Below are 144,179 nucleotides of genomic sequence, written 5' to 3' on the forward strand. Positions count from 1 at the left end.
AACCACCGTTCCGGGATCGAAACTTCCGATCGAACCCCCGATCAACACTTGTCAAAACTCACGGCTGAGTCATCGGGCATTGCTGGCTGGCTAAGATCGGAACCTCCATTCCTGATCGGAACGTCCGATCCCCGTGCATCCGATCTGCTTCCGAAGTGGTCAGGATCGGAGCTTCCGAACTGGGATCGGAGCTTCCGATCTGGCCCAAAGTCAAAAGCCCAAATTCCTCTTCCGAAGTCCAATAACACTCCGAAATAGATCAATTACCAACCCTTAATCATGTTTAACATATTATTATCTTAAAATGGGTTCCGGGTTACTACATTCTCCCCACCTTTAGATATTTCGTCCGCGAAATAACATCTAAAGATAAATCAAGATAACAATATGAAACAACAAACCATGTCTTATTACAACAACGGTAATTACATCTTATATGGTAATCAAAAATACAAAGCAAACAACTCAGGATATTCTGCTCGCATACGACTCTCAGTTTCCCAAATTGCTTCTTCAACGCCTCGGCGCTGCCACTGTACCATCACAAGTGGTATAGTCTTGTTCCGAAGAACTTTCTCCTTCCTGTCTAGGATACAGATTGGTCGTTCAACAAAAGACAGATCTGGCTCTAGCTAAATATCAGTAGATTGAATCACATGAGATTCATCAGCTATGTACTGTCGAAGCAACGACACATGAAAAACATTGTGTATACTGGAAAGAGATGGCGGTAAAGCTAAACGATAAGCAACATCTCCGATCTTCTCCAGTATTTGGAAAGGCCCAATGTAACGAGGAGACAACTTGCCTTTCACACCAAATCTCATCACCTTCCTGAAAGGTGATACTCGCAGAAAAACATATTCACCAGGCTCAAACTGAAGTGGCCTGCGGCGAATATTCGCATAACTGGCTTGTCTATCTTGAGCAACTTTGATCCTATGCTTGATCAAATCTACCTTGTCTACAATCTGCTGCACCAATTCAGGACCCTCGACTTGCCGTTCCCCGACTTCATCCCAGAATAATGGAGTACGACACCGTCGACCATACAATGCCTCGAAAGGTGCCATATCAATACTACGATGATAACTGTTATTGTAGGCAAATTCAATCAAAGGTAACTGATCCTGCCAAGATAAACCAAAGTCCATGACAGAAGAACGTAGCATATCCTCCAGCGTACGAATAGTGCGCTCTGACTGCCCATCAGTCTCCGGATGATACGCAGTGCTCAAACTCAGAGTGGTACCCAACGCCTGCTGAAAACTACCCCAAAAACGTGAAGTAAATCGCGGATCTCTATCACTGACAATACTCACTGGAATCCCATGTAATCGCACAATCTCCTGGATATATAAGCGTGACATGCGATCATAAGAATATTCCCGGTTATAAGGAATGAAATGTGCTGATTTTGTCAAACGGTCAACAACGACCCAGATAGCATCACACTGACGTGACGTCATAGGTAAGTGGGTGACAAAATCCATAGTTACGTGTTCCCACTTCCATTCGGGAATCTCAAGATTCTGCAGTAATCCACCTGGTCGTCGATGTTCAGCCTTGACCTGTTGACAAACCAAACATCTCGAAACAAACTGATAAACACTTCGCTTCATTCCCTTCCACCAGAATCTAGTTCGCAAGTCCTTATACATTTTCATACTTCCAGGATGAACTGATAATCGACTCCTGTGAGCTTGAGATAGAATATCATTCCTGAGCTCCGCAACATTAGGTACAACCACTCTATTGGATAGGCACAATAAACCATCTGCCTGAAAATGGAATCCAGATGTATTAACTCCATTGGCTAGACGTGCCAATCGCTGAGTCTTAACATCAGATATCTGAGCATCTCTGATCCGAGAATACAATACCGGCTCAGATAGAATAGTATACAAACGAATCCCATTCCTCCCTTTCTTGTGCTTGAGCGTAAAACTCAATGAACAGCACTCTTGAATCATATGAGATATTTCATTAGTCTGAAGTGCAGACAGTCTCACCTGCCGACTCAAGGCATCAGCAGTAAGATTAGCAGAACCTGGATGATATTTGATTTCACAATCATAATCCTTCAGGAGATCCATCCAGCGTCTCTGTCGCATATTCAACTCTGCCTGAGTGAATAAATACTTCAAACTCTTGTGATCCGTAAATATCTCAAATTTTTTGCCATAAAGATAATGTCTCCAAATCTTGAGCGCAAATACAATGGCGGCTAACTCGAGATCATGCACTGGATAATTACTCTCATGCGACTTCAACTGTCGAGAAGCATAGGCAATAACATGTCCATGCTGTGTCAAAACACATCCTAACCCCTGACCAGAGGCATCAGTATAGACAACATAACCTCCTGATCCAGAAGGTAGAGCTAGCACAGGTGCAATAGTAAGACGTCTACGCAGCTCGTGAAATGACTCCTCACAATCCGAGGACCAAATGAAGGTAACATCTTTCCGAGTAAGCTGAGTCAAAGGCCTGGCCAACTGTGAAAAATTCTCGATGAACCGACGGTAATATCCCGCTAGACCCAAGAAACTACGAATCTCAGCAACCGTCGTCGGACGAGACCAGTTCAGCACTGCCTCTATCTTACTAGGATCAACAGATATCCCTTCACTCGAAATCACATGACCGAGAAATACTACCCGATCAAGCCAGAATTCACACTTGCTCAATTTCGCATATAGCTGCTTATCTCGTAACGTCTGTAGAACAATCCTCAAATGCTGTGCATGCTCATCCTTGTCATGAGAATAAACAAGAATATCATCTATAAAGACGATGACAAATCTATCCAGATAATCTCGAAATATCTGATTCATCAGATTCATAAAGACTGCCGGTGCATTCGTCAAACCGAAGGGCATCACCAGAAATTCATAATGCCCGTATCTGGTCCTGAAAGCAGTCGTAGATATATCTGAGTCTCGTACCCGCATCTGATGGTATCCAGATCTCAAATCTATCTTTGAATAAACAGAAGTACCCTGTAGTTGATCGAACAGATCATCAATCCGCGGCAAAGGATACTTATTCTTGATGGTGACACGATTCAATTGCCTGTAATCAATACATAATCGCATCGATCCATCTTTTTTCTTGACAAACAAAACAGGTGCTCCCCACGGAGAAACACTCGGACGAATATATCCCTTATCAAGAAGATCTTGCAACTGCTGTTTCAATTCCCTCATCTCTGACGGTGCCAGACGATAAGGTGCTCGGGATATAGGCGTAGTTCCTGGTACTAGATCAATACCAAATTCAACCTCTCGAACCGGAGGAAAACCAGGAATCTCATCAGGGAATACGTCAGAAAACTCGCTGACAACCGGTAGCTGATCAATACCCGTACTACTCATGGACATATCAACTGCATAGATGAGGTAGCCCTCCCCACCTGACTCCAAGACATGACATGCCTTCAGAGCCGAAACAAGTGGCATCGGAGGTCGCGCACCCTCACCATAAAAGTACCAGCTATTACTCTCAACAGGATGAAACTGTACCAAACGCTGATAACAATCCACAGTAGCGTGATACAAAGTCAGCATATCTATTCCCAAAATACAATCAAAATCCGTCATCGCTAATATCATCAAATTAGCCGATAACACATTACCCTCAAACTCCAGAAGGCAACCCATCACTAGACGCTTAGTTACTATCTCTTGCTCCAACGGAGTAGATACAACTAAATCCATATCTAATGATACATAAGGTAATCTATGTCTCTTAACGAAGCGACTAGAAATAAAGGAATGCGATGCTCCCGTATCAATTAATACAAGTGCAGGAATACCACATAACAAGAAGTTACCTGCCAACATGCGATCGCTTCCCTCAGTAGCCTGCTCCTGAGATAGAGCAAACACCTGCCCTTGAGTCTGGGGACGAAAACCAGAAGAACTCTGTGGTGCTGGCTGCTGACGTGGAAAAGTAGAAGCCTAAGATCCAACCTGGGATCCCGATCTACTAGCAGAACCCATGCGCTGAGGACAATCTCTTCGCAGATGTCCCTGCTGACCGCAAATATAACAAGCACCAGTAGCTCTCCAACATGAAGCTACAGGATGCTTCCCACCACAGTGGCTACAAAACTCCTCCTTCTTCTTCTTCTTCCCAAAGCGGAAATTACCTCGTGAATCACGAGAACCAGACGAAGTAGTAGGAGTAGAAGAAGACGTAGGTACAGATGACACAACAGATTGAGCTCGAAGCTCAATAAATCCACTAGGCTGTGCTGGCATCATCAACTGTCCACGCCTGTTGCTGGTCTCCACAAGACGGCAACGGTTCACCAAAGTCTCATAAGATACCGGGTCATCACAGACGACAACCTGAGAGTAGATATCTTGGTTCAGGCCTTGCAGAAAGATATCATATTTCGACGCATCACTCGCATTGATATGAGGACTGAAAGGTAGCAGATCAAGAAATCGCTGCTGATACTGATCAATAGTCATTGATCCTTGCCTCAAAGTAAGCAACTCCATAGATCGTGCTTGGCGAACAGCCGGAGGAAAATATAATTTCTGAAACTCCCGACAGAAATCCCCCCAAGTCACCTGTCCTCTCTCAGTACGTGCCTGAGCAACCTTGGCATCCCACCAAAAACGTGCTCTATCCTCTAGAACGAATTCTAGAACTTCCAATTTCTGCTCCTCAGTACACTCAAAAGCTCGGAACGTGCTCTCAAGTTTAGACATCCAGCTTCTAGCTTGTTCAGGATTCTCGCCTCCCACTAAGGGTTTCGGTCCTACTTGCATAAACTTATTAATAGTATAGCGACGTCGACCCTCATGAGGACGATGTTGATCATCCTGATGATGATGGCGACGATGATGATGACCACTTCCCTGGCCAACACTACCGTGACTCTCGTCAGCCATATCCTGAAAAGAATTGCACATTAAAATCCCAAGTACTAATCCCAAAATCTAAGCATGCTCTGATACCAAAAATGTAGTGACCCTGCATGGTATCACCTACTTACTGGCAACTAATAGCATGCATTAAACTTAATACAGCAAAATAACTTAACAGAGTAAGACATGCGGAAACAAAATCAAAATATACATATCAGCTTAGTAACATAATCCAGACTTAAATCTGTAGTGATACAACCAAATCGAAATCTTAAACAGTAAACATTATACAGCTATATCGAATCCTGCTGTATAATAAAATCCTCAAGGCTCCTGCTCCCTAATCCTGCCTTGAACTACCAGCTCCGTCCATCCTGCGACCTGCCCCATGGAATAGGGTGTCCAAGATAACAACTAGGACGTGAGCGCTACGCCCAGTACATATACATGAGTAAACATATGTATATAATGCATGCAACATGATGACTGGTACAGGGTCATCTGAAAAGTCATGCTCAGTACCGGCGCCATATGAGTGCTGCCACCGCACGGATCAACCTCTGGGTGCAACCACACTCGTCTAGTACACCAGAGTAGACAGACATAAATGCCCCCGCCGTCGCGGTACTCTCAGTGACAGACTATCGAGTATAGAGATGAGCGGCTCTATAATCAGGTATAACAAGAAATAGGCTCAACGTGTATATGCACATGACATATGAGTATAGAAAACGGTAAAACATACATCATGCCATATAATAATGCCAAATAAATGCAACATATAAACATGTATACTCGCTGGCAATCTCAGTCAATGTGTACGTACCTCTAGGCTAGTTCAAGTATAATAGGATCCTAGGTTCCAAGCCTATATTCAAAAATTCATCGTATCACTACATAAATTCTATAAGTCTTAACTAAGCTAATAAGTACTCCCAAAACTTAAATAGATTCTCGGACCATACCTTCGTCCGTAGTTAGCCCTTTGGAGTCGCTAGTCCTGAATGACTATAACCTCACGGTGGTTATTTCAGAACCTCACTATTAACCGATAGGGCCCTCAAGTGTATATCTCACACTATATAACTGAAGAAGGAAACGCGGGAATTCGTATTTCAAAACTGAAGCAAATGAGCCCTATTTATAGCCAAAATCTCGGCAATGATCGGAACCACCGATCTCGGGATCGGAGCTTCCGATTCCAGCTCATTCTGTGCATGTCCGACACTTCGGGATCGGAACCACTGTTCCGGGATCGGAACTTCCGATCGAACCCCCGATCAACACTTGTCAAAACTCACGGCTGAGTCATCGGGCATTGCTGGCTGGCTAAGATCGGAACCTCCGTTCCTGATCGGAACGTCCGATCCCCGTGCATCCGATCTGCTTCCGAAGTGGTCAGGATCGGAGCTTCCGAACTGGGATCGGAGCTTCCGATCTGGCCCAAAGTCAAAAGCCCAAATTCCTCTTCCGAAGTCCAATAACACTCCGAAATAGATCAATTACCAACCCTTAATCATGTTTAACATATTATTATCTTAAAATGGGTTCCGGGTTACTACATACTGCAATAGAAGAAAAACCCTTGATGAACTTCCTATAATATCCTGCCAAACCCAAGAAACTGCGAATCTCCGAAGCATTCCTCGGAATACCCCATTTCTGCACTGGCTCAACCTTCGACTGATCCACTGCAATCCCATCTCTCGAAATAATGTGACAAAGAAATGCCACCTGCTCAAGCCAAAACTCGCACTTGTTGAACTTGGCAAACAAACGATGCTCCCTCAAAGTCTGCAAGGCTGTCTGTAGATGTTGCCTATGCTCCTCAACGCTCCTAGAGTAGATCAAGATATCATCAATGAAGACTATGATGAACTGATCAAGATACGGCTGAAATACCCGGTTCATGAGATCCATGAAAACCGCTGGAGCATTGGTCATCCCAAATGGCATCATTAAGAACTCGTAATGCCCATAACGTTTCCGGAAAGCAGTCTTGGACACGTCTGCATCTCTAACTCGCAGCTGATGATAACCAGATCGTAGATCGATCTTGGAGAACATTGAAGCTCCCTGCAACTGATCAAATAAGTCCTCTATCCTCGGCAGTGGGTACTTATTCTTCACGGTGACTCTGTTGAGCTCTCGATAATCGATGCACAGTCTCATACGGCCATCCTTCTTCTTCACAAATAACACTGGAGCTCCCCATGGAGAAAAGTTAGGACGAACAAAGCCTTTCTCTAATAACTCCTGAATCTGCTCCTTCAACTCTTTCATCTCGGTAGGAGCGAGTCTGTACGGTGCCTTTGAGATAGGCACAGTGTTTGGCAATAAGTCGATACTGAACTCCACCTCTCTCACTGGTGGAATCCCTGCAACATCCTCCGGAAAGACGTCCGGAAAATCATGAACCACCTCTATCTCTGATAATAATCTACTAGCTGGTTCTGAGGCCGTGACAATACTCGCTAGGAAACCTCGGCAATCCCGTTTCAACAGCTTCCTTGCCTAAATAAGAGATATCACCTGGGGAATATCACTGCTCTGAGATGCATGAAAAGTAAACGGGTCGCCTCCCGGCGGTTTCACTGACACCGTCCTCCGACGAAAATCAATCAAAGCTCCATTGACTGTCAACCAGTCCATACCCAATATCAAATCAAACCCGCTCAACGGCAAAACCACTACATCTGCGCGAATAGAGTGCCCCTACAGCTCCAACTCCAGCTCTCGAATGACACTAGAGGTAGAAATAATCTGTCCTGACGGCATAGTGACATCATAACCACTGTCGGCAATCTCAGGTGTGATGCCTATCCGTCTGATAAACTCTAGGGAGATAAACGAATGCGTAGCCCCTGAATCTAGCAACGCAAACGTGGAGTTGCCTCCAACTAGAATTCTCCCTGCACGCAGAAGAATCCCAACAACTTCATACCACTACTAAAATTTTCCCCCAAAGATGAGTCACTAATAACCCTTAATTCTAATCACAAGTAAAAAATGCTTCATATTCTAACATGCAGATAGAAAAATCCCAAATAACAAATTATTCCACAAAGAAAAATCGAAATTCTTAACCAAAGGAAGAAATTATAAAATACTAGGGGTAAGATATACCGGTGATCAAGGAGGTATCTGGGTCTGCCTCCTCAGCCTGCATCACGAACACTCTCCCTGTAGTGTTCTTCTTCCTCGGGCAATTGGCCATCTGGTGCCCTGGCTCCTTACAATGAAAACAGACGCCCGCTCCTAGAAGACATGGTCCTGGATGCATCTTCTGGCACTTCGGGCAAGTAGGATATCCTCCAGCATTAGGGGCCCCGCCCCTAGGCTGCTGTCTCTGCTGCTGTGGCTTCTGCTGGTTCGGGCCCTTAGACGGCCCAGTATACTGCTTTTTCGCAGGAGGCTGCGAAGATGGTCGCTGATATCCAGACTAAAACTGCCTCTTACCCTGCTGCTCCCTGTGGATCTCTCTCCTACCATCCTCCAAACGCAAGGCTCTACTGACTGCCGTCTCATAAGTAAGGACGTCCGCCATACGAACGTCATGCTTGATCTCTGCCCTGAGTCCCTCGATAAACTGTCTCATCTTCTCAGGTGCACTGTCAGCAATCAATGGGGAGACTCATGAAATCTCGAATCATCCTACTGCGCACGTCTTCAGTGAAATAATTGGAGAAAAACATCCTCCGGAAATATTCCCATAGCATAGTAGTCAGATTCACTCCCCGTGATGCACTCTCCCACCATAAGTCTGCATCACCTTCAGCATGTACACTGCGCATCTCACCTTGTCGCATCAGTCAACCCCATGTAAGCAAAGATGCTCTCCAAAGAACGGATCCACCCCTCAGCAATGAGTGGATCTGTGGCACCTGCGAACTCCTTAGGTCCCTTCTTCTGGAACCTCTCCGCCACGTCCTCATCGTGAGACAGTCTCGGACGTGCTGCCTGCTGCTCCAACAGAGCAGTAATCCCTGCCATCATGTTTGCATTGGCTTGCTCCAATGCTGATAGAGGGTTTTGCGGAGGTGGGGATCCTCCACGCCTGTTCACTGGTCTCGGAGGCATTCTGCACCACCACATATTTCTTTACGTAAATCGACATGCATAACTAAGTACCTAAAAATTTTCTGCTAACATAAATGCTTAAGTCTTAAACATGATACTACTAAATCATACTAAAAGCAATTAAAACTTACAGACCGGTAGCGTGGATTTCTGAGCTCGCATAGCAGTGATGACCCCTCCAAGAACGCGGCTTTGATACCAATTGAAACATCTACTACTAATAAATGCGGAATTTTTTTTCTTTTTAAATAATACTAAGTAAAATAGATGTACATACATGCCCATACATATATGCACAAAATAAACAGATTTAAAAATAACATAAATAAAATGCAACATTCTTACTTAAATAACTGAGTCAAACTTAAATAGAATACTGTCAAACAATCCACTTAAAAGTTTGCATGCAAAAAAAATTATTTAATAAAAATAGTACTAAAATTCACCACTGACAAACATAAAAGAAATAGAGTTTTTAAAAATTCTTAAAAATATCCATAAAGACTCAGCCGGCGGTCACGGGGGATCACTGCATGTCCGCTCATACGTCCTCACCACCGGTAGGAACTACATCTTCCTTTACATACTCACCTGCACCATATAAGTGTAGTGAGCCTAGAGGCTCAACATGCTAACATAACAAGGGTTTAAAATAATTTAAATCACTGGAATACTAATACATAACATATACATGAATGAGCATGCTTAAAAATCATGAATCATGACTGAAAATCTTGCTTAAACTTGATCTTATATATAATCATATATTACATACATAAACATTGTTGAGCATAACATTTTCTAACATCGCATGGTCATATCCGTAGTGTAACCTTAAACTTAAAAGTTCGACTGATCAGTCTCTTAGAACCAACGTACGCGGCGGTGACGAATCACCTCTTATTGGTAGTAAACTACCCTTAAATTGACAGTAAACTGCCCTTAACATGTGGGGACTGGTCCCCCTTAAATTGTCACACTACTTTAACTTCCAACATAAAATTATTTTCTAGCTCAACCTTAAACATTAAATCATGCCATAAAATTATTTCATGAATGCATGCACTGAAAATATGTCTGTAATATATATTTAATTAATTTTTCATAATATAATATACTTATACTTAAAATAGACTTTATGCATAAAAATAATTAAATATATATCCCGGACTTATTTATTTTTCATGGGTTGGTCCAAACTGCTGGTCACTCACTCTAAGCCCATTAAACTTAAATAAAAGCCCAATAATCATATCTTAGCCCAAATAACTTAATTAAACTTAATTGGGCCTAAATAAAAATATTTAAGCTCATTAACTTAATTAAGCCCAATAAAATTCTAGACTGGCCCAAAAATCCACTGACTGACCCAAAAATTCTCATGGCGCCCAAGCCCATAAAATCATTGGGCTGACTTAAATAAATTATTTAAAGCCCAAATAAAATTATTTGGAGGCCCAAATAATTTTCTAACTAATTAATAAAAGCCCAAAACCAATTAATCTCTTAATTAATTAAAAAATTAAAATACTCGAGTCCGGCCCACCTAACCTGGACCCAGACTCACTTGACCCGACCCTAAACTCTACTGACCCGACCCTGACCCCAAGACCCGACCCAGCACCCAGCCCAAAACCCATACCCCCCCTCCCTACTCCCTTCGGCTGCGCGAGCAGCAGCCCTCCTTGCTCCGGCCATGGCCGGCCGGAGCGCCACCGGCAGGACCTTGGGAAGGTCCTGACGGTCCTAACCTACCATGGCTCGGTTTCAGTCATGCCCCATACAGCAGGACCGAGCCCCTCTTCCAACAACCCTAAACTGTGCACCCCAAGATAACCAGCTGAGATGGCTTTGTTCCTAGCCCTTCCTGGTTCGATCCCACTGAGCCAAATGACTCCTAGGACCCTCACTCACACCCTTACACGACCAGCAGCAGTCTGGTCCCTCCCATGGCTGAAAAACGTGGCTATGTCCAAGAAAACAAGCAAAAACATGAATAAAAACATGACTAAACATGCATGCTTCAAATTTCCAGATTTTCTAACGTAAAAATCGTGGTGATTCTGATGAAAAGAGATTTAATAGCTTATATAGTATAGAAGAAAAGGAATCAAACATGCATTTATAATTGTTTGAAGTAGGTTGATGCGTATAAGGGCTCCGGGACGACGAACGGACCAAAAACTCGATAAATCTTCAAAGAACGAGTTGATCGGCTATGGAGGACTATTTTTCTGAGATGGAGGCATGAAGAGGGTTTGGAAGAAGGTGGGAGTCGGCTGATTAGGGTTGAGAGATAGGGTAGGTTTGTTTTAAATTTGATAAATAGAATTAAAATAGGATATTAACTAATTTAGAAATAAAATCATACCTAATTAAATATTTAAAACTCCATAATAACTTAATAATTCTGATAACACAACCCAAATCCCGAAATATAAATTTAAGGGATTTTTAAAATTTAATAAAAGTCATTAAAATGACTTATTTTGGCTAAAAATAAACCCTTAAATAAATATATAACTAAATACTAAATTTTTCTTAACAAAATACCTTAAAATATTATTTTAAGGCTCATAAAACTCATAAAATATTTTTGGCTAAATATTTTGGTATCTCGTCCGTCCACGGTCCCGTTTACGCGATCAAAACAATTAATTTTCATAAATCATGAAAAATCACTAATTATGGGTTAAATGCTTAAAAATAACTTAAAACATGCACACATAATTTCACATAATTATTTAACCCATAATCTAAAATTCTAAATAAATAAAATCCCTAATTATGCATGCGAATTTACGTGCTAAAAATACTGGGTGTTACATAATCACAAATATAAATACCATCTAAATCTATCCATTGAATAAATAACAAGCACGTTTGTGTAAAAGGCATTGTATAAAGGGACTTTAATCAAACATACATCATGCCTAAAATTATTTACGTAAAATAATTGGAGACACAAATCATTCAAATTGTAAATTACAATTACGCATACATTTGGTTTATGACTTCAATACATCTTTTTTAGATGACCAGATGTGGATTTAGTTACAATTTAGTAAGTACCCAAAAACCACTGTATATTGAATTATATTTGAAATGAGTTAGAAAAATTACCATTGGTCGGGAGTGGCAATTGAGAGGCACCCTAAGCTTTCCTCTGGTATCACCCATAAATTCGTCAAGCAATATTGTGGGTCGTCGAAGCCACGATCAAAAAATGCCTGAAAAAACATATTTCAGAAACAAAATTGCGAAATCAGTGGTTTGCTCGCACAAAGAACCTATGTTCGTATATATATACGTAAGTTTCAGATGTACTCACCGTTTTGGTTGGCTTCATTGAGTTGGAAAATTGATCTGGAGAAGAGATGAAAAAGAGATGAAGAAGAGATGAATGGGGAACCGTGCGTATAAAATGAAGAAGAGATAAGTCACGGTAATTGATTGTAAATTTGGTGATAGTCAAAGGCATATTTGTCTTTCTATGTTTATAAGTAATTGTAATCCCAAGTTTAATAAAATGCACCAAACAATGTTATTATTAGATGGTAGTGTTATATATCCTCTCATATTTTTTATTTATCCATTCTCTTTAATAATTTCATCACGTGTACCAAGCGGGCCCTTAGCCTAGATGGCATACACTCTATGTTTTGGGCAATGGGCCACGGTTCGACCTCCTCCCCCACATTTCGTTTACTTTTTAATTTTTTATTAATTTATTTGACTTGGACACATGCATTAAAATTTTTTTATTTATTTGGTTTGGTTTTTAATTTTCTAATTTATTTGTCTTGGACTCATCTTCTATCTTTTTTAATTGAGATAATTTTAATGTCTATCATTAAGTCTTTGTTAAATTAAATTGGTTTTTTTATGTATAGACGTTAAGGGTGAGCATTTCTTATAAAATTAAAACTTTACTTTTAAAATTTTATTTTACCTCACTTTTCTCGTATTAAAAAAGGTCTAAAAAATTATTTTTTAAAAATACTTCTGAACTTTAAATTAAAATTAAAAAATTAAATATAAAATAAAAAAAATTAGAAGTTTTATTAAGTTAAAATTTGATTTCGTTAATAATGACAAATCTATGTGGCCTTCGAACATAAAGTTTCTCAATTTTTTTTCTTTATATCTCATCCTCAAAGAGAAAGTTTTAGAAAATAACGCATGAACCACAAGTTAAAAGAGCGAAATTAATAGTCATCGTTGAAAATTGATAGTTTTAATACCGCCGCATATTGTCGTCACTTAATATGCGCCCCCCTAAATTTTACATCCCGGATCCGCCCCTGATTGCAGTAATTGTTTTTACGATTTTAGGGGGTTGATTTTATGGCATAAGGATGAAAACATGACATCTATCTTATATAGTAGTCTTACTAATATTTATAACTTTTTTCAAGACAATGCAAGTATACATTCAAGAAAGATCATTCAAGTATATAATGGTTCCTTTGTCAAAAAAAAAAAAAGTATATAATGGTTCCACAATTACATGCAAAATCTCGTGTGAATGAAAAATCTTGTGTGAATGAAAATGATTTATGAGCATACATATGAGTCCACAACTTGCTTGGCCTTAATGTCATCTTGGAGCCAGCCTTCCGATGCCATCTCTGCTGTCCCTTTTCCAAAATTGTGCAAAATCTGGTTGTCGAACTTGTCATTCGTCACTTTCGTTTTTGGACATTGCGCTTTGAGTTTGGGGTAGAAAAATAGGATTTATTTTAGGATTGGAATCGTCGCGATCTATTCGATCGTATAATCTATGTTTCATGAAGAAACAAGCAGTTCGCCATTGTATGTGCATTTGTAATATATGGATTGATTTTCAAAAGAACAAGAAAAGGGACAAGCATGATATCACTAGTAGAATTTTCGCATTTTACTTCGGCATAATTTACTTCGGCAATTATTAATTACGAAGTAGTATGTAATAAACAACTTCGGTCATAACACAAGTGAAGTAAAAACAAACATTTAACTTCAGTATTTTAAAAAACACGGGCTTCACTTAATTTTTGAGAACATATTACTTCGGCATATATTTGTTTGCCGAAGTAAAAAAGGGAAAAATAAATTTTTTATTGATAAGTTGTGAAGTAAATTCCTTATCTTTCCAACCTTCAATCAATTATTGTAGTCGACTTACAGATCGTGAAAAGCCCAAACTGCATCGATCTCCTTCTTCCAAACTCCATCGATCTCCTTCTTCAGCCCTAGCTCCCCGCCGATTGACAACTCCAGCCTTCCACCACCACCAGGAGCCTCTCGACGTCTTCCAAACTCCATCGTTCCCCTTTTTCAGCCCGAGCGCCCCGCCGATTTACAACTCCGGCCTTCAACCACCACCAGGAGCTGCTCGCCGATGGAATAATTGTATGAATCCTTTTCTTTTCCTATCGATTCGGGTTTTAAATGTACTTTTTGGATGAGTTTTCTATTTTTTTTCCCTGAAATCGGGTTCTGTTTCTTTTTAAAATCAATTCGGATTTCCTCTTTTTATTTTGGTTTTCAATGTTTCATTATCGTTGTTCCCTCGAAGAAACTAAAAATATGCTAATGAATCGCACATTAGTGGTATGTGCTTAGGTATGGCCTGTGCTCGAACCACCACTTCCAGTGGAGGAAAACTCCCGATTGAAGTTAAAATTGGGTAGAGCTTGTTCCAAGCTTCATTTTGACATCAAAATTTCCAAGAACTCGTGACTTGAAGCTCGAGCCTGTCGCCCCTGTTTTTGCTATAGCTGTACGAGTTTTTGTTCTTCGATCTTCAGGTGATTTTTCTTTGATTAAAAGTTTGATATTGCGATCAAAAAACATGGCTGGTTTCAGTCACATTCCACAGGTTTTCCGGAGATTTTGTCTTCAATTTTAGGTTGTTTTTGTTGTCATTTAGTTTAGGTTCAAAATATAAATTATCAGAGCCAAACTCTATTTCTTTCCAGCCCGATTCAGTTATATTCGATTTCAGGTTGTTTTGTTGTCTTTTAATCTCATGTTTTGTTGTGTTCTGTGTACGTCACTTGCATATGTTTTGGACTCTTGTATAAATTCTAAGGGCAAGTCTGCGTTTTGGGTTTTGGGCCTCTGGCTAATCCCATGTGGCTGAGAATATTTAAAGAAATTGTAATTTGATGTGTCTTGGGTTAGCTTGAATGAAATAAATCCAAGCTTTTTATGCATTGAGTGTTGAGCATTTGGGATTTCACCTGGGTACTGCATACTTTTGTATATTAATGCAAGTAAAATATTTAGTTTGTATTTTAGTTTGTTTAGGATATTTAGGATATGATGAAACTGGATGCTAATAATTAGGATATGATGAAACTGGATGCGGATGAAATAAATTTTATTGGCAGCCACGGACTAAGGAAATTTATGGTAAAAGATAGAGAGTAACACTCCTAGAATATCATAAAATGAGTATGATTTCTTTCATCGACCCTCAGAGATGGAGGACACAACAGATGATGGTAGGAAAACTCAGTCTCTGTTACTTGCTAATAGAGCTTGATTGATGGTTGTTTTTCATTTGACCCTTACTTTGGCAGGAAATGTTATTTTTGAACAGAGAGCAAAAATGGTGAATTTTTTTATTCAAAATCTATTTTGTTCATAGTTATTGCAATTTTAGCATCATCTGTCGGTGGCATTGACGATAAATGCGCTGCTCGCAATGCAATTGCTGTGAGTATTTGGTGCCGATTGAATAATTATTTGTGGATCTTTGAAGTTAGTTTCTGGTATTCATTTTTGAAAATTTGAACGCGTTTACGGAAATCTTTCTGATTTCTTTGATTGCAGGAGGAGCTGTATCTCGGACTCCTGAAAATAAGAGTTTTTGGAGGTTGTTGAATGTTGATTGGAGGTCAATGCATTGTTTAAGTTTTAGGTACTGGAAAAATGATTGGGTGGATCGTTATTTTGATGTAAGGTACAAGAGTAAAGTTAAATAAAATTGCTGAGAACTAGCTACATGGCAAATCTATGCATGAGTTTGTTTATATTTCTGAGTTGAAAGCCAAGTTCAGAACTAGGATGAAAACAAAATCAAGTGATTTACTAAGCTAAAAGTTTGAGATTTTTCACTGTGAGGGTCCATGGTACGAGAAATTGGGTTGTGAGTTACGGGATGGATAAGCCTAGATTCCAAGAACTAGTCTTATAATGTTTTTGATGACCTGAGCTACACCCTTTGATTTGAGTTCATGCCATCTGTTGGTGGCTATAAGAACCAGGTTTTAGTTAATAATAGTTCTTTGCATTGCACTCTTGTGGACAAAATATTACGCCGAGATACAATGGTGGAACTCTATCAACTAGAAGCTGCAAAATTTTCTTGGTTTACTTATTGAAAAAATGACTTGCACCTTTAGTGATCATACATTTTTAAAAAAACAGGTACCTATATTTATGCTAACCTAGAAGAAACAATCATATATTGATTGATTCAAACTGAAATTTCACAAGCTAATTTTTGACTATCAAGAATCATACATACTAAATTTTAGGCTCTCATAAATAAAAATTTGAATTCATCTTGATGTGTTAGTATATTTTATATGGTATTAACAATGGATAATTATTATTTTTACAGATGCAGATTGAATTTCTTTCATTAAACATCGAATGAAATTCATTGCAATTCAATGAAGTATTTGAGATGGATGGTCCCCTCGGTGCTGTTTAGTCCTCTTTTTTGCTTTCTTCTTCCTTTTTCCTATTCGTTGCTATATATGATATGGAAATGCACTGCCGATGTGGGGACCCGGGTTGCTAATCTTATCTTAGGGCAATTTATTGTAATTAACAATTAAACAAGTACTTAAAAGAATTAAAGAAACAAGAGCTAAAAAAATTTTTTTTTTCAAAGGCAGGGTCTCACTCGATCGGAGAAAATGCTGTCAAAAATCTGCTGCCAAAGAATGGATAAACAAGTCATAATCTTTTATACATGCTACAAAATCAAATACATGCTATCTTATAACGTCTTACAAGCTTCTAAACATAATAAACATAAACTAGCATGTATTCAAGCCATAATATACAAAGTTCTTGTATCACTTCTAGCATGGTTCAACAACATAAAGTACAAGTCGTGCTACTTAAGCCCGTGTCCTCACTTGCTATGCCTCTATCTCGAGCTATCCTTGTCTTTTCTGACTAGCTCCTGCCCCACCTATTGCCATGCACACATACAAAACAAAGCAATAGCCGGATAACTCCGGTGAGAATAAAATCCCAGTATAAACAACTTTAAACGCGAGATAATAAACGTGAATGCAATGCAAATGGCAAAGGAAGGCTATCAAGCTGATATCAATAAAACTTAGTTCTTTGGGATCCCGAGGAATAAAATAACTATCAAACCACCGACACTCCCATTCGAGGCGGCATCAAGTATTTTAGTCCTCTGACTTTGGTACAACTATAGTGAGTCTTCTGGCTCTGAACATAAATCCATATTCTGTGCTATGAGTCAAGCTGACTCTAGAAATAAATCTACATTCCATGCCACTCACTACAGCTCTCCAAACGTCATCTGCACTCTAGGCGATGGCTGCCCTCTGTGCTATTAAGGCTGGAGTTCAAGATGAATGCAACATAAGCTGTATGCATTAAAAGCTATAAAACACATCTTGAACAACTAAGCATATAAGCAAACAAAGCAATACAAACAAATAATCACATAAGAAATATAAAGAAGCAAGTATGTGATTGACATGGGAATACTTGAAATGAAAGCTATTTCAAGCGTTCTATCCCATCTGAATTTGCTGTCATTTATACCTTTCGATGTCGTGTCTGACAGTACTTCAAGTCTGAAAACATCATAGTAAAACCATCTATCAAAATCTGTTCCAAAGCATAACAAAATTTCAACTAAAGAACTTCAAACCTTCTAAATCGTTCTCGATTCGAATCGACAATCTCGAGTTCGGAACACTTTGATCAAATATGAAAAATAGTAGATACAATCTAACCATATCAAATTCCAACTCTAATCATGCTTTGTTCAATCAATAAGAGCAAAATCTTGACAATTTGCAAATCGGCGGCATAACGGCTAAAAACCAGCAACCGAAACAATATCCAAAACAAGATATCAATCATATCCAACATAATTCTTTCCCATATCAATAACATACATACACGTTCAGCACATTCAAAATTAGAAAGGTTTCGAATTTTGCTTCTTAAATTCATAAGAAATCCAAACGATAGTCTTTTTCCGAACCGTCTACGAATACACGATCGGTACAGCTCATAAATACTTATATCTTAACATCATAATTTTCCATCTTCAACATAAAAATAAAGTCTGAGAAAGATGAATGAAACTTGTACCAAAACGAAGGTCTCGGAGCTGTGATCGCAGATATATATTTCTTTCGAATTTCTGACAACCGGAACGCAAGATATCGAAGCTTTTACGGATCAAAAATGGAGTTTGGAGGGTTTCAGTCGTTCTTCCCTTGTCTTCTGATGCTTCACGTGTAAAAGGATATAATTCAAGTGGAGAATGAGATATATATATATCATATTTGCAGTTTAGTCCCTGAACTTTTGACTATTTGCAATTCAGTCCCCGGAAAAGCGATTTAATTCAATTTCAATCCTTTCCAATTTAAGAATATTATAATTTAATTCTAAACTCTAAATATTCCCAAATTAAATATTCTCGGATTAAAATTAAATAATCTCGGGCCTTACATTTCTCCCCCACTAAGACATGAGTTCGTCCTCGAAATCACAAGCAAGCTGTATAGACAATCTGTATACACATAAGATAATGAAATAGCATAAAACAAAATAAGAACTCATATCAATGAAACAACTCTGGAAATCTCTGTCTCATATCTGACTCAGTCTCCCAAGTCGCTTCTTCGATGCCATGTCGACTCCACTGAACTTTGACTAGCTGAATTATTTTGTTTCTGAGCTGTTTGTCTTTGCGATCAAGAATCTGAATAGGCTGCTCAAAATAACTAAGAGTCTCGTCAAGTTCAGCTTCATCAGGCTGAAGAATATGGGAAGGATCAGGCTGATACTTCCGTAGTATAGAGACATGGAATACGTCATGAATACCAGACAAAGATGGAGGAAGAGCAAGTCGATAAGCAAGATCGCCTATCTTCTCGATAATCTCATATGGACCGATAAAACGTGGAGATAACTTTCCTCTCTTTCCAAATCTGACCGTACCTCTAAACGGAGAAATCTTCAAGAAAACTCTGTCTCCCTGATCAAAAGATAGAGGTCGTCGTCTGATATTTGCATACTTTGCTTGTCTATCCTGAGCTATTTTCATTCTTTTCTGAATAAGCTTTACTTTCTCTGTCATTTCTCGGATCATATCAGGCCCAACATCAGGAACATCTGAGATATCATCCCAGTACAACGGTGATCTGCATTTCTTTCCGTACAATGCTTCAAAAGGAGCCATCTCAATGCTCGTCTGATAGCTGTTATTATAAGAGAATTCTGCAAGTGGTAATGAATCTTGCCAACTAGTACCAAAATCTAGTACTACAGCTCTCAACATATCCTCAAGTGTCTGGATAGTCCGTTTTGACTGTCCGTCTGTTTGAGGATGATAAGTTGTACTCAGATGCAATTGAGTACCAAGAGCTTGTTGCAAGCTATGCCAAAAGTGTGATGTAAATCTAGGATCTCGATCTGAAACAATAGATTTAGGCACACCATGTAATCTTACCACTTCTCTGACGTAGATTTCTGTCATCTGATCATGTCTGTACGTCATTCTGTACGGAATAAAACATGCTGATTTCGTCAAACGATCAATAATCACCCAAATGGCATCGCACCCTCTGGATGAACGTGGTAGCTGTGTAACGAAATCCATGGAAATGTGATCCCATTTCCATTCTGGAACTGATAGACTCTGCAATAGACCACCTGGTTTCTTTCTTTCTGCTTTTACCTGTTGGCAATTCAAACATCTGGCTACAAATTCAGTCACATCTGACTTCATTTGTTTCCACCAATACTGCATTTTCAAATCATTATACATTTTTCTGCCACCAGGATGAATACTGAATCGACTACTGTGAGCCCCTTTCAAGATTTGCTGTTTCAAAGCTGAAACATCTGGAACAACAAGTCTGTTATTCACATATAACATATTATCAGCACTGACCTGATATTCAGATTGATGTCCAGATCTGACCATAGCAATCGAATTCTGAATATTCTGATCCTCTTTCTGTGCTTCTTTGATTCGTATCAAAAGTTCTGGCTCAGCTCGTATAGCACAAACACAGATAGGTTGCATATCTGTTGCAAATATTAATCCAGAAAGCCAATAATCTTCCACCATTTGAGATACACCTATCGTAGACAAGGATAAAGAACATACCTTTCTACTTAAGGCGTCCGCAGCTGCATTAGATTTTCCTGGATAATATTTAATCTCGCAATCGAAATCTTTCAATAAATCAAGCCATCTACGCTGTCTCATATTCAATTCTGATTGCGAAAACAGATATTTCAAACTTTTGTGATCTGAAAAGATTTCAAACTTCTCACCATAAAGATAATGTCGCCATATCTTCAATGCAAAGACAATAGCGGCAAGCTCCAGATCATGAATAGGATATCGAGTCTCGTGTGGCTTTAACTGTCTCGAAGCATAAGCGATAACATGACCTCTCTGCATAAGCACACAACCCAGACCCTTGTGAGAAGCATCACAATATACAACAAAATCACCTGTACCTGATGGAATCGTCAAGACAGGTGCACTTGTAAGCCTTTTTTTCAACTCCAAGAAACTAGTTTCACAGGCTTCAGTCCAGACATACGGCTTATTCTTCTGAGTCAGTTGCGTAATAGGCTTCGCAATGCTGGAAAAATCTCTGATAAAACGTCTATAATAACCTGCCAAGCCCATAAAACTCCGTATTTCTGGTACTGATGTAGGTCTAGGCCAATTCAATACAGCCTCGACCTTGCTTGAATCCACTGAAATCCCATCACCTGAAATAATATGCCCAAGAAACACAACTTTCTGCAACCAAAATTCACATTTCGATAACTTAGCATATAATTTCTCATTTCTCAAAGTCTGTAAAATGAGTCGGAGATGTTCAGCATGCTCATGTACATTCTTGGAATAGATCAAGATATCATCGATAAAAATAATGACAAAGTCATCCAAATATTTCTGAAATACCCGATTCATCAATCCCATAAATACTGCAGGAGCATTGGTTAAACCAAAAGGCATGACGATAAATTCATAATGTCCATACCTTGTTCTAAAAGCAGTTTTAGGAATATCTTCATCTCGTACTCTCAGTTGGTGATATCCAGATCGCAAATCAATCTTCGAATAGATAGCTGAACCCTGTAGCTGATCAAACAAATCATCTATTCTAGGCAGTGGATATTTATTCTTGATGGTTACCTTGTTCAATTGACGATAATCAATGCATAAGCGCATGGAACCATCTTTCTTTCGTACAAACAGTACCGGAGCACCCCAAGGTGAAACACTCGGTCTAATGTACCCCTTGGCTAACAAATCTTCCAATTGATCCTTCAACTCCTTCAATTCAATAGGTGCCATTCTGTAAGGAGCCTTGGATATTGGTTGCGTACCTGGCATTAGATCAATACTGAAATCTATATCTCGTACTGGAGGTAAACCAGGAATTTCATCAGGAAATACATCAGCAAATTCATGCACAACTGGAATATCTGTTACTGCTGGACTGGATTTCAATACATCGACTGCATAAATCAGAAATCCTTCCGCCCCTCTCTGCAATAAACGGGTCATAGATAACACAGATATCAAAGGAATCTTGGCTCGAGAACCCTTACCGTAGAATTTCCATTCAGATGCCATTTCTGGTCTAAATCGAACCACTTTCTGGAAACAATCTACAGTTGCCCTGTACTTGGTTAACATGTCGATACCAACAATACAATCGAAATCTGATAATCCAAGTACTATACAATCTATATTAATCACATTCCCGTCATATTGCAACGCACAATTTCGAATCATTCGAACAGATATAATACCTTCACCCAACGGTGATGAAATAGAAACAACAGTAGGCAATGGCTCAGAAGATAAAGAATGCATCATAAAATTTTTTTCAGAGATGAATGTATGAGATGCACCTGTATCTATCAAAACATAGGCAGGATAACCATAAATAAAGCAGTTACCTGCTATGACATCGTCAGGTGCCGCCTGTGCCTGTTCCTCAGTAAGTGCAAAAACTCGAGCCTGTTGTCTAGGAGGTTGAGTCACAGTCTGGCTTCCTCCTCCTCTGGTCTGTTGCTGAGGTTGCTGAGGCTGAAATGAATGCACCGATTGCCTTTCGGCCTGAGGTATTGGTCGAGAAGAACTTTCACCTATAGCTCTTTGAGGACATACCTTGGCATAGTGACCAGGTTGACGACAAATATTGCAATTACCTGTCACACCCTTGCACTGATCACTTGAATGTTTTCCACCACACTTAAAACAGAATGCTCCTGATTCACCAGTTCTCTGACCTGCCCCAAACTGTCTCTGTCCACTAGAACTTGAAGAACTACTACCTGGCTTCTTAAATTGCTTTCCCTTTGGCCTGAATCTAGAATCCTTTTTGTCACTGCTTCCTCCCTCAAATCTGGGAGATGTTTGCTGAAACTGTGGCGGATTCTGTGAAATGAAAGCTGATACAGGCTGGGGAAATGGCTGTGGAATGAACGGTGCTCCTCTTTGTCGCAAAATACCTGCTTCGGCTCCCTTAGCTTTGTTCAAGGCATCAGCAAAAGTATTTGGTCGTCCACTGTTCACCAAGGTAAACACATCTGGATTAAGGCCATTGATAAACTGATCCGCCATTGCTTCATCAGTAGCTGCTATATGTGGTGCAAACTTCAAAAGACTTGAAAATTTGGCCACATATTCCTCGATATTCAAATTACCTTGCCTTAGATTGGCAAATTCAGCACCTTTATCCTTCCTGTAGGAGACTGGAAAGAAACGTTGATAGAACTCAGTTTTAAATACAGTCCAGGTGATAATCGTACCTCGTTGTTCCAATGCCCGTTTGGTAGTAATCCACCAACTTTTGGCAACTTCATGAAGTTGATGTATTACCAGTCGGATACGACGATCATCTGTATAATCGAGTGATTCAAACAGTTGTTCTATATCTTCAAGCCAATTCTCACAATCCACTGAATTTTCTGTTCCTTTCAATTTTGGCGGTTTGAATGACTGAAATCGTTTTAACAAAGTCTCCATTGGAGTAGCAGTAGGATCCAACGGGTCAGTAGATGTACTACCCTGTGCATTCTGAGTTTCAACAATTGGCGGTGGTACTTGTACTGGTTCAGCTGGAGGAACCACTAATGGCTATCTAATGACCGGTGCTTTACGGGGAGGCATATCTGATTGTCAAACAGATTAGTGCATAAACAATATAATATGCAGAAATTTATTCCATCCTTCTCTGATAAGCATTCTCATGCATTCTCATGAGAATTCAGGTTCTGACTAAGGATATTCTGGAATACAATTGCATATATATAGCATGCAGTAGCAATAAAAGCACATAATCATGCAATCACATAATTATTGCTATATATAAAGCATGCTAGCAGATAATGCACATAATCAGATATAACATGTACTCTCATGCAATATTAAACAATCAGACAGACTCAAACTACCCCGCTCATCAACTTCTATCTAAATCCAGAAACTTATGCTCTGATACCACCTATTGTGGGGACCCGGGTTGCTAATCTTATCTTAGGGTAATTTATTGTAATTAACAATTAAACAAGTACTTAAAAGAATTAAAGAAACAAGAGCTAAAAAAAAAAAAATTTTCAAAGGCAGGGTCTCACTCGATCGGAGAAAATGCTGTCAAAAATCTGCTGCCAAAGAATGGATAAACAAGTCATAATCTTTTATACATGCTACAAAATCAAATACATGCTATCTTATAACGTCTTACAAGCTTCTAAACATAATAAACATAAACTAGCATGTATTCAAGCCATAATATACAAAGTTCTTGTATCACTTCTAGCATGGTTCAACAACATAAAGTACAAGTCGTGCTACTTAAGCCCGTGTCCTCACTTGCTATGCCTCTATCTCGAGCTATCCTTGTCTTTTCTGACTAGCTCCTGCCCCACCTATTGCCATGCACACATACAAAACAAAGCAATAGCCGGATAACTCCGGTGAGAATAAAATCCCAGTATAAACAACTTTAAACGCGAGATAATAAACGTGAATGCAATGCAAATGGCAAAGAAAGGCTATCAAGCTGATATCAATAAAACTTAGTTCTTTGGGATCCCGAGGAATAAAATAACTATCAAACCACCGACACTCCCATTCGAGGCGGCATCAAGTATTTTAGTCCTCTGACTTTGGTACAACTATAGTGAGTCTTCTGGCTCTGAACATAAATCCATATTCTGTGCCATGAGTCAAGCTGACTCTAGAAATAAATCTACATTCCATGCCACTCACTACAGCTCTCCAAACGTCATCTGCACTCTAGGCGATGGCTGCCCTCTGTGCTATTAAGGCTGGAGTTCAAGATGAATGCAACATAAGCTGTATGCATTAAAAGCTATAAAACACATCTTGAACAACTAAGCATATAAGCAAACAAAGCAATACAAACAAATAATCACATAAGAAATATAAAGAAGCAAGTATGTGATTGACATGGGAATACTTGAAATGAAAGCTATTTCAAGCGTTCTATCCCATCTGAATTTGCTGTCATTTATACCTTTCGATGTCGTGTCTGACAGTACTTCAAGTCTGAAAACATCATAGTAAAACCATCTATCAAAATCTGTTCCAAAGCATAACAAAATTTCAACTAAAGAACTTCAAACCTTCTAAATCGTTCTCGATTCGAATCGACAATCTCGAGTTCGGAACACTTTGATCAAATATGAAAAATAGTAGATACAATCTAACCATATCAAATTCCAACTCTAATCATGCTTTGTTCAATCAATAAGAGCAAAATCTTGACAATTTGCAAATCGGCGGCATAACGGCTAAAAACCAGCAACCGAAACAATATCCAAAACAAGATATCAATCATATCCAACATAATTCTTTCCCATATCAATAACATACATACACGTTCAGCACATTCAAAATTAGAAAGGTTTCGAATTTTGCTTCTTAAATTCATAAGAAATCCAAACGATAGTCTTTTTCCGAACCGTCTACGAATACACGATCGGTACAGCTCATAAATACTTATATCTTAACATCATAATTTTCCATCTTCAACATAAAAATAAAGTCTGAGAAAGATGAATGAAACTTGTACCAAAACGAAGGTCTCGGAGCTGTGATCGCAGATATATATTTCTTTCGAATTTCTGACAACCGGAACGCAAGATATCGAAGCTTTTACGGATCAAAAATGGAGTTTGGAGGGTTTCAGTCGTTCTTCCCTTGTCTTCTGATGCTTCACGTGTAAAAGGATATAATTCAAGTGGAGAATGAGATATATATATCATATTTGCAGTTTAGTCCCTGAACTTTTGACTATTTGCAATTCAATCCCCGGAAAAGCGATTTAATTCAATTTCAATCCTTTCCAATTTAAGAATATTAGAATTTAATTCTAAACTCTAAATATTCCCAAATTAAATATTTTCGGATTAAAATTAAATAATCCCGGGCCTTACAGCCGAGGCTGTTAAAAGTTAATTCGTTTAGCATTTGACACCAACGTTACTTTGATTACACAATGATTCAGAATTTTGTGTCATAGAGGGTGCATTTCCATGTCAAGCAAATATTATACTTAAAAGACGAAGAGCTGAGGGTCGAAGAAATACTTGTAATTTGTTTTGTAGTTTAATATAGGAATCTACTAGTGGCTCCGAGGCATGATCCTCTCGCATATCTGCGCGGAGTATCCCCAAGAAACGGACATGGACCTAGTTGGTTTAATTTCTTGCACATCATATATTATATATACAGATTTAATTTGGAGCTAGCTAGCTAGAAGAAGCTGGATCGATCAGGAGAAGAGAAGAAGCGTTAGCTGCATATGGATCTATATATATATATAGTTTGTTTTGGTATTAATAATTAATCAAGATCATTTTATGTCTAAATACTATCGGTATAACGTTTGATATATTAGCTTGCAGCAGTACTGTCTTTTTTGGGATCGATGATGAACAATGTAGTTGATCGACTTGTATATGTACGATCGAGCCAGCCGCCTTTATAATTAATTAATTAAGTACCTAGCTTGTTCCATTTATATTCTTATATATCATATATTTAAGAAGCTAGTGTTTTAATAACCGAGAAATCAAATAATTAATATTTCAATCTTCCAGTTTAATTCCCTAGCCATATTGGCTGTGTTTAGTTTCCTTTTCTTTTCTTTTGGATGCGTGTAATTAATTATTAGCATGCATATATATTCCTGTAATATATTCTTGGCAGAAAGGATTTCACAATCTCTTGGAATATTTAGGATATGATGAAACTGGATGCGGATGAAAGAATACTTTTAAGAGGTTCAAGGGGCCTTCCCAATATCCATCATGTCAATGACACTACCATGGTAAGATTTTGTCTAGTTTTAATGCAAGTAAAATATTTAGTTTGTATTTTAGTTTGTTTCTGCTGCTCTCCAGCCAATCTAAGTTCATGTAGTTGAACTGTAATGTTTCTTGTCATATATTTAAAAGGGTTAAATATGTGCGTCAAGTTCTTTGAATTCTTCCTCTAGTTTCTCTCTATCTGTGATAGTATTCTTTTTGACAGAAATAATCCATAAAAAATGTAACCAACATATGAAAACATATCCTCACCTCTAATTATTATTATTTTTGTTTTTTTTGTCAAATTATGTTAAATATATCATGCGCCACAAATGAGAGTCTCGTTGTGGCTGGACTACAATATCTGTTGTGATTATGTGAACTAGCATATTGGCCTTATGGATATATTAAGGGATAATTTATAGATTACATGGTTATTTTAGCCATGCAATGCTTCGTCAAATTATTGGGATATGATCATTCTGATTTTTTGATTAAAACAGCAGAAAAGGCATAAGAGAGGGAATTTTGTCATTTTATGATATTATTCCTTCTTGATTATGTAATTTTTCACGAATTGGTGTTTGGTTTCCTGAAAAAGTGGGTGCCCTGATTTTTCGTTGAGCAAGCAGCACTACTACAGTCCTATCTGTGGCTTCTCAACTAAACTGTAGTGCATGAGTTTCCAGAATGCAAGTAATCCTTTTTTTTAGAGGTGCGGGTAATCCTTTATATTTTATTGTCACTATAAACTATTTTTTCATGGGTAAAAAACCACATTACAATTAGCTATAATTTTACCCTCTTGCATATTGGTGACTTCACATCATTAATTCGAAATGAATGGAGAGAATCTGGAAAAAGAACCTCGCATCATGGAGCTTAGGAATCAGGTAAAGTTTTTGTTCTCTGAGAGGGCATACACTTTTTATTTTCCTTAGGTATTAAAAAATTGATTTTTAGCATTAGTTGTATTTTTAGATTTTTGCAGCTCTTAGTAAGCCTCCCCATCCTTTCAAACAGTCTTTGGTTGATCTCAAGAGTTGCATCCACAATGCACTACTCTTCATTCTAAAACTATTAATTCGAGCCACTTAAACTTCATGATAGGAAACTATTAATTTGAGTTCGTCCAGACTTTCAGTTTATGGAGCAGATCATGGACTTGGAAGTCGCCCTTCAGCAATAGGACATTCTGGCGGGCCTATTGTCACTCAGGTTTGGGCATGTACTTTGAATATTGCTTCTGTTCATTGAATTTAGGAGTTGGATGTTACTGCTTGCACTATTTATTCCTGTAAATATGTCATGTTGATTCCTTGTGGCAGGTTGCACAGACAATGCAAGTACCACTTGCTTATGCAGATGATATAATTGGAGTTCAGGGAGAAATATTGATTACATTAGACGCACTAGTGGTGACATTCTAACTGTGCAAGAGAGTAGGGGCCTGCCTGATGAAATCACCGTAGAGATAAAAGGCACCCCTTCACAAGTTCAACTTGCATTAGAATTTAATTTCGATTGATTTGTAATACTAAAAAATTGTATATTAAATTTTATTTTTGAAATTTTAAATTTTGGTTTATTTATAATATTGAAAATTTTATATTATTTTTAATTTTTTTTTGTTTTTTAGAATGTCTTTTACTTCGTCAATTAGTGAAATTGCCGAAGTATAAGCATATCTTTTGCTTTGAAAATTTCATTAAAAATCGAAGTAAAAGAATACATTTTACTTCGGCAATTTCTTTAATTGACGAAGTATAAGCATACGTTTTACTTCATAACTTATGAAATGAGCGAAGTAAAATATATGTTTTTACTTCGGCACCGGTCCAATTCTGCTTCCAAAAAATGACCAAATACTTCGGTAATTTAAGGTATAAGACTTCGGCGATTCAGCGAAGTAAAAAGGTACCCTATTACTTCACGTGACACTACTTCGGTAATTAAGTGCCTACGACTTCGGTTATTAACCGAAGTCTTAAGCGATTTTTCTACTAGTGTATATATATATATATATATATATATATATATATAATCATCTAAACCAACAAAAAAATATAGATTGTATGCTTACTTTATATTTTTATATATAAATAGATACCGTTTAATAGAACAAGTTTTTTTTTTTTTTTAGAAAGCTCTTTATTTTTGAGCTTATAAGTAATGAGAGTTGCAGTGGAATCAGCAACTTCAGGCATATATGAGAGGCAAGTTTTGCATCGGTGACTCTACCATCTCTTCTCCGTAGTCGAAGCGCCTTCGAACTCGAGTTAGAAGATGGCGGCGGGTAAGTGGCGGTTAAAGTAGCCAACCAACTTTAAAATAAACCATATTTATTTATACATACACTTTTTTTACGATAAAAATTTGCAATATTATTAAGTTTGAAGATTAAAATTCATTATAAGATTTATCAATCAAAACGAAAAATTATCTTGCTCTCACACACAAAAAAAAAGGGAAAAAATAACAAAATAAAATAGAGAATGTGCAAACGTATTCTCAAAATATCGAGAATATAAAGGAGTCAACTCAACTCACAAAGTGTCAATTTCTTCCTCTTTACGTTGCCCACACAACTGCCGTCAAACGTCGCCACCTCCACCCCACTAGTCTAGCTTTTGTATACCATATCTATAATAAAATCTTGTTCTATTTTTCCTTTTTATTTTCTACATATTGCAATTTATCTTAACTTCTTTATTATTTATGTTTAAATCCCGGAAAAGCTAATTTTGATCATGAATATAGGGGGACTAGTATGCGCTTATTTCCCTTTTTACCATATTTTACAAAGAGGACAGAATGATAATTTTATACAATAAACTTTCCCCCATTAACTTTTTTCGTCCACATTTATTAAAGGTCAGTTTGAATACAGAAGTTGTGATTTAAAAAAAACGCTTAAATAAGATCAATTTTTTAACTGTTTTTATTTTTTAAAAAAGCAAAAACAACTTTAGCGTTTGGATAAATGTCGAAAAGTATTTTTATTTAAATTTTTAAATAGAAGTAGAAGCATAAGTCTAAAACTATTTTTTTTGACCAAACACTTCATTTTTCAAGAAAAGTATTTTTTAAAAAAAATATTATTTTTTTAAAAAAAGATATTTTTTTGAGTTGGCTTCTATAATCAAACGCACTCTAATATCAGTAAGTCATCCATCTTCCCATCTCCCACCAAGATTTATTTCCAAAACTGAAAAATTGGCTATATATATATATAACGATGTTATCTACATTCTACATTTTGCAAGAGCGCGCATATCGTTTTACCTACTGCAACAAAATCGAAAATGTTGATCTTGGCTTTATTTTTTAGAAAAATGTCAGCTTATTTATTCAATTAATTAAAGTTACTTATTTGTTTCTTTTGAGTTTGAATTGTTGGAAATAATAATAACCATATAACATAGCCAAAATCATTATCTCAAATCATTAAGAATAATCTGAAAACTTAAAGCAGAAGCATACCTGAAGTCATGATCTTAAATCTTTAAAGAACGAGTGGTTGATCTTCCAGATCTACGCGTTCTTCCTGAGAGCCTTTTTGTTTTCTCTCTCGTTCTATTCTAATAATGAGATTAGAGATAGTGAAACATGATACACGTGATCAAAGGATCATAACCACGTTATATAGATAATTTTGTTAATTATCTCTGATATTTCTGTTTCAGTCCATCACGAAAATAGAAATTATACTTTAGTCTCTACACATCAAAGACTCACGTCCTATTAGATACATTAAAAGTCCAATAACTGAAAACTTTAATTGATCACTTTATTTTGGACTTAACTTAATTGATATTTCACAATGCATAACTATTCACATATAAGCCCATATAATTTAATTGATCTAACATGAATTTTTCACATTACTTCTTTACTGAAAAGAGTTTTATTTTATTTCTATTTTTTTTCCTTTTGTGCAGTTGTAGGTTCGACCTCTTGATAAATTTTATTTTTAAAATAGCATTAAGATTCTCATAATCTCATTCACTTAATCAAACTTTTTAAAATTATAATCATGTTCATACACAATCAACACATGTAGATTTTACATTTGTAAATTTTTATATTCATTTCATTTTGTGTGCGTGAGCCATGACGACTAACATGAATTATATTATAGTGTATTTAGTTCTCTTTTTTTTTTTGGACATATGTAGTGTTTATTTATGCATATATGATATGATTTGATTAGACCTAGATGGTGCTGCATGATTATACGTGATTATATATAAAATCTAGTACGAAAAATAGGAGTTAACATATTCTCGATCGATTCTCTACACAATTTCTTTACAAAAAATAAAAATAAAAATAAAAAATAGAACTATGGCCAGGTATTTCTAATGTACATTACTTATGAAACAAAAAACTCTCAGAAAATTCTAAGTACAGTGCTACTTATAGACATAGAGGTGAAGATGGATTCCAAGAATTGTGACGCAGAGGTGTCCTCATACCGTCGTGGATGGGAGTTGCTGCATTAATTAAATTTAAAAAGACCAAAAGGTATCAGGTAATCTCTTCCATACACCAAAATAACAAAACGAGTCTTGAGATAAACAAAACAGCAAATATTACCTCCAGAATCTCTCATTGGAGTCGCATACCGATGAGGCGGAGTTCGAGAAGGATGCAGAGGGGTTTCACTTCTAGAAGGAGTCGAATCGTTCACGCTGACAGAAATGTGACTCCTTTCAACTGCGCAAAAAGATTTAATCTCAGTAATTAGTCCAAAAATAATCAGATTTACAGAAATATTTCTGCCAGATAACAGGATACTTGCCTGTGACAACCTTCATCTGTGACTCTAATTCAACCCGAGCCATGGAACCTTTAACTTCTACAACACGACCTTTGCGTCCCTTATAATGACCCCGACGAATTTTAATCACAGCTCCTACTAAGGAATCATGACCCCTTCCACCTCCGTGACGTTCTCCAACTGTACAATTCAGATGATTAAAAATGTAACAGATAATTTAAAAGACGATCAACGCCCTCAGCCAACTAAATAAACAAAAAACCAAAAGCTATTTTTGGTAAGCAGGATGACTGGATGAGAAGTGGATCACATAGTAATCCCAACACATCCTACGTTTGGCAGAGGGCCACTCCTGGAGCTTTACTCCCCGACATTAGATCGGGGTGGGGCCCACATGTTATGAGAATCAACCAATCCAAAGGTGAGTGGCATTGCCATTCCCCGCGTTTGGTTAGCACAATTCGGCCAGGTTCATATCAATAGGCCCAGTTGTTCAAGATACTGCTGTTTCATGGTGACGATCAAACATACTGACATAGTGAGTTGGCTTATCATCCCCCGTAAATTAACAAGTTAAAGGCCCAAAAAGCCCTCTTCTCCCCATCATGTATCTTCAATCTGTTCTCCCCTTTTACTCTAAAATCCATCTACAACTTTGACGGACCACTAGTCTGCAAGACTTAGCCCATCAGGGAACCTCCCATTGGGATCTCTATATTTATGGATTATAAAAGTGATGCTTATTTAATGAAGATTTTTTTAAAAAAATCCCATGACATTCTCAAAATTACTAACAAGTACGATGGTGGAAGGCGGCTACCAGATCTGAGCAGCAGGTTTGCAAATCTTGGTTGCAAAAATTGCTTAAAATACTCACTGTTGTGTTGATGTTACATCAAACCAACAATTTAAACAAAGAAAGCTGGTCGAGAGAATGTGCCTAAATCACCTTCCATGAGTGCCTTTCCCAATATGTCTACTTTTTTAAGTGAAAGTTGGTTTTATTGAGTGTGTTTTAGTCCACAACACAGAATAGACTTCAACTTTGAAAAACAAAGCTCGTGATGCTGATGTCATTACTAGTTATTTACTTATTTTGGAACTCAACTAATGAGAACCCTGGTTCTCAATGTTGAAAAACAAGAGTCAGATGTAGGAAAATCAAAACCATTTTTTGATTACATAGATCGATAAAAATAGAAAATCAGCTAACAAAGGTAAAACTGTCCAATCCTATAAAAAAAAAATTAAATATTTGTGTACATTCATCCAAATCAACCAAACGATTTAATAATTATCCCACGCTGTTTGCTAACCTATGAAAACGTATATACTCACTGCATAATCCTATCGACTAACCAAATGTAGGCAAAGAGATAAACAACGGTTGAAAAGTTAAAGCTGTGAGAACAACTATAACAGTGGAAAAATAATTGGTAGCTAAGTCTCCCCATCTCTCTATCACACAAACAGACAGAGAAATAGGGAATCACATAGCATAGGTAAAAAAAATTCAACTATTCTTACTTACAATGCATAGGACCACCTCCAGGAGTTCTCATGGAAGAGTGGGGAGCACGAGGTGGAGTTCCAAAATGGGAAAATCTTGATGTAAACTCATTACCCTGCATCAATAGCAATTTAAAATGCAGATAAACACTAAGAAAACACCTCAAACGAAAACAAGAACTTGAGGTCAGATTGAGATCCATACACTCCTATCTCCATTTGCACGTGATCCAGCAACCATCATGCAAGATTCAGATTTAACACAAATAAAACCAGCATGCTCCAGGTGATGCCGAACATAAACAAACAGAATTCCTTTGTAGATATGTTCAACGGGACCCTGTTTCCCCTGGTATAAGAAAAATTAATTGGCATTGGGAACAAAACAAGCGAACCAGGAGAATGTTTTTCATAATAACAACAAAATCCAGAGTCAAAAGCTAGCAATATGAGTTGAGTAACATACTCTGCATGGACCCTCCAAAATTTTTACAACATCTTTCACAGACAAAGTGTTCTTGTATAGATCTTTGGCAAAAAAATTTTTGTCAATCTTGTGTTTAATCTCTCTTAACCTCACAAGTGCAACATCAGGCCTCTCTGGGACACCCTTCAGGACCTGACCAGGTGTAAACCAGGTTCAGTATGACAATTTTATAATAGTTACAGATTGATAATATGAGCTGCTTACCTGAATAGCCTGGCTCTCAACACGTACTACAACGCCAAAACTATTATCACTGCATGGCCATACTTTTAACAAGACTTGCAAAGAAAAATCCAGAAAAGTGAAGTTTGCATAGAAGAAAAAGCTTACTCAAGCAGAACAAGGTCGTGAAGCTCATAACTACCAATCCGAGTAATGCCTGAGGTGACTTCAGAGCTTTCCACAACGTTATCCGCAAACACGCGGAGCTGGAGCCAGAGAAAACAATAGCTGAAAAAACATTGTCAACAAAATAGTAACAAAAATTTTAAAGATGATTGACTCACAAGTTCTTTGGTGGTATCTGAAACTATATTCACCACATGGCCTTCAACAGAAACAACCATACCGGTCGCACCTTCTGTAGAACCAGATACAACCTTCACATGATTTCCCGGCTCAAAATACTTGCAAAGTTCTTTGTCACTGATCGCAAGAGTTGTCTGAAAATGAAAACGAAAAACAGCACAAGTTTCTTTAATATACATGATCCACGTCCAAACATAACATTATATAGATATAAGTAGGTAAAAAATCTTTCAATTTTATTCACATTAAGGCCGCCTTCACGAAGCTTAATATGAACAGCATCTTCTCCAACTTTTTCCACGCATCCTTTAAGGTTTCTCAGATCCCCCTTAACAATTATAACTCTATCGCCTTTCATGAAATGACCTTTTCTTCTATTGGCAAAAAGCATCGACGAACTTGATACATCACCACCCCCAGTTTCACTATGCTGTCCAAATTTCTCAAGCTCATCAAATGTGGGTTGCACATTCAGAGTGCTGAGTGACTTGAGTGACACATTCTTATACAGGAAACCATCTTTAAACATCAATCCTCCAATTTTTTCATAATAGTCACCGGTAGCAGGATCTCTCTTACGCTCAATACGTATATGCAGTCCTCTAGATTGAACCAAAAATTAAAAATTCATGTGACAAAATGAAAATATGACCACTGATTGGGAAAAAATAAAACAAAGTAAATTACCGAGCTTCATCAATATTCATAAAACGTGCAGGTGGAGTAAACGCCTTCTTCTTTGGAATTTCCCTCTCTTCCTGGAAAAAGGCCAACAAGGCTTGTAACACGGATTACATATAAAAACAGTTTTGTTAACAGCATGTAACTCTTGTGAATGATATATTAGCGAATTTTTTAAAAAAAAATTACATGCAGAACGAGCTCAGTAATAACAATCTATTAGAAAAACATATATAGAAAAGAGGGAACACATACGATTTTATTGGCTAGAACTTGCAAGTCAATCCTCGGAATTAATTTCACAGCTGCTAACCGCCGGACATTGTCAACATCAGCAACCTTCCATTAACAAAGAAACAAAAGTTACATATCAAATACTAAAATCATAACGACAAATATTGACAAAGAAGGGGAAAAAAGAGTCCAGCGTACAACATACCTTAGCAATATCGCCCTTGTAGGTTCCTACCTTCATTCTAACCCATGTTTCTTTAGAAATATCAATGGCTTTAGGCTCAACAGAAAGCACATCGGTCATCTCTTTAATAGGGACAAGCTTTATCATCCTAGGATAAATATTTCGCATCCCTTTAACAGCCTATAGCATAATCAAACAGAGAGATTTAAATAAATAAAATCAGATGAAAACAACCATACCCCAGTCGTCAATCGACAATTAAAAATTTTAAATCACGCAAAATCGCATTCATTCTAAACAAGTAGCAGTTTCATACCTCCCTCACATGGGCTTCTTGGTGTGCCTCGACATATATATAATTTTTTAGATGGTCGAGGGCTATGGCAGATGTAATCTGCACTTCAGATCCTTTGTCAATGCACTTCTGCATTAGACAAACTGCCACCTCCCTTTCACGGCCAATCTATGTTGCACAAAAGATGATCATAATTCATACATAGTACATTAGTGACTACCAGTAAAATACAGAAAGGGATCTTACTCATTAAGTTTTCTCAACTGAATGAATCATCCATTATCATACCTCACATTTCAGCATCCAGAGTTTTGGGTCGCGAACAGAAGGCAGAAGACCTTGTTGTTCTACGTCCGTTGCCTCCTCTACATACCCCACATCAACTCTCGAAGCATACTTCTTAATAATCATTCTCTCCATTTCTTCGACGTCCTCTATCTCGTCTTCGCTTGAAAGCAGCGGGCGCCGATGACTTCGCCTCTCGACTTCAGGTATATCGTCTCCGGTATCGATGAAGTCTATATCATCAGAACAGCACATAATGATATTCGCAATAAATAAAAAAAAAAGGCCCTCGCAAGGCTCTAATACCATACAAAAAAAACAAATTTATGCGTTCGGTGTGAAATTCATTATCCATTGCTCAAGTAACTCTACAAACTGAAAGTTTCGGGCGCAAAAACTTTTTAGGGTTTACGGGAAAAAAAAGAGAGAAGAAAACCCTAACCGTATTCCCCCTCCTCTTCCTCCTCTTCTTCATCGTCTGAGTCCACAGCAGCCTCCTCGTCAAAGAACCCGGACGCCGCCTTCCTACGCCGCTTCCCTCCGTAATCCTCATCGTCGTCTTCGTCTTCTTCGGCGCTTCTTTTTCTCTTGTCATCTTCGTATTCCTCCATCTCTATAGAATGAATGTGTGTGTGAAAAGCGAATGAAATGTATTGGCTTGGGCTTTTATACGATACGTTAGGTTCGGAATCCCGACCAAACGAATCCTTTTTTTTATTTGAAATTTATTTTTATATTTTCCTAAACTAATATTTTTTTTTTTAAAATCTGCAATCATAATAAAGAAACCATGAAAATAATATTCAATTTTTATCTCAATTTAATATGATATTATTTAAATGATAATCAATAACTATGAAACCACATCTCCAATTATCAAATGTATATGTAGAAGAAATAATTAAAATTTATGTACTATATTATATACATGTAAAACGTGTGTAAATTAATATTTTTATTAAGTAAAAAAAAAAAAGCTTAGTAAATATGCAAGTACATAACTACGTTATATATAAAGTTGAGATTCTTAGTGGTTGGACTCTTTGACATTAATTGACTTTTACGAGAATACCTTTGTCAACTTAGAAAATTAATATTTAATTTAATTTAAAACATCAGTAAATTATAATTATCATATACCATCAACTTTCAAAAGTCTAAATATTCATTATTATCCCACCAAATTACATATTATATATATATAATGTTATCCAAATGATAATAACAACAATAAAACCGCTTGCTCCAATTATTATATGCACATGTATAAGAAATAATTAAAATTTATGTATTATATTACACACACAAAATGTGTGTAAGGTTATCTAGTATACAATAAAAAAATATTTTATTTTTTATTTTGTTTGTATAAAACATATATCGCGCATGTCACGATCGGCTAGTATATACTAATATCTCGTTTGTGAGATGTACCAATACGAAGTGTTATTTTATATCAACAATGATTATAATTGGTCAATATAAGTGTTTGGATATAATTAAAATTATTGATATAATATAATCAATATATTTATTTTTTTTAATATTGTTATAAAAAATATTGTATAATATAATCATTATATTTAACTTAATTTTCAATAAAATCAAAATTATTAGGCAAATTAGTCATTTTATATGACTTCATCTTTTTTAACCATTAGATGTTTTGTTATTCACCAAAATGACATTCAATTTGTATTGTTTGATATTTTTTATTACAGAAATAACACCCACTTTATAATATCTATTGCATGTTTGTGATTATTTGTTTAGAAAAATGCTGTATTTTTTTTGGTATTTTAAAATTTACAATATATTTTGTTTTCTGTTTTTGTTAAAAAAAAAAAAAATTGTATAAGCACATAACACATACAACTGAATACTAGTATATACAAACGAACAAGATATATAGATTAATTTTCAAAAATATTAAATCAAATGAATTGAACTTGTCGAATCATCTTTCATTCGATAGTCGTTAATTTGACGAGGAACTTGTCAATAAAATTTATAGTAGAGTAATTACCTTGTAATTTTCAGACCTTACAAATTAAAATCATGTCACCTTTATTGGCCGAAAACATCACATATATTATAATAATGTATGTGAACAAGATTAGCTATGCAATCATGTTTAGCCGATTGTGGGTTTTTTTTCCATGACAAGAGACATACTCATTATTTGGGACAACAAGCCTTCAAATTAGTTTTGATCCAATTCCCAAATAAATATAATGGTCGTTGCTATAATTTCATCCACGATCGAGATGGTGCAGGTTTTTTTTTTTTTTACCGTGGTAATGGTGTTAAGGGCATCGGTTTCAAGAAAAGAGGAACGATAAATTATTGTTTCTAAATATATAAGTATGGAAAAACTACAATATTGGTCCGATAAATTTATCAATTTGTGATTTTGGTCTTTTATGTTTTCAAAATTCAGTTTTAGTCTTGTATGTTTTGGTTATTTTTTTTTTGTAATTTTAGTTTTTTTCATTGAAAATGTTGACATGACACGCTATACACTCCAACTTTACATGAGTGCTGCATTTGCGTCACATCTGGCTCATGTCGGAAAAAAATGATAATATTACAAAAAAACAAAAATAATTGACTAAAACTTAAATCTAACAACATAGAAGACCGATTTCGTAAAATGATAAACAATGAGACAAAAAAAAAAACAATTTTCCCGGATTACACACAAAGTTATACATTGCTTTTTGAGATTATGAAATCATCCTAATTAATGCACTTTAATTTTTTGGGGTGGTTTTGTAATCTCAGAAGCAATGTGTAATTTTGTTTGTAACCCTCATTGTACATATAATATTTTTCATATTAGTAAAATAATAATAATAATAAATATTACTAAATATATATAATACAAGTATTTGAGACAAATAAAAAAAAATTACTTATATAATCGAGATGAAGATAGTTGTTGTCCACCAAGGGGTGCAATTATGGAAATTTGACAGCTAGAATTGAAGGGGGACAAAAACAGTATCGAGATAATGTAATGGTCTGCATAAACCAGTGCCTTAGTAGTGGCTCGTGTTATGAGTTATACATCTGATAATAATTTTCACATATATGAATATATTTTGCATATATTATGAGATATGTGAAAATTTGCAAAATTTATACATGAAGTACTAGATTTGAATAATTAGTTAATGACATATATTATACACTGAAACTCAATCAAATAAAAACTAACAAACTTTTCGAATTTTCTAATTGAATTGAATTTTTATTTGACAACCAATTTGATCATGTGATCAAATTACAAGTGAGTCATGATATAGATAGAAAACACAATATTAACTATTAATCTTAGAAAAGCAAAACACATTATTATAATATTTCAAAACATGAAAAGATATCAAGAAATAATTAATTTCTTTCACAATGAATGCAAAATATAACGATATAATATCAAAATCTCACGATACAATAACATAATATCACGACATAATTGTTGTAAATATCGTTGTACGGTATACTGGTTGTAACTTTAGCATTATTCTAAATTAAATCAAATGAATACATTTAAAAAAAAAATTAGTTGGGGTGGGAATTGTCTTGTTATAATACATTAGCACATATCATATTTATTTTCCTTTTTCTATATTTAAAGAGTTGTGGATTGCCATTTTTCCGTTTGTGTCGGTTTAAAATTAGAGATGCGAAAGCAATTGACACTTATTTGAAAAGATGACGGGGTCACGGGGAGGTGCTTTAATCTTATAGTGTCTCCACATGCAATAAATATTTCTCAAATCGCTAATATCGAAACAGCGACTTTAGGCGTTTATACATGGTTTTAAATAATAAATATCATAACCATGAGCATGCATAACACACAATCGAACAAATCGACGATTGTCATTTTATCAAAAGTCATAGCTAGATTATGGAATTAGGTAGTGGTTGGACTTTAATTTGAGTTTTTTTCCATAAAATTTTGAAATTTTGTGGGTTTGAGATAACGTGGCTCGATGGTACATCGATTATTGAATCGCAAACGTAGCTAGTTAGGATTCTTTTGGTTCTATTTAATGCTCCCTCGTCTATATATTAACGCTCGCGCAAGAAAACAGCCATACATACAATGGAGGTTTAATTTCTTAACTTCGAATTTTTTTCCAATCTATACCTTATTTCTTTGTGAGTTACAGTTAAAATGAGTAATAATCATAAGGCCCTGCATTTGATGTTTGGAGTTTTTGGTATGTTTGTTAATTAATGTCTTCATAAATCATAAATATATATATAATATCATGTTCTAATAAGCTAATTTTATTGATTTTTTTAATTATTTTAGTTCCCTATCAATTGCATTTTATTTATTAATTTATTTATTACATGCATTAACAATATGTATATGGAGCTTAATTAAGGGAGCTCGATCTTCCCATTTGATCACAGGAAATGTCACTGGTTTGTTCCTCTTCCTGTCTCCACTGTAAGGCGGTGATTTTTAAACCATTTTTAATTATTCGTTACGTAAGCAAATAAATTTATTCATTGCTAAAATTATTATATATTAAGACTCGAAATTAATTAATTAATGTAGGGTCACATTTAAGAGAATCGTGGCAAAAAGATCGACTGAGCAATTCTCCGGTGTACCATATGTCTTGTCTTTGCTCAATTGTTTGCTTGCAGCTTGGTACGTACGTTAAATTATTATAACTTTATTCTAATAAAAGAACTCCAGTTTCATCTTCTTTTTTATTTAGTGGAAAAAATTGTATAACTTTGTATAAAATTGTAAAACAACAAGCTTGAACCAAATTCTCTACCGATCTGATCTATATTTTCATATTTCACACAAGCTAGCCTTGAAAGATGAACTATTTGATGGTCGATCGACAAACCTAGTTCGAGTCAGTGGTTCGAATTCGTGCCCGTGCCCGGACCATCATATTGAATATCACACGAGTCTTTGACATGCAATATTTCGAGACATGATATATTTATAAAATGCATGCGTGCAGGTATGGCTTGCCATTTATATCAGAAAACAACATTCTACTAACTGCAATCAATGGAACCGGCGCGGTGATCGAATCGATATATGTACTCATATTTCTTGTGTTTGCGCCGAAGAAGGAGAAGGCCAATATCTTAGGGCTTCTCTTATGCATTCTTGTTGTGTTTTCAACGGTTGCGTTGATCTCGTTTTTCGCCTTCGATCACCGGCCGAAAACGAGGAAGAATCTGTGTGGATTTGTTGGCACCATATTCTCCATAGCTATGTATGCCTCACCTTTGTCTGTCATGGTAAGACTAGCATATATATTTAATTTAGTCATATATATATTATGATCTAAGCTTGAGTTTTCTGGAAAATGCATTTCATTTATTCAACATATAAATAAATATTTATAAATTTGTACAGAGGATGGTGATCAAGACCAAGAGCGTGGAGTATATGCCTTTCCTATTGTCACTATTTGTCTTCCTTAGTGGTACCTTTTGGTTCATCTACGCTCTACTTGGAAAGGACATGTTCGTAACGGTAAGTTGCTTCCATCCGTTTACATCTTAAACTCGACCCGTCTCATTCTTCATCTGTATTTTGAAAACTTTATTGACCGATAAGTTTTCTATTTTTGAAATTGTTTACCATTTTTTGTAGGTGCCTAATGGATTTGGGTGTTTATTAGGAGCGATGCAACTAATTTTATACGCAATTTATTGCAATAAAAAAGATGAAGAGGAGAAATCTACCGCCGGTGTTTCACTTGAAATGGGACTTTCTAATGGCAGTAATCGGCACGAGCTATCAAATAATCTTTAACAATTACATTCGAATTTTCATCCAATTAATGGGTTAGAAAGATATGAATGTAATAGACTGATAATTAAATGAATATCTGTAATTTTATGATTATGGAAGTATCTCTGTCAAGTGCAATCGAAGTCCTATATTTATTGTGAAAATAAAGGGGACCGGAATTTTAAGAAAAAATTAGATAATTGGTACGATTCTCCCTACCAATACTTTTTGGATAGAACAAGAAGTCGCTCGGTGCTTTTTACCTAATGTAAGTTTAGGGACAATTACATTATTCCAAAGGTCTACCCGATACGCGCAAAAAGTAACTACTACATATTCAACCTCTTACATTAAAAAAAAAAAAACAAAAAAACAAACAAACAACATAAGCGTTTTAACTTAAACGTCCCGAGAGAAAGATAGGAAATTGAGACGTAAAAAGTGAGTTAAAGAGTCATACTAGATTAATTGGTTTACTACTACATAGTCAAAGGTAAATTAAATTCAAAGCTTCTGCATTTACTTCCAGGCTGAACTAAAGATTAGCATTTTGTCTTCCCATCCAAAATGAAGAGCACCGATCTCCTCTTTCACCTTGTACCTATCTGAGTACTGCTTTATGAGTTTACGGATTTCGTCACTCACGTTTCGACTGATAGGACACGAGGTGAAACCAGCCATACTCATCCTAGCCCTCCATTTTCCTGCAACCTCATAACGCTCTATCCTTTCCGTTCCTTCACATGCGACAACGTTAATGATATCACGTGCAAGACACTGTTTCTCTACGTTCATTCGGTCTTGGCTGTCTCTACCGAGAGCTGCGTCGAGTGATTCGAACACTGCTGCGTAGTAACTGTATGCTTCTGCAAATCTTGTTAAGAATGGAGCAGTGTTTGTGTTCACGTCTTGCTCAACAACTGTGACAAGTTTTGGGTTTAACCCTTTGACCATTCGAAGAAGTTGGTCTCGAAGATTTATTGTTGATACACTCTCGTCTGGCATGTGGTGGAGTTGGAAAGCAAAGTTTACGATCAAAGTTTCTCCTGTCTGACAATCTAGCATTGATGGAGAGACCACAGCTGTTTCGGCAGCAACGATATGAAACTCGAATGAGAGCTTCAGATCCTTGGCTAGTAGCTCGAGTCGCTGCCCAATGATTTTTAAGCCTCCCACCGTCCGTTGAACCGATTCAGGGTCATCCACTCCAGTTAACCTAACGTGGGGACGTTTCCCAGGGACTTTAGCCAGGGATGTCAGCAACGAGTAATACTGACTACCTTGGTTTACGTCAAAGTCTACAATATGAACCCTTTTTTCGTCTTTAAATGCCTCTAAGATTGCGCCATTTGCCACCATGAAACCAAATCTAAAACATGGACACCCTTCAAAGAGGACCTGCATGGCAGAAAGTCTTTCCAGAGATGGGGCCTCTTTGCATTTCAGTGCCTTGTAAAGACCTTTACCAGAAGTAGCCATTCTAGCCGCCAAAGCTTCTACCATGTAAGCTGCAATTCGTTCAGAAGGATCTCCCTGGATCGAGACCCTTTGCCGGAGCACGTTGATTATGCATGACGCTTTCTCCATATTTCCACCGTGGATGGCATCAGCACATATAAACAGCAAGGATTTTGCATTCTGTGGAGTAGAAACTGAGATCTCCTTACAGCAGCTTATTCTACTAAGATTAGAATCTGAAGACGAAGATTCTTTCGGTGAGTCATCAAGCATCTCATATGGACATGTTGGGTCATTCTGTTCACAATCGATTTCCATACTATGATCTTGATCTTCATTACTATCATCACAAAGTGCCTTCTCAAATTCTAGCAACTTCAATCTTATCTTATCTTCATCGATAGCATCAGGACTTGGACTATTCAAATATATAGTGTCGTAATTGAACTCATAATTATCATGTCTTGCGGACACCAAAGAGGGAATAAATGGATTATTAGTACTTGCAATTTCTTCTGACGGCGAGCTTAGAAAATAATTTGGATCAAAACCGTCGCTGCTATATGATTCACCAGGGTAATTCATTCGCCGATTGTCTGAGTCAAAAGTGGACGTTGATAAACCAGAGCTTTCATTGCCATCCTTCAGTGAGTAAAGTTCATGGCTTCCGAACAATGCAGCAGATCTGACTAAAGACATGGTTCACTTCTACCAATCTAAAGATTTTCCCAATGATATATTTATGTACTTTCCGATTGGATAGAAACTCCGAATTATTTATATAGTAACACGGCGAGTTGATGTGGGACTCCCTGTAGCAGTTATAAATCAAAGAACGTATGAGAATCAAAGAACGTATGAGGAGATGTTATAGAAACATGAACTTAGGAATATGCAAAAAGCACCAAACATCATATTCCCAAACAAATCCATATACACTTGAAAAGGTGTGCAAGGCAGATTTTTTTTTAAATAATTTCCCTGCCTTTGATGTTTTGTTCGCCTCAAAAGAGTGAGTCGACTAAAGGGGACTCCGTTAACAAGTCAACTTGAAACTCCAACTCAAATAAAACTCAACTTCTGTTCGAACCTCCACCACATTTCTAGAACTACTCCCGACTTAAGGACGTTTTGAAAGGATAAATTAATGATCCAAACACTGAAACCAACATACTGCCACACAACAGTCATGTCATCATGATTGGAATTCTTTATCTGTTTCTCTTAAAAACATAGCTCAATTCCAGTTCCTTAACAATTCAAAACCGTCATGGAAAGTTGGAAACAGACAGCACTGGTGTTATATCTCGTTTTATTCAGTATAAAAATCATCAGGGCCTTATTTCGGTCTCCACCGAATCCAAAAGGTCATCCTTAAACTACCACACAATCTTCATTCAAGTCCGAATAACGAAACATACGTAGACGATATATCACCCAAAACATGTACCAAAACGCTATAAATCTTCCTAAACGAGCTATAATCTTACAGTTCTTGGGGATGAAACAATAATCAAAATGTTCAGTGTCACAATCTGCATAAAAATCAACCCTCAAACATCAAGAAACATAAAAAAACAGGGGACAAGAACACGTACCTGAAGATCCAAAACAAGAGTGGAAAAATCAAAACAAACCCACAAACATCAAATCAGATACAGCAAATCTGCAAATTGCACAGCAACAAGAAACACATGTATACCAAGCTCAGAATTGGGTTTGAGGAGAAAGCAATACTAGGGTTTTGACCACCAACGAAAAGTAAATAAAGACGACCCACCCTTGAGTTGGTTTGGTGAATTAACAACAAAGGGACACAGACGAAAAAACAAATCACGAATCAAAAAGGGAGACTTTACTTTAGCCTTGAAACTTATTAATAAATCAACAGATTTAAAGCAAAAAAAATTGAAATGAAACATAAAGAAGCATACTTGTAGGTGAGATTTGTTTTCTACCTGAGTCCTCTGTTCAACAAATAGTATGATAAGATAAATATCCAATCCAAGACAAGTAAAAGCTGAGAAAATACCAAGAAAATTAAAGTGACGACATCTTGCCACCACTATTCCCACTATGATATTATCGGGTGAGACTATGCTGCATCTGGAGTTCTTCTCTAGGTGCAGCATAGTCCTTGGATCAATAGGGCCCATATGAAAACATGTGAAACCCACATGTTATCATGTGGGCCCTCCCTTGATCCAAAGACTTAACTCTACCAGGTGTAGCACACCTGGTGGAGCATTGTTTCACCCGATATTATCTCTTTGTAATGATAACAATAATATGATTTTTTTTTTTCAATATATATATATATATAATCAAAAAGAAAATAATATACACTAAAAAAAATTTTATAATGGCAAGTTTGCTTTAAATCTCCAAATTAAAAATATTTTTGCATTTAGTATTTCTGCACTCTCTAAGCCCACGTGTTTTTTTTACCGTTGTTTAATTAAAAAATACAAATATGACATTAATATCAATACTTGCATACATATTTGAGTACTCAAAAACATGTATTAGTACCAAATTTGAAACAATTTATGCTCAAATATCACGTATTAGTACTGTATTTTTAATCTTTTGTACCGAATTTCATCTGAAAGAAAATTAAACATGTGAACTCAGGGCGTGCAGAAACATTTGATATGGATCAAGGAGCTCAAATATATATTTTCTAACAAAAACTAAATACAAAATTATGCTTAAGTTTGAGAATTTAAAGTAAATTTTTCTTTTTTATAATGCATATATTTTACATCTTTATCCTTTTTTATTTTTATGTTTTTTTATTAATCAATAAATTTATCGCTTCATCGTATATCTTACCACATGGCAGGGGTCGGCTGCCTTTATTTTCATTTTCAAAATATCTAATCAAAAAAATATATATGTAATATTTTGTTTTCACGTGTTATATTACATAAAAAAAACTCACATCTAATTGTCTCATGGATTACGTAATTTGGAAAATTAGAATTGGGGAATATGCTAGCTACCATGCATGTATATTTTTTAAGGTGCATTTGGATAATTGTCATTTGCAATATTTTAAAGGATTTTTCATTATTTATATAACTTAAAGAAAATACAAATGCATTTTCATTTATTTATATTAAAATTGTACTATAGTAACGTTAAATTGGCAAAAATCTCATCGTGATATGTGACGTTGCACTAAGTGATTACTCCTAGTTAGTGGAGAACTAATAATTGTAGTAGTAATTTATGCACACAATCTCAATGAGAAAAAAGTAGTTAAATTGGAATAATAATTCGAGCTTTAAAGACAGCGTAGAAAACTGGGTGGTGCCTCAAACTTTGATGCGAAAATTCAATCCCAAGAAGACTTCATTTTCTTTGCACGTGATCGTTTTTTCCCATAAAGCGTGCCATTTTATTTTTACTGATACAATCAAGTTCAACACGATTGTTCTTTATATTATAATACTTCATATACGTTTATCTTTTTTCCACAGGAAATTTTATGCTTGACGTTTTAAAACACGAGATCTATAATGCTATTACTTTTATATATGATTTATTTTTTGCTTTAATTTTTGATATACACAAAGTGTTGATGCAATTAGACAATCATAGACACGACATGATGGGATAATTTGGCGTGTATTTTATGAACTCGGTTTAGAACATATTACTCAAACAAAAGCTATAGAACAATGCTTCCAATGAGGTGTTCAAGTTAGTGGAATAGGTGAACTCTTGGCCAGAGGTCAGGAGTTTAATTTCTCATACCAACATCTTTTTGGGTTAGCCTGTTACACAAGGCTTGTCCAGTGTGATTTACATGGCTAACCTAGTTTGCAGGCTATTGCGTTAGTCCGAAGGTTTACCCAGTGCGCATCGAAAGGTAACGAGTGCGGATTCCCACGCCATTAAAAAAAAACTACCGAACAATGTATCCAACAACAAAATAAAATAAAACTGCATAGAAAATATTTCTAAATCTTTAAATTCTAATTGCATATTCGTCCTCACATACATTTTATTTTTATTTATCACACACACACACACATCAACTCAATTTGCGAGTTAACCAATTAAATACTTGAGAAGTGCCTACTCAACTAGTTTTGTATCATTTAGTGGAGGGAACAATCGCATGATAACGTTCTTTCAACTCGGGACGCACTCAATAATTTTGACGAGCAATAACATTAATTATAATTAACTACCACTAAAGTAGACATGAATTTCTGGAACAGAAAAACTCTTAGGAGATTGTTTTATTGATCGACTTAATGAAATGAATTATATGACTATGAAATTATTGGGGTGTTCATTCGGTTCAAACCATCCGAACCATACCGGTTTTTCGGTTAAATCAAAATTTCGTTTCTCCAAAACTTCGAACCGAATTGAGCTGTTTGGTTCAATTTTTAACCAAAATTATTTCGGTTTTTCGGTTTTATTTTTCGGTTAACCGGTTTTTTTAAAAAAAACAGTTTAAAATTTTTTTAATTAGAAAAACTAAATATTTTTAGTTATTCTGTTAATGAATAATTTTTTGGAAAAAATTAACAAATGATTCAATCAAATATTTGTGATTTGCAGCTTCGAAAAATGTATTTGAAAATAACTATACCGAGAACAAAGAAATTGCGCTAACATTTTAAATTTCAATAATAATAATTTATGAATTTATAAAAAATAATATAATATATAATGGAAATACGTGTATAAAACAACACCGATCCATACCAAATATTAATTGATTAATAAATAAAAAATGATTTTTCGATTCGGTTCGGATAACAACGGTTCGGTTTTTGGTTTAAATCGTATTTTCGGTTCAGTTCGATCGGTTATCCAAACCGTGAACACCCCAATGAAAAATATTATTTTTTATGTTCAAAATATTATTTTTTATTGAAAATATATCAATCTTTCATTTGTGTTATGGAAAATATTGTGTAATATATGTTTATTTTAATGAAAAATGTAATTATTATTCTTTTTTTCAAATCTAGCTCGGTAACATATATATTCTTAATTGAGTGAAAATTATTATAATTTTTATATCAAAAAATATTATTTTCCAATATAGATATAGATCGACTTGGACAGCCACATAAATATAAATCGGTTAATATATTATATTGTACAAGACATTTATCCAACTTGAATAAATAGGATTCGAACCTTCCGATTTCCGAACGTGGTGAGAAAAAAATGTTAGAAAAAATTGAAGTTAGTAGTGGTTTGCATTAGGCATGCTTAACGGGCCGGTTCGGTCCGAACCGAACCGAACCCGACCCAATAAACCCGGAACCGGACCCGATATGGAAGAACCGGGCCCGGAACCGAGCCCAATCCATTTAATAATGGATTGAACCGGTTCAGGGTTTTCAGAACCGGTTCATCCGATTCCGGTTTCGGAACCGAATCCGGATAAATCCAGATCCTACCCGGAACCGGTAATAAAAAAATTTAAAAAAAAAGAAAATTTGGCCAACGGATACATTGTATCTGTTGGCAATTGTTCACCATGCAGTAGCCGTTCAACGGATACTGCATGGTTTAATTGCAAATTGGCCCCCAAATTAGGGGGCCAATTTTAAAAAAATAAATTATAATTTATACCCAAAAAATTTCTATAAATACTAGATAGTTTTCATTATTTTGACACAACAATTTTCTCACAATTCTCTACTTTACTTTCTCTATAATTGTATCTCAAATATATATTTATTTAAATTCTACGTTCTCTACATTCAATGACATCATCTTCAAACCGTGGTGGTGGTCGTGGTGGTGAACGTGTCTTCGATCTTGATCAAGATTTTCCCTACATACCCGACTTTGATGAAGCCGAACCTGGGAACGAGGAGGAAGAAGTAATGCAAATCCCCAATTTAGATGCCGGGACACCATCTTCCGCTCGGGAAAGCAACACGATTTCAACGAGTACGACGACAAGGCGAGCAAAACGAAGTAAAGTTTGGGATCACTTTGATATCGAACAACAAGGTACGAACAACTCTTTTGCCGTATGTAAAATTTGTAAAACCAAATATTCTTACAAAACTGGTGGTGGTTCCGGTGGTACTGGTACTTTGAAAAAACATTTAGTCAAGGTACATAAACTTGACCCGGATACTCTACAACCATTCAGTAGAGAACCAACTCAACAACAAATTAATCCTTCAAGTGGTAGAGCTTTTACGATTACTAAAGATATTTCTCGAAAAGACATTGTTAAATTTGTTACAAAATGTTGTCAACCTTTCCTACTAGCCGAACAAGAAGGTTTTGTTGAATTTACTAGTACTATTCAACTGGGTTTTCATAATATTTCTAGGCATACACTTAAAAAATATTTTTTCGATATGTATAAGAAATATAAGGAAACACTAAAATCGTATCTTTCAAATATTTCGTGTAGAGTTAGTTTGACGACTGATATTTGGACTAATATTAAATTTGAATCTTATCTTGTTGCTACATGTCATTGGATTGATGAAACTTGGTGTATGCAAAAAAGAATTTTATCACTCGATTATTTAGAATCGTCACACAATGCATGCACTATAGCTAGATATGTTTGTAATGTTGCTAAGGCTTATGGAATACAAAATAAAATAATGTCTATTACATTAGATAATGCGAGTGTCAATACTCTTGCAATTAGATACATAAAGGATTCATTAAAATCGATTTTAGATGGAAAGTTGCTTCATGTTAGATGTGCTTGTCATGCTATCAACTTATGTGTTAAACGTGCATTGGATGATCGCTTGTGTACTGTAATAGAAAAATTCAAAACATGTGGAAAATTATTACGTGAAAGAAGATATGGGCGTGATTGGAAAAAACTAGTAGAATCAAATGAGATTAGATTTAAAAAAATTTCTTGCACCAGTTGACACTCGATGTAATTCTTTATATCATTTGCTTCAAACTTTATTACATTTTAAAGATTTAGTTACTTCATACTATAATAATATTGCTGCAAATGCTTTAGTCTTGACTGACGATGATTGGAATATTTTGAGTCATGTTGTTTCTTTGTTAGAAATTTTTAAAGAAGCAACCGAAAAATTTTCTGGCATTCACTACCCCACTTCTCCCATGTTTTTGCCTTTGATTTTCAATATGATTTTTAAATTTATGGAACATCGTGGTGATTCATTTATGCATGATTTTATTTCTAACATGGAAGATAAAATTTTGAAATATTAAGAGAATATCCCAATTTCGCATGGTTTAGCAACACTACTTGATCTTAGTCAAAGCCAAGGTGGGTTAGACATATTTTTTGAATATTACGTTAAATTTCTTGGGAAGAATGTTGACGATCAAAAGAAGTCAATAACACATTCTCTCCAAGAATTGTTTGATTTGTATGCAAGAGAACAGGGTGAACCGAATGCACAGTCGGATGAGAGACCGATGGAGATAGACAAAACTGGAGCAATCAACTTCTTTCAAAGTTTGAAAAGACAAAAGTTGAAGGGAAAAACTACAACAACTAATTACAATGAGATCCAAATTTATCTGAGCCAATATATTGAGACTACTGAGAGTTTTGATGTTCTAAATTGGTGGAAAGTAAATTCTCAACTTTATCCAGTGTTAGCGGCAATTGCACGAGACGTCCTAGCCGTTCAAAGTTCTAGTGTTGCTTCCAAATCGGCATTTTCAATATGTGGAAGAATCATTGGTGATCAAAGAACTAATTTAAAGCCAGAAACACTTAGTATGTTGTCATGCCTCCAAGACTGGTTTGCAGCCGAAAAAAAGAATAGGACCGCTGGAGCATTCGACGAATTTCAAAGTTCAAGCTCCGACGAAGAGCCGGAGTATTCGAAGTATATTTTAGTTAATCGTGATGAATTTTATATTTCAATTATAAAATTAAACGTTTCAAGTTATGTAAGGACCTCGGTTATAATCATCTAATCAAAAATAAATCATTCAAACATTGATACAACCAAGAACCAAGAATGTAATCAACAAATTTTTTTTTTATATGGGCACGGACTCCGTGCATTGGGTCCGTGCCCTTCAATTTTTTTTAAAAATCTGCTCAAACCCAAGGGCACACGGACCTAGGCACGGAGGTCAGTCCAGGGTTCGTGCGCTGCTTTACTCGAACTCCAGAACCGGTTGGAACCGGACTGGAACCGGTCCGGTTGACGTCGAACCGGACATAGGTTCGAATTGGTTACAAGGTAAGTAACCTTGGAACCGAAATCGGTCCGGAACCGGTTCCTACCGGTTCTGACCATTATGGACCCGAAACCGGACCGGAACCGGTCCGGTAGAACCCTTAAGCATGCCTAGTTTGCATAACGTGTGAAAAGAACCTCTTCTAAAATTTTACAATTTTAGATAACATATATAAAATTCTCGATTTTGGAATTAAATATAATCGCTTGAGCCATGAATCGCATTGCTTTGTTATCTAAAAACAAGTCTCCCAAGTGGAAGTTTCGGCAGTTTATTATCTTCAGGCAACTGTCGTAACTCGTAAGGTCATCAAACACTCGATACAAAAATTCAATCAACTAGAAACAATTACCAAGTCAACTTATTGACGGTATTTTAATCTCTTTGAAATATTATTATATTATTCTATATATATTAAATGGGTTAATTTTTTTGTTGGTTGTATTACGACATGACACGTCACCACTAATATATGACAAAAATTTAGTGTTTTGGATTAGAACACAATAGTACAAATCATTAATATTTATTTAATTTAATAATTTGTGGGTTTCTAAAATACAGCTTGTCATGTTCTCATTAGTCATGCACATTATATATTTCATCGCCACCAATGTCATGATAGCGTTGTCTCCCTCCCAATAGATAAAAATGATTAGTTGGATAAGATCTATAGTTTTAATTAGTTATTAGTGATCGACACATATTATATGTGTTATGCAATTTTTTGTTTTTTGAAAAATCGATCGGTTTTTTAAAATTTATATAATGGTTTTCTAACCATGTTAATTCGATCATTAGAATTATTAGTGTCTTGTACACACAATGTGTGTTTATCAAATTATCACATTAAAAATAATTTATTATTAAAAATTGTTAATTTTTTTTAAAAAATAAGAAATCAATCTCAAACAAGTAAAAGTATGTGACAATAAGTTTTTTAAAATTTGAAATTCAAATATGTCAGACGTAAAAAATGAAATGCTGAGAAAGTGGTAAGAAAATAAATTGAAATTGCTAAATAATTTTTTTTATTTATTGGATATAGTTATTTTTGAAAGTTCACATAAAAATACCAAAAAGTAGTAACTATATCACCCTCTTACTTTATTAAATAGTAATAGATATTAGTTTTTTTTTCATTGATATTTATATTAGTTTAGTTAAAGCAAAGAACTATATATAAAAATAATTTAGATCGGTGTCACATTGACATATCGAGTTGTTTAGTATAAATGGTGCAAATTCAGATAGTGTTTGGCTAAACTAATTAAAAGCAGCTTATAAGATCTAAGAGCTCATAAGTTGGTTTATGAGCTTATAAGTAGAGCTGTCAAAACGGACAGGTGGGATGTGCTAACCCGCAACCCACCAAAACTCGCCGATTTGTGGGGCGGGGCAGGGCAGGGCGGTCTACCATTTAGGCGCGTTGAGAAATTATCAACCCAGCCCGTCTATTTGGCGGTACAGGGCGGGACAGGTCGACCCACTATTTAGGCGGGTTGGAAATTTGTCAACCCAACCCGCCCATATTGCGGGGCAGGGCGGACCAACCCACTTTGACAGCTCTACTTATAAGCTGTCACGACTTATTTTTAAAATAAGCTGTTAAAATGTTTGGATAAACTTATTTTAAACGAATTAAAGATGTTGATGTGTTTGACATTATAAAATCTTTTTATTGTCAAAATTATCAAAAAAATATAATACTATGAATTTTATTTTAAAAGAGTTTTTAAATTTTATAAGTATTAAACCTATAGTACAAAAAAATAAAAATATTTCATATTTTAATTAAGATAAATTGATATTTTTTGGAAATTTTATTTTTAAAAAATATTTAATGTTATAAGCGGAATATATGACATGGATTATGGAAATATAGAAGAGTATTTTGGAGAAGTAAAATTTTAAAATAAGTTTTTTAAAAAAAGTATGGTCATCCGAGCTATTTTAAAAACAGCTTATAAGTTGTCAAACAATTTATTTTGACCGCTTATAAATTGTTTGACCAAATTATTGCTAAACAAATTGGAAAATCTTATAAGCTTCAAAACAACTTATAAGTTGTTTTGTGGAGCTTATAAGCTTCAAACACTATCATATTTAATAGCATAGATAGCCGATAGATCACAAATTTTTAAGTGTCTTTGAAAACCAACATTTTTTAGATGTCTACGTTATAAGTATTTATCAATGATCCACGTTGAATATATTCTAAAACATTTTGAATGCGATTAATTCATCCACCTTTATGTTGAAAATTTGTCTTCTCGTCAAGTATATCGATTATTTTTTGCTCATATTCCTTTTTTTTTTTTTTACGTGGAAACCCGCAGCCGCTACCTTTCGGTGCGCTTTGGGTAAACCCTCGAACTAACGCAATAGCCTGCAAACTACGTTAGTCAGGTAAACCACACTGGGCAAACTCTTTGCTCATATTCCTATTGATTGCGCGCGACGTTGACGTTATAATTTCTCGAATATATAAATTTCATTTGTTAGTAGATTTTATCTTAACATTGATATCTGTTTAACTATTTATATATTTTCGTGTGTTATTCAATCAATTTTGTACTCAATGATATCCAGGAGTCTGCTCTTGAATGACGGGCGAAAAAAATATATGAAGAAGATGATTTGAAATTGGGCTGCGGTGACCTAATTTAGAAGCCCTTACCAGGTGGCCCCGTATAAAATCAAATGTCCACATGTTCAAAAATTTGGAGGTCCAAACCATATGGGTCCAAAGCCCATTAATTAACTTCAAAAGTTTCAAAGTTTACTTAGCTAAAAGTCTCAAAATTTTTCTCCCATTTTTTTCTCTTCCAAAAAGGGAAAGAAAAAAAAAAGAAAAGAAAAAGGTCTTCTCCCATTTATTTCCTTTTTTTTAATAGTGACTGAACAAACATAACGATATTTGAGAAAAAAATAAAGAAATAAAACCTTAAAAAAATTAAACACACACGCACAACGATGTTTGAGAAAATGTCTTGTCCCATTTCATATATTTGAAATTACTAAAATAAAGTTTCAGTAAATTGTTAAACAATGAGTTCATACCTTTAATTTCAAAGATGCATACCATGATAATTCATTGATTGAATTATTTTTTGCTTATACGATTTTACACAATATTTTAATCAACCACAACTTTGATTAGTATGCAGGATATACACACATATATATATATAGATATATTAATGGTTGGCTGTACGTTACCATACCAACCCATTCAATTTCTAGAAATATAAAAGCACAAAGCATAACTGTATTAATATAGAATCAAGTGTTTGTGGTTATACCAAAATTTATAAGTTATGATAATAATGTAATTTCAAACTTTTAAATGTATAAAAATTCAAACACCGTGTGTTTCAAATATCGTTCTCTCAAAAAGACCAATTATTACAATCCAACATTAATATATGTATATCATAACTAATATATATATATATATATATATATATATATATATATATATATATATATATATATATAAGCTAAAACGACTTTCATCTATATTACGGTTATATATGCGTACAATAACCTTACATTATATTCATATTATTCAAATCTTGATTAATTACTTCTATAAACATATTTTTATAAAATAAAATAACACGTGAGTTCAGGGTAGACTATAATGTCATTTTCCTAGTACCCTATTCGATGTCTTTGAATTTTCGACGGTCCTTGCATTAGTTATGGCTTACATAAAACTAACTATCACCAATTAGGCAAATATATTTGAATTAATTTTTTAAAATGTTCTTTTTAAAAAAAGTTAGCTGCACTGTCACAACATTAATTTGCATACTTCACCTTAATTAATTATTGAGAATTAGAGGCAATTTGTTGAATGAAAATGAGTGGCAATCTCTCGTTCGATATAATGGATATAAAATTCCAATTAAACAGTAGTTTAGTAAGATTAGTTATATAAGGAAAATAATAAATTGGGGGTTTAGTATTAACTAAATTTCTTCAAGAAATGTCTAACCCACGTCACATTGAAGATTATTTCATTTGCAATTCTTTTTTTTAATGACGTATAAATATGCAGTTGCTACTTTTCAGTATACACGGGATGGATAATTCCACATGCTAATTCTATTAATTTCCAAATCACGTTAGCCTGGTAAGCCACTCTAGGAAGCAGGTCTGGTGCGAGAGGCTCGTCCGATAAGTTGTTGGTAGAACGAATCAAACTCATATTTATTGCTCAAACATTCACATTTTTCACCAACTTGGATAATCTTTAATTTGTGGTGTTCGAATTTTTTAAATTTCCATCTCTCTTTTTTTTTTAAAAAAAAATTCTATCTCTTTAATATTGATGTTTTGGATAATAATGAAAATATTAATTCTGAAAGTTTATATATATTATATATATATATTAAAGTTTCATGCAGATGACAAGTCAAATACAAACGCTGCAAGGCACGACGCAATAACCATTATAATTTTTTAAAAGGATTTCTTAACAGACTGATTAATGCATATTCCACGAAATGAATTAATTTAATTTTGATTTGTGTAAAATAGTTTATCAATTAACGTCACCAATCGTATGTACGCAACAACATACAAGCTATATATATATATCCAAAATGGTGGGTATAAAATCGGTATCTAAATATGAATTAAAGTGTGGTGATAAGTCTTTCCATCATAATTTTTTATTTTCTAATCAAGTTATTACGATCTTCTGTCTCACTGTTTGCTCCAAATTATTCTTACGTCTAGTTGAGCTACACGTGCCTATCTATATATACATATGGACACACGTGTGTGTGTCATTGTGCGTGTCATCACAAAATTGTTTTGGAATTTTCGGTCTTGTCTATGCTACTCCATTGGGGTAGTACCCAAATGAGATCCAACGGTCCATTATTTTTAGCATTTGATATGATATTATTTTAAATGATATCATCTCAAATGAAAAAAAAATATGGGCCCTTGGATCTGGCACATGGGCATAGACAAAGCCGGAACTTTCCCTTCATTTTTCAAATTTGAAATTTCTTAATTACTCGCTCACGTATCATATATTGATTTAATTTAGTGAACGAAAATCTTATTGGATCTGATTTATGAAAAAATATATAGATTGAATCGATTGATCAGCAGGATGAATATACGCGATCAAACCGATGACTTATATATAAACATCTTGGCTCCACCGGTTCGCATGACTGTTTTTTCCCTTGAACTTATGGGAGTGCCCGAATGGAGATTCAACGATCCATGTTTTTTGGGATTTAATATGATCTCATTTCAAATGAGATTATATTAAATTCCAAAAAACATGGGCCATTGGATGTAGCACATGAGCATTGCCCATAGCATAGACAAAACCGATGACTTATATAAACATCTTGGCTCCACCGGTTCGCATGGCTGTTTTTCCCCTTGAACTTATGGGAGTGCCCGAATGGGGATCCAACGATCCATGTTTTTTGGGATTTGATATGATCTCATTTCAAATGAGATTATATTAAATCCCAAAAAATATGGGCCCTTGGATGTAGCACATGAGCATTGCCCATAGCATAGACAAAACCGAACTTATGATGAATTACATACATAGGTGTAGATGTGATTTCGAACATTAATGAATTCTACGCAATGAAGAGTTAATTGTTTGCAAAGAAAAGAGAGCAGTGAATACACTTTGGTCATCAAATCTAAGTGAATTTCTTCACAACGAAAACAATGATACACCTTAATTTTTATATATCTCACCTTACTAGAATCAACCCCTCTTAGCAACACATCAACAAACGATGATTATAAACCCTAAGCAAACCAACTTTGACTAGAGTTAACTTAGCAACGACAATATCCAATCGTTCTCAAATTATTATTATTTTTTTCAAGGCCAATGAGTTAGATTAATTGTATATAATTCATCATTATATATCAAGAATTCGGTTTCGAGATATATAAACCAAATTATAATAAATATATATAAAAATTAAAACATAAAACCTCATATGAACCCGGATCACTGCAAATCAATTTTGTGAGACATGTATCCGACTTGACCTGACTCATAAAAAATATATTTTTTATATCAAAAGTATTATTTTTTATCATATATATATATGGATATAGCAAGACCGTCTCACAAGATTTCACCTACATACACAAGACTGAAATCGGATAAACCCAAAATTTTAACGTGAAAAAGAGGAAAAAGGTTTCACATATATATTTATTATGGATTTTGGGCCCAGGAGATCATAATCTATAAGTAAATATAATTAAATTGTTCTACATACTTTACTTCTTTTTATAAATTAATATTAGTTATCATATTTCTCTTCTCTTTAAGTAAATTCATTAATATGTGTAAGCCAAATACGTCTTGTTAAAATTAATAAAGAGACATGACTGATTAAACTTATCAATTTATATATTTAATATATACATGGAAAGGCCACCAACCATATATATCATACACAATAGATGAACAACAAGATTTTATATATAAAGGGATTTATATATTGATTAGAAAATTTACTTGCATAAATTATGAAGAAGGGAGCCTCTGATCTCTGATATCCTCTGATTAATTTGCTGCAGTATTCTCCTATTCTCTGGTGCATTAATGATCTCTCAATTGTGCAAGTGCTTCATTAGCTTCAAATAAATTTCGATTGATCTTCATATATAGAGTGATATTCTCGATCGTCTCTCTTTTTAAAGTACTCATGATCAAGGTGAATTAATCTCAGTATTAAAATTACTTTGAGTTCTAATTTCGAATACGAATATTTATGATTAATCTTCATCGATTCTTATTCTCCTATAAAAAAATTTATCTTGCCTAAATATTATAAATGCATTTTTCTTTGTTAAAATCAGTACTAGATCGTAGAAATATATATAAATTAATTATATAATGCATGCGTTGGAAAATTACATCAAATAGGGTTATGCTGATTAAACATTACAATATTTAAAATTTCAAAGTGATCATGTAACCCAACGAGTATTAATCCTCGCTGTACATGTAGTATTTTTCATCAAATAATAATACCGAGTCTCAATACATGGTCACAATTCATACACAAGACAAAGAAAAAAGGTGTATTTCTATACATAGATGCAAAAAAAGGGTGCAACTTGTGGTGTACATATAATATAGAATACTTTTTTGTTGATAGAATTAATTTGCAAGAGTAATAATTTTCCAAAAAATGCAATCGAATTAAATTAGAGTATAGATATCCATGACTTACGATTCACAACAATAATTATGATGATTGCTATATTTGTTGACACGAAACTCGGCCGCCACTACATATCTACCACACCCTCCTCTAATCCTATATACTTCTTAATTCCCTTCCTAACATTCGATGAATTTCAGATCCATGGACGAAACTAATTATTGTGGCGGCCGTTCGAGTGATGATACAAGGAGTACTACTACTGCCTGTCCAGCGCCTCGAGGGCACTGGAGACCCGCGGAAGACGATCAACTACGACAACTGGTACATCAGCACGGACCTCAAAACTGGAATTCCATAGCCGATAAACTTCGAGGAAGATCAGGTATATATACTTAGTACTTGCACGCGCGCACACACACAACAAAGTTTGAGTTGGTAAATATATGATATATCTACTTTGCCTATCTCGAGTTATATATATATAAAAGTTGAAAGGGTGACATTTTTTTTTGTAAAATACTTTGAACTCTCAAATTTTAAGCTTCTATGTGTTTTTATATTGTTGTGTAGATGTGGAATTGTAACATTTAACAAGATCATGATGATACATAGATATATTATATATATACTAGTATTTAATCATGCTATATATATGTCATCCCTCTATCGATTATTTTTCTACAATCATTTCCCTATAAATTATATCATCATATATAACCCTAAACAACTTTGTATTCTGTCAAATGGAATCAAAGATTAGTATCTTATAATAAATTTTGCACCTTAAATGAAAGCTTACGATAGACGAATTCATATGTGCAGGCAAGAGTTGCAGATTAAGATGGTTTAATCAACTGGATCCAAGAATAAACAGACGGCCATTTACGGAAGAAGAAGAAGAAAGGCTAATTGCAGCACACAGATTGCATGGAAACAAATGGGCACTTATTTCAAGACTTTTCCCAGGTAGAACAGATAATGCTGTAAAGAATCATTGGCATGTTATAATGGCTAGAAAGCAAAGAGAAACTTCCAAGATTAATTGTAAAAAGAGAAGCTTTCAAGATCAAAATGATCATGCAGATTCCAAGTCCTCTTATTTTCAGTACTACGATTTTCGAAGGAAAACTTCGAGGCTCCAAAACGAACATGTCTCAAGAATCAGCTTCGAAAATGGCGCGCATGGCCGAAACACAGATAAGATCTTCTCCGTTGCGATGTCATCTGCTTCATCACACTCTCTGGCTAATAACTTGTCATCTTCTGCTAAATCTCTCGATTTTTGGGCAAGAAAAGGTGTACCAGTACTACATAGTTCTACCTCGAACAGCTCGACTCGTCGAACGAATTTTGTCATATTTGATGACCACAGGGATTTGAGAGCATTTGATACCCTATACAAGAACACGGTCATTCCAAGTTCCTTAACTTATCTTGAATATGGGAGAAAAGATAGAGGGCATATCAATGTACGAGAGAATGTTAGCGATTTCGGTGAAACGAGAACGAGTATGAAGCAGCAAGTTGAAGAACTAAACCCTATTCTGAAGAAGGAAGTTCCCTTCATAGACTTTCTTGGTGTGGGGATCGCTTCTTGATCATATAATAATATAACATAGCTCAGTTAATAGAGAAAGATATGAATATGTGATGCTAGCTGTAGTCTAGCTAATTTGTAGTTTATGTATAAGGTTTTGTTTTCTTATGTAATTATATATAGATAGTCTATAGTCGAGAGCAAAATTTTAATTCATACCGTTTGAAATTAAGTGTATTATAATACAAACATTTACAGCTTATTTTGTATTTTGATAAGCTTTTCTTCTGTTTCATCAACTGCATGCTGCCTACACATCTTCTGTATACAAATTTGAAATAGAAGGAAAAATTGCAATATCTATCCGTGTTTTACGTGTTTGCTTCTTTGCAAGGTTGATCATCTGTGTTCTGCAACGGTATCATTGACAATTTAGTAATTTTTTCTGCGCGATTGCTGATATGACACTATACACGTTGTTAGTATCATGTCAGTTCTGTGTTTACGCGCATGATAATGTACCACTAGGAAAAATGAAGAAAATGACAAGAAAAAAATAAAATAAGAGGTTAAAACTTAATTTTAATAATATGGACTACCAAAATTGGAAAAAAAAAAAACAAGTATATAAGACCAAATTGCAATTTTCCAGTATAAAATGTTTATTTTATTGATATAATCGTGTCAATTATAAATTGTAAGTTTAGTAAAAGTTCGTAAAGACAAAAATATTTTTCTTGTTGTAAATAACTTCTTAATCAAAGGCAAAACTATATCAAACATATGGGCCAGGTCCAGATTGACAGGCTTAATTGTTTATTGAGTAAAGCCAACAGTAAAGTGACTGTTTATATAATCCAAAAAGGCCCAATACATATTGGGCTTGGTTTGTCCTCGGTAAAACCCCTAAAACACCATAATTCTGCAACTCTTCGTAGCTGGAGCAGAAAAACGTACGACGCAGCACCGCCGTGATCCCATGGCGAAAATTCTCGCGGCCTCAAAATCAGAGTTCAAGAAGAAGCAAAAGCAGTCGAAGAAATCGAAATCTGGAGGATTTGAGTCCCTCGGATTGACCTCTAAAATCTACAATGGTGTCAAGAAGAAGGGATACAGGGTCCCGACACCTATACAGCGCAAAACCATGCCTTTGATTCTATCCGGATGCGACGTTGTTGCCATGGCCCGCACTGGTTCCGGGAAAACGGCGGCTTTCCTGATCCCTATGCTCCAAAAGCTCCAGCAGCACGTCCCACAGGCGGGAGTTCGGGCACTCATCCTCTCCCCCACGCGTGACTTGGCTCTCCAGACTTTCAAATTTATTAAAGAGCTCGGTCGCTTTACAGGTGAATGCTTTTTCCTCAGGTGTCCATTCACATTTGTGTAACAATGTAGTGTGTAAATGGAACGTTTTGTAAATTGCTTGAGCTGATTTTTTGTTTTTGAATCACGTAAATAGCTACGGTGATTTATTTTTCTAGTACTTGTAGTTCTTTTAGAAGTGTTGATTGAGTTTGTTGTCATGTTACTGCCGGAGCTGTAACTTTTACTTTTAAAAGTGCCTGTATCGTTGTCTTTTTTTTTTTTGCGATATCGTCATCGTCTTTTTCTAATCATAGAAGAAGTGGGTGTTTTTGTTCTTTCAAACTTTCATTTGTAGTTTTATTTCTCGTTTGATTTAATTTGCTGGGCGCCTCATGCCTCCTGGAATAAGTATAAGAGAAAAAAGCTCCTAACTTTGTTGCCTAATACTTGGTTTTTTTTACACCGCTGAAGGTCTAACTTCGTTATTGGTCAGTGTGTGAATAAATTGAATGCAGCTTTAGAGACGATTTCACTTCAATCAAACACAAAATTTCAGTCTTTGTTATTTTTTTTAGATCTACGGGCTAGTTTACTGGTTGGTGGCGATAGTATGCAAAGCCAGTTTGAGGAATTGGCGCAAAGTCCAGATTGCATTGTTGCTACCCCTGGTAGGCTTATGCATCACTTGGAAGAGGTAGATGACATGTCATTGAGAACTGTGGAGTATGTGGTTTTTGATGAAGCTGACTGCCTCTTTAGCATGGGATTTGCTGAGCAGCTGCACAAAATCCTTGCACAGCTGGGTGAGAACCGACAGACTTTGCTTTTTAGTGCAACTTTACCGAGTGCCCTCGCTGAGTTCGCCAAGGCTGGTCTTCGAGATCCACAACTAGTGAGGCTTGATCTGGAGACAAAAATTAGCCCTGACCTGAAAATTACCTTTTTCACGTTACGCCACGAAGAAAAGTATGCTGCACTGTTGTATTTGGTTAGAGAACATATAAGTTCTGATCAGCAGTCTTTGATTTTTGTTTCCACTAAATATCACGTTGAATTCCTTTATGCTCTCCTTAGAGAAGAAGGTATTGTGGCTTCTGTTTGCTATGGGGATATGGATCAAGATGCCCGTAACATCAATGTATCAAAATTTAGAGCTAGAAAAACTATGCTGCTGATTGTCACTGATGTGGCTGCTCGGGGAATTGACATCCCTTTACTCGATAATGTAGTTAACTTTGACTTCCCTCCTAAGCCTAAACTATTTGTCCATCGTGTTGGGCGAGCTGCGAGGGCTGGTCGTACGGGTACTTCCTTTTCTTTTGTTACTTCGGAAGACATGCCTTACCTGTTAGATCTTCATCTCTTCCTTTCAAAACCACTTAGGGCCGCTCCTACTGAGGAAGAGGTCCTACAAGATATGGATGGTGTCATGGCTAAGATAGATCAAGCAGTCTCGAATGGAGAAACCGTGTATGGCCGATTTCCCCAGAGGGTTATAGATTTGATTGCAGACAGAGTTCGAGAGATAATTGATTCATCTACAGAACTGTCTGCGATGGTTAAACCTTCTTCAAATGCATTTGTCTTGTATTCAAAGACAAAAGCAAAACCATCTAGAGAGTCTGTTAAAAGAGTCAAAACCTTGCCTCGTGAAGGTTTGCATCCGATGTTCAAAAATATTCTTGGTGGTGATGAATTGACAGCTTTAGCCTTTTCTGAACGCCTGAAAGCATTTAGGTGACTCCTGAATCAGCTTTTTATTCTTGTTCTTTAAAACTGTACAATTCTCATTACTTTTATTATTTATAAAATCAACCTTTATGCTATGTTTATTGCTAGGCCCAAGCAAACTATTATTGAAGCTGAAGGTGAGGCTGCCAAGTCAAAAAATCATCAGGTAATGTCTAGGTTCATTTTTTGCCAATTCAATAGCTATAGATGTTTTTTTTCGCTTTATGCGTTATCTCGGTACAATTTGACGGAGAGAAATTTTTAGGGAAAGTCTAGTCAATGGGTTGATGTGATGAAGAGGAAAAGAGCCGTTCATGAGGAGGTCATAAATAAAGTCCAACAGCAGCGTTCTAAAGATAATGCGGAGAAGGTAATTCTTTTGATAAAGAATTCATTGATGGATTTGGATAGGGTTATCTGGCAATTGGATCAACTTTATGTGTGCAATTATAATTTATTATTACTGAGGCTGTTTGTTACTTAGGAATCAGAAGCTTAAACAATTTAGATAATATGATTTTATTAAAATTTGGGGTAAATACTGGAGTAGTGGCACATTAACAAACCAATTTGGTGGTCTTGAATGCAAGAGTTCCTATCAACAATTAAACCAATATTAAATATATTCATAATTTAATGGTTGAAATCTGTGGTTGTGTAGTGATGTTTTAGGACTAACAACTCTACGTCGTTCTATTTCTCAAAGGCATTTAATAAAGACCGTTTACATTTTGTTTTTTTTTCCTTCCACCATGTATGAGATCCCCAATCGCTCTCTCTCTTGAGACACCCAAGCTGCTAGAATTGAACTGCCTGAATCCCCACATACTTTTGATAACTTTGACATGCCTTGTTCCTCACCCACCCTCCTGGACCATTTTCAAGCTTAGATGTGCTGTCATTTACATTTTATTGATGTCTGTGGTTCATTCATTCCTTGATGTTTTTCTCTGTTTATATAATTTGTACTCATGTTCTTTTGTAGGAAGTTGATTCTGATCAGAGTCTTCCAAATTACAGGCACAAACAAGGTGCTTGTCATCACTCTTCATTTTTTATTCACCTTTATTCGTACTTTTCTGTGACATTTGGAATGCAATATCATTCTTCTGTTTTAGATGTTAAATAAATCTTTGATTAAAACTCTACCTTAGAACCATGAGCTCCAGTTCTAGAATCCCGCAGGCTGCATAGCCTCAACCTTTTTTTCTTTTGACCGATCCTTTTGACAGATTTACATCTATACATTTTGAATAGCCGTAATGTTGTTTTTTTATCTTCGTAGTTTCTGGCTCTAAAAGAAAAGCATGCAGCTTCAAAGACGATGAGAATTTTATTAGTTCAGTGCCAACAAATCAGGTTGATTACCTTACTTCTCCTTGTTACTTTTTCGATCACTTTCAGTAGTTTGGCTCCTAATCTGCGAGAAGACGGTTTTCTTTCACCTTGATGACCTGGGTTGTGTAAAACATGCCATAACATTTTTGTGATGATGTCAATTCCAGCATTACGAAGCAGGTCTTTCTGTGAGAGCTAACCAAGGGTTTGAATCAAATAGGTGAGGATAACATCAGTTGAAACTAAAATTTTTCTTATTATCGGTATGATATGAGTAATCAATTTGTTGCTTTTTCTCAGTGCAGTTTATCATCTTAATTATATGTCTTAAATTATATGATGCTTAATTTTATAATATCTAATTGTATATTTCAGTAAATACCTAAAGTGAATTTTAATAGCTTGAGATGAAGTCAGTCATTCATTCCCTTTCCTGCTCCTATTCGTAAGCCCATGGATCTTATGCTCCTGTCTATCCCAGTGCGTATGAGAAGTTGTCACGCTAGCAGTACATACTTATTATTTGCTTTAAAGATTCTCTCTGGACTTCAAATGTGTCAAGCCTTGACTTTTTCAAGTATACAGGTTGGAAGCTGCTGTTCTTGATCTGAATGCTGATGATAGTACAGGGTTGATGAAGCAGAAGTCTTCTTATCACTGGGACAAGGTACTTCAAACTGTTGATTTTGCGCTGCTGACACACGCAATCCAATGCATGTGTTTGTGTATATTGATAGAGAGAGACAAACGGAGAAAGGAGACTGTGAAAAATGAGCCCAAACTAAAAATTCCTTGGACACCTCAAACTAATTTATTTACATGTTGTAATTGTCCTCAATTTTTTGCAGAGGGGCAAAAAGTATGTCAAGCTAAACAATGGAGAGCGGGTGACTGCTAGTGGAAAGGTAATCTCTTTGGCAAATAGTCACTTTATCAAAAAACGTGCATTTGATTTATTTACCTGGTGCAGATGAAAGTTATTGATTTTTAAATTTGCTAAAATGATGGCTGGTTGGTTGGTCATATATTTAACACTATGGTGAAAGAGCACCTACCGTTAGGTTTTGTGGCTAGCCTGCAATGTCTTGAGGTCTGTCTTATTTTCTTAATCCCTTTGAAGCTAAATGATTTTTTGAAGGTAATAGGCCCATCACTGAATATCTTTATTTAAGTTCCTTAGAACATCACCCATGCACGATAGATATCCCACGTGATAATGTTGATCAGTGATTTTAACCACATTAATTATGAGACTCGAAACTTTTTACATGAATTTTTTGTGTTGGAAGCAATTTGATTATGGACAACCCTCCTTAATTTAAGATCATTGATCCCCCAGCTTCTATCTACCAAAAATATGCAATGCTTTAAGATGTATTAGCAGTTAACCACTTTATGTAAGTAATCTTCTACAGTAAATGCAAATTATATTTGTAGTCACATGCATTCATGAATATTAAAGTTTCAACCTTTTGCTTTTCCTTCTGTCAAAGGTTCTTTGTCTTGGTTATCTTAACCGGTATTGTGTTTCTACTTATTATACAATCTTTTCCTGCAGATAAAAACAGAAAGTGGTGCAAAAGTAAAAACAAATAAAACTGGGATATACAAGAGGTGGAAAGAACAGTCGCATAAGAAAGTATCGCTTAAAGGAACAAATGATGGCACTGTTGAAGTAGCTTCCACTTCATCAGGTAAATTTCGATGTTAGCCGTTGCGTTGTGTACATGTATCTTATATCCAAGAAATGAAAGTTCAAATCGACATGATCCCACAACAGTATTGACTCTTTAACGAAATATAGCTCAGGGTGCGGGTAAGCCAATCATTAAGAATTCATGGCAAGGTTAAAACTATTAGAATTGGAATAATATTTAGGTAGTGTTTGGAAGAGCTTCTGAAATTTTGTGAAGGAGAAGCTGAGAAGTGCTTCCTAGAAGCTCTCCCAAACACTACCTTATTGCCTAAATTTAATTGGTTGTGCAAACATGTATAATCTTCAATTGTAATTTTTGTCCAAATGTGTGGTCTTCAAGTATTTTTAAGTTCAAATATTTTGTTGCTGTGGCTTCAATTACATTCACCTAATGTGATGCTCTTTTTTTCCCACAACCTCCGTGTTGCCACCTCCACCCCCACCCCCACCCCCACCCCACCCCCCCACCCCACATCATCTCCTTATTTCACCATTTCCATTTTGAACGTTCTGGTACGTGGTCCTTATTTTTTTGAGTTTACTGTCTTCTCCATTTATAGGTAATCTTGGTTTCCGAGGGGACTATCGAGGGTTCAAAGGTAGAAACAATCAAAAGTCTGTACCAAATGCTCATATTCGTTCAGAAATCAAAGACATTGAGCAGGTTAGGAAGGAAAGGCAAAAGAAAGCAGACCGAGTTTCTTATCTCAAGGGCAAGCCTACTAAGAAAGGGAAGAAGAAGTTTGGTGGAAAGGGAAAAAGGGGGAAAGCAAAATAAGTTCTCTTGATGCTGCGTCTCTTCAATCTGGATTTGAAAAATAGTGAGTGATTCAAATGAGGTTGGCGCAAGATGTATTTCCAGATTTCTTGAACCTGCTGCTATGACCAACGGTATTTGCCGCCTCTAGATGTGCGCCATTTTACAGCCTTGGATGTATAAATTGCCATATATAGGGTACATGGCTGGTGTTCTTATGTTCTATAAAGTGGGCTTACACTGTTACACATTTGTGTTGTCTTGTAGCACATTTCTCCTCGAGTTTTGTCTAGTAAAGCGGCTTTTAGATTTGGCATAGTTTTTGTAGGCGTTTTCTGAGTCATGATGTACTAGATTTGGCATGGTTTTTGTACCCCAGAGAGATGCCACAGTGAAAAAGTTCATTGTATATTTAAATCGTGGGATTCTACAACATAATATTTACGCGATCCAACTTGTATTTGACCATTCTCTTCAAACACGACGAAAATCCTTAATACACATCCGCATTTCCCTTCGAAGTACCATAAAGAGTATCAAACATATAAGAAAATGCCCCGAAGATAAACATAATATCCACGTTACTGCTCAATCCCAAACAGTAAGATTACAACAAAATGGTCTAAAATGTACACAAACTACCTTATACACACAAGATTCGCTTCTTTCAGCCAGAGGAATTAAGGTTTTCCTGCAGAAACCTTCAGTGAGCTAGATGAGCCATCGCAGGTGTGGTACGGTGAGCTTGAACAGCACATACACAATGAACCGACGTTAAGCTCAGGCACCCACTGATAATAAGGGAATGGCGACCGGAACATGTATGAAGAGCTGGAAATGAGTCACAGAGTGCCTGCACTGCAGGCGGAGTAAGGGAAGTGCATTGGCTGATGTTCAGGTTCGTAAGGCCTTCCTCCTCGTACCTGTTCTTCTTCACGGATGCCCACATTTCATGCTTGTTTTTCACTCGGCTATGCGCCAGAGAATACATGGCTCTGTCGGTGATATTCTTGCAGTAGTATAAACCGAGGGATCGCAGATGCCGGCAGTTGTTTGCCAAGGCGATCACACTCTCATCTGCACGATTTGCACCATTGAATACAAGCAAGTACGGAAACAAATAGCTTAGAAAGAGTAGGGGAAACTAAATGATGCAACGGTTTACCCCTCACTATTTTGCTACTATAGAGCCCGAATTATACGAAGGGATATACCTGTTATAAGAACACATCCACACAAGTCAAGAGCTCGGAGATCGGGGCAACCATAGGCTAAGCTCTTGACCCCTTCATCACCAACTCGGTCACACCATCCTAGGTTTATCGACTGCAATTGATCACAATTATATCCAATGGCCTGCAAAAATGAGTCGAAGTAAAATATCTCAGGAGTCACCGTAAATGTTATGATCTTAAAACATAGACCAGACCACGAGATTCATACCTTCAGTGCCCTATCTGAGGCAGCCTTGACACATCCACAGAGATTCAAGATTTTCAACTTTCGGCAAAACCCAGACAAATACGCCACAGCAGTATCGTTGAAAGCCGAACAGCCGCTTATGTTCAGCTTCACGAGATTAGGGCAGCCATCTGCTAAGGCATACAAGGAACGATCAGTAAGCCTGAAACTCTTGCTCAGATCCAACTCTTGGAGGTCACCACAATGTTTTGCGATTGTTTCAACAGCAACATCCTGAAGTTGAGGCGAGTCTTGTCGCAAGATAAGGACCTGAAGTTTTGTGAATCTCGGAACCAGTGATAGCACCAGATCATTCATGTTCTTCTTGCACCTGAGGCAGAACAAATCAAGTAAAGGTCATAGTTATTTCAATGAAAACTATCGCAGTTTGCATATTATTACTCCCTTAACAAAGGGCTCGCGAAACCATGTCGATCCCCCGGAGGCATACAAAAGCTTGGGTGCAGAACATGCAGTGGGTTCTCTCCATACTTCATAACCCTCGCCCATTCAATAATCACAATGATAAACAAGTATGATGAAAGAACCAGATTGGACCTGACAAGAGTGCTCTGCTCGCATATCACTAGAACAAGAGTATTGCCAACCAGAACAAACTAAAAGACCGGAAAAAATCATTCTTACCCACCGGCCTTCATTGATAATCTATAAACTCAAATCATTCAAGCTTCAAATAGCCTGCAATTCTTTCCTAGTAACTAATGACGATTAACTCATTCATAATGTCACCAACTTAAAACTAGCCAGGTCACACCAGCAAAGGAAAAATAGCAATACTGTGATAAATAATTATCAAGCAAGAAAGCTACAAAAAGTTTTTTTTAAAAATGACAAAATTTCGTTACACATAAACAACAATCACCAAAAAACCAATGAAACCCAATATCCAACAGTGCCAATAAAAAAAAAAGTTGAAAAAATGTTGATAGACATAAACTGAATCAGCACAAAAGAAAAATATACCTAGAGAGGGAGAGATGAGTGAGCCCCCAAGAAATGGCATCCCTCCATCCATGACAAACACCAGATGCCACAATCACCGTGGGATCATCCACCAAAGAAAGAATCCTCAACAAAAGCTCCACTGGAATATCTTTCCACTCACTTATCTTCGATCCCCCACAAAGACCTCCTCCCACTTGACAAACCATATTTTCATTTTCATCCACACCCTCGACATCACCAAAAACCATCAGCTTCTCAAAATTCAACCCCAGACCCTCCCCTGTTTCTCTCATTTCTCAATCTCCCCTGTGTCTACTTTGCACAAAAATCATACAACAAAAACAAAAGCCAAGAAAGATTCCGCCTGTATGCTCCTTCCTGTCAAAGATACAGAAAAAGACATAAACTTGGAATGATCAAGAAATACAAAACAGTTACCATAATACCATGTTTCTTCAACCCAATACCTATGTATTATTCTATTGGTAATAACCAAAGGCTAAGAGATAAGAAGTTTCAACAGGGGTCGAGTTTCAACAACAAAAAGGGGTCAGAAATTTAAGTTTCTTTGTTCTTTTTTAAATCAAATGAAAAAGAACCAATCTTTCTACTCGTTTAAGGTATATTCCAGAAAATTAATGACCAGAGAAGAAACCCAAAAGAAATTATCAAAGAACAAGAATTTCGAATGTACGAGATAAACAGAGGTTTTTGTACCTATGAGTCAAGAGCTCTGTTTAACCTACAGGGTACAGCTTGGTGGTGAAGCTCTCTTATTCTACGCACACACGAACGAGGCGACCGATTAAAAGCCACGTGTCAAATTCGTATGGAAGATGCGTCCAAAGATTAACTAATTAATATTTTTTTAGACGCGATTAATGTATTTTTCTCACTATTTTATACTTTGTGGCTATATTATTAAGTATAGATGTTAAAACGGGTCAGTGGGGCGGGTCGACCCACAATCCGTCGCAATCTACCATTATGTGAGGTGGGGCGGGGAGGGCCACCTTTTGGACGGGTTAAAAAATATCAACCCAACCTACTTATTTTAGGTGGCGGTGTGGGCCAACACGACGGGTTTACGTGTAAATTGACGGGTTTTTTAGGGCCAAACCGCAATCCACCACAACCCACCTTTAGGCGGGGCGGAACGGAGCCGACCCACCTTTTAGACGGGTTGGAAAATTGTCAACCCAACCTACAAATTTTGTATAGCGGAACATGCCAACTAGATCGACCTAACCTATTTTGACAACTTTATTATCAAGTGTCAATATTACCCTAGTATTTACTGGTTCCCAAATATGACAAGTACATTTCTCTTTTTATTTTTTCAAATTATAGATTCAAGCGTCTATAATATATTTTTTTATTTAATATATATTATCTATTTCAAATAATTTTTTATATTATCATTATGGAAAATAGTTTATATAATTGGATTTTTCGATAGAAAAACGAGTTTGTATATTTGAGACAGAGATATTATCTGATAGCAATCGAATCATATTTCAATTTAATATATTAGCAATTTGAAAGTTTTACAAACTTTAAAGTTTATAACATATTTTATGTGATATAAAATAACTATTATAAGATGACAAAAATTCTTATGAGACGGTCTCAAAGGTTATTTTTTTGAGACGGGTCTTTTATATGAGTTATCCATTAAAAATGATTACATTTTATGCCAAAAGTATTATTTATTATTATAAATATGGATAGGATTGACCCGTCTCACGGATGAGACCGTCTCACACGAGTGTTACTCTTATAAGATTTAGAATAAAAAAAGTTAGTTATTGAAAAAAATTCAAATATTGATCAATGGACCGATTAGTCAATTGAATGGTAGATACAAAAAATGCAATAATTAATATATATATATATATATATATATGGTTAATCATATATAATATTCAAATAGTATATATGATAATGACATGTATAATAATGCATCCCAATATTCAAATTTTAATAATGTAAACAGTTTTTTTTTTTTATATATATATATATATTATAAATTTATAATAATAATTATGAATATATAAAGGTCAATGAAATTAGCCGTACAAGTTTAGGTTATCATTAATGGAGCATATATGTATATTAGTTTTGATCTCACGCACTTTAGGGTATAGGAGATTCACGTGCACCCATGCACAAAATAACTTCGATTGTCTTGAAATTTTTACAGCAGAGTCGTCTCAAAAATGCGAATCCAACGATATATCATATTATACAAACTTCAATCTCGGTGGTCGAAAATGTAAAGATGACCGAAAATTACATATTTAACATAATTCCTGGTCATCTTCAAATCTATTACCATTGCAAATATATATATATATATATATATATTATATATATATATATATATATATATATATATATATATTACCATTGAAGGTGTGAAGTGAAACTGCTCTAAGCCTTCAATGATTTCCACTTAAATATGAGCAATGTTAATGTGTGTGAGACGTTTTATTTTTATTTTTTGAAACGGATGGGTACTAATAATATATTATCTTATTATATTATTAAAGTAGAGATCCTTTAATTAATAAAATTTCAATTAATTGGTGAAGTTTGATTGAAATTATCATTATCTCCTAACTTAATTTTCAAGTAGCAACGCGTGCATATATATAATTTTTTTATGTTAATTAATTTTCATATTATTTTAGAACTCACATGATGAATTAGATATTCAAAATGTTAAGAGTGATAATTATATGATTTAAATTTTTCAAAAAATATATATATCTAAATCTAAAATTCAAAAATACAAACAAATATAGCGAGTGTCATTTTGGTAAATAATATTGTTTTTAATGGCTAAAAAAAGAGGAGATTATATAAAAATGATTAATTTGTTTAATAATTTTGATTTTGTTAAAAATTAAGTTAGGATATAATCGTAATTTCATATCAAGCTTCACCAATCAATTAAAAGTTAGTTAATTAGAGAGTCTCTCTACTATAATAATATAGTAAGATAAAACCAAAATTATTGGGCAAAATAGTCATTTTATACGGTTTTCTCTTTTCTAGCCATTCACTTTGTGCCCTTTGATATTATTTTATTTACAAAAATAACACTCACTTTATAAGATATATATATTTTTTGTGAATATTTGTTTAGGTAAACGTTATATTTTTATTATTTTTTAATTTTACTATTTATTATTTATTTTTTTCGTTAAAAAAATAAAATGTACGAGCACGCAACGTGTGCAACAAAATACTAGTAAATAATTATATACATATTATGGATATTGCAAAAATAATTAAATTAAATATATAGATGCGGTTACAAAGATACTTCGATAGCATACAATTTTTGACATTTTTATGTGTCGTTCCAATTTTATCGAATGTGCTAGCGTACGATTTTTAGAGAAATTTGTTAATGACAAATATTAACTCCGATACTTTTTTAAGATCATTGAAAAAGACAATCGAATGGTGATAACATATAGTGTGCATGCGTGTATATATATACATGAAATTAATTATTTTATATGTCCAAATTAAAAAAGAATGAACCAAATTAATTAATCGAACTTTAATAAGATACGAAACCGTGGCTTAAAGTTGTGGAATTAATTACTGCTTTTTTGACCCCTTTAGAGGTTTATTAATATAATTGTAGATGTCTAGCTAATTATTTTATAGTTATCTCCAAATTGGTTGTGGGGAATATTTATTTATGCTAATTCTACCGATTAAATGTCTTTGTCACATATGCGACCTCAGGATGAATGATTGATTAAGCGCCACAATTAATTATTAGCCACTTTGCATTTTTTTTTTGGTTGGGGAAAAAATCATTATGGTTATTTGTGGTTAATGGGTTACTCTTTTAAAATAATTAATAATATGTTTAATGTTATGTATTTTATGGAATAGTCTATGATGTTCTTTATTATTAATTAGTTTTTTTTAAAGAAAAATTATTCTAATAAATGGTTGTAACTCGTACGTGTAGTATATTAAAAAGACACAATATAACTTAGAAATAATTATTCCAAATAGCTTTATGTGAGATTGGAACCTCTGCTTTTCTTGAGCTTGGAGCAAAATGGTTCTTAATCTTTACTTAATCAAATAACATGGGGATATTGTGTTTTTCAATAAACTTATAAAATTCAAAATATATGTTATAAAACAGAATAATATAATGTGATTTGCTCTAAATTAACTTTCATTTGCTTGAAAAGTTTCTTTGATTTCCATTAACGCAATCCTTTGGTCAAAATCTTCCTTTTCAATTTCATGATCAACTTTACTCCATGCATGCATCTTAGTTGAATTTCAGATGCAAAATATGCGGATAGTAAATTTAATGAAACATTTTAAGGCCATGAAATTAAATATCACACTAAACTATAAAAATCCATATATTAATATTCGAAAATTAATATCAGAACATGAAAATAAATTATGTAAAATATACAGAATTTGGAAAAATAAATATTTAAAATACTCCTGGCAATGCATGGCATGTGTATCGTACATGCTAATAGCCTAATATAATGCATCATTCATTATTATTATTCTTATTATTTAAAAAATAATAATTTAATTGGAACAGCAGATTGGAAATTTATTGAATGTATAGTATACTTTGCATCTTTGCTTTGTTCTCGTCTACATGCATTTTTTAGATCGATCATGATTATCATTATCAGTACTGTGGATATATATACTTTAATGGTGATAACATAAAATAATTATTTTTTTACACAATCATGCAAACAAGGAGATTCCCATATTATATATTAAAAACTAGTTAAATATATGGCCATGTATGGATAATAAGTATGTATGTATAAAATATATATTGTATTATTCTTTGTTTCAAAAAAAAATATTGTATTATTTTCGAAAATATTCTGATGCTAAACTTTTTGTTCATATAAAACAAATTAAGATAATTACTTGATCAAAAGAAAATATTAAATATAATTTGTGTGACATTATCTTTACAATATAATATAAAGAGGTGTACATAGATAGTGCCAACTTTTACTTTTATGCTGTAATTTTAGTGGATTAAATTTTATTGAATACGGAAAAATGAATGTCAATCGTATGTTGTGTTTGGATGAAATGATTTTTCAAATGTATTTTTGTTTTTTTTCTATTGAGAGAAATAATTAAAACTATAAGTTTCAAATCTACTTCTTATACATTTTATGTTAATTAGTAAGGATTTCAAGTTTCACCAAATGATGATGTCATTTTAAATCAATTATATTTTAAATTACTAATTTTAAATAAGTAAATGAATAATTTAAAATTTAATCAATTGCTTTTATAGATAATAAAACTATGATTCAAATCAATGAATTTAAAATTTATCAATCTAAAGACAATCTTAGAGAATTTTTATATAATGTGAAGTGTTGAGGTTGTTTTTGATCAATCAACTTTTAAATACACAGAAAAAGATCAAAACAATTATATATAGTGTAATCATAAATAGTTAGGCGTCATTTGTGTATAATCTATATTCCATAAAAGGCTAATGACGAGAAGCTTTGTTACATTTGTATGAGGATCTCATTTACTTTTCTTTCTCCTTTTTTTTTTTTCGTTTCCCCGAAGTTCTATATTACTACATTAGATTTTGTTTTTTTTTTCCCCCATATTACTATGGACTTTTTTTTTTCGTTACAAAAAGGTTTATAAAAACATGCAATATTTTCCCCCAAAGTTTTGTATTTTACTATTTCCGACATTGTTTTTTGTATTTTTTCATATTTATGTTTATTTTTTTTTCCATTAAAAAAAAATACAAACACACAATAGCGCAATCCATAATAGTAAGGTTTATTTCAACTTATCTTAAGATATTACCTTAATAAAAGATCTAACATCCCATAATTTGTTATGTTAGCATTATAAAATTAATTATGCATATGTGTTGATATATAGATTCTCCGATGAATGATTTGGTTACTCATTAACCAACAATAATAGAACTTACTCCAATGTTCACATCGAGAGATTCTTATTTAAGTGGAAAACGAAAAAAGGAATTGGCCCAAACAAATCTAGGGCTCTTCGTTTGGGCAAGTTGGTCTACAAGTATTTTTCAAGATATTTTGCTCAAGTAACTTGTGAAACTTGTGCGAAATATCTCGAATATTTGTGAACCAAATTTCACCAGGGAATTTTCAATCATTTTCTTTGAGCCATCTTGGCTTTTACTTTATTTTTTTTAAAAAATATTTTATTAAGGATTTTTTAAGTTAATTTATATAATATCCTCGTTTTTTTTTTGAATCTAATATCCTCGTTTTTTAGTACAATGTGCACAACCAATAAAGATTTTTTGGTAAATAAAAAAAAAACCAATAAAGATTTAAAATCTCATCTAAAAAAAACAATAATAAATAAATAAAGATCCAAAACCCAATGTTTTCCAAAAAAAAGGAATTTTTCTTGGGTTCCCAAAAACAGGATTTTAAAAGCTCATTAATTTTATGAAAAATTGCATTTTTGTTTCGTATGTTTGTTTTTTTTTACAATTTTGATCTTTTATATTATCAAATTTAAAAGAAAAAATTGCAATTTTAGTCATTTAATTTTGTCTGGTTTTGGTTTTAGTCCTATAACTTTTTAAAGTTTGGTCTTAGTCCAGTAATTTGGTTTTTTTTTTTATTTTGTTTTGGTCATTTTTTCATCGAGAGTCACTAAATCAATCGAATATTACTTATTTGACGTCGTTGTTCTTCTGTTTTTTTCCCCGATTTGGGAATATTGGGTGTCTTTTTTTTTTTGCTTTTTCCTTTATTTTTGTGTGATGAATTTTAATTTATGTAATATATGGTTAATTCTTGTCAAATGAGCCATATAAAACACTATCAGTGTCAAATAAATAATATTCATGGATATAGTGACTTCCGATGAAAACAAAGACCAAATGACCAAACTTTGAAAAAGTTATATGTCTAAAACAAAAAAACAGATCAACTTACATCAATTGATGCGTTGATGAGTCACTCCATACTTTAGCAGTAAACTGGTGCCACGTCAACTTCACGATTGAAAAAAAAAATACTAAAATTTTCTACAAAACAAAATAACTGTAACGGACTGTGATCGAAATCGGCAAAAATCACAAAGAGCCAAAAAGAAATAATAATAATTTCCCCTTGGTTTTATACGAGAGGTTGCGTGTGTGTGCTTTTTTTTTTTTTTGGGCAACTAGTATGCTGTTTGCTCTTAAAATTAATAATACAGACAGACAATTTATATAATCAATTATTTAAAGATGTCATGTGAATTTTAGAAAATCAAATTTATTTAGCTTGAATGCTCATGATCATGCATGTTTGTTAGGTAATCCGAGCTTTTATTACAATCTTTCCTCGTATGTGTACTGTGAACACATGGAAACTAGCCCAGAATTGAAGTTGGTGTCAATATGGTACAAATCAAGATATGTACAAATATTTATAATTAGCTGCGGAACTTTTCCAACAAACCTCCGAAGAAGAAGCTCGTATTAGCCCATCCACCTCCTTCAGCTGCTGCTTTAACATCTATTGGAGCTTTTTTCACATTAACCCTCATCGTGCGCCCGATTTCTTTTCGTAATGCTTCGATGATCTTGGCGTCGACTGGATTCCCGGACCCATCGTTCACATAGAACACGTTCATGGCTTCCTCTCCGACGGTGGAGACACCTGCTCTCGTGACGGACAGCCCGTTTTCTCGAAGCACTCGAGTCACTTCCGACAGGAGGCCTACTCGGTCCTTTGCGCATATTTCCAGGCTTAGGCCCTGATAAGGTTACCAAACATGTGATATGTGATTAGAGATACGTAAGAAGTGTAGTTTGGCTTGTTCAGGAGGGTGATTGGTGAGGTTACCTCGCTTGTTCTTCGTCGGATTGCGGCCTCGAGACATTTGATGACCTTCTCTTTCTCTCCTTGGGTATCTAATGTGCGACCATCCATGTGACGAATGAAATATTCCTACAAGTTTAGACTGTTTAGTATCCTCAGTAAAATGGTCAAAACTCAGCTGAACTCGAGTCTTTTTAAATGCGGTTTCAGACCCCAAACCTTAGTACCTTTCAAATTTTTTTCAATGTTGTGAAATACGTAAGAGAGTTTTATCCTAAAGTTTAGGTCTCTAGCTTCCTGTCTTTCCAAAACAATCAATGAAACATAACGTACATCGATTCAAGAAAAGAAACCGAGCAATTACCTGTGAAGCGTGCGGGCCATCTGATGAAATAGTGGCATGGAAAACAATGTACTGCATATCTGTAAGTGTGCACACGATATCAAACATAAGCTTCGGTCGATCTCTGCACCTGACAGACACCACCAGGTAATCTTTCTCTTCACACCTCTCGATCACAACCTTTGGTTTGAACGACGGAGGAGAGTCCTCTTTGGTTTCCGAGAAAGTACACTCGTAGTCCCTGTCAGCGAATAATAGTTGGTGGAGTCGTCTGTCAATATGTGTGGAACCTATCGAGAAACTTGTGTGAGCAACATTTTCTTCGTTCCCACAGCCTCGAAGAATATTTTTGAGCTGCTCCTCCACAGATGATAATCGAGATGCGTCATTCACTGCACGGCATGTCGTGTCATCATTAACATATAGAACACATGCTATGCGACTGTTATGAGTCCAGACTTCGGCAGCAGCTACGTTGATGTGGAGATTGGCAAGCACGGCAGAAATCTCCGATAAGAGACCGGGGCGGTCCCGGCCTATAAGCTCGATAGTGGTGTAATCTCCCATGGATTTCACTCCCACTCTCTTCTCAGGAGAAGCCTTCAATATGCCAGAGGTGTAGCCCTTGGGTCCCAAAGCCTATAGTTTATTAACAACAAAAATCATAGACTCACCCATTTAGACTCCAAATAAAACTATTTCACAGGACATTAGTACAAGACTGTTAGCTCCTCTGCGCAGGAACGGAGTAATGTGAAAACAATGAACAGTTTAAGATAAAATCAAACCTTCTCTATGTACTCAATAGTCTGACTGTCCCTAATCTTGCGCCCTTGTTCATCAGTGACATGAAACACTGTTGAGGAAGAATAGAAAATATGACAAGCATTTTAGCCACGAAAGGAGCTTCTGACTCACACTCGAGTTTTTAATATTCTTGCACGAGTAAAAGATATAAACAAAATAGATGGCCAAAAGAAGAAACACAATTGTACACCTTTAGTTTCATAACATTGCTTATTGATACACATTATCGACATTTCATTTGATCACTCAAGTCAATAAATATTCACAATGAAGTGTATCGTACCATCCATAAACCAGCCGCCATCGGAGGAGATGTAGGCTTTAGTAATTATAAGATCAAGGTCAGTAAGAATTTGCACCACCTCAAGCAGGATCCCTGGTTTGTTCATGCTATCAACCTGAGAATCACATAAACATTAAAATTATGGATGTTTGATTCTGATCAATCAATTAATTTGCAAGAGTTACCTTGACCAGAGTACAGTCCTTGCAACTAGAGTTGTCCACAGAAACCCTGAAACATGTAAACTGAGATAATTTAAAATCACAAAACCAAAATATCATGATTCAACGAGCATACTTTGTGTGTAGAAACGAGAAAATCGTAGCACATAATAGGGATTAGAGTTAGGAAAAAGAACAGAAACATGTCAAGATGTATCAAAGTAAGTGAAAGTAGTAGTAAAAGGTTTTGAAACTGAACTGTGGAGGATTTATTCTGATATTTAATGTCTCGTATTCAGGATCAAAGTATGCCCACGAACCCATTATCTTGTCTGCACAGAACACCACCAACGGTTAACCAAGAAGTCAAATGGCATTTCATAACGAACCAAAATATCATCATACTGACACTTCTTGCGTAAGTAATCCTTGAAAACTAAATTAAAACAATGAAGAAATGCTGATTTTTTTGTCAGAGGCGGCTACCTGAATTGGACGCACAGTAGTGAGTTTCGGTGGTTAATTAAAAAGTGATCCTTCCTTGGATTCTTTTGACAAAAGATTTACATGTTACAAATGATCCGACTGCATATAAGAAGATACAATTAGTTGTAGACTGCAGAGTCACAAAATACCCAAAATATTCACCATTTGGTTCATTGTTTTGTCCTAAGAAATTAAGAGTAAGACTAATCTGAACCAATATTTATGCACAACTAGCTACGGAAACAAAATAAATTTCAATGTTCATGCACAAACGCATTGAGAAGACACCATAATACTTAGATTTCAACATGTAGTCAAGTTATGAATTAAGCTATCATACTATGCTAGCTGGCTTAAAGTATACGAGCCAGAGCCATTCGAGGGATTAAGGCCGAAAAACCTGACCACCACTCAATAATAACAGAAGGTTTTCGTTATCAGAAGTACTAAATCACCAGAATTCTACACTAGAAATTAATAGACTGAGCCAGGGATGATGGACAGACACCCCCTTAAATTTTAATTTTTCTTACAAATTAAAGCTTCACCCCATGAATTTTAGACCTCAGTTTGGTACCAAAGCTAATATAAATTCCCACTTCAGCTGACAGGAAAAACAAAGGCAGCTAAGTATACATACGTAGTGTTTTGGGAGAGCTTTTAAAAAGCACTTCTCAGCTTTTCCTCAACAAAATTTCACAAAAATTTAAAAATTTGTTAAGAAAAAGTCGAGAAATGCTTCCTAAAAACTCACTCAAACAACAAAATTTCACAAAAAATTAAAATTTTGTTAAAAAAAAGCCGAAAAATGCTTTCTAAATGCTTCCTAAAAGCTCTGTCAAACACTATCTTAGTATAACTAACCTTACAGAGTTGCCTGGACAAAAACAACAAAACCAAGGAAATAAAACTGTAATAGACAAAGTTAATCGACACAAAAGCGATAGAGGAAATAGAGCTCGAATCCACCAAGATAAACAAATTTCAAATGTTAAATCCCAAACCCAGAAAACAATTTAAAGTCATTAAATTAAATACACAAAATAGTTAACATTCGCTCAACTATCCCTCAAGAAAAATTCTTGATTTTACATCTGAAATATACAAAAAAAAAAAAAAAAAACCAAAAAAAAAAAACATATGTATATATATTCATGAAACCCACATAAGAAATTAAGAGCATGAAATCACCTGAGCTCTGAAACTAAAGGTTGATTTAGAGAGTGCGTGTTTGGTATGTGTAATCACAAAAGAAAAAGGGCCTGAAAACTTTCAACGTCGGAATAGCACTGAGCTCTCTCTGTAACAGTGGATGATTTAGAGAGGGAAAATGGAATCTGTATCGTTTATATAATGGAGGTGAGAATAGTGCGTGTGTGTTGGGATGACAGAGAAAATTAAAGAAAAAGAAAAACGTCGTTAAAATTAATGATCAAATCTTTAGCAGAGATTTAGGTTTGGAACACAAATTGAAAGATTCCGCAACCGAACCATGTCACTATCGTATCAATAATGTTATTAAAAATCTAACTCAATTATTCAAAATTATATATTATAAAAATAGGACTGGGTTTCAACTTTCAATCATTCATTACGGGGAAATCCAAAAATATGGCTATTTTTTTGTGCTGGGTAAAGATTCGAATTAATATAATAATTAATAAATCATGCTAACTAGATAAATTATATCTGAACATATTGTGTGTGGTAGATTTGCTCAAAGATAACTTGATAAAAAAATTATCGAACTCTTCTGTCAACTCCAACACAAGTTGGAGGCTTCAACATTTATTATTGATATTAAATATTAAATAGGACTGGTTTGGCATAATTGATTACATAATCATTGCTAGTTTAGCACGGTTTAGAATAATTAATAATAATATATATACTAATGAAAAATGCACACGTTTTGCTTGTGTATATATAATTTTTTTAATATGTTTTTTTTAAAGCAAAACATGAAGTGAATGAGAAGTTTAGTGGAATAGTGAATATGACGAGATGATTATAAAATAATATTTTTTGATATTTTCAAAATAGTTAATATAGCATGCTCATTTTTTATATAATAGAATATATAGATAAACCTCCACCACAAAAGACTGGTGGATAATTGGTATCATCTCAAACTTGGCATTTTTTTTTAACCAATAGAAATGGAATCTTATTCCATTTTAAACAAAATTAACTGCAACCAATTGGATATGCATGCTTGAAGGGTTGATTCTGTACCAGAATAATGAATCAGTCTGTTTACTTTTTCCTCTTTAAACTCTTTATATACTCATCGTTTCTAAGAAGTGTATTCGAGCTTTTAGTTTGATTCGAATTTTGAAAATTCTACAATATTATCAATCGAATTCGAGCTTAGCTTTAAAATTTTGAACATGTTCGCAAGATGATCAGTGTTTTTGAAATGTAATCTCAATTGTTAAAATTATCGTATCCACGTCGTATCACATGATTTTTATTACACATTGATTCCACGTTATCCAGTTTTGTACCATTTTGGAGATAGACCCTGGGCAAATCAGTAGTAACTAGTAATAGAAGGTTTTCGTTAGACCAAATCACCAAAATTCTACACTGGAAATTAATAGACTCTGGCCAGGGATGATAGATATATACATCCCCTTGAAATTTAAATTTTCTTCTAATCAATCATATATTTTCAAAGAAAAAAACAAAACAAAACAAAACAAAGATTTCACCCCTGAATTGAATTCTTTTTAGAATTCAGTTTTTGGCACCAAAGCAAGAAATAGGGCTTGAATTTACCAAGATAAACAAATTTAAAAAGTTAAATTTCTAACCCAGAAAACAATTTAAAGTCATTGTATTAAACATATAAACTAGTTAAGATTCGTTCAACTATATATCCCTCAAGAAAGACCCTTAATTTTATTTATTACATCTGAAATTTGCAAAAAAAAAAAAATCATACGTACGTATATATATTCATGAAACCCACAACTGAGAAGGGCGTTAAAACTTTCAACGTCGGAATAGTAGGTCTGAGGTGTCTCTGTATGTGAACTTGGATAGGGAAAATGGAATCTGCATGGTTTATATAAAGAAAATGGAGGTGAGAATTAGGGGTACGGTGGATGGATGAATTGACAGGGGAGCCATTGAGTGGTTGAGTCATTATAAAATGAATCTTTAGCAGAAATTTAGGTTTGAGACACTAATGTGCATGGTAAGGCTACCGAAAGATTGGGATTTTTTTTAACGTTATACTGGAGTATTTTTCTTATATGATAGTGACTAAATTTTAATTTTTGAATTTTCAACACATGATATCACATTTTATTAATATACAAGAACTCACATGATTTAATGATATTGTAATATACGAAGAATTATTATCGATGCAGATAATATTAAACTAACTCTTAAGTGATGATTCTTTTTTGTGATCCACGTTACAGTGTGATCGTTTTTCTTTTATTGAATATCTATTTAATTAATTAATTTTTTTAATATAATATGTTTGTGATCTTATGGGTCAATAACATTAAAAAATAATAATTTAACTCACTTTTTGTTTTGAGATTTAACTCAATTATTCAAGTATATATTATAAAAATAGATCAAATTGATCTAATAGTCACGAAAGGATATAATTTATAAAAAGAAATTTAAGGTGAGAATAGTGTGTGGATGGATGGACGTACTGATCTAACTGATGATTAAATGGTGTCAGGATCGATTTGTTATTGTTATTGGGTAGACAAGTACTAGTGAGCTACTATTGGCCTGATGCTGATTTGTGATGACAGTAGTTGATTGCTGCTTAGTGAGTTTAATAGTGTGAGCCACTGAACTCTCCTTCGTCTTGGATCTCGCAAATCGACTAACAAATATACTTGTGCGAAAAGAGGTCAACTTGGAGATTGGACTGCATCTGTTGATTCTACTGGTGTCCAAGTGTAAAAGGCAGTAAACAACACAGTATATTGTTTTTGGATGTTCGAAAACTTAACTGCTCATACGTCACCCCTTCTTTTAATTATGCTAGAAGGTATCACTAGAGGACTTTGAGTATTACAACTCTTGCAACACTCCACCTTAGCTAGGACTTACCCTACAACTCATGAGACTCCTAGATTCAATGAATCAGTTCTCTACCGATTCTTACAAGAGTGTTTTGGTCAGTTCACTCAACTGATTAGTTTACAAAGATTGTACAACTCAACACATAACACGAAGTGATCCTAAGAGATCTGATGTATCTTGATACATGTGCTAGTGTTCTTCGGCTTTATATATGATCTTCTATGTAAGCGCCAAACTCTTCTTGTGAATGTAAGTAACAACTTAAAGTATTCAGTTGTTCTTTGCTAAGTTGTAAGTGATGCGAGTTCTTGTAAGCCGGTTTGTTTCTTCTGTATGCTATGATCTATATTTATATATACAAAGATAACAGTCATCTTGATTCAAATACATTCGTTGGTCCTTTAATTCATTGTGAAAAGGTAAAATGTGGCTGCGCAATTCGAAGTCTACTCAGTATACTAAAGATCTTTGGATAATAGTTTGGACTAGTTAATTAATTAATATGATGTTATGATCTAGTCTTATTTTACTGTGTGCTATTTAGGTTCTTCGATCTGATTCTGTTCAGTAACTTAAGTTATGCTACTTCTGCTTTTGTTCCATTTGTTTGTTAAACATCAAAACGTAAATATTTGATTTCCTAACAAATGGAATGAGAAATTAAAGAAAACATAATTAAAATTGCTGATAAATAGATTTATGTTTTGAATACCAAGTATACATGTTAAGATAATGAATGATCTGACAACCAAACGATAATCTTTGTATGCACGATCCACTCTTTTACATTGAGTGACATATCTTTCCTTCATCTATGAATATGTTTATTTAATTAATTAATTTTTTTTTCTAATATTATGGATTTGTTGATCATGAGTCAATAATATATATAAAACTAATTAACTTAATTATATTATTCAAGTATGTAATAGAAATAGATTAAATAGATCCAATAGTGTGAGGACATCGGGTTGCTAATCTCATCTTAGGACAATTAATGATTAAAACACAATTAATCAAGCAATAAAGGAATATTAAAGCCAAGAGCTAAATTTTTTTTTTTTTAAATTCAAGAACCTTGCTCGATCGGATGAACTCGTCCGATCGAGCGAGCCCAATTTCCTCAGCTCTCGAATTTTAGGATTTTCAGACCGCGCTCGATCCCATGCACTCCAACGATCGAGCGAGCTTCAATTGCCCAATTCTCTGTTTTTGCAATTTAATGACCTCGCTCGATCGGTGGAGTTCATCCGATCGAGCGGGCTCCTCTGCTTTAGAATTCTGCAGATTTCATTTTGTTGTCAAAGCTTGACCTTCAATCCAAATCATCAAAAACCAACTCTAAAACATAGTTTATCAATTCTAGAACTTTCATATAAACATATATGAAGTCTCAAGCATATAATCATGCATTTGGTACATCAAACGGATCGTTCAAAAAGCAATAAAAGTCATAACTACATTGAGTTTCATACATGAACTTCAAACCATAATAGTTCTAACATGTTTGATGCTATCTATCTACCATTATTCAGCTTAAACACGAGTCCACACTTGCTACATCTCTCTCCCGAGCTATCAATGTCGTCTTTGATTAGCTCCTGCCCCATCTGTTGTCATGCACACATACAAAACAAAGCAACAGCCGGATAAACTCCGGTGAGAAATCATTCTCAGTATAATCGACATATAAAGCGTTAAATAAATCATATCAACTCTAATCATAATCGACTCAACAATAGAGTAAATAACGCATATATAGATCAAGAATTGATTCATATATCGTCGTTGCCATCAAGATTCGTAACCGATCTTGACATGGATATCCATCTATCGTAGTCGTCGCAGACTAGAAAATAAGATCGCCTCAGATCTTGGCATAAAATCAATTCAATATAATATCATATCATCATCGTATCGACTCAAACTCAAAAATCCCATACTTGAGATGGATCGAAAACATCAAAATCAAATCGAAAAGATAAACAAGTATGTGATTTTGGCGGGACAACTCAAGAAGCTTCATTCTCGAGTTTCAAATCCCTGACTCGCGATGTCGTCTTATACCTTCGTATTTTCTCTGTTTTGAACGCTTCAAATCTGAAACATAACATCAAAACATTCATATCAAACTTCATTCAACTTATCATTTCATAATCGATTCAAAATCATCATTCATCTTCAACCAAATTCACTTCAAACCTCAACTTCTTATTCTTCGGTTCGAATTCAAAGTTCTTGATTCGTTAGCCTTCAAAACTAATCTGAAATTGAAGAATAAAATTTCTACAATATCAATAACATCTCAAAGAAGATCTCAGCTCAGTCATAGGCTATCAAAACGGTTTCAAAACATGAATCGACGACGTAGCGATTGAAAATCGGTAACCGACGAAATATCGAAACCATTTCCAACTTCAATACTATGCATACGCATAGTCAAATCAGCAAAACATCATCATACTCCTCATATCCGCAACTATAATCATCGAATATAATCTGGAATTCATAACAAACACAAACAATAGCCGTTCGTCGATTCAATTTTGAATATACGAAGTATAAACGTTCAAGAACACAAATATACCATCAAATCTGATCTCTACCAGATTTCAATCTTAAAAACACACCGAAATAAATCAAGACTTATATCAATCCGAAGTCCTCGTCGCAAGGATTTCAGAACAATTTTCGGAATCAAAATCGGACGAGCTGATCAAAAGTTACGATGATTTGAAAATCGGAAATCAAAAGAAAACAAAGGTCTCGGCTTCCTCTGTTCTTCAAGTTTTCTGAATGCAAAATGAAATAACACGTATACATAATGATAATATAATAAAATCGGATATGTATTGCATAAATTGCAATTTAGTCGCTGAAACTTCGTAAATTGCAATTCAGCTCTCGACCTTATTTTTAATTCAATTTCAATCCTAAATAATTTAAGAATATTAGAATTTAAATCAAAACTCAAAATATTTCCAAATTAAATATACTCGTATTAAAATTAAATAAGTTCGGATTAAGTTAACTAATCCTGGCCTTTTGCACTTTAGCCCTTGCAACTTCGATATTTTCAAATCAACCCCTGATCGGGTTTCACTTTCGAATTAAATCATATTAATTCCCAAAACTTGGAATTTAATCTTAAATTCCATAAATATTCAAATCGAATATTTATTCTTTTAATTTCAGAATTCCCGAAATTTAATTCTCAAAATCCGTAACTTCTCCAATTAAATATTTTCGGCTCGGAAATTAAATCTCTAATTTCCATAACTTCTCAAATAAATATTTTTCCAAAATACGGAATTTAAATCTCAAATTTCATAATTAATAACTTAATATTTTCGGGCCTTACAAATAGTCACAAAATATGATCTCATTTATGTAAAGAAAATGGAGCTTTAACAGAGATGAGAATAGAGTGTGGATGGATGGGGAAACTCATGGTTACCTGAGATGATGAGAAATTAAAGAAAATTTAATTAAAATTAATAATGAAAAGAGTTATGTTTGGAACACAAAGTGTAACGTATTAAAATAACGATTAATTATAATTCAGTCCCCAAATCTAAACAAAAATTAATGATCAATCCCTGTCAGAAAAAAACTTTGTTTAAACTTCCTGGGCCCACATGTTTTGTTTCGGATAAAATTCGGTACAAAACATGAAAAATATGGTACAAATACATGATATTTGAGTATCAAATATGTTAGATCTAGTATAAATATATGATTTTCTAGAACTAAAAAATATTGATATTAATAACACATTTATCTTATTTGGAGGAAAATCGGTACAAAACATTGAAAATATGGTACCCATATGTGATTTTTGAGTACCCAATGTGTTAGATCTGGTACAAATATATGATTTTTGAGTACTCAAACACATGTTGCAAGTTCACATTAATAAAAATGTTTAGATTTTATACTCAAAATTGTATTTTTGTACTCGATCTTGAACAATTAGTGCTCAGTATTTGTACCATATTTTCAATGTTTTGTACTTAATTTTATCCGAGTAAAATAATGTGGGCCCAGGGAGTGCAAACAAATTTTTTCTGACAAGAGACTGATTTTTTATTTATTTTTGAATTTAGGGACTGAACATCAATTCACCCTTAAAATAATGAATGATGCGGCGATCAAATATTATTACTTTGTGCGTCCGATCCACGCTCGACAATGAACGTGATCGCTATATCTTACCTATGAATATTAATTTATATTTTACTACTATTATATATTTGTAATCATATGAGTGGATAACATTAATAAATTAACTCAATTATACAAATATATATTATAAAATAGATCAAATGGATCCAATTGTCCTAAAAGCTAGGGGTACAAAATAGTGTGCTGATGGAATGAGAAATTAAAGAAAACAAAACTAAAATTAATGATGGATCTTTAACACACTGTCATAATTCAACGGTTTTAACCAGGGACGTAGCCAAAAAACTTATTGACACTGAGCTGACTTAAATATTTACACTTTGGAGGTTCAGCGTGAAGAGTGGAGTTTCATCATAAATAAGCAACGGCCTATTAGCGTAGGAGACAAATCGATTTTGAAAGTCTATGAGCATACACTAGTAGAATTTCTGCATATTACTTCGCTATTTTTTACTTCGGCGATCATTATTGCCGAAGTAATACATAGTTTTTTACTGCGGTTTTAAAATCAACGAAGTAAAATGTACATTAGACTTCATCAATTAAAAAAACGGGCTTCACTTAAATTTTTAAGTGACTTTTTACTTCACCAAATTAAATTTGATGAAGTAAAAAGATAAAAATAAAATTTTTAATTTCTATTTGATGAAGTAATAGGTTATCCGTTTACAATTCTCTATTTTTATTTTCCACCCTGCTTCGTCTCGCCCTTAATTTCTCTCGATCTCAAGTGAAATCCATTCACTAGTAGAATTTCTGCATATTACTTCGCTATTTTTTACTTCGGCGATCATTATTGCCGAAGTAATACATAGTTTTTTACTGCGGTTTTAAAATCAACGAAGTAAAATGTACATTAGACTTCATCAATTAAAAAAACGGGCTTCACTTAAATTTTTAAGTGACTTTTTACTTCACCAAATTAAATTTGATGAAGTAAAAAGATAAAAATAAAATTTTTAATTTCTATTTGATGAAGTAATAGGTTATCCGTTTACAATTCTCTATTTTTATTTTCCACCCTACTTCGTCTCGCCCTTAATTTCTCTCGATCTCAAGTGAAATCCATTTAGGGCTTCCCCATTCTCTCCCCAACAGATCGATGTCCGCCTGCTTCCATCACTTCCGCCTGCTCTAGGGATTTCCCATTATCACCATTAATCTATGTAAGAATCTCTATTTTTCCATTCTTTCCATTACCGATTTGGAGATGACCAAGTTCAACGAAGTGCAAACGCGTCGCCGCTCTGCCGTCGACCTGTGGAAGAGAAAGCCTCAACTTTTTCCCCTGTTTTTTTGTTGTTTTCCCTCTTATCCAATTTAAATATATGTTCTTTGATGCAGTTGTGGCAATCCCATTTTGTACCAAATCAGTTGTAATCGATGTAAAATCACAGATCGATGCCCTAATCGATAAACTCATCGACGCATACATCATCTTCTATCTCCCTGTAATCGATTCTAAGCTTCCCTCCTTTTCTTGAATTGATTATGGCACTTTCGATTTTATGTTTCCCCCTTCGTTGTAATCGACTCTAAGCATCGCCTTTTCTTAAATCGATTTTGAGTTTCTGCTGGTATTTACGTTAATCGGGTCGAGCTTCGCCATTTGGAAATCGCATCGAAGAATTTTTAGTTGAGGTTTATCGGGTCGAGCTTGTCTTCTCTTCTTTCTCCCAAGCATCTGCCATAGAATCTCAAGGTGAAAAGGTATTGTCGCATTCTAGCTCTGTTTTAAAATAAACTTAAATCTCTAGTTTTTTTTAATTCAAGGCTTCTTTTCCTGTTCCTTTATATCCTTCCTCGGGGAATTCCTTCGTACGCTATGGATTTCCAGTAATCCTTGTCTGCTTCAAGTATCTGATGACAATGTATAGCAAACAGGTCTTGATTGTGACAAAATTCCTAAAACTTCTAACATAATAGTCTTGAAAATTCGAGTAGGCTTAAATCTAATACACTAGATTTCCCGTAACATGCATTCAAAAAATTCCCTCACAATAACATTATTTTTGAAATATCATAACCTTCTTGAACTGTGAGAAATAAAGAAATACACTGCGCTCATGATTTTTTTTTTTTTTGGTCTCCTTTCTATGAACTTGTTGGTGGATGATTCAATCTTACTGCAGTTTACTTGGGTAAGTCATGCATGTTAATTCTGTAAACTCTATTATTTGCCGCCATTCAAGAGATATTGTTGCTCAAACTGATAACTGTGTCTCATATAAATCTTCCATTTTCTTTAAGTTTTTGTTTGATCTGAACTTCGTATAATTTTCTGTGTATATATGTAGGAGGTTATGATAAGGAAGAAAAGGTTGCTCGAGCTTATGATTTAGCAGCTTTGAAATACTGGGGAACAACTACCACTACAAATTTTCCTGTCAGTGCTTTGAGTACCCATTAAATATTTCATGTGTTTGGACTAAATATGTTCCAATATTCAAATATTTGTAATTTTAAAAACTTGTAATTTCTGATTACCTCCAAAACATTGATTCAGATTAGAAACTATGAGAAATAAGTGGAGGAAATGAAGCACATGACTAGGCAGGAATACGTAGCATCATTAAGAAGGTAATCTGAAGCTTTGATAACATAAATAATAAGAATCAATGTGAAAATCATAATGGTACAGTACTTGTCTATATCTATTTGAGCTGATCATTTGACAATTGCAATATTTTTAATCCAGCAAAAGTAGCGGTTTCTCTCGCGGCGCGTCCATTTATCGGGGAGTTACAAGGTACATCAACCTATTTGTATTAATATATCTCATGTATGCCTGTTATATGGGGAATGAGCAACATGGATCGTGAATTAATATATAGTTTCCAGCATATTGATATACATGTATCTGTCATTACATTTTTCACAAATTAAATTACATTAAGATTGTGTACTTTAACAGACATCATCAGCATGGAAGATGGCAAGCAAGGATAGGAAGAGTTGCTGGGAATAAGGACCTTTAATTGGGAACTTTCAGTAAGCTTCTTGCATGAAGTTATTGGGCTATATTTTGTTTATTTTCTGGAAGATGTGCAGATTCACATTATCAATTGAATATTTTTTTCCTATTCCTCTTGCAACAATAATATTTGTTTACTATAGCTAAATTTTTTTTATTGAGTGAAACTATTCAATTGAATTACTACAATTGATTAAAAAATGTATTTTTTTTTATTTAAATTGCCACTAGTAGCAGCATTATTAAATGAAAGCAGCAAACATGGTTTTACAGGGTGAAGTGATTTGAAGATGAAATAGCTTGAGTTTTGAGCTTCTTACTCAACATTGGCCTATAGGTTTTCTTTTTAGTTTTTAGTCTTGCATTCCAACATTTCCTAATCTTCTAAAATTTAAACGTACATGTATAGAGTCAATAGAAAAGTTATTGCGCTAGGAAATGGTTTGGTGTCTTTGATTCACTGTTAACATGAGTCCTTTAATAGGTTACATCCATCATGATTATCTCGCTAAACTATATTGTGAATGTGTCATTGTTCAGACTTTTCAGAACTGGAACGTTGTGTTTGTCCATTCCATTTCTGACCACACTCTTAATTTCTTTGTTTCCTTGTCGCACTATCTTGACTGGACTTTACTCAGTTCTCTGTATGTTATGTGGTTATGATAAAGTTTACAAGCCTTTTAACTGAATGGTCATGCATTTCAGTTGAGGAATCTTTTGTGCGCAACCTCAAAACATGATGTGTATCTTATCAAAACTATTCTGTGATGCGCTGGTCTTCTTTTCTTAGGATAGGTAAAGAGGTCCTAATTGCCGCTAAACCTATCGTGATATCCTTGGTGAGTTCCCTTGTTCAAGCTATTTTGTAGTATATGACAGGAATTTAATGAGTGTTGAATGTATTAGCCTGTATTAGGAGTGTTGAATGTATTAGCCTGTCTGCAGAAACATCTTGATGATCAACCTGTGACAAGGGTTCAGATAAGCACCATGACTGTTAAGGACAATCTAATGGTGATTGGTGGTTTTCAAGGAGATCTCATCTACAAGGTACACTACAAGAAATATGGTAATAGACTACACTAGTCTTGGCTGTTTGAGGTGTTCATCCTTTAACATTGATTTTTACTTTTTTACTAGAACCAAAATGCAGATGAAGCTATCCTCAAACATCTGGACTTACTAAGGTCAGTTCTTATTTGATTTTTTTAAATCTTCTATTCATACTTTCTTTGTACTTTTGGTATATCATAGACGTACATAATTTCTATGAACACATGTTTTTGGGGTTCCTTGTATTGTATTGTATCGTATCATTCTTTCATATATGAATGATCTGTAGAATATCGAAATTTATTTCCTTAACCGCATTGTTTTCCTGACTATATACATGTAAATTTTCAGTGTTTCCAAGTTTCCCAATTTACAAAAATGGACTAAACGAGCTGAGAATTTTGACAATTACCTAAAAAACTCTGTTAGTAACAAACATTTGATACCTGCTTTTGACTGATTTATTTTTGTACATTGGCTGATGAATGTCTGATTCTGCAGGTTCAAATTGCAATGGTGGGGAAGTATGTTGGGATGGCAGATTCATATCTATCTGTTGTTAAGGTGTGATAATATATATTTTTGTAGTATCTATATTCAGCTGATGTCTAATATGTCGACACGCCAGTGGATCACATGACAATTTGGAGGAATTTTATTTTTGCTTATATTTTATGCAATGGTAAAAGATATGTATCGCTTCAAAAAAAAATATGTATCAACTTTATGTTTTCAAGTGTTTAGCTTTGTTTTAGATCCAACAGTTTTTAGTATACTCCATGAATAATGAATAATCGGATGGTTTCTTAGATGAGAACCAAATCTCTAGCACATCATACTGAGATTTAAATATTCCAAGATCGGTGATATGCGCCTTTATAGCTGTTAACAATTAACTTTAATTGTAATTCCTTTGGTATTTAATGACTTGATCTAATAATTTCATTCATGATCAGATTTTGGAAGCTCTCACCATAGCAGGATGTAAAGAACGTTTCTCCTTGGAAAGGTTGGAAACACTCGGAGATGCAGTTTTAAAGTATGCCATTTTTTATTTTTGGGTGTGATTTGAAAATACTGTCTAATGTGATTTAAGCTATCTTTAATTTAGTGTCTATTTTTCATCCTAGTGTTAGTTGAGTGATTAGATCTTTGCAGGTTATTAAGGAGTTAGGTGTGATCAAATGAAAAAATGAAAAATTTTTGTTATGATTTAAAAAAATGCAAGATTCATCGCTAAGATTCTGTTGAAGCTTGTAGTTTGATTTGAATTGTATTTTTTGTGTGTTTTTTTAATATGTCGTATGATTTCATCACATGTAATTGGATGAAAGTGCACTTGTATGAAAACTAGTTTGTGTTTTATGGGATTAAATGTCTTATGAATCTTGTCAGTACCTATCATAGTGATTAGATCAAGTGAAAGAATGAAATCAAGAAAAAATAATTTTTGATTAAAGTCTGTCATTGTTATTAATTATTTTTTCAGGAACTGAATATGGGCTTTGCATTATGGATTGCTTTTGGAGGTGATGGCTGGCTTTACGAGTGGGTGGGCGAAGTGCAGGGCCGACCTGAATGTGTTTGAGTTTTGCGTGTTAAGTTTAGAATATGATTTGCATCCATTTACTTGTACAATTCTATTATTTGTTCACGCCTCTAGTCCCTAGTTTCTGAAAAAAAAAATTTGTATTTTTTGTAGTGTGCATTGCATTAGAATTTAATTTCGAGTGATTTGTAATACTAAAAAATTGTATATTAAATTTTATTTTTGAAATTTTAAATTTTGGTTTATTTATAATATTGAAAATTTTATATTATTTTTAAATTTTTTTTTTGTTTTTTAGAATGTCTTTTACTTCGTCAATTAGTAAAATTGCCGAAGTATAAGCATATCTTTTGCTTCGAAAATTTCATTAAAAATCGAAGTAAAAGAATACATTTTACTTCGGCAATTTCTTTAATAGACGAAGTATAAGCATATGTTTTACTTCGTAACTTATGAAATGAGCGAAGTAAAATATATGTTTTTACTTCGGCACCTGTCCAATTCTGCTTTCAAAAAATGACCAAAAACTTCGGTAATTTAAGGTATAAGACTTCGGCGATTCAGCGAAGTAAAAAGGTATCCTATTACTTCACGTGACACTACTTCGGTAATTAAGTGCCTACGACTTCGGTTATTAACCGAAGTCTTAAGCGATTTTTCTACTAGTGATAATATGTTTTACTAGTGGGCTAAACAAATTAAAAGAATAAAGGAAAATTTTTTATGTAAGGCTAAGCCCAATAATAAAAACAAAATCTCATATACTATTAACTAAAAAAAAATAGACTGGGCTGGAGCCCACCCCAACCTTTGGGGTGGCTCTGTCCCTAGTTTTGACGTGTGTCATATAATAGAATATATAGATTGGGCATGAGAAGATGTCACGAAGGATTGGTGGCATCAAAAATGTTCTTTAGCTCTCTGGTATTTTCCTGAGGCAAGGAAATGTTCCAGAGAAATTGAGAAAAGATATGAAGGTTCTAGATTCGTGCGGAAGAACCTTGAATATTGTGGATAATGCGTGAAGATTTTAGGTACATGTGGAAGGGCCTAGAATATTGAAGATATAACGTGAGAAGATCTAGAATATTGATGTGAAAAAAGTTGGGTCTAGAAGCTTTCAGGGTGATCAAAAAATATATAGAGACTTGTAATTGTAGGAAGGTTTGGATTATTCTATAATACGCTTGTAAATATGTAATATTTAGAATGCTCTATGGATCCAAAAACATGTAAAGACTTGTAAGAAGGTTTGGATTATTCTAAAATAGTACTCTTGTAAATATGTAATATTTAATTAGAATGCTCTATGGTATAGAGTAGAGTGAAATACACTAAATGATCGAGAACTTGTATATATAGAGGTGTAAGATCTCATTTGTAAATCAACCAATTAAAGAATCAAATTAAGTGTACATATTCTCCAAGTTAGTTTTACTAGTTCATACACTTAACTACCAAGATCATCTTCTAAGACTACTTTGTTAGTACTCGCAAGAATGGAGTTGTGGGACAAAGACCACATGTGAGCTTAGAAAGACTAAGTTCGTGACAAGACGGTGATAAGATAATGAATGATACGGTGACCAAACAATGATTCCTTTGTGTGTCTGATTCACGCCCTACAATCAGCGTGATCCACTCATCTATTACTAATGTTTAATTAATTAATTTTTTTCTAATACTATATATTTTTAATCGTATGGGTCAATAATATTAAAAAATATTAATTCAATTATTCAAGTATATATTATAAAATACATCAAACGGATCCAATGATAATGAAAAATAAAAATAGTGCGTGTATATGGATGACCGAAAAAATTAAAGAAAAATAAATCGTCGTTAAAATTAATGATCAAATCTTTTGCAGAGATTTAGATTTCGAACACAAATTGAATGTGTGAAACCCGAGACTTTGGCCCCAAGTTTATTCCATAAGGAATAAAACTCCCAAGCATGGAAACCAAAATCTTTTCTTTTTGTGATAACGAGGTAATGGCTGATATTTTGGACAAGAATCAATATAATTTCAAAAATTAAATCAAAGAATGAAGATGTAAGATTTTTCTTCCCCAAAGCTTCGAAATCAAGGCAGATCTCCTTTTTTATTCGGACGATTTGTAGTCTCCTATTTAAGTGCAAAGGAGTAAGCCTTGTTGAAAATCACGCTTTAATCTTCACTATTTCCTCTCCATATTTTTGTAGCAAGAAATCGTTCCACTACTCTCTCTCTTTTCTTTGAATTTCGAGACTTAGTGTCGCAAGTGTGCCAGAATAATTTTGGAAATCGTAAGTAGAATTAGAAAAGAAAGGTGCACAAGTTGTGTCAGAGAGTTTCTGAAATCAATTAAAAAATTTGGGTCAAAGGGAATTGGTCAATTTTTCTCCATATGCACGTGGAAGTAGCCTAGGCAATTGGAAGAATAGTGCTCAAGGAACTCAAGTCTGAATTTTCGAGTATTTATTTTGAATTCTCGATCCAAAGCTTCACCAATTCAACTATTTAATTCTCACACGAAGATATACTGTAAGTGGACTTTTATATGTATATTTCTTGTTGTGATTTTAAAAATATTTATTAATGAGTCATGGTATTTTGGTTTTTGAAATTCGTTCGAGCATGTGTCTTTTATTCGTGTCATGTTGGTTCATGTTGTGTCATGCATGTTGTCAAGCACTGTTATGATTCGAATGGATATGGTAATGATATGACCCTATACGGTGGGATTGTAACCGTTGTATGACCTCACTCCATAGAGAATTAACATATTGGACGTGGCCTCGCTCCTTAGAGGATTAACATATAGGAGACAGTAAATCATGGAAAGAAGATGAATTTCAGTGCTTATGTTCATGCGTTGAAAGCTTATGTATCATGATGATGTTATGGCCGATGGCCCAAGTATTGAGTTATATTTATGTTTATGTTCACGATGTGTTGCGTTCCTATGATTATGCATATATTTGTTACATGTCTCGAACGGCCCCCACTTGCTGAGTGTTTTTCAAAACACCCACCTCTTACTTTTCCCTCCCAGATGATGAAGATGATGATGTAGAAGTTCGTGAACAAGATATGTTTTGGGGATGGTGATAGATGATCAATAAGACTAAATTTCGTTATTTTTATTATTGGGATTTTCGCATTAATATTTTGTTATTAAGTTTTTAGACGCTTCCGCAGTTGTTTTGTTATTTTGGATTTATCGAGTTATAAAGACGATGTTTTGGAATTTATTTATGATAATAGACTGGTTTGGTTTATACTATATTACGAGGCTGGTTGTTTTATAATTTGTGTGAATTTGAAACAATGCCGGTGACACGTCTAGGTCTCGGGGCGTGACAGAATGATTCGGCAACTAAACCATGTCATTAACGTGTCCGATCCACGCGATTTGTAGAGCGTGAGCTACGATCAAATTTCGTGTATGGTGTAAGCATATTTTCTACATGTTTTTTTCAATATTAATATTTTTGTATTTTTATGGGTCAAATATTTTTTTTTGAAAATTTCTAATATTATCAAATAATGTAATGTTATTAAAAAATTTAACTCTATTATTCTGAATTATATATTATAAAAATAGATCAATTGGATCCAATAGTCATAAAACGTGATATTTTAATTAAGAATGATGCCATTTGAAAATATCAATCTGATTTGGGATTCAATCATTCATTAGTTTTTCATTACGTGAGAAACCAAAATAGCTATCTGGGTAAACATTCGAACGAATATAATAGCTAATAAATCACATTAATTAGATAAATCATATTGGACAAATCGTATGTGGTAGACTCGCTCAAAGATAACTTGATAAGATAACTATCGAACTCCCGACTATTTTTCAAATGATCGATAGTTCCGCCAACTTCAACACAAGTTGGGCTTCAACATTTATTCTTGATATTAAATATTATATAGGACTAGTTTGTCATAATTGATTACATAATTATTGCTAGTTTAGCACAGTTTAGAATAAGTAATAATAATATATATAATCCTCCACCACAAAAAAATATGAACTCAATTTTATTCAAGTATGTATTAAAAAAATAGATCAAACAGATCCAATGATAATATAAAGAAAATGGAGGTGAAAATAGTGTGTGGATGGAATGACAGTAACTGATGGTTACCATGGAATGGGAATTTAAAGAAAACATATACTTATAATTAAAATTAATGATCGATAAATCTTCAGCAGTCATTTATGTTTCGGATACAAAGTGTACCGTAATCGTACTAGGATAATGAATGATACAAAGACGAAATAATCATTTCTTTGTGTGTTCGATCCACACTCTACAATTAGTGTGATTGCTACACTTATCTTTGAATATTTATTAAATTAATTTATTTTTCAAATAATATATAGTTGTAATCACGTGGAATCAATAATATTTTTTTTTAAAAAAATTAACTCAATTATTCAAGTATATATTATAAAAATAGATCAGATTGACCTAATATTCAAGAAAGATGATATCGTTTATACAAAGAAAATGGGCATGAGAATAATGTGTGGATGGATGACAACGAAGCAACTCATAATCACCATAGTAGGAGAAATTAAAAAAAATGTAATTAAAATTAATGATAAATATTTAGCAGAGATTTATGTTTCGGACACAAACTATACCATAATGAATGGTGTGGCGATCAAATAATAGTTCCTTTGTGTGTCTGGTCCACACTTTACAATGATTATGACTGTTAATTAGTAATTACCTCTTAAATCTTACCTATGAATATCTATTTAATAGTTTATTTGTTTTTATAATATTGTATATTTTTAATCATATGAGTCTATAATCTAATATAACATTATTTATAACAGTTTCATCGTCTTCTTTGTTAATTCACCATGCATTATTTTAAATAAATAATATTATCTAAATTTCTTACGTACTCATATTTTCGATTGTTGATTACCACGTACAACACATGTGCACTTTCTTTGTATTACAATAAACATATACTCAATCTAATCTAATATATATATATATATATATATATATATATATGTGTGTGTGTGTGTATATATATATATATTATTTACATATAAATAGACCACTTTCAATTGTGAATTTCCTCTTGTACCTCTTATTTTCTTCATATTGTGTTAATGAAACAGTTTCATCATCTTCTTTGTTAATCCACCATGCATTAATTTAAATAAATAATATTATCTAAATTTCTTACTCATATTTTTATGTTTGTTTACCCACGTGCAACGCTGTGCACTTTTCTAGTATTAGTATAAACATATAACTCAATTATTCAAGTATATATTATAAAAATAGATCAAATGGATCCAATAATAATGAAAGATGATATTTTAATTAATAAATAAGAATGATGCGAATAGAAATTAATATTAATCTAACAAAATGATAAAGGGATTCAATCATTTTCATTAATGACTTGTGAATTTTTAACCGCCATAATTTGATGTGCATTAAGTAAATCTTGAGGGGTAATATATGGGAAAATTAGGAAAATAAACCTTATCAAACAATTTTTTTTTAAATGACATCCCGATGTGTTTTTGAGATACATTGGATGATGTCATTTAAAAAAAATGGTTGACCGATGTTAATTAAATAAAAAAAATAGCCCGAAATAGATCTAATCAAACATTTGTTTTTTTAATGACCTCTCCCAAGTGTATTGAAATACATCTGAGTAGGTTTTTTTAAAAAAAAAAAAGTTGAATGAGGTTTGATAAAAGATTTATATATAAAAAAACTCATGTTAATATAGTAGGCTGAAACTACATTAACTAGGCAAGTAATAACAAGTTCAAGCTTGATAAGGGGAATTTCGAACTCCTGATAATTAGTAAATATTTACTTCCGACCACTCGAAAACATATATATTGGAGGCTTCAATCATTTATTCTTGATAGCTGACTAAGAAAATCAAGCGAACTATATTCGCTATTTAAATAATTACTAGTTTGGCACATATTTGAATAATTAATAATAGAGTTAAAATTAATTTGGTACGTGAAGTATTAGTTAAATAGAAAATTGATACACAAATTTTTATTAATGGTCTAATTGATATATATCCATCGGATTTCGATCAATTTCTGGTGAAATTTAAATAAAACATCTAAGTTATCCTTTATAAAAAAAAATACAAATTTATTATTTATTTTTTAATTAGATATGTTTTTATATTAAAAGTAAAAGATGATTTGGTTAAAATTTTTATTTGTATATAATATTTATTATATTAGATAGATTAAATAAATTATACCTTTTATTAGATAGATTAAATTAAGTATTAACACATATTGTATCGAAATAATCGTAAGTAAATAAATTGACAATATAGAATATATAATTATATATATATATAGATATATATTATATAGCTAAATTTTTATTTATGAATACGCATTTTCTAATTAATTGTTTGGAAAAAATATTAAGTAAATAGTGATTGTGATTTAAAATATATATATATTTTAGTTGGTATAAATTAATTGAATATATTATTCAATAAAATATTAAGTTATGCTAAAAATAAATTTAAATAGATTTATCACATCATACATATGATGTTTATTCAAAAACAATAATTTTAAAGGAGAACATGAGTAATAATAAGATTTGAAAATTAATCACTTTACATATAATTGAAACTTTGAACGACATGAATCAAAATTTCACGTTTAATATAAAGGTATCAAAACATTTCCAAAAACTTGAAACTCTAACATCATGCTCAATTTTGATGAGATCATTTATGTCCATCCTCTGTCAAATAAGATTTTGAAATAAATATAATATTATTACATTATTTGTTATTTATCAAAAAATATTATACTCTTTTATTCATCAAATTTTGGTCAAAATCCGACTTACAGGTACCAATATATTAGACCATTAATAAAATTCCATGTATCAATTCAACATTTAACAAATAGTTTATGTATCAAATTAATTTTTTCATCAATAATATATATAAACCTTTCGATCAAAAAATAATAATAACTAGCAATTTAGGCACACCCGATGCGTGTGCGACGTAGTACATGAATATTTATGTATATGCATGAGAGCAGCCCTATTCACATAATTCGGAATGAAAAAAAGTTAATTGAAAAAAGGAAAAAAATGTAATTTGAAAATGACAGAAAAAAGTGGGTGAGTAGAGGGGCATTTTGGGGTAGGAAATCCTGGCCAAAACACCATTCTATTTTTATGTAGTGCTTAAACTTAATAAATAGTAAATGATATATACAGATCCACCACGGGATAATTGCTATCCTTTCAAACTTGGCATATTTTTTTTAAACCAATAGAAATAGAATCTTGTTCCATTTTAAACAAAATTAATTGTGACCAATTGGATATGCATGCTTGAAGGTACCAGAATATTGAATCAGTTTTTTTTACCTTTTCCTCTTTAACCTCTTTTTATACTCTTTTCTAAGAAGTGTATTCGAGCTTCAGTTTGATTCGATTTTAGAAAATTCTAAAATTTTCAATCGAATTCGAGCTTAGCTTGAACATTTTGAACATGTTCACAAGATAAGTGTTTTTTGAAATGCAATCTCAGTTGTTAAAATTATCGTATCCACGTCGTGTCACATCTTTATTACGCACTGATTCCACATTATCCAGTATTGTACCATTTGTGAGAGTGCACCTCAACCACAAACTGAAACACCACTATGTAGCCAATGGGGCTCACAAAAATGCATGGAATTTACTTGGAATCCCATTCGTGCATACCTTCAATCATGTTATTACTTCCATTATTTGTCAAAGTCAACCATTTCGGTAAGCCGTGATCACTAGTTCTCGGTATCATGCCATCATCTATCGACGTCTTGTTAATATTTCGATGAAAAATGATTAAAATCGAAAAAGTGCAAATTGATGTAATACAACTGTAATTTGATTGTTTGACAACATAATGACAAAAAATTTAAAACATGCAAGTTACTAGACATAAAACTTAATGTACCCAATCAATCCAATATTCAATGTATAATGTACTAGCAAGAAATATGCTAATATTATTCTAAAATAATAAAAGTCAAGATAACTTTAATATACAATTATCTGATCTCATATGCCTAGAATCACTTGAAAAATCATACATTACTCCATTTTAGAACATGCAATTCCTTGAAGATCCCTCGAAACAGAGTTCATTTTTACCAAGAATCTGCACAAAAAAAATAATTATTTTACGCATCACATTCAGTTGATCACGATTGGCTCCTGAAGTTGACCACATTTATCCTCAGTGCTGTAGTGCTCTGCTAAAAAATTCTATGCACCTCCACATGCACCCCTCAATTTCTTGTCTCCCATTGTCATATATATATAATATATATATATTTGAAAATCCATTCTCAAGTTTCCCAAAAAAATTAAATAAAGTGCCAAAGCGTTGCATGTTGGGAATTGGAATCATTTTTTTTTTTTTCAAAAGAATTGGAATCATATTTATTACCCTTTTTTGTGTTATCTATTGACGTCATTCAACCATTATTGTTAAATTAATTAAGATAAAGATACAAAAAAGGAGGAAATAAAATTTGCTTCTAAACCTTGAATCTGGGTAGAACTTGATCATGTCAAGCAAGATCTAGTTAAAGGGGTCTCCAGCTATTCTTTATAACGCGACATCGAGTCATATTTAAAACATGAACGCCCAAGCAACGAAGAAGTCGAAAATGGAAGCTCAAAAGAGAGGTTGAATATATTACCACTTGAAGTATATGGTAATATCACCTCAGCTAAGTTGGTCTTTGTGTGTTATCAAGATGGGGCGTCATCTGCTCGGTAAAGTGGCGTAGACGGTCTCTTTCTCCTTCAAGAAGGTGCAACACCTGGAGCAAGTGAAGTGTACATTAGCGACCCCCAACCAGCCACACATTTTATCACACTACAACATAAAACATTATGTTTACATATAAACACAATTGTATAAGAATATGAAGAATCTTTTGTGCACAGAGTTTTTCACAAAAGTATTATGTTAACCCTCAGATTTATCAGATTTCATTCACCTCTCCCATTGTTGGCCGCATTGCAGGTTTGGTTTGAACACATAAGTATGCCACAGCAGCCATTTGGCAGAGTTCGTGTGTGCTATACGAGCTCCCAAGCCGAGGATCAACAAGCTCTGCTAATGCGAGTTTCTGAATTAATGGCAAAGCCTGGAACACCACCATAGCAGAAATCCATTGGTATCTCAATATATAATCAAGTTCCGCTTATTTTGAATAAGATCAAGTCAAAATTATTTCATCTGATAGCTTGCATATCAATCTTGGAACACACTAAGCTGGTCGAATGTAGAAAAAAAATTTAATGCTTGCATCGAACACATTAGCTTTAGCAATTAAGAGGTGAAAGGAATAGCATACCCACTGTCTAAGAGACTTTTGTTGGTTGTCTCTCGTCGGAAACACATCTCTACGTCCCGATATCATTTGTATCAGAACCATTCCGAAAGCATAGACATCTGTGCTTATAGAACAAATCCCGTTTTCCCTATACTCTGGCGCAAGATATCTGCATTGGGTGAGAAGAAACCTTCATCTCGAGTTGGCAAAAGGCACACTTGTCCCAAAAAAGGAACCTTTTTCATTACAAAGTATAAAATCAATGCTTACATAAGACCGTGAAAATGTCTAGTCCTTTTGTCATATATTTTCGTTTTCCACTTCGCTATGATGCAGTCTCCCAGCTGTGCGTGAATAAATTGAATATGTTTTAAGATGTAAAGCATAACTTGACCGCTAGACAACTCAAAGTAAAAAGCATGGTTAAGTTTCTGCCATTGCACCATTTGGTGTGAAAGGATAGGACTCCACGTCCATGTATCATCGCTTGGCTCGAGTAAAAAATAATCGGAGTTAAAAGATAGTTATGTTATTCAGATCTATGATCTATCAATTTATTATCCCCATGTCATATATATTCATCATCCCATTCCACGAACCAAGCGGTGCCTTAAGAGATTATCTTAAGAAGATACTAAAAGATCGTTAACTGGTATTTATCTTTTCACTAGAGACTTCTTCGAATAGGGAGTATCGACTTGAGCAACAGGATGGCATTATTCTTCAAAGTTCAGGCATGAAACTTATAAATGAAGGCAACAGCTAGAAAAGATTTACCAAGGGAACAAACTCCTGTGTAAGTAATATGTTACTTGGCCTCACATCCCGATGAACGATAGGACAACCTCGACACTCTTCATGCAGAAAACGCAGCCCTTTTGCAGTTCCAATGGCAATAGATTGTCTTTGTTTCCATTCAAGAACATGCTCTGTATTATCTATCACATGAAAACAAAACCATTAAACCTGAAGGTGAGGTTGCAAGGAAGTCTATTTTAAAGATGGAAAATTTTGCTTACCAAATAAATGCCAGTGCAGCGATTTATTGCTGACATATTCATAAACCAATATGCTATTTTCCTCGTAACAATGACCGAGAAGCATCACAATGTTCTTGTGACGTGCAGAGACGAGGACATCTATTTCAGACTGAAATTCTGCAAAACTTTCTGTATTTGCTTCAGTTTTCACCTTTGCAACTATGAGCTGCCCATTTTGAAGCTGCCCTTTATACACCACTCCATATCCACCTTCTCCAAGTAAATTCTCTTTGGAAAAATAATCTGTCGCCTCCTGTATTTCAGAATAATTACATCCCATGGAATTCTGCCTCATTTTTGACTTGCTAGCAGTGCCAAAAACAGGGGCTTCAGAATGATTCTCGGGACTTCTTTGCTCTACTATCACTTGTGGAGAGTCAAATCCAATTTGATGTTCATAGGAGCTGCCTGTTAAAAGTACGCGTTACTTGCAAGAACAAGAAAGAGGCCGAGATCATAAGTTTCTGCATGGCAAGCATTTCATAATGATACTTCTTGCTGAGAATTTGAGCCAAAAATTCACCTTGCAATAAAGACTTTTTATCCTTGAAGTGCAACATGGATGACGATTCTGAACCATTCTCGGGAGCATTGGAGCTCCCGGGGGAATCCATGGATAGAGAAATAACGGAGTACTTGTCACTGTCGTAGGCTTGAGCAGGTTGAAGTAGAACGGCCTTTGACAGCGAGTAAAGCAGCTTCTGCTCGATAATTTCCTTATAATTGTCTGATTCATATGGTCTAACAACTTGCAGTGACATGTTGTCAAGGACCAAAGCAACCTTGCAAGGTATGTGCTTAAGATAAAACCTCAATTCCGTTCTTAGCTGCCTGGCACATTAAACTATCAATTATCCTTGTTACACTAAGTTTTGGGTATGTTTTTTAAGGGGAAACTCGAGCATACATATTACTGATCAATGATAATTTGTGGTTATTATAGGAAATCTAGTACACAGATCAGCCAAGCAATATAAAAAATTGAGACAAATGTATATATATAGTAAAAGGAGAAAGAATTGTAATTCAGATCACTGAGGATAAATATGTTATCAGAGAGAACGACACTGAATGATACCTGTCAAGTATAGCCCATGTTGCATTTGAAGATACAATTTCTTGCACGACGATCTTTTCAATGGGAGCTCCAACAGCAATTTTGACTTCCATTTCAACCTGCGAGGAACACAGCAGTAATAACGAATGAAAGATACACTTCACTGGGAAATATCAAAGCGATCACAATATATATACCAGTATTCTAGAGGGCATGCTACAGATTTGGATACTTAGTTTCTTGGATCAAGTATAGTGCAGAATTATTTTATAAAGATAAGCTGGTGCTTGATGATTACTTATGCACAAGATGAAATACAAAAATGACAAAAAATAAATAAAGAAAGTACCAAAACTTGGGTAGATTGAATAAAAAACTGAAAGTGAGACGTATTACCCCTTCACTTTCAAATTCTACAACACTGCGCTGGAGCATGCCGACATATGCATCAACCTTTCTTGATGCATCTTCTTTGATTGCACGAGCATGAGTTCCGACAAAAGAATTGGAGCCAATTTGAATTTGAAAACCCACTGCACAAACATTCGTTTCAAAATCCTAAACAAACTTTGTAAAAAAACATTAAAATCTATGCTTAATTCCTCGTTCACTCTCCCTCCCTGGCCACTGATCAGATTGATACACAAACTTACTGGGGTGCAGAACTTTATGCAACACTCCAAACACAGTAATCCTATCAGCTTCTTGAATCATGTCACCCCGCATACGAATATGAGCAATAATATCTTTCAACTCCTGAAAGTTGCGATTTTTCGTGGCGTCGAAGGCAATAACTATCCGCCCTGGCATGAAAGTGGTAGTACTAATAATACTACCACTCCCACTCCCACTGCTACTTCTCTCCGTGTATGATGCCATACAAACAATTATATCTTAAATTCAAATCCCAGAAAATTACTTGAATGTAAGAACTATCCCTGTTAAAAAAGATGCATCACATTCAAGGGATATCAAGAAATGGCACTTTCTTTGTGTTTCGAGAATCTTGGAGGTGAAAAGTTGTGTGTCCTGCCTCGATTCAAATTTCTGCATCACATGCAGGAGAGATCAACAAATGGGCAGTTCCCATTTCAAGTGAAAACTTCTTGGCCTGCCATTCTTCATGTCTGGATCTTGTTGGCTCCATGTGTTTTGAAAACATAGTATTTGTTGTGACATGTGAGGTGTGTGATTGATTGTTACATAATGTGGATATTCGAAATTGTTTGCGCGGAGAATCAGAGAAACCACCTATTTTACACGACGACATAGATAATCCATAGGCAGCTGAAGAAAACAAGAAAAGTCAGTAGTCTTTTAGCTGCTGGTACTTTATACAATTTTCGGTTATGGAGTCTGTACTCGTTTGTAATTCACAAATTTGCAGTAAAGGAAGATGAATCGTTATTTGCCCCCTAAGTTATAATAGTAATAATAATAATAATAACCCTTTATGCAGAGTTAAAGGGTTCTACTGTCAGGTAATTATATTATTATGTATTTATAATAATTTTTGGCATTTTTCTTTTTTTATTTTGAATTTGTATATTTATAACATAAATTATATAAAACAAACATTCAAAATGAGTCTTGCAACAATTTCAACGACATATTATAAACAAGAATTTTATGCAATCCAAGAATTCATGTAAATCTCACAAAATATTATTTTCAAGAAATAGTTCAAATAACTAGCGAACATGTTGGAATTTCTCGAGCCAAACTCGAACAAAAAATATTAAATTTTCCGAGCTTCAAACCGATCTCGAAATCAAATATATATATCTTTTTGAGCTGAATTCAAACCTTAAATTTTGCATCATGCACCTAGTTACAACTAAAAGATATGACTAATCTTGTATCAATTGTTTCATATATTTTCTATTTCTTAAATCGGTCTTTGCCGCTGCTGAAGAGAACAAACTCCTCTCAAGAACCTTTGATAAATCCTCCATACTAAATCTGACTAACTCTCAGTACTTCCCAATTCCGACAATCTATCTCCAATTGTTCTTGTTTCAGATAATTCATAAAATCTTTCCAAACAAAGGCGGTTTCAGTTTTTGGAATTCACTCGAAATCATAATCTTACCGAGAATCTCACGTAGAATCAATCACCTAGAGTCCTTGCACTAGGCTAATAATTGGTTTAGAATGCACTATTTTGAAATCCAAGAATTTGCCAACCCGAAAAAATTTGGCACCATCGTTCTCAACTCTATATTTCCAGTCTCTCTGAGCTTCTTTGCCATTTTCTTATGGATCTAAAACAGACCAGATAGTTTAGGCAAATTGAAGCAGACCATGGCAATTCCATGCCTCTACCACAATGTTGATTTCCACATCTCCCTTGTCTTCATTGATTTTGGGAACATCCAGTCACAAATTGAACCAAATGGAAACGAGCAATAACGTCTTCATCGCTCTGATCCATCTAAGCGTTTAATTTGATTTGGGCAAACTAAGTGGTTTCTTCCAACGTGATGGGCCGTATAAGCACTCGGTATCAATGGCTCCTCCCATATATTATTTTCCTTTCAAGGCACCAGATTATATTATATTACGCACGAATAGCGTCAAGCGTGTAACATTACTCACTAGAAGATAGCACGGCCATTCCATGTCCACCAGCCAAGTCTCTTGTCCATGACATTTCTGAATTTCGCTCTTAGACATTACACCAGCTTCTGCCCGGATTTTTTTTAATGTTAATGTCTTTCATCAACTGTCTCACTAGTGCTGATTTTTCCCAGTCTCCTCCTGAAGCCAATAGGCCTGATAACTGTACAAGAGCACCTGAATTCTGAGGATCTAGTTCAATAATTCTCTCGGCTACTTTGTTGGAAAGAGACTTATCTCCACTTGTTATGCACCCTCTTAAAATCGCTGACCACATGTCTGAGTCAGAATGAAACGGCATCTCATTAATAAGATTAATAGCTTCTTGAAGACAACCTGCCCTTGCAAGAAGATCAACGATGCAGGAGTAATGTTCGATCCCAGGATCAATATGATACTCGTATTTCATTCTGTGGAACCAGTTTTTTCCTTCTTCCACAAGTCCACAATGATCACAAGCAGATAAAACTGCAGTAAATGTGACTTCGGTGGGGGGAACACCTTCACGTCTCATTTCATGAAATAGATTTAGTGCTTCAACTCCATGACCGTTTGTAGCATAACCCATCAACAAAGAATTCCATAAAACTGAATCAAATTTCTTTATTCCATTAAAAAATTTTCGACCAAAGTCAACAAGACCGCACTTGCAATAGAAGTCAATGAGGGAGGTAGCTATGACCTGATCAAGATTGACACCAATGATGGTAGCTCTAGCAAAAACCTGTTCACCAAGTTCAAGAGATGGAATACTGGCACATGCACTAATGACACTAGAGAGGGTGAAACTATCCATTCTCAAGTTGGTCTCATTCATATTGCAAAAAAGATCTAATGCTTCAATTGGACGGCCGTTTTGACTCAAACCAATGATCATGGAATTCCATGAGATCAAGCTTTTCGATTTAATGTCCATGAAAATGCACTTTGCTTCCTCGATTCTATCGCAATAACAGTATATAGTGATCATAGAATTCAGCAAAACAGTATCATGAGTTTCAAGTTCACCAAATAGCTTGCAAGAATCGCTGTGACTCCCACACTTCGAATACGCATCAACGAGAGAACTCGCAACAACAAGGTCATATAAAGTTCCTAACTTGTGAGCATGAGCATGTAGTTGCATTCCATATTCAAGAACACCTACGCTACCACAGGCACTTAGAACACAAGACATAGTAGACAAGTCTCCCAAAATACCCTTTTTGTGCATAGTGTTGAATAATAACAAAGCCTCCATGGAATCGTCGTTAGCAATATATCCTGAAATCAAAGAATTCCATAACACAGCACAAGGACTAAACTTAAGTTCAAATATCCTTCTTGCATCATTCATCCTACCACAATTTGCATATCCTGCCATTAAAGATGACATGGAATAATCATCTGGATACTCCATGGCATCCAAAAGATGACTCGCGCTATCTAAGTCACCACATTTTGAATACATGTTTACTAGCGAACTCTCCATAACCGAATCAAATTCAATATAATCGACTATCATTCTAGCATGGATCTGCTTCCCCCAATCAAGGCCTCCCAACTCTGTACAGGCTCCTACTACAGTTGCCAAGACAAATGGATCTAAGCTCGAAACGCCCCCCGTTTTGAGTGCTTCCCACTTCAAAAATTCTTTAAAAAACCCCAAAGCCATGTTTGGTCGTCCATTCTTCGCATACCCATGAATCATCGTATTCCACGCAATGCCATTCTTCCACGGCATTACATGAAACAACTGCCGCACAACATCCAACTCACCGACTTTTGCCAAACCCGAAATGACTACGTTCCAAGAGAATTCGTTTTTCTCAGGCATTGAGGAAAAAACGTCCAGCATCCCGGTTTTATGCCCGTCCTTCGCATAACCTTCGAGCAGGGTATTCCAAGAGAACACATTCCTATGAGTCATTTCATCGAACAACCGTCGAGCATAATCAATTCCTCCACACCTGGCGTACATCTGCAGGAGGCGATTGGCAATGGACAGAGTGGAAGACAGAACACCCTTTTTGAGGAAAAGAAGGTGAAGCTGCTGCCCACGCGTAATGGAATCGTGGGTGTTGAAGGAATTGAGCAAACGGGCATACGAATGCAAATCTTGAACGCTCATGGTTCAAGTAAACAAATTTTTTTACACAAATGATGCACAATTACACTGGCAAATGCTACTACCGATCTTCTAGAACACCACCAAAATCAAGAACATATCGAAGTGGATGGAGCACACGTGTGGGTAAAAATGCAGCTGCCATAATCAGTGACGTCATTTTCATTATTCAGGATTATTTCATTTTTTGCAAAAATAAAAAAATAAAGAAATTCGAGAATGATGTGGAACTTGGAACTTGGATTCTTATAAAATCTTTCTTACCCCTAGTTTATCAATTTTAATTGTCATTATTCAATTCTTAAACTATAAATATACCTAAAAACAAAAGAATAAACTATCACTTCAATTTGTTTAATCACACATATAACTTTCATATAAAATATTTTAAAAAAAGAATTTTTAATCAAAGAATCTTTGAATTAAGATTTTTGTAGTTCCAATTTCATCTTGTTATATAAAATAGGGGAATATAAATTCGTTTTCATGACACAAATAATAAAAAAAATACAACAAATTTTTAAACTATGTTTTACGTTGACCAATACAGATTACAACGCCGTTCAAACCTGGGAGTTTCTAAAATATTTTAGAGCCCCATTTTAATCCCACCAATATCTATATCCCCATATATGGACTACAACGGAAGCATTTTAATTTTTTCTTCTCACGACTAATACGTGGTCATTATTATATGGTAAATCTCATCTCGAATATATGTAATAGTTTACAAATCATATATATCATATCAATTTGTAGAAAATTATATATAGGCTTTATCTCGGATTCGAATTTGAACTTGAATTTCATGTATTCAACCAACTCAACTATTCTTAGGTCAGAGTGAAATCAAAATATTTTTTTATACTAACATCGATACTTAGTATGGATAACGTAATATGTAAATATTTTGCTTGTGTATATAATATTTAACTTTAAAAGTATTTGATTTTGATATGAATTTTTTTAACAATTTGATAGTTTTTTTTTATAGATTCATTTTGTTATTTATGATTTGAGCATACAAAGCTTTCGTACCTAAACAGTATTCTATATATATCTTCGCTTTAAAAAAATAGATATAAATCGTAATGTGGAACGTCCACTTAACTCCTTTTAATTTTTGCCCAATATTTAAATTATTATTATTATTATTTAAAGACTAAATATTTGTCCTTCTAACCTTTTAATTAATGCCCAAATCCTGAAGTTCGTATCTTCCCTAACATGGCTGAATGCTGATGGCACTTGCCTTTTACTCCTTTATCGAACATTTTATTTATATGGCTAGAAACTGACCTGATATATATTTAGATATGTATAATTTTATATCACTATATAGATAGATTAATAGGAGAGCTTTTTAAAAATACTTCTCAGCCTTTTCTTAACAAAATTTTGAAATTTTGTGAAATTTTGTTAATGAAAAGCTGAGAAGTGCTTCCCAAAAACTCTCTCAAACACTACCTAAGTTAGTGAGAAATTGAGTTCAATATATATATTTTTTATTTAATTATTTATAGTCATAAGGTATTAATTTTTTTTTATGAAGCTAGTCATAAGGTATAATTAAAATGTGATCGATATTGTATAATATTATTTGAAACATTAATTAATTTTGCCTTTGAACTGTTTATTATTATAATTTTTTATTGGTTGATTATAATACTAATCCGAGCCGATCTTCATAATTACATTAATTAATAACCGGCCTGTGTGTGATTCACTATATATAAAAAAACAAATTATTTATCATTAATACAAAGTCATTATTATATTATGGGCATAAAGATTTCCCTTAAAATAAGGATGTCATTGTTATAATTATTATTAATAAAATTGGGCAAGGACTCAAGGAGTGCAAATGAACTGAACCTGTTTGTGAGCTTTACGAGCCCATTCGATAAATATTTAATTCGTATTTGAGTTTATCGAACTCGAGCCGAATTCGAACATGTTCGAACTTTTTTTTCGAGCCGAGCTCGAGTCGAAATTATTCTGTTCGATAGTTCGTGAATAGTTCGCGAGCCTTAATATTTAATTAATATAATATAATTATATAATAAATATATATATATTTCGAACTTTTTTGAACATTTCGAGCTTTTCGAACCATAATATCCGAATAGTTCACGAATAGGTTCGAATATTTCGAGCCGAACTCGAACTCGAACTTCATTTCGAGCCGAGCTCGAGCCAAAATATTTGAAATTATCGAACTTCGAATCGAGCTCGAACTCGAATATACTCTTATCGAGCCGAATTCGAGCCTTAAAATTTTCGGCTCAATTCAGTTCGTTTGCACCCCTGCCAAGGACACACCTTTTTTCAAGTCCGAATTTAAAATCGGTAATGCGTATCATTATGAATGTACATGTTTTTTAAAAAATAAAAATAAAAATTGTGTGTTGCAATGTGTAGATATAGAATAGAATCGCATATGGAAAACGAGAAAATATATATATATATATATATATATATAATTTGACAAAAAAAAAGCATTTTTCCATAAAATTGCAAATTAAAAGAAAACATAAAATTCTCGAGAGGGAGAGAGAGAGAGACAAAACCGAGGAAATTTGGGGAGAAAAGATAGGCCCTACGCCCCCACGTCTAGAAATTCTTGACTTTTTAGCCCTACGTAATTAACACAAAAACATAAATATAAATAACAACAGCAACAATAACTAATAATAAATATTAAATAAATAAACAAACAAAAGAAAGAAAGAAAGCAACCAATAAAACACTTTATAATTAATAATAATAATTTGTTTTTTTCCATTAAATCAAAAGGTTAATTACAACGTACCTAAACTCATTGATAACAATCCAACCACAACCCCAACTCGTCCATTTTCTTCCAACTTTTGCCTCATTTTCACTCCAACAAACTACTCATGTTCCATCCAAGAACACACGATCCCCAAAGCCACAGCGATCTAGTCTCAGAGAAATTCACAGAAGATGTCAGAAAATCATCTCCAGATGATCACGGCAATCAAATCAACACGTGCCGCGAAAAAACAGCCATGTTCCGACCCCAAAATCATCAAGAATCCATGGAAGCCGATGATTCAGGTGTTTGCTCCCCACCCTTGTGGAAGAACAATCCAAGTCCACCGAAAAGTCCCTCGGAACCCCTTTTAGGAGACAATTATTACAGGTCTCTGTCTCCGAATTCAAGAACACAAGCCATCGTGAGGGGGCAGTGGGAGCTCATGGAAATGGTGAAGAACATGCCCGAATCATCCTACGAACTCACCTTGAGAGACCTCGTCGAGAATCCCTCCACGGATCAGACCGAAACAACGTCTCCGAAGCTCGAAAAATCGTCGGTAGCTTCGCAGCAAAGGGGAGATATGACGATGATGAAGGTGAAGAAACAGGGGAGTTACAAGAAACCGGAGAAGCAGCATGTGATGAGAAGCGGGAGTTTTGACAACAACAAGGGGCTGTTTCTGAACATGGTGTTTCCTTTTTCTTTCAAGTCCAAGAAAAAGAAGGGCTTTGCGAGTAATAACAGCGGAAAAGTTTCTCCCAAGCCCGAGACAGTAAAGGGTGTCGCTGAAAAAGATTGGTGGAAGAAGAGATTTACGGGCTCGAGCGATAGTGATAGTAGCAGAACTAGTAATAATAGCGGCAGCAGCAGCGGCAGCGGAAGCGGAAGCAGCGGCAGTAGTGGTGGCCGGAGGTCCAAGAATACTAGGTATGTATAATTCTGGTGTTCTTCACAGTTTTTTTTAAATTTTAACTTGATCGAGAATCTGAAACTGTGAAGAATTTCAGTGTGCCTCTGTTATCCTAAAACAGAGAATACAATAAATCTGCCTCCATATATTTATTAAACAGATATGTTTTCGTCGATTTTATGACGATATCTAAGTTCCGAAATTCACCTCTGAATTATTATGTACAGAATAATGAAGAATGTTGTTATTGTTTTATGATGCAGAACAAGAAATGGCTTCCTATGTGGTTGCTGGCCCTGTTTCTTCAATGGCAAAAGAGAGAAGAATCTGTAGATTGGAGGAATAATCCCTTTGTGTTTTTTTTAACGGTACGTATATTGATTGATATATAGTAGTTTAATCTTGAGTGAATCGCTTTGAATAATCAAATCAAAGGTTTTGAATATATAGAGAAATATTCAAAGGGATGATTGGAGTGAAGCATTTGTATATTCTTTTATTTTGTTGATGATGAGTTTAAAATAGTTTATTTGGCACGAATATGACCAGCCTGCAGATTCTGCTGGATATTGTTCTACAAATTCCTAATATAAAACTTAGTTTCGGGACCAAATGTAAGAAATATAGCCGACCTTGCTTGGGATTATGAATTTTCTTGTTTAATTCGCAATAATTTAGGCATTTACATCTTTTAAATATGCATTATCTATTTGCTTCGCGTGAAGTTTCGAGAAAAAAATTAACAATTTTTTTATTTTTAAAAACATTGATTATTTTACTAATTTAAAGATATTATTTTACACTTTTAATTCTTCTGAAGGACTTTAATGCCTTTCTTCATACAAGATTTTCAATCGATTATATATGCGAGACAGGTTGATTTGATTCATATAATATTTTTAATCAAAAAATTAATATTTTTTCATGAATCGAGTCGAGTAAAGAGTTTTTTTCACAAAATTTGACAGCTTTCTCCTAGCGGTGTCAAAAAACAGTAGTTTTTGTGTTTTACGTTATGCTAAAACCAATGTAGATATTATGCTTATGTGAATGCTAAGACGATTATTGACATTTATTGCAAAATCGTGAATGACGACAATTTGCGTACATCTATTAAAAGCCGATGATATCAAATATCCGTCCATATCTTTATATTAAAGAGAGCATTGATTTGGAGCCATCCTGCATTCAGAATTACGCAGCACATGCAACATAATAAAATAACTTGTGCATTCACATTTCATATTTTGCGCAAATACATCACAACAAAAATTTGACATCCCAACCATATCTTTCACAATATAACTTTGGCTTTTAAAATAAACTTTAAGTATATATATGCAATTGTCTTCAAATAATTGATTTCTGTAATTAAAACTTCGATGTCGACTGATACCTAAAAAATGCAATCGAATCCCAGCATGCCCCCTAAGTTTTTTTAATTGAGTTCTTTTGTCGTGATATTCATGTAAAAAGATAATGATTCATCAAGATTAAAAACTTTACAATACCGTCTCACGAACAATTTTGTAAGTTAATTATTCGACCCCAACCATGAAATTTATTACTTTTACATTGAATCCACGAGACCATGTCACATTGATTAGATTGGAGCCTGAATCTCTATTTGCTTTCACAAGAGAAACGAGCTAGCTCATAATCACCGCGACCAAGAGATGTTGAAATCTGAAGTTCTATACTTCAGTAACACAATTACATGGACTCAAATCCTAAAACCTTGATCGAGAAAAATCGAACTATTTATCATCGACACCAAAAGATGCCGGTTATCTAAATATATGTAGTTCAACATAACAATGTGTTAGATGCAGCATAGTCTGTGCTGTGCACCAGCAATGTCAACGTATGCCATGATATCATATTCAATGCGTGATATGTTTGGAATTATAGCCGCCATCCGTGTAACCATAGGTGTCATTTATTTCCAATTGGGACTCCTGAGGTCAAATAATCAATAAAGCCACACAAGTGTGTGGCGCTATAGGCTGATTAATATGAACCATAAGCTATGAAGTAGAAACATTTAATGGATCCTGGGCCACCTTTTCTCATAGGGGAGCCATCAAACTCAAGTTAGAAAATTTAAATATGCGTGCCAAAATGGTAGGCAAAAAACCTAACAAAGCGGCTACCAAAGTACTCCAAATGTGTGATTTTAATGAAACACGGTATATCTCATGCAAGAGATATAAGTTTTGTCCAACATGTATTTATAAAACATTTTTATAAAAGTATTTTTTAAAAACTTTTTATAAAATATTTTTAAAGTTGTTTTGAGATTAAATATATATTTGGACAACTTTTTTATAAAAACATTTTAACATTTCAAAAATCATGTTGTTCAACTTTATCTTCTATAGTTCCATGCTAAAAACACATAAAACCATCTTTCAAGTGTTCTTTAAAAATTATACTTTGAGAACACTTTTAAAAAAATAGTTTTCAAAAACATTTTACACAACTTTTATCCAAACACATACTTTCAGGTTTTTTCACTTATAAAACACTAAAAACGCTTATAAAGTACGCCTTCAAACGGAACCATAGATATTATCTGTTGAAGTAGCAGAACATATATTGAGTGTGCTTGAAGCAAGGGTAAAGTGCATTCGAATTTCACACATCAAATGCAGTCCATGGTTTACAATTTTTCCATTCTGCAGTGGCCCGGGGGAAGGGCCGAAGGGGGTTGTTGGGGATTATACAAAGGGACCCCAGACAATGATCCAAAGATTCAAGGGAGTCAAAATCATGTCACGTGTGTGGCTGTGTATATTACAGATAAATTAAACAAATGCATAATTATAATTTATCATTTATATTTATAAAAACATAAATGTAACAATCGAACATGTTCATTCCAACTCCTACTACACTGCAAAATTTCTTCAAGAGCTAAACAAGCTTACGTAACAAAACACTTTCTATAAGCTAGCCACTTTGTTCGTAAATGAAGGCTCTAATTAATTACCTGTTTTTCTTGGCTTTGGCCAGCTTCTTTTTCTTCTTCTTCACCGCTTTTGGAACCTTATTCTTTCTTGCCTCCCTTTTCTCTTCTTTCACTTTCTTCTTGTTCTCTTTCCGAGCTGCTTTCCTGTCTAACGGGGTTGCCTCTGTATCACCACCTGAAGACGAACCCTCCTCTGAATCACTTGATTCAGTTTCCGATTCGGCCTCCAACAAGTCAGTTGCACAGGGGGTCGATGCAAGATTTTCCTTTACAACCTCCACATTTGAGTTTTGCTGCTCGTTTTCCGATATGGAAGAACTGGCGAGGGAAAGAGCTTTATTAAGACCTGTAATCGTCTGATAATACATATTTCTTGTGTCTTTCCCACTGATGATTTGTTGAACATCCTCCTCTGCGTTCTTCACATCATCCAAAGTCTTTGGAATGTATGACTATAAGGGAAAAGATAGATTTTGGAAAGTGTGTTTAAAATTAGTCATGAAGAAATTGATCCATTTCGAAGCTTTCAAACCTGCACGAATACAGAGTCAGCAATTTCTTCCTCCGCAGAGATTTTGTCACCTCTAGCCAAAATTTTTTGTTGCGCCTGCGAACGATTTGAAAATCTTAACAACGAATATTTCCCAAGTCATTAAAAGATGCGATTAGAATTTATGATGACTCTGGGGATTACCCCATGTAAAACAATTTGTACCTCTTCAAGATAACTGTCCACGGAATCATCAGCTATAGTAGGATCCACTATAAAATCAAACAATTCCCGAATTGTCATGACAGCTACCCCATTCTTCTTAAAGAAATCCTGCAGCCAAATGAGAAGGCAGATGTAAATTTTTTGCAAGAGGATACAAGAAAGGAAGAAGTAGAAGAAATACTTACGGAAACATGAACACAGTCCTCTCGAAGGAAATCAAGGGCATGGGGATGGTCAAGATCAACTGATTGAGAAACATCAATTATGTACAAGTGGCCCTGCATTACACGAGAAGTTAATCACACAAAGTTCGTGATGTAATTCTTTCAAAACAGAAAATAAGTGCTTACCTCAAAATACAGTATGTTATACTCGCTAAGATCTCCATGCACAAGCTTGCACTTTTGATACAATGTTCGCATCACCATGATCAGCTGCAACGCAACACAAAACAGAAAATAATAATAAAAAAGGGATTCCAATTGGTATGGTTTCAAGAGAAGAGTTTTCAATACTGCAATATTGGATGCCCTCCCTCAAGGACCACGTGGACAACAAAAGTAGCATCATCTTATTTACGTTGTCTTAAAATATATAGTTATAGTTTTTGTTCCATGATACACTACAGAAAATAACACTATTTCAATGAGAAAAGAATTTTTCTTTTTTTAATCCAGAATCGAAGGTACAGCTACCATAAGCGCAAACCAAAAAATATTGAAAGTGGCATCCAACCACACCTCCATATAGCCTTCACGTAACCTGTCGAGAGATAAAGCAGCATCCTTGAGCCGAGGCGCAGCCCAACCTGCTGTGCCTGTCATTCAAAGAGATAACGTAAACCATTAAATCAAAATAAAGGTTTTCTCAATCATTAGCTGATATTTTGAGACAGGTGACAAATCACAACTTAAAAAATTTTCAGCTCATTTGCAGCTTGTGGGTATCCAAATTCAACGAAGTTGAGTTTCATTGGAAGAAAAAAAATTGACAAAGCTACAATATATATATATATATATATATATATATATAAGTGTTAACAAAACGATAGATTGATAGTACCTACCTATGAATTCCATGACCAGGACATGCAGCCTCAGAAGAATTGGAGCTGGACACCTAATTCCTGCTGCCCTTAGCCTTCAATTTATCATGACCATACAGAAAATTAAATAGGAACCATTAAACACAGGGTGGACATAGGAAACAAATACTAAAGGATGCATGGGAGAACAAATCCTATTCAAATCATTTAAACAAATTATTTCAGTTTACTCTCTGTAACGGTCTAACTCAAGTATCTGGAAAAAAGTTATAAGGAAACACTTTTGCCTTGATAGGTTTTAAAGGATTCAATAATTGTTTGAACGGAACAAAGTACTTCCATGTGAAATTCTCAGTTTTATTTAACAACAAATTGGTTTACCTCATAAGATTTCTCATTTCTTTCTCAGCCCATGTTTTAACCATTTTTCTAGGATTGTGCTTGCAGTATCCATATCTGAACCTGTAATCACCTTGTACATATCGATCTCTATCCCTGTTTGTTAAAGCAGATAAAGATGGATCATTCAGCATAGGTGCAGTGATAATTAAAAATGACCGCCACAAAATCTAGAACCACAAAACTCAAAAAATGAACATTAGCGATAAAACACAGCCACTACTTAAATCCTCCAACAAAAAAAGGGAAAGACAACAGATTGGGAAGGCTAGAAGGATATTAACCGTATGAAGTTTGTTTATTTTCAAATAAAAAGGATAAAAAAAAGCCATTATGTTTTGTTGTATCAGGCTAGGCCAATATTCAACATATTTGCATAAGAACATATCCCTTGAGCCAAGAAGACTAAATAAACAGATTTTAATTTGAATATATGCAAGAATTTCCCAAAACCATCCTAGTCTAAGTTTACTAGATTCAGCAGCTACAATTCAGTAAAATACATCACAATATGAATGGTGGAGACGAAGAACAGGTTATCGAGCATACTTGAATACGAGAACTGAAGTTTTGTAAACCTTGATCGCCAGTTCTTGACCATCAGATTTTGTGGCATGATAGACATTTGCCTGTTTAAAAGAAAGATAAAGCAGACCTAATTTAACACTGCTGTATCTGAAACAGATAATAAAAAGCTCAAGAAAGTATGAACTTCCCAGGTAACACGCAACTGGCAGAAAATCTTAAATAATTGGAGGAGAGACGACGCAAACTGGGGAATGTAAACATTCTAAAAATAAAACCACAAAACATACTTCTTTTCCAGTTGAAATGCAGCCGTTGATATCATGAAATACACCACGGTTCAGCATTTTGAATAAAACCATACGTGTTCTTGGGTCGATAGCCTGACAGCAAGGAGAGATTGGTAAGCAAAATAGAAGGATCCTAGACTGGTAGCACTTCAAAGCATAGCATCATGCAACTCAAAAACTTCTTCCAAAATAACAAGGATATTTATGACCCAGACAAAGAACACAGAGATAAGAACTCTAGTTGCCATAAGCACATCCAAATTTGGTCCTGACATATAATTAACTGAAAAGGCATGAAATCTGATTGGCAAGTCTCCTGCATCTGCAAGCCAATGCACTCACATACCATGTATCGAGGAAATGCGTCAAAGAATGTAATGATAAATTTGAACTATTTGTGGCAAAATCGTAATTACCGCGCCATCAATTTGATGGACGAATGTAGCAGCAGAAACATCATGATGTCAGGAGAGGACGAGAGACAGAGATCGCAAGCCAAGAATCAATTGCGGAGAAAAATATGGATGTTTTTTTTATCACATATCAAATGAAACAAAGAAAGATGTAAGGCTTCCATGAAAATTCAACTATGCAAAAGTTACCTGTTCAACAGTGGCACGGTCAGCTTTCTCAGTCGTCTTAGTCTTGCCAATGGCCATATCACGAACACTTTCACGAATTGCGGTTGTCACAGAATTTGACATGCCAACTTTAAATCTACCTTCCCACTCCTGCATATATTAAATAGCCTGTAAGAAGCTATTCGGCACAATAACAGGTTAAACACTGTCAATCACAACATATCTGATCAATGTCTCAGCAAGGAGGAATTCAAAAAATCGCATAGGTAGCTACCACATTTGACACTCCGCAATGGATCAAGCTGTTCAAAACTGTTGATAAAGTAATTGAACACCACCTTACTTGTAAAAAGCTTAAATCTTTTTTCATTGCTACAAGGACCTGAGCTAGGAATTGTGTGGAGTAGGGGACCAAACTTTCGGGGCTGAAACTAACTATATTTTATATATAAAATTAAGAAAATAAATTCAAATCCATTTCTATTGCCCCTTAGCCCCATGTTGAGTCCCACTGACTACCACTACAATTTTTTTAAAAACAAATAGTCTAATCACTTGATGTCTAGAGAATAGCTCATGATTCAAGACACCACAAAATACATTCCAGAAATTCAAAAACCAAGGAGCAAACACCAAAAAATTCAGGAAAAATCCAGTCTTTTAACCTAAACGACAAAACTCACAAACATCATTAAACAAATCATTGGTACCTCCAAAGGTGACGCCCTGATATGACTCGAAAGTTTCTGGGATTTATTGGATACAGGCTGGAGCGACGAGGTATTAGGCCGGGAATGGAGCCCCCCATGAGCATTGGGCCGCCTTGTATGTAGCAGACTGAACGAACCGTCAAGCGTCCCACCTTCCGCATCACCAATCGAATCCAAGTAATCCAATGCCTCCCCAATTTCTGAGTCCGATGAAAGCGAAAACTCCTCTTCTTCCTCGTATTCCTTCCCTTCTTGCTCGTATTCATCTTCCTTCTGCACTAATGGGATTGGCATCTTCGCACCGTGAGGATTAACAGTTCAACACTAGTTTTCTTGAAGTTAGGGGCGCGAACAAAGTTGAGGTTTCACGGTTGCACAGAAACCAGGCTTCGACGAAGGCCCATGCTATGAAGGAAAAATGGGGAAAAGGGAGTGGATTCTGATTTATTTAGGGATTGATCTCTTTATTTATCATTTTGTTCATAACTATTATTATATATTTTGTTGTGAAAAAGTAAAAATTTACGTAAAAAGTAAATACTTTAAAACTCAAAATATATCAAACTCTATACTTTATAATATTTTTCTCTCAACTCAATTTGTGTTTTTCATCACAAATGAAGACCTATTTATAGATCCACATTTGAGATTAGTCTAAAAATGAATACATCATCATCTACATCATCACACACTAATTTTCCATATTTTACAACTCAATATTCAACATTCAACATTCAATATTCAATATTCAACATAATAATAATAATATATTTTTCAACACTCCCCTTTGTGATGATGATCGTGATATGATGACCGTCTTCATTACGTGTTTTATACTGCCTCGTTAAAAACCTTACTAGGAAAAACCCAGTGGGATAAAAACCATAGTAAAGAAAAAAGAGTGCAGCCACATAAACTCCCCCTCATGTTAACATGAGTGATTCTTCACATATTCCGTAGATTGCTCATCCCAATATTATATATATGATTTCTAAATATTGACGTAGGAAGTGCCTTTGTGAAGAGATCTGATGAGTTCTCACTTGATTGAATGTAACAGATATCAATATCTTTATTCTTCTCAAGCTCTTGAGTGTAGGCAAAGAATTTTGGGGGATATGTTTGGTTCTGTCACTTTTTATGTATCCTTCTTTCATTTGAGCAATACATGCAGCATTATCTTCATACAGCGTCACAGGCTTCTTGTCTACTGATAATCCACAAGAAATTTGGATATGTTGTGTCATTGATTTTAGCCAAACACATTCACGGCTTGCTTCATGTAGCGCAATAATCTCAGCGTGATTTGATGAAGTTGTTACGAGTGTTTGTTTCTGTGAACGCCAAGAAATTGCGGTACCTCCACGAGTAAATACATATCCGATTTGGGAACGTGCCTTATATGGATCAGATAAATATCCAGCATCAGCATAACCAATGATACTTTGATTGATGTCTTTTGAGTACAAAAGTACCAAATCTGTCGTTCCTCGTAGATAACGAAATATATGTTTAATTCTGTTCCAGTGCCTCTTTGTTGGATATGAACTGAATCTTGCCAATAAATTTACAGCAAAAGATATATCAGGTCTAGTGCAATTTGCAAGATACATAAGGGCACCAATGACACTTAGATATGGTACTTCTGGACCAAAAATAACTTCATCATCTTCACATGGATGGAATGGATCCTTTTCTATGTTTAATGATTTTACAACCATTGGAGTACTTAATGGATTTGATTTATCCATATTAAAACGTTTAAGGATCTTTTCGGTATAATTTTCCTGGTGAACAAAAATTTCACATTCTTTTTATTCGATTTGCAAACCCAGACAGTACTTGGTTTTTCCAAGATCCTTCATTTCGAATTCTTCCTTCAAGTACATCATAACTTCTTGAATTTCTTTATTCGTTCCAATGATTTTAAATCATCAACATATACAACAATAATTATACATCCGGATGTTGTTTTCTTGATGAAAACATAAGGGCATATTGGATCATTTACATATCCCTTTTTCATCAAGTGCTCACTTAGCCAATTATATCACATTCGGCCGGATTGCTTCAACCCATATAATGATCTTTGCAATTTTACAGAATAAAATTCTCTGGGTTTTGAACTTTATGCTTCAGACATCTTAAATCATTCAGGGATTTTCATGTATATATCACTATCAAGTGATCCGTATAAGTAAGCTGTAGCAACATCCATAAGACACATTTCCAAATTTTCAGACATGACCAAACTAATCAAATATCAAAACGTAATTGCATCCATAACAGGAGAATACGTTTCTTTATAATCAATTTCAGGCCTTTGAGAAAAACCTTGTGCAACAAGTCTAGCTTTATATCTTGCTATTTTATTTTTCTCATTTCGCTTTCGAATAAAAATCCATCTGTATACAACAGGTTTTACACCTTTAGGTGTGAGGACTATAGGTCCAAAAACATTACGTTTATTTAGCGAATCCAATTCAACCTGGATGACATCTTTCCATTTGGTCCAATCATGACGAGTTTTACATTTACCAAAAGATTTTGGTTCATGATCCTCATTTTTATTTATGATGTCACATACCACAATATAAGAAAATATCTCATCAATATCTTCTATATCTTTTCGATTCCATATTTTCCAGTATTAATATAATTGATAGAGATTTCACGATTCTCGTCAGCTTGTGGTTCTGACATAATATTTTCATCATCAGGTGTTTCTTTTGGAACACCATTTTCTATTTTATGATCATCATGTTTCTCTATGCCTTTTCTTTTTCCGAGGATTTTTATCCTTGGAACCGACTGGTCTTCCAAGCGTTTTATGGCATCATGAGTGTCTTCAATTTGTTTCTTTGGAATTTCACTTCGAGCAGGGGCATTTACAACATGTATATATGATTTTGTTACCCCTTTTATGTCTGCAAATGCATCTGGCATTTGATTTGCAATTCTTTGCAAGTGCACAATTTGTTGTACATCTTTCTCACATTGTTTGGCCTTTGGATCCAAATGTAATAATGATGGTACATACCATGTGATTTCCTTTTAGATGTGTTTTTTTTCTCCCCCTAACATTGGGAAGATTTTTTCATTAAAATGACAATCAGCAAAGCGTGCCGTAAACACATCGCCTGTCTGAGGCTCAAGATATCGAATGATTGATGGGCTATCATAACCGATATAAATACCGATTTTTCTTTGAGGACCCATTTTTTATCGTTGAGGTGGTGCAATAGGCATATACACCATACATCCAAAAATTCTCAGATGAGAAATATTTGATTCTTTACCAAATTCAAGTTGCAATGGGGAGAATTTATGATATGCACTTGGTCTGATGCGAATTAATGTCGCAGCATGTAAAATTGCATGTCTCCATATAGAAATAGAGAGTTTTGTTATCATAATCATTGGTCTAGCAATCAGTTGTAGACGTTTAATCAATGATTCAGCTAATCCATTATGTGTATGAACATGAGAAACATGATGTTCAATAGTAATTCCCATTGACATACAATAGTCATTGAAAGTTTGGGAAGTAAATTCTCCAGCATTATAAAGTTTTATTTTCTTGATTGTATAATCAGAAAATTGATTTCGCAATTTTATTATTTGAGCCATTAATCTTGAAAATGTCACATTCCGAGTTGACAATAAGCATACATGTGACCATCTGCTGGAGGCATCGATCAATACCGTAAAATATCGAAATGGTCCCATGATGGATGAATTGGCCCACAAATATCACCCTGAATACGTTCAAAAAATATGGGTGATTCTGTTTGGACTTTAGCTGGCGATGGTCTTATAATAAGTTTTCCAAGAGAACATGCTTTACATTGAAACTTATTATTCTGAAAGATCTTCTGTTCTTTCAATGGATGACCATGTGTATTTTCAATAATTTTTCGCATCATTATTGAACCAGGATGTCCCAATCGATCATGTCAATTGGTTAATATTGAAGAACTATTAACCACCATATTTGATTCGATTGGCCTTATATGTGTATAATGCAATTCAGTATGGAGCATTGATAAATTTTCAACCACATATTTCTTTCCTGATCTATATGTGCTAAAACACATATATTCTGATTTCCATCAGTTATCATCTCAGTATCATATCCATGAGAATATATGTCATTAAAACTCAACAAATTTCTTTTCGATTGTGGTGAATATAAAACATCATTTATCAAAAATTTTGTATCAATTGGTAACAAAAATTGTGCTTTACCACAACCTTCAATCAAGCCTACAGGACCTGATATTATATTCACCATTGCTTTTGTTGATTTTATTTCCAAGAAATATCTTTCATCTCGCAGAATAGTGTGCGTTGTACCACTATCCGGTATGCAAATTTCCATGATATTATTTCCTTGTTTAGCTTTGCTCATACCGTTTTTCATTTTGAACTTCAAAAGAAATTATGCGATAAATAAAATCAAGGATAATATATATATATATATATATATATATATATGCAAAATATAGCATGTTTCATAAGAATGCATGAAAAATATAGCATGTTACATTCTAGTCCCACCAATATATTAATCAATGTTCCGAAATCATTTGAAAAATCGGCAGCATTGAAATAAGTTGAACCACTTAAATGGTTACTGTTTTAAACAAAATTGGTCTCTTTTTCTTTCCCCTTTATCAATATTTTAAAGAGCTTACATAAGTGCTCTGGAGTACGTGACCAATGTCTTGGAGTGCCACATTTATAACAAGCACTCTCATATCTTTTTGAGTGTTTTTTTATTTTCACTCATATTTTCATGTTGCCTTTTTGGGTGGTTCGTGACGTTCTTTTGAGATCAGTTATTGAAGTAACTATCTCGATTATTTTTATATTTACGGCCGTAATCACGACCGCGATCATTTCTACGTCCACGTTCATGACCACATCCTCAACCTCGACCAAAATCTAGTTTATGTCTTTGATTTTGGTTTTTATTTTTACTTACGACATTTGCTTTTGGAAATGACGTAGATACATTGGGTCGGGATTGATGATTTCTCATTAACAACTCTTTGTTCTTTTCTAGTGATATCGAGAGCAACGAATTTAAGCTTTGTCAAATTTGACATAGTTGTACTAGAAAAATAACAATGCATTTTATAAGTTAATTTTTATTAGTATGACAATACAAAATAATGGAATAACGAAGATTACAAGTTCGTGTACAAATAGAAAAAAAGTATGTAGTGGAAAAAATCGCTGGTGAGTACAAGACTCGTGAGCATGATGATCATAATCGTTATGAAAAATAGCCTTAGAAATGTCATCATCTTCGAAAAATCGAGGAGAAATTATTTTGAGAGAAAGAGTGAATTTGGTGTGATTGAAAATGAGTTTGAGTGAACATATTTATAGGGCAAAAACTAGCCGTTTGTTACCGTTGGGGTAAGAAAAAATCGAGTATGTGTTGAATAAAAATTCGTGATAATCATGTGATACATATAATGATAATCATAGTTAAATATACGCAATAAAATATATATCATATCACGTTATTATAAGGTCAGTGTCCTAGACATATAATAACATGAAATTATATATTGATATAGTTAGTATATATACATAATAAATATATATCATATCACGTTATTGTTTAAAAACCTTAGAGGCTTTTATACTTGTCGTATCCCTTACTGGGAGTGTGGGATGTCGTCTTAACATCCTCCCAGGATTTATAACAAGTTTTTTTAAAAAACTAATTTTTTTTTTTGATCATTTCTGATAATAACATGATATTATATATTAAATATATACACAACAAATAAATAAACAATAAAATAAATATTCTTACTTTTGTTACCTTTTTCTTGTGTTTTGGAGCTTGGGAAAATATGGAGGACTTTTAGAGCTTCGTGCTGATAACGTGTTGTGAAAAAGTAAAAATTTATGGTAAAAACTAAAAACTCTAAAACTCAAAATATATATCAAACCAAACACTTATAAAATCTTCTCTCTAAACTTAATTTGTGTTTTTCATCACAAATGAAGACCTATTTATAGATCCACATTTGAGATTAGTCCAAAAATTAATACATCATCATCTACATCATCACACACTAATTTTCTACATTTTACAACTCAATATTCAACATTCAACATTCAATATTCAACATAATAATAATAATATATTTTTCAACATATTTAACATATTTTTTTAATTTTAAATTATTCTCTTGTTATTTTTCTTTCTTTAGCTTTTTTTTTTTTCCCTCAATTGGGGTCTGACCAAGCATATATTTGGGTCAAACCAAAATTTGTCGAACCCAACACAAGTTTTTGGGTCTGACCAAGCACATGTTTGGGTCTGACTAAAATTTGTCAAACCCAAACACAAGTGCTTGGGTTTGTCGTGTTTAGTCTCACCAAAATTTGTTAAACCCAAACACAAATGTTTGAGTTTGACCAAAATTTGTCAGATCCAAACCTGGGCCACAAGTGTTTGGGTTTGACCAAAATTTGCCAAAAAATATCCATGATCTATCCAAGATAATTTTGGGTCTACTATGGTCTAACATGGTCTACTATGGTCTAACCCCACGTTAGATCATAGTAGACACTAGGTAGACCGTGTTAGACCATCGCAAACCCAAAATCGTGAAGAGTTCTGGGTCTACCATGGCCTATCCAGTTCATGCCAAACCATAGCAGACCCAAAATTGTGAAGAGTTCTGGGTCTGCCATGGTCTACCCAGCTCCAGAATTCTTTTGGGCAGACCATGGTCTACCCAAAAATCCTGCCGTACAGATCCCATCCAACCTATTTCAACATATTTTTTTTTATCAACGCTTGCTAAATGAAAAAAAAAACGATTTGGATATTAAATTAATGCTTGCATTCAACTGATTCAAAAATTTAATATCGGAGCAACTCGGTGAAAGAAGATGAAGAAGATGAAAGCTTTTTCTTGCAGAAAAAAAACAAATTAGGTTTTGTTAATTAGTTTAACTAATTAATATTATATTTATTTTAAGTTAAATGGGTTAACTCCTTCCTTTTTAAAAAAAATAGTCAAAGTCATTTTTTTAAATAACTTATAAACTAATCCTATTTTTTTAACCAACCCGATACAATGAAGTTACAGGTTGCGAACGGTTTGAAATTTTGATGTTATATTTGGATTCGAATTCTACCGGATCTTTAAAATAATAATAATAGTGTGAACCTCAACTTTTGCCAAAGGCAAAACAAACCTAAAACCTATTTTCTCTTTGATTCAATTTCCAAGTAAGTTTATTCTAGCCACAAATTCCCAAATTTTTTTTTTAAAGGAAGATCTTTTATTTATTAATTAATATAAATGTCCTTAATTACAAGATCAATCATTCAAAACGAAAAACTCCCAAATTCTCAATCAAAAGGGGTAGGGGAGGGAAAAGCAAAGGAGGCGAGCGAGTGAGCAACTCGATTTGCCGATCGACAAATATGATTCAATTGGTTGAACATCTAGTCTCAACAAATCCTTGATATTAGTTGCCAAAACTCCAACATAGTTTTGGTTCTCCTCTAGCGTCGTGAATGCTTGCACAGATAAAAAAGAGTCTGAATTGATATAACTCACCCTAATATTGTGTGTACGTGTGATCAATAAACCTTCTAGGATCGCTGAAAGTTTGGCACCAATAATTGATTGAAGTTTTTCAATTTTTTCCCCAAATGAAATCAGAGGTTGGCCTTCATGGTTTCTAACCACCCCCCAATTGCATAACAATTATTACTCTCAAAATGAGCAGCATCTACATCCAAATGTAACTCATTATGAGGAGGAGCTATCCAGGTTTTCGAAGAAGAACACGTTGCAGTATCAGGAATAATCTTAAGTTATTGGTGTGCAGTTGTAAACTCAACCAAAAACCTACCACTCCAATCTACATTAGGAATGGCCCTACCATATTCTTTATTATGGAGCAACTTTTGTCTTTCACTCCAAACAGCCCACGATCTCACCACAAAAGATTCAAAATCAGATTTCTGTAAGCTTTCTTTCATCCAAAGAAATAAATCCAATACCTCCAACCCTTGAACCTGTTTCAGTAGGGCCCAAAATAATTTTTCCTTCCAACAAGATTTAATGACATGACAGAAGAATAAAGCATGGCAAGTGGTATCTCTTCGAGAATGACAAAGAGGACAAACTCCTTGAACTGGTACATGATGAGACAACAAGTTGGCTTCTGTAGGGATAATGTTGTGTATTACTCTCCACAAGAATATGAGAATTTTTGGTTGAATGCACAATGTCCATAGAAATTTCAACCAACCTTTTATACTAGCTTCTGAGTTATGATCTGGTGGTTCATAGAAGCCAATCTCCAACTTGTGTCCTTCTCGCACCGAATAAATACCCTTTGAATCGGTGCTCCAGAATCTGTGGTCTTCCCTGCTAACATTGGATAACGGGATCCCAAGAATGTTTGGAACTATATATGGAGGAATAATTGTCTGATCAGCTGCTCATTCCATATGTCATTGTCTATAAGAGAGCTTACATTAGGAAACTGTACCTAGGTTTTGTTGCGAGGTGGGCGTTCGCCAAACTTCTCTTCTTCCTCGTACTCCTCCACTTCTTGCTTGTATTCATCTTCCTTCTGCATTAATAGAGCCGGCATCTTCGCACTGTGCATATGCTTGAATTGATGATTAACAGTTCAACACTGATTTCTTGAAGTTGGGGTAGAATTAGAGACTGTTGGTTGGAAGCGGCGAGCGGAATATGAACGAGTTGAGGTTTCCCGATTGCCCAGCATCTGGGTTTAACGAAGGCCCATGCGACGAAGTTACCGGTTACGACCCGTTTGAAATCTTGATGTTATATTTGGATTCGAATTCTACCGGATCTTTAAAATAATAATAATAGTGTGAACCTCAATTTTTGCCAAAGGCAACACAAACCTAAAACCTATTTTCTCTTTGATTCCAATTTCCAAGTAAGTTTATTCTCGCCACAAATCCTCAATTTCTTTTTTTTTTTAAAGGAAGATCCTAATTTATTAATTATTATAAGTGTCCTTAATTACAAGATCAATCATCCAAAACGAAAAATTCCCAAATTCTCAAACAAAAGGGGTAGGGGAGGAAAAAGCAAAGGAGGCGAGCGAGCGAGCAAATCGATTTTCTGATCGACAAATATGATTCAAACAAGGTTGAACATCTAGTCTCAACAAATCCCTGATATAAGTTGCCAAAACTTCAATATAGTTTTGGTTCTCCTCTAGCATCGTGACTGCTTGCACAACTAAAAAAGAGTTTGAATTGAAATAACTCACCCTGATATTGTGTGTATGTGTGATCAATAAACCTTCTAGGATCGCTGAAAGTTCGGCACCAATAATTGATTGAAGTTTTTAAATTTTTTCCCCAAATAAAATCAGAGGTTGGCCTTCATGGTTTCTAACCACCCCCCAATTGCATCACAATTATTACTCTCAGAATAAGCAGCATTTACATCCAAACGTAACTCATTATGAGGAGGAGCTATCCAGGTTTTCGAACAAGAACACGTTGCAGTATCAGGAATAATCTTAAGTTATTGGTGTGCAGTTGTAAACTCAACCAAAAACCTATCACTTCAATCTACATTAGGAATGACCCTACCATATTCTTTATTATGGATCAACTTTAGTCTTTCACTCCAAACAGCCCACGATCTCACCACAAAAGATTCAAAATCATATTTCTGTAAGCTTTATTTCATCCAAAGAAATAAATCCAATACCTCCAACTCTTGAACCTGTTTCAATAGGGCCCAAAATAATGTTTCCTTCCAACAAGATTTAATGGCATGATAGAAGAATAAAACATGGCAAGTGGTATCTCTTCGAGAATGACAAAGAGGACAAACTCCTTGAACTGGTACATGATGAGACAGTAAGTTGCCTTTTGTAGGGATAATGTTGTGTATCACTCTCCACAAAAATATGCAAATTTTTGGTGGAATGCACAGTGTCGATAGAAATTTCAACCAACCTTTTATACGAGCTTCTGAGTTATGATCTGGTGGTTCATAGAAGCCAATCTCCAACTTGTGTCCTTCTCGCACTGAATAAATACCCTTTGAATCGGTGCTCCAGAATCTGTGGTCTTCCCTGCTAACATTGGATAACGGGATCCCAAGAATGTTTGGAACTATATATGGAGGAATAATTGTCTGATCAGCTGCTCATTCCATCTGACATTGGCTATAAGAGAGCTTACATTAGGAAACTGTACCTAGTTTTTTTTGCGAGGTGGTCGTTCCCAAAACTTCTCTTCTTCCTCGTACTCCTCCATTTCTTGCTTGTATTCATCTTCCTTCTGCACTAATAGAGTCGGCATCTTCGCATCGTGCGTATGCTTGAATTGATGATTAACATTTCAACACTGGTTTTCTTGAAGTTGGGGTAGAATCAGAGACTGTTGGTTGGAAGCGGCGCGCGGAATATGAACGAGTTGAGGTTTCCCGATTGCACTACACCTGGGTTTAACGAAGGCCCATGCGATGAAGTTACCGGTTACGACCCTTTTGAAATCTTGATGTTATATTTGGATTCAAATTCTATCGGATCTTTAAAATAATAATAATAATAATAATAATAATAATAATAATAATAATAATAATAATAATAATAATAATAATAATAATAGTGTAAACCTCAATTTTTTCCAAAGGCAACACAAACCTAAAACCTATTTTCTCTTTGATTTCAATTTCCAAGTAAGCTTATTCTCGCCACAAATCCCCAATTTTATTTTTTTTTGAAAGGAAGATATTTTATTTATTAATTAATATAAATGTCCGTAATTACAAGATCAATCATCCAAAACAAAAAACTCCCAAATTCTCAAACAAAAGGGGTAGGGGAGGAAAAATCAAAGGAGGCGAGCGAGTGAGCAACTCGATTTGCCGATCGACAAATATGATTCAAACAAGGTTGAACATCAGTCTCAACAAATTCCTGATATCATGTTGCCAAAACTCCAACATAGTTTTGGTTCTCCTCTAGCGTCGTGAATGTTTGCACAGCTAAAAAAGAGTCTGAATTGATATAACTCACCCTCATATTATGTGTACGTGTGATCAATAAACATTCTAGGATCGCTGAAAGTTTGGCACCAATAATTGATTGAAGTTTTTCAATTTTTTCCCCAAAGGAAATCAGAGGTTGGCCTTCATGGTTTCTAACCACCCCCAATTGCATAACAATTATTACTCTCAGAATAAGCAGCATCTACATCCAAACGTAACTCATTATGAGGAGGAGCTATCCAGGTTTTTGAAGAAGAACTCGTTGCAGTATCATGAATAATCTGAAGTTGTTGGTGTGCAGCTGTAAAGTCAACCAAAAACCTATCACTCCAAACTACATTAAGAATGACCCTACCATATTCTTTATTATGGAGAAAATTTAGCCTTTCACTCCAAAACAACCCACGATCTCTCCACAAAAGATTCATAATCAGATTTCTGTAAGCTTTCTTTCATCCAAAGAAATAAATCCAATACCTCCAACTCTTGAACCTATTTTAGTAAGGCCCAAAATAATGTTTTCTTCCAACAAAATTTAATGGCATGTCAAAAGAATAAAGCATGGCAAGTGGTATCTCTATGAGAATGACAAAGAGGACAAACTCCCTGAACTGGTACATGATGAGACAACAAGTTGGCTTCTGTAGGGATAATGTTGTGTATCACTCTCCACAAGAATATGCGAATTTTTGGTGGAATGCACAGTGTCCATGGAAATTTTCACCAACCTTTTATACGAGCTTCTGAGTTATGATCTGGTGGTTCATAAAAGCCAATCTCCAACTTGTCTCATTCTCGCACTGAATAAATACCTTTTGAATCGGTGCTCCAGAATATGCGGTCTTCCCTGCTAACATTGGATAACGGGATCCCAAGAATGTTTGGCACTATATATGGAGGGAAGAATTTTCTGATCAGCTGCTCATTCCATCTGTCATTGGCTATAAGAGTGTAACACCCGGTATTTTTAAATACGTAAATCCGCATGCATAATTAGGAAATTTAATTATTTAAAGTTTAGATTTATGGGTTAAATAATTATGTGAATTATTTGTGCATGATTTAATTTATTTTTAAGCATTTAACCCATAATTACTGATTTTTATGATTTTTAGTATTTTAATTATTTTATCGCGTAGACGGGACCGTGGACGGACGAGATGACAACTTTCTAGCCAATTAATTTCATAAGCCTTTTTAGAGCCCTAAAATATTATTTTGAGTTTTATTGCCTCAAAATTTTTAGTATTTAATTTTATATAATTTTAGGAGTCCATTTTTATCCAAATTTAGCAATTTTAATGACTTTTAATTATTTTTAAAATTCCCTAAAATTATAATTTCGGGATTTATGTTTTTTTAGATTAGTAGGTATTTTAAAAGTTTAAAATCTTATTTGTATGTTATATTATCTACCTAATTATTTTTATTCTAAATTATTAACCTATTTTAAAACCTAGACTAAACCTACCCCCAACCCCACGCCTATCACCATCAGCCGCCTCCCTCCCCTCCATTCATCATCTTCATCGGCTTCCCACAAGAAAAATCCCATAGCCTTGGTTGTTCAAGCTCCAAGTTGGTCGTTCGTTGTCCCGGAAACGTTCTACGTACGTGCTCAATCGATTTCTACGGTGAAAGGCATGTTTCTTTCTCAAAACTTTCGTACTATATCAGTGAGTATTAGTGTGGGTGTGTATGCATCAGATTCTTTCAAATAATTTTCAGAAAAACGATTTGATTTTGTGGGTTGAAGCTTATGTATTCGTGGTTCATTCATCTCACGTTTTTATCACTCTTGGATCGGTATTAGCTGCTGGTCAGGTCCAGTAGGTGGTGTAGAAGAGGTCTAGGCTGGAATGGCTCGAGTGGCTCGAGCCAAACAAGCCTAGAACCTTGGAAGAGCAGTTCGGCCGAGGAAGGTGCAGTCTAGGGTTTCGGGAAAAAGGGCTTCGGGTTCGGTGGTCTAGGCTGCATGGGGGCTGGGGCTGGGTCAGGTCAGGTCCGCTCAGACGTGGGCTACGTCTGGGCGGCGGCGCTCCGGCCAGGGGCGGCCGGAGTCCGTGGCTGCTGCTCACGGCCGCAGCCGAGAAGAGATAGGGCGTCGGGTTCTAGGGTTTCAGTGGTGGTCCGGGTCGGGTCAGTAGGGTAGTGGGTCGGGTTAAGTTGGTCCGGGTCCGGGTTCGGTGGGCCGGGCTCGAGTCTTTTTATTTTTAATGTATTTTATGAATTAATTGGTTTTTGGGCCAATTAATTAGAAATAAAATTATTTGGACTCCCAAATAATTTTATTTGGGCTTTTAAAATTTTAATTAAGTTAGTCCATTAATTTTATGGGCTTTTGAGCCCATGAAAGTTATTGGGCCAGTCTTTGAGCTTTTGGGCCCATTGGGCCAGTTTAAGTTGTTATTGGGCCTAGAATGTTTTATGGGCTTTAAATTATTTTAATTGGGCTTAGAACAATTTTATTGGGCTTAAATATGTTATTGGGCCAGATTTAAGTAATTGAGATTGAGTGTTAGGGCCAGCAGTCCGGTACAATCCATGAGAAATTTGCATGTGTCCTGATTATATATTTAATTATTTTTATGCATTGAAGTTATTTTAATATTTATATGTTAGTAAGAAATTAAATTAAATATATATGAAGAACACACATTTTATTTAAGTACATGCACTCATGAAATAATTTTATGCATAATTAAATGTTTAAGGTTGAGCAATAATAAAATATTTTATGTTGGAAGTTGAAGTAGTGTGACAATTTAAGGGGGATTCGTCCCCATATGTGAACTATTGAAGGGCAGTTTACTGCCAATATAAGAGGTGATTCGTCACCGCCACGTACGTTGGTTTCCACGCTGATCAGTATTTAATGTATGATTTAAGGTTACACTACGGATACAACCATGCGATGTTAGAAATTTAACTGCTCAACAATATGTATGTATTATGTTATTTAAGTTAATTTAAGTTATGTTTATGCCATGATATTTTTAAGCATGCTCATTCATGTATATGTTATGTATTAATATTTAATTATTTTAAATTATTTTAAACCCTTGTTATGTTAGCATGTTGGGCCTCTAGGCTCACTACACTGGTATGATGCAGGTGAGTTCGTAGAGGAGGATGTAGCTCCTACCGGCGGCGAGGACATATGAGCGGACATGCAGTGACCCCGTGACCGTGATAGATGTCTGAGTCACATTGCATGTTTTAATTATGTCAGCATGTTACACTTTTTAATTATTTTTCAGTGGTTTGGGGTTTTGAATATTTTATTTGAATATTCAGTGCATGCAAATTTTACATCATTTTTCTTATGCAGTAATTTTAATTAAATGTTTGACTCAGATATTTATTTTATTTAAAGAATGTAATTTTTTTAAGTTATTTAATTATTTATGTATTTATTTAAATCTTTTTATTCTGTGCATGTATGTATGGGCATATATGTGCATATTTTATTTAGTAAGTATATAAAAAAAAAAAAAATTTCCGCATATTTATTTACTTAATAATTATAGAGTTAGGGTCGTTTCAGTTGGTATCAGAGCACGGTTCTTGGAGGGGTCATTACTGCTATGCGAGCTCAGAAATCCACGCTACCGGTCTGTAAGTTTTAAGTGTTTATAGCATGATTTAATTTTTAGAATTTAAGTTAGCATTAATTTTAAACAACTTAGTTATGCATGGCGATTTACGTAAAGAAATATGTGGTGGTGCAGAATGCCTCCCAGACCGATGAACAGACGTGGGGGATCTCCACCTACACCTCCACCTCCACCTCCACCTCCACCTCCACCTCCACCTCCACCTCCGCAGAACCCTCTAGCAGCATTGGAGCAGGCCAATGCGAATATGATGGCAGGGATTACTGCTCTGTTAGAGCAGCAGGCTACTCGTCCTAGGTTGTCCCATGAGGAGGACGTTGATGAGAGGTTCCAGAAGAAGGGACCCAAGGAGTTTGTTGGTACCACCAATCCTTTGGTGGCTGAGGGATGGATTCGCTCTCTGGAGTCCATCTTTGCTTATATGGGGATCACAGACACCGACAGGGTGAACTGTGCGACGTACATGCTGAGGGGTGACGCAGCGCTTTGGTGGGAGGGTGCTGTCAGGGGATTTCACCTTCCCACACTGACGTGGACAGAGTTTAGGCGTATCTTCTACGCCAAGTACTTCACAGAGGATGTGCGCAGTCGCATGATCCGAGAGTTTATGAGTCTCCGTCAGGGGGACAAGACAGTGGTCGAGTACGTGAGTCAGTTTGAGAGGGGCTGTCGCTTTGTGCCTCTGATTTCAGATAGTCCACCAGAGAAGTTGAGGCAGTTTGTGGAGGGTTTGAGGGCGGATATCAAGCATGATGTTTGCATGGCAGACGTCCTTACTTATGAATCTGCAGTCAGTAGAGCCTTGTGTTCCGAGGAGGGTCGGAGAGAGATTCAGAGAGAGCAGCAGGGGAAGAGGCAGTTTCAGGCTGGGTATCAGCGTTCATCTTCGCAGCCTCCTGCGAAGAAGCAGTTTACAGGGCCGGCTAAGGGCCCGAATCCGCAGCAGAGGCCACAGCAACAGAGGCCGCAGCAGCAGAGGGGCGGGGCCCCTAATTCCATAGCTTATCCTACTTGCCCGAAGTGTCAGAAGATGCATTCGGGACCTTGTCTATTGGGAGCAGGAGTTTGCTACCACTGTAGGGAGCCAGGGCATCAGATAGCTAACTGCCCGAGGAAGAAGAACACCGCTGGTAGGGTGTTTGTGATGCAGGCCGAGGAGGTAGATCCAGACACCTCCTTGATCACCGGTATATCTTACCCCTAACATTTTAATAATTTTCCTTTGGTTAAAATTTCGTTTTTAATTTGGAATTTGTTGTTATTTGGGTTATTTAACTGCATGTTAGAATAGGAAGCATGTTTTACTTGTGATTAGAATTAAGAATTAGTAGTGACTCGTTGGGGAAAATTTAGTAGTGGTATGAAACTATTGGGAATTTTCTGCGTGCAGGGAGAATTCTAGTTGGAGGCAACTCCACGTTTGCGTTGCTAGATTCAGGGGCTACGCATTCGTTTATCTCCCTGGAGTTTATCAGGCGGGTAGGCATCACACCTGAGAGTAGTGACAGTGGGTATGATGTTACTATGCCGTCAGGGCAGATTATTTCTACCTCGAAGGTTATTCGAGGACTGGAGTTGGAGCTGCAGGGACACTCCATTCGAGCAGATGTGGTGGTTTTGCCATTGAGTGGATTCGATTTGATTTTGGGAATAGACTGGTTGACAGTCAATGGAGCTTCGATTGATTTTCGTCGGAGATCAGTGTTAGTGAGACCTACAGTAGGCGACCCGTTCACTTTTCATGCATCTCAGAGCAGTGATATTCCTCAGGTGATATCTCATATTCAGGCGAGGAAGTTGTTGAGACGGGGTTGCCAGGGGTTTCTAGCGAGTATCGTCACGACTTCAGAGCCATCTAGCAGATCATTATCAGAGATAGAGGTGGTTCGTGACTTTCCGGATGTCTTTCCGGAGGATGTTGCAGGAATTCCACCAGTGAGAGATGTGAAGTTCAGCATCGACTTAGTGCCAGACACCGTGCCTATCTCTAAGACACCGTACAGACTTGCTCCTACCGAGATGAAAGAGTTGAAGGAGCAGATTCAGAAGTTGTTAGAGAAAGGCTTTGTTCGTCCTAGTTTTTCTCCGTGGGGAGCTCCGGTGTTATTTGTGAAGAAGAAGGATGACAGTATGAGACTGTGCATCGATTACCGAGAGCTCAACAGGGTCACAATGAAGAACAAGTATCCACTGCCGAGGATAGAGGATTTATTTGACCAGTTGCAGGGAGCTTCGGTGTTCTCCAAGATCGACCTGCGATCTGGTTATCATCAGTTGCGTGTTAGAGATGCAGATGTGTCCAAGACTGCTTTCAGGACACGATATGGGCATTACGAGTTCTTAGTGATGCCATTTGGGATGACCAATGCTCCAGCGGTTTTCATGGATCTCATGAACCGAGTCTTTCAGCCGTATTTAGATCAGTTCATCATAGTCTTTATTGATGATATTTTGATCTATTCTAGGAGCATCGAGGAGCATAGGCAGCATCTTCAGACAGCCTTGCAGACTTTGAGGGAGCATCGGTTGTATGCCAAGTTCAGCAAGTGCGAGTTTTGGCTTGAGCCGGTGGCATTTCTGGGCCACATTATTTCGAGAGATGGGATTGCAGTTGATCAGTCGAAGGTTGAGGCAGTGCAGAATTGGGGTATTCCGAAGAATGCTTCGGAGATTCGCAGTTTCTTGGGTTTGGCAGGATATTATAGGAAGTTCATCAAGAGTTTTTTCTCTATTGCAGTACCCTTGACTTCCTTGACCAAGAAGAATGCGAAGTTTATCTGGAGTTCAGATTGTCAGAGGAGCTTCGATCAGCTGAAGGAAGCACTCACTACTGCGCCAGTGTTAGCGATGACAGTACCACACGAGGAGTTAGTGGTGTACACCGACGCGTCTAAACTAGGCTTAGGCGCAGTGCTTATGCAGTGTGGTAAGGTTATTGCGTATGCGTCGAGGCAGCTGAAGGTGCATGAGCAGAATTATCCGACGCATGACTTGGAGTTAGCAGCAGTGGTTTTCGCTTTGAAAATCTGGAGGCACTATCTATATGGAGAGAAGTGCAAGATTTTCACAGACCACAAGAGTCTCAAGTACTTATTCACACAGAAGGAGTTGAACATGAGACAACGCAGATGGTTGGAGTTGGTGAAGGACTATGACTGTGACATTAGCTACCATCCGGGTAAAACTAATGTAGTGGCCGATGCTTTGAGTCGGAAGTCGTCAGTGGTATCATGTTTGACCGTACAGTTACCACTACAGAGCGAGATTCAGAGATTTGGCTTGGAGTGTTATCCGAGTGGTCATGCACCGAGCTTGTCAGTGTTGACGGTGCAGCCAGTTCTGCGAGATCGGATTAGGGATGGACAGTCTACTGATGAGGAGTTGCAGCGATGGAGACAGAGAGATGAGGCTAGGGGTAACCTCTTGTATACAATGGTGGATGGTATCGTTCAGTACCGTGGTAGGATGTGGGTACCGAACGTCGATCAGTTGAGAGCTGAGATTTTAGCAGAGGCTCATACATCTCCGTACTCCATTCACCCCGGAAGTACGAAGATGTACAAAGATTTGCAGCTATTGTATTGGTGGCCCGGGATGAAGAGTGACATCGGGAGAGTGGTGTCAGAGTGCTTGACTTGTCAGCAAGTCAAGGCAGAGCATCAGCGTCCAGCAGGACTTCTTAGACCTCTTCCTATTCCGAAATGGAAATGGGAGAATATTACGATGGACTTTGTAGTTGGCTTACCGAGGAGTGCCAGAGGTTGCACAGCGATTTGGGTGATTGTGGATAGACTCACCAAGTCAGCTCATTTCTTGCCGGTGAGGACTACTTATTCTTTGACACAGTATGCAGAGCTTTACATCAGAGAGATTGTTAGACTGCATGGCATACCAGTGTCTATTGTGTCAGACAGAGATCCGAGATTCACATCTGCATTTTGGAAGAGTCTGCACACAGTTTTGGGGACTAGGCTTTTGTTCAGTACAACATTTCATCCCCAGACAGATGGTCAGTCTGAGAGGGTGATCCAGGTTCTCGAGGATCTTCTGAGAGCTTGTGTCATTGATTTTCGGGGCTCTTGGGAGACTAGACTGCCATTAGTAGAGTTTACCTATAACAACAGTTTTCAGTCGTCTATAGGTATGGCTCCTTATGCAGCATTTTATGGGAGGAGATGCAGATCTCCTGTGCATTGGGATGAGGTTGGTGAGCGGATTTTACTGGGTCCTGAGATCGTGCAGCAGACAGCTGACATTGTGACTCAGATTCGAGATCGGATGAGGACTGCTCAGAGTCGGCAGAAGAGTTATGCAGATGTCAGACGACGAGATTTGGAGTTCGCTGTAGGTGATCACGTATTCCTGAAGGTGTCACCTATGAAGGGAGTAGTGCGTTTTGGCCGGAGAGGCAAGCTTAATCCGAGGTATATAGGGCCATTCGAGATCTTGGAGAGAGTTGGCACGTTGGCCTACCGTTTAGCTCTACCACCAGGGCTAGCGGCAGTGCACAACGTTTTCCATGTATCCATGCTTCGGAGATATGTCTCTAACCCGTCGCATGTGTTGGATTTCGAGCCCTTACAGTTGCCACCAGATCTAGTGTATGAGGAGAGGCCAGTGCAGATCTTGGCAAGGGAGGAGCGGAGGCTTAGGACACGGGTCATACCGATGGTCAGAGTCCAGTGGCTGAATCACTCAGAGGAGGAAGCTACTTGGGAGACCGAGGCAGACATGAGGACCCGCTACCCGGAGTTGTTCGGGTAAGTACTTTAATTTCGAGGACGAAATTCAATTTAAGGGGGGGGGGGGGAGAATTGTAACACCCGGTATTTTTAAATACGTAAATCCGCATGCATAATTAGGAAATTTAATTATTTAAAGTTTAGATTTATGGGTTAAATAATTATGTGAATTATTTGTGCATGATTTAATTTATTTTTAAGCATTTAACCCATAATTACTGATTTTTATGATTTTTAGTATTTTAATTATTTTATCGTGTAGACGGGACCGTTGACGGACGAGATGACAACTTTCTAGCCAATTAATTTCATGAGCCTTTTTAGAGCCCTAAAATATTATTTTGAGTTTTATTGCCTCAAAATTTTTAGTATTTAATTTTATATAATTTTAGGAGTCCATTTTTATCCAAATTTAGCCATTTTAATGACTTTTAATTATTTTTAAAATTCCCTAAAATTATAATTTCGGGATTTATGTTTTTTTAGATTAGTAGGTATTTTAAAAGTTTAAAATCTTATTTGTATGTTATATTATCTACCTAATTATTTTTATTCTAAATTATTAACCTATTTTAAAACCTAGACTAAACCTACCCCCAACCCCACGCCTATCACCATCAGCCGCCTCCCTCCCCTCCATTCATCATCTTCATCGGCTTCCCACAAGAAAAATCCCATAGCCTTGGTTGTTCAAGCTCCAAGTTGGTCGTTCGTTGTCCCGGAAACGTTCTACGTACGTGCTCAATCGATTTCTACGGTGAAAGGCATGTTTCTTTCTCAAAACTTTCGTACTATATCAGTGAGTATTAGTGTGGGTGTGTATGCATCAGATTCTTTCAAATAATTTTCAGAAAAACGATTTGATTTTGTGGGTTGAAGCTTATGTATTCGTGGTTCATTCATCTCACGTTTTTATCACTCTTGGATCGGTATTAGCTGCTGGTCAGGTCCAGTAGGTGGTGTAGAAGAGGTCTAGGCTGGAATGGCTCGAGTGGCTCGAGCCAAACAAGCCTAGAACCTTGGAAGAGCAGTTCGGCCGAGGAAGGTGCAGTCTAGGGTTTCGGGAAAAAGGGCTTCGGGTTCGGTGGTCCAGGCTGCATGGGGGCTGGGGCTGGGTCAGGTCAGGTCCGCTCAGACGTGGGCTACGTCTGGGCGGCGGCGCTCCGGCCAGGGGCGGCCGGAGCAGGCCGGCCCCAGCCGAGAAGAGATAGGGCGTCGGGTTCTAGGGTTTCAGTGGTGGTCCGGGTCGGGTCAGTAGGGTAGTGGGTCGGGTTAAGTTGGTCCGGGTCCGGGTTCGGTGGGCCGGGCTCGAGTCTTTTTATTTTTAAAGTATTTTATGAATTAATTGGTTTTTGGGCCAATTAATTAGAAATAAAATTATTTGGACTCCCAAATAATTTTATTTGGGCTTTTAAAATTTTAATTAAGTTAGTCCATTAATTTTATGGGCTTTTGAGCCCATGAAAGTTATTGGGCCAGTCTTTGGGCTTTTGGGCCCATTGGGCCAGTTTAAGTTGTTATTGGGCCTAGAATGTTTTATGAGCTTTAAATTATTTTAATTGGGCTTAGAACAATTTTATTGGGCTTAAGTATGTTATTGGGCCAGATTTAAGTAATTGGGCTTGAGTGTTAGGGCCAGCAGTCCGGTACAATCCATGAGAAATTTGCATGTGTCCTGATTATATATTTAATTATTTTTATGCATTGAAGTTATTTTAATATTTATATGTTAGTAAGAAATTAAATTAAATATATATGAAGAACACACATTTTATTTAAGTACATGCACTCATGAAATAATTTTATGCATAATTAAATGTTTAAGGTTGAGCAATAATAAAATATTTTATGTTGGAAGTTGAAGTAGTGTGACAATTTAAGGGGGATTCGTCCCCATATGTGAACTATTGAAGGGCAGTTTACTGCCAATTTAAGAGGTGATTCGTCACCGCCACGTACGTTGGTTTCCACGCTGATCAGTATTTAATGTATGATTTAAGGTTACACTACGGATACAACCATGCGATGTTAGAAATTTAACTGCTCAACAATATGTATGTATTATGTTATTTAAGTTAATTTAAGTTATGTTTATGCCATGATATTTTTAAGCATGCTCATTCATGTATATGTTATGTATTAATATTTAATTGTTTTAAATTATTTTAAACCCTTGTTATGTTAGCATGTTGGTCCTCTAGGCTCACTACACTGGTATGGTGCAGGTGAGTTCGTAGAGGAGGATGTAGCTCCTACCGGCGGCGAAGACATATGAGCGGACATGTAGTGACCCCGTGACCGTGATAGATGTCTGAGTCACATTGCATGTTTTAATTATGTCAGCATGTTACACTTTTTAATTATTTTTCAGTGGTTTGGGGTTTTGAATATTTTATTTGAATATTTTCAGTGCATGCAAATTTTACATCATTTTTCTTATGCAGTAATTTTAATTAAATGTTTGACTCAGATATTTATTTATTTAAAGAATGTAATTTTTTTAAGTTATTTTATTATTTATGTATTTATTTAAATCTTTTTATTCTGTGCATGTATGTATGGGCATATATGTGCATATTTTATTTAGTAAGTATATATATAAAAAAAAAATTTCCGCATATTTATTTACTTAATAATTATAGAGTTAGGGTCGTTTCAAAGAGAGCTTACATTAAAAAATTATACCCAGGTTTGGTTGCGAGGTGGGCGTTCTCTCAAACTCCTCTTCTTCTTCGTACTCCTCCACTTTTTGCTCGTATTCATCTTTCTTCTACACTAATAGAGTCGGCATCTTCGCATCGTGCGTATGCTTAAATTGAGGATTAACAGTTCAACACTGGTTTTCTTGAAGTTGGGGTAGAATCAGAGAATGTTGGTTGGAAGCGGCGCGCGGAATAAGAACGAGTTGAGGTTTCCTGATTACACAGCACCCGGGTTTAACAAAGGCCCATGCGATGAAGTTTCCGGTTACGACCCGTTTGAAATCTTGATGTTATATTTGGATTCGAATTCTACCGGTTCTTTAAAATAATAATAGTGTGAACCTCAATTTTTGCCAAAGGCAACACAAACCTAAAACCTATTTTCTGTTTGATTCCAATTTCCAAGTAAGTTTATTCTTGCTACAAATCCCCAATTTCGATGTTTCATTCTCTATTTTTTTTTTATATTTCATAATGAGTAGCTTGTGATATGCCGTTCAAACAAAATAAAGGCTACAATCGATATATCCTTAAAAAAAACATAACTCTCAAAGTAGTTTGACTATCAATGGCTTGGGATTTTTTTTCTTGTTAGGCGATGATAACCATTTGCTATCGAGAGAGGAGTGCTTATCTATTATCTATTATCTATCTATTATCTATTAATATTACTTGTAGTGACCCTTACCCGGATCACCTACTAACAGAACTTAGGCATGCAATTAACTTAATAAAACAGATATCAGAATAATCTTGCGGAAATCATAAATAAATACAATCCCAAGGAAAAGAATCTGTAATTTATCCAAATATTATACAACCAAATCGAATAGCTGTATCAACCCAAAACAACAGAAATAAAACCTAGACGAAACTCCAGCTGGCCAACCACTGCCTAGCCTCTCTTGGATCCCCCAGCCTCGTCCAATCGCAAACCTGCCCCATGGAATAGGGTGTCCAGAAACACAGAGTACGAGACGTGAGCATAAAACGCTCAGTACGAGAGTATGAGTATACATGCATGCAAAGTGAACTCCCTATAAACTCGAGGTCAAGAATCAGATAACAGAGACAGACCGGGCCCTGGTATGTAGCACGCTGTGCCGTCGCTTCAGGAGGTGGCTCCCATACCATAATACCAGTGGATATGCCGGACCCAAATCGATGGAAGTCCAACCACTAACAGGATAGGGAAAAACCCTACTAACAGACATCTCGAAGGAGATAGCTCAGTATGCAAATGAATGCAGCATAAATCAATGACATATAAACCATGCAGTCACATAATACATGCATACTCAGTCAGGATATCTCGAACAGTACTTTCGTACCTCAAATCAGTGCAAGCTCTACCAACTCTAGGTCCACGCCTATAGTCTGCTCTACACTGCCAAATGATACTACTATCATTAAATCGCTCTAAAAGCCTTAACTAAGCTATTGCATACTCCTAAATATTTATAGGAAGCAAAAGCTATACCTTTGTCCGTCGTTAGCCCTTTGATGTCGATGCCTCCAGAACTTGGGCACAACTCTGCTACGACTTCCAACCGCCGGGTCAAGCCTAGGAAGGCTAGAACAACTCGAATAGACTAGAAAGGAGAGGGAAATACTCGGAATTGGCAATTGGAAATGAAGCCTCGACCCTCTATTTATAGACAAAGATCGGAACTTCCGATCCTCGATCAGAACGTTCGAACCTCGATCGGAACGTCCGATCCTGCCATCGGAGCTTCCGAAGATTCTTATCTGCCACGTGTCAAAATATCACTTGTTGACTTCGGATAGGGGTGATCGGAGCTTCCGATCCTGATCGAAGCTTTCGATCCAACCACACGTCATGCCTGACGTAATATCATCGGAGCTTCCGATCCTGTTCGGAGCTTCCGAACTCTACCCAAGTAATTATGATTAATTCCTTAATTACTGATTTTGGTTACGGGCTACTACATTCTCCCTCACTTAAGATATTTCATCCTCGAAATCAGATCTTAAGTACTGAATGCAATACAGAAATCAGGAACATTCTTTATTCAAATCAAACATTTACAGAGTTTGCAACTGAATACAACTTAAGAATGAAATCAAAACAACTCAGGATGGTCTTCACGCATCCTGTCCTCAAGCTCCCAAGTAGCTTCCTCAGTGCCTCGTCGCTGCCACTGAACTAAAACCAGAGGAATGACTTT

At 35.1% G+C, this 144,179-nt stretch overlaps 13 protein-coding genes across 44 annotated transcripts; 6 read left to right on the plus strand and 7 right to left on the minus strand.

Annotated features, from left to right (window-relative positions):
- Positions 1–14,099: 14,099 nt before the first annotated feature.
- Positions 14,100–28,151, plus strand: LOC140886480 (RNA-binding KH domain-containing protein PEPPER-like). 21 transcript variants are annotated; one of them, XR_012151609.1, is made up of 8 exons: positions 14,100–14,357; positions 14,557–14,755; positions 15,786–15,915; positions 16,579–16,660; positions 26,498–26,587; positions 27,169–27,282; positions 27,704–27,785; positions 27,896–28,151. XR_012151609.1 is itself a non-coding variant. In XM_073293178.1 (8 exons), exons 6-8 carry the CDS (start codon positions 27,411–27,413, stop codon positions 27,995–27,997), a joined length of 234 nt encoding a protein of 77 aa, XP_073149279.1. In that variant the 5' UTR covers positions 14,101–14,357; positions 14,557–14,755; positions 15,786–15,915; positions 16,579–16,660; positions 26,498–26,587; positions 27,071–27,410; the 3' UTR covers positions 27,998–28,144. The 21 variants fall into 21 exon arrangements, 16 of the variants coding, with proteins under 16 accessions (XP_073149279.1, XP_073149171.1, XP_073149176.1 ...); XR_012151606.1 differs by having other exon boundaries at positions 27,071–27,282; positions 27,712–27,785; positions 27,896–28,150; XR_012151604.1 differs by having other exon boundaries at positions 27,071–27,282; positions 27,896–28,149.
- A 2,706-nt stretch (positions 28,152–30,857) lies between these two features.
- On the minus strand, positions 30,858–36,174 carry LOC140871004 (putative transcription elongation factor SPT5 homolog 1). Its single transcript, XM_073273481.1, has 16 exons — positions 35,996–36,174; positions 35,557–35,786; positions 35,290–35,436; positions 34,995–35,153; positions 34,811–34,894; positions 34,562–34,632; positions 34,119–34,476; positions 33,853–34,008; positions 33,677–33,774; positions 33,551–33,599; positions 33,326–33,478; positions 33,065–33,208; positions 32,882–32,975; positions 31,372–31,530; positions 31,167–31,286; positions 30,858–31,063 (listed from the first exon to the last, which is right to left on the minus strand). Exons 1-16 carry the CDS (start codon positions 36,162–36,164, stop codon positions 30,987–30,989), a joined length of 2,268 nt encoding a protein of 755 aa, XP_073129582.1. The 5' UTR covers positions 36,165–36,174; the 3' UTR covers positions 30,858–30,986.
- A 3,317-nt stretch (positions 36,175–39,491) lies between these two features.
- On the plus strand, positions 39,492–41,449 carry LOC140875679 (bidirectional sugar transporter SWEET1-like). Of its 2 annotated transcripts, none has more exons than XM_073279434.1 (6): positions 39,492–39,785; positions 39,985–40,021; positions 40,133–40,228; positions 40,557–40,842; positions 40,961–41,080; positions 41,201–41,449. In XM_073279434.1, exons 1-6 carry the CDS (start codon positions 39,740–39,742, stop codon positions 41,360–41,362), a joined length of 747 nt encoding a protein of 248 aa, XP_073135535.1. In that variant the 5' UTR covers positions 39,492–39,739; the 3' UTR covers positions 41,363–41,449. The 2 variants fall into 2 exon arrangements, with proteins under 2 accessions (XP_073135535.1, XP_073135536.1); XM_073279435.1 differs by having other exon boundaries at positions 41,229–41,369.
- Positions 41,450–41,785: 336 nt separating this feature from the next.
- Positions 41,786–44,867, minus strand: LOC140871083 (scarecrow-like protein 1). 3 transcript variants are annotated; one of them, XM_073273640.1, is made up of 3 exons: positions 44,758–44,867; positions 44,398–44,465; positions 41,786–43,611 (listed from the first exon to the last, which is right to left on the minus strand). In XM_073273640.1, exon 3 carries the CDS (start codon positions 43,496–43,498, stop codon positions 41,861–41,863), a length of 1,638 nt encoding a protein of 545 aa, XP_073129741.1. In that variant the 5' UTR covers positions 43,499–43,611; positions 44,398–44,465; positions 44,758–44,867; the 3' UTR covers positions 41,786–41,860. The 3 variants fall into 3 exon arrangements, with proteins under 3 accessions (XP_073129741.1, XP_073129652.1, XP_073129701.1); XM_073273551.1 differs by having other exon boundaries at positions 44,734–44,798; XM_073273600.1 differs by lacking the exon at positions 44,758–44,867 and adding an exon at positions 44,580–44,727.
- A 13,516-nt stretch (positions 44,868–58,383) lies between these two features.
- Positions 58,384–59,780, plus strand: LOC140866203 (transcription factor MYB64-like). Its single transcript, XM_073271127.1, has 2 exons — positions 58,384–58,564; positions 59,005–59,780. The coding sequence occupies exons 1-2, from the start codon at positions 58,384–58,386 to the stop codon at positions 59,778–59,780; spliced, it is 957 nt and encodes a 318-aa protein (XP_073127228.1).
- An 886-nt stretch (positions 59,781–60,666) lies between these two features.
- LOC140874050 (putative DEAD-box ATP-dependent RNA helicase 29) lies at positions 60,667–66,976 on the plus strand. Its single transcript, XM_073277328.1, has 11 exons — positions 60,667–61,065; positions 61,600–62,761; positions 62,864–62,921; positions 63,021–63,125; positions 63,741–63,786; positions 64,041–64,114; positions 64,261–64,313; positions 64,679–64,760; positions 64,942–64,998; positions 65,652–65,787; positions 66,350–66,976. The coding sequence occupies exons 1-11, from the start codon at positions 60,699–60,701 to the stop codon at positions 66,565–66,567; spliced, it is 2,358 nt and encodes a 785-aa protein (XP_073133429.1). The 5' UTR covers positions 60,667–60,698; the 3' UTR covers positions 66,568–66,976.
- Positions 66,977–67,110: 134 nt separating this feature from the next.
- LOC140874056 (F-box protein SKP2A-like) lies at positions 67,111–69,802 on the minus strand. Of its 2 annotated transcripts, none has more exons than XM_073277337.1 (5): positions 69,691–69,802; positions 68,992–69,351; positions 67,990–68,338; positions 67,761–67,902; positions 67,111–67,623 (listed from the first exon to the last, which is right to left on the minus strand). In XM_073277337.1, exons 2-5 carry the CDS (start codon positions 69,264–69,266, stop codon positions 67,250–67,252), a joined length of 1,140 nt encoding a protein of 379 aa, XP_073133438.1. In that variant the 5' UTR covers positions 69,267–69,351; positions 69,691–69,802; the 3' UTR covers positions 67,111–67,249. The 2 variants fall into 2 exon arrangements, with proteins under 2 accessions (XP_073133438.1, XP_073133434.1); XM_073277333.1 differs by lacking the exon at positions 69,691–69,802 and adding an exon at positions 69,441–69,661.
- Positions 69,803–76,272: 6,470 nt separating this feature from the next.
- On the minus strand, positions 76,273–80,327 carry LOC140883695 (ACT domain-containing protein ACR3). Of its 2 annotated transcripts, XM_073290263.1 has the most exons (9): positions 80,113–80,327; positions 78,922–79,020; positions 78,695–78,767; positions 78,460–78,505; positions 78,275–78,389; positions 77,973–78,040; positions 77,206–77,823; positions 76,866–76,970; positions 76,273–76,776 (listed from the first exon to the last, which is right to left on the minus strand). In XM_073290263.1, the coding sequence occupies exons 3-9, from the start codon at positions 78,757–78,759 to the stop codon at positions 76,453–76,455; spliced, it is 1,341 nt and encodes a 446-aa protein (XP_073146364.1). In that variant the 5' UTR covers positions 78,760–78,767; positions 78,922–79,020; positions 80,113–80,327; the 3' UTR covers positions 76,273–76,452. The 2 variants fall into 2 exon arrangements, with proteins under 2 accessions (XP_073146364.1, XP_073146372.1); XM_073290271.1 differs by lacking the exon at positions 78,922–79,020.
- Positions 80,328–88,199: 7,872 nt separating this feature from the next.
- Positions 88,200–92,921, plus strand: LOC140875333 (uncharacterized). 7 transcript variants are annotated; one of them, XR_012148399.1, is made up of 11 exons: positions 88,200–88,878; positions 89,466–89,554; positions 89,675–89,748; positions 89,867–89,917; positions 90,083–90,159; positions 90,851–90,984; positions 91,091–91,195; positions 91,286–91,332; positions 91,700–91,762; positions 92,155–92,237; positions 92,688–92,921. XR_012148399.1 is itself a non-coding variant. In XM_073278994.1 (10 exons), exons 5-9 carry the CDS (start codon positions 90,913–90,915, stop codon positions 92,174–92,176), a joined length of 309 nt encoding a protein of 102 aa, XP_073135095.1. In that variant the 5' UTR covers positions 88,200–88,878; positions 89,675–89,748; positions 89,867–89,917; positions 90,083–90,159; positions 90,851–90,912; the 3' UTR covers positions 92,177–92,207; positions 92,688–92,921. The 7 variants fall into 7 exon arrangements, 2 of the variants coding, with proteins under 2 accessions (XP_073135095.1, XP_073135097.1); XR_012148401.1 differs by lacking the exon at positions 89,466–89,554 and having other exon boundaries at positions 88,201–88,334; positions 88,513–88,878; XR_012148402.1 differs by lacking the exon at positions 88,200–88,878 and adding an exon at positions 88,890–89,309.
- Positions 92,922–100,748: 7,827 nt separating this feature from the next.
- Positions 100,749–105,567, minus strand: LOC140875352 (proline-rich receptor-like protein kinase PERK12). Its single transcript, XM_073279016.1, has 11 exons — positions 104,884–105,567; positions 104,627–104,763; positions 104,252–104,349; positions 103,697–104,004; positions 103,153–103,581; positions 102,911–103,071; positions 102,404–102,477; positions 102,155–102,302; positions 101,795–101,944; positions 101,492–101,614; positions 100,749–100,944 (listed from the first exon to the last, which is right to left on the minus strand). Exons 1-10 carry the CDS (start codon positions 105,107–105,109, stop codon positions 101,522–101,524), a joined length of 1,824 nt encoding a protein of 607 aa, XP_073135117.1. The 5' UTR covers positions 105,110–105,567; the 3' UTR covers positions 100,749–100,944; positions 101,492–101,521.
- Positions 105,568–105,855: 288 nt separating this feature from the next.
- On the minus strand, positions 105,856–109,031 carry LOC140875141 (putative pentatricopeptide repeat-containing protein At1g77010, mitochondrial). Its single transcript, XM_073278700.1, has one exon. The coding sequence runs from the start codon at positions 108,957–108,959 to the stop codon at positions 106,899–106,901; it is 2,061 nt and encodes a 686-aa protein (XP_073134801.1). The 5' UTR covers positions 108,960–109,031; the 3' UTR covers positions 105,856–106,898.
- A 2,768-nt stretch (positions 109,032–111,799) lies between these two features.
- LOC140875760 (uncharacterized) lies at positions 111,800–113,303 on the plus strand. Its single transcript, XM_073279546.1, has 2 exons — positions 111,800–112,665; positions 112,912–113,303. Exons 1-2 carry the CDS (start codon positions 111,857–111,859, stop codon positions 112,979–112,981), a joined length of 879 nt encoding a protein of 292 aa, XP_073135647.1. The 5' UTR covers positions 111,800–111,856; the 3' UTR covers positions 112,982–113,303.
- Positions 113,304–115,474: 2,171 nt separating this feature from the next.
- Positions 115,475–120,309, minus strand: LOC140892080 (uncharacterized). The gene is made up of 12 exons (XM_073300827.1): positions 119,885–120,309; positions 119,196–119,324; positions 118,594–118,686; positions 118,328–118,407; positions 117,761–117,874; positions 117,401–117,474; positions 117,075–117,151; positions 116,685–116,768; positions 116,520–116,612; positions 116,335–116,442; positions 116,152–116,226; positions 115,475–116,071 (listed from the first exon to the last, which is right to left on the minus strand). Exons 1-12 carry the CDS (start codon positions 120,176–120,178, stop codon positions 115,637–115,639), a joined length of 1,656 nt encoding a protein of 551 aa, XP_073156928.1. The 5' UTR covers positions 120,179–120,309; the 3' UTR covers positions 115,475–115,636.
- Between the last annotated feature and the right edge of the window lie 23,870 nt (positions 120,310–144,179).

The sequence above is a fragment of the Henckelia pumila genome, chromosome 1 (assembly GCF_033568475.1).
Source record: "Henckelia pumila isolate YLH828 chromosome 1, ASM3356847v2, whole genome shotgun sequence".
In the NCBI taxonomy this organism is placed as follows: domain Eukaryota; kingdom Viridiplantae; phylum Streptophyta; class Magnoliopsida; order Lamiales; family Gesneriaceae; genus Henckelia; species Henckelia pumila.

Coding starts and splice junctions, on each gene's coding strand:
- LOC140886480 (XM_073293070.1), top strand. CDS start 15,854: ATGCATTGTTTAAGTTTTAGGTACTGGAAAAATGATTGGGTGGATCGT. Junction 15,911..26,497: donor GGGTGGATCGTTATTTTGAT/GTAAGGTACAAG, acceptor TGGAATATTTAG/GATATGATGAAACTGGATGC. Junction 27,786..27,895: donor GCGGGCCTATTGTCACTCAG/GTTTGGGCATGT, acceptor TCCTTGTGGCAG/GTTGCACAGACAATGCAAGT.
- LOC140871004 (XM_073273481.1), bottom strand. CDS start 36,164: ATGGAGGAATACGAAGATGACAAGAGAAAAAGAAGCGCCGAAGAAGAC. Junction 35,437..35,556: donor TCTGGATGCTGAAATGTGAG/GTATGATAATGG, acceptor TGTGCAACATAG/ATTGGCCGTGAAAGGGAGGT. Junction 34,009..34,118: donor TTCGTGAAGGCGGCCTTAAT/GTGAATAAAATT, acceptor TTTCATTTTCAG/ACAACTCTTGCGATCAGTGA.
- LOC140875679 (XM_073279434.1), top strand. CDS start 39,740: ATGAGTAATAATCATAAGGCCCTGCATTTGATGTTTGGAGTTTTTG. Junction 39,786..39,984: donor TTTGATGTTTGGAGTTTTTG/GTATGTTTGTTA, acceptor ATTTGATCACAG/GAAATGTCACTGGTTTGTTC. Junction 41,081..41,200: donor GAAAGGACATGTTCGTAACG/GTAAGTTGCTTC, acceptor CATTTTTTGTAG/GTGCCTAATGGATTTGGGTG.
- LOC140871083 (XM_073273640.1), bottom strand. CDS start 43,498: ATGTCTTTAGTCAGATCTGCTGCATTGTTCGGAAGCCATGAACTTTAC.
- LOC140866203 (XM_073271127.1), top strand. CDS start 58,384: ATGGACGAAACTAATTATTGTGGCGGCCGTTCGAGTGATGATACAAGG. Junction 58,565..59,004: donor TAAACTTCGAGGAAGATCAG/GTATATATACTT, acceptor TCATATGTGCAG/GCAAGAGTTGCAGATTAAGA.
- LOC140874050 (XM_073277328.1), top strand. CDS start 60,699: ATGGCGAAAATTCTCGCGGCCTCAAAATCAGAGTTCAAGAAGAAGCAA. Junction 62,762..62,863: donor GAACGCCTGAAAGCATTTAG/GTGACTCCTGAA, acceptor GTTTATTGCTAG/GCCCAAGCAAACTATTATTG. Junction 65,788..66,349: donor AGTAGCTTCCACTTCATCAG/GTAAATTTCGAT, acceptor CTCCATTTATAG/GTAATCTTGGTTTCCGAGGG.
- LOC140874056 (XM_073277337.1), bottom strand. CDS start 69,266: ATGAGAGAAACAGGGGAGGGTCTGGGGTTGAATTTTGAGAAGCTGATG. Junction 68,339..68,991: donor ACTCATCTCTCCCTCTCTAG/GTATATTTTTCT, acceptor GTTCTGCCTCAG/GTGCAAGAAGAACATGAATG. Junction 67,903..67,989: donor CCTCAGATAGGGCACTGAAG/GTATGAATCTCG, acceptor TCATTTTTGCAG/GCCATTGGATATAATTGTGA.
- LOC140883695 (XM_073290271.1), bottom strand. CDS start 78,759: ATGGGTTCGTGGGCATACTTTGATCCTGAATACGAGACATTAAATATC. Junction 77,824..77,972: donor CTATTGAGTACATAGAGAAG/GTTTGATTTTAT, acceptor AATAAACTATAG/GCTTTGGGACCCAAGGGCTA. Junction 76,971..77,205: donor ATGGCCCGCACGCTTCACAG/GTAATTGCTCGG, acceptor CTAAACTTGTAG/GAATATTTCATTCGTCACAT.
- LOC140875333 (XM_073278994.1), top strand. CDS start 90,913: ATGCGCTGGTCTTCTTTTCTTAGGATAGGTAAAGAGGTCCTAATTGCC. Junction 91,333..91,699: donor AAACATCTGGACTTACTAAG/GTCAGTTCTTAT, acceptor CTGATTCTGCAG/GTTCAAATTGCAATGGTGGG. Junction 91,763..92,154: donor CATATCTATCTGTTGTTAAG/GTGTGATAATAT, acceptor ATTCATGATCAG/ATTTTGGAAGCTCTCACCAT.
- LOC140875352 (XM_073279016.1), bottom strand. CDS start 105,109: ATGGCATCATACACGGAGAGAAGTAGCAGTGGGAGTGGGAGTGGTAGT. Junction 104,005..104,251: donor ACATGGGCTATACTTGACAG/GTATCATTCAGT, acceptor TTAATGTGCCAG/GCAGCTAAGAACGGAATTGA. Junction 103,072..103,152: donor GCTGCACTGGCATTTATTTG/GTAAGCAAAATT, acceptor TTCATGTGATAG/ATAATACAGAGCATGTTCTT.
- LOC140875141 (XM_073278700.1), bottom strand. CDS start 108,959: ATGAGCGTTCAAGATTTGCATTCGTATGCCCGTTTGCTCAATTCCTTC.
- LOC140875760 (XM_073279546.1), top strand. CDS start 111,857: ATGTTCCATCCAAGAACACACGATCCCCAAAGCCACAGCGATCTAGTC. Junction 112,666..112,911: donor CGGAGGTCCAAGAATACTAG/GTATGTATAATT, acceptor TTTATGATGCAG/AACAAGAAATGGCTTCCTAT.
- LOC140892080 (XM_073300827.1), bottom strand. CDS start 120,178: ATGCCAATCCCATTAGTGCAGAAGGAAGATGAATACGAGCAAGAAGGG. Junction 119,325..119,884: donor TCAGGGCGTCACCTTTGGAG/GTACCAATGATT, acceptor TAATATATGCAG/GAGTGGGAAGGTAGATTTAA. Junction 116,227..116,334: donor TGGACAGTTATCTTGAAGAG/GTACAAATTGTT, acceptor AATCGTTCGCAG/GCGCAACAAAAAATTTTGGC.